Here is a 142,665-nt window from a genome sequence, read left to right on the forward strand (position 1 = left end):
AATTTGTAAGACATTTTTCTTAGTATTAATAATATGTTTTGACTAAAAATTCTATTATCTTGTTTTAGAATTAATTTAGTTAATGATGAATGTATTTGAAATTGTATTATTTCTGACTATATTAGAATCACATGAAAATGATTTGTTTAGTATTAGAAAATACTTAGGTTTATGGTGAATGAATGTCTTAATTCTTATTTGTTTCTAATTCCTAATTAGAAACAGGAATTGTACTTCATTATTTTCTGTTTATTATCTATTGCTTTTGGTTTGATATCAGAACTAAACTTTGGAGATGCTGAGTGCAGAAGAACAAGTTGGGTTTTTGGAGAACTTTACATTGAATTAAAAATAAAGTATTAAAGGTTTGTTCCGGGCAGAGCAGAAGAGAAACCAGAATTTCACAGCTACCTGTGAGGTTCCTGCATCTGTTTCTCTTTGCCCAGATGGCTGTAGAGCCACGGGAGGCCGGATAGTGTTAAGAAAATAAATTTAAAATAAGTTAGTTTTAGAATTTATCATGACTTGATTGAAATACCATAATTATAGTTTTAAAATTTATAACATATTCTGACCTATTGATATATTTTACTGTAGTTAAAGCAGATGGTTTGTCAAGATCTTCTGATCTGCTCTTTGTCTGTTGGGAAACAGTCAGTAGGAAGTTCTAGCTTTTCACACTGATCTGTGAAAAGCCATAAACCACCATGAATTCAGAGAGTCTGCTTCTACCTTATTTAACAAAAGGTGTTTGATCTTGCGACCAAACTGCGGGACTTTTTCTAAAATTTAACAGGGCCAGAGATGTCTTCCAATTGGTCAAGTAGAGATACGCCTTATTTGAATACATTAAAGAGGTAAACACACCTACAGGTATAAAAGTTTGTGCACAAGGGAAACAATTCAGAAAAAAGCTGATTTATTTTACTTCTGCACCAGCTCTTTCTCCAAGGACGTCCTTGATATTTCTTTGTCTTCTTGTCTCAGGTAACAATGTTTGTATCTGTCTTTCTTTAGTTTCCTGTACTATCTTATATTTTCTTCTGATTGGATTAAATCCTGTAATTCTGTGACGTCAACACGCATTGTTGTGTTTTTGTCCCCGCACGTGGCCACGCGAGAAAACCCGGGATCAAAAGGAAGTATCAGAGCCAGAGTTTTGCTAAATTTACCAGTGAACCACAGGAGCTTTTATCACCTTTATGCTGGGGATGTTACATGACATCCATAGAGCTTAAGCAGACGGCATGAAGGGTGGCTTCACTGCGGTGTGCTGTCACTTTAAATAACTCAAACAATGTGCAACTAATGGTGATGATGTATATCTTATGAAGATATGGGTTGAAGGAATGGGTGTTAGTTTAGCTAGGTGTATAGGTAGCAGTGCACCATGTCATGATGATGACATTATTTGCTTTGAGATAAATCAGACACAAATGTTTTCTGACGTAACAGTTGCACTGCATTGCAGCGTTTTTGTGCCTAGAAAGTTTTATGATGTTGCTGACAGAAAGTCAATTTGAGCTGGTTGAATTTAATTAATGTGCTTTAGAATAATCTGAAAATCCAAAACTTCTAATATGTTTTGATAATGATCAGGAGGTTTTTTTTTCCTGATCATTAGTTGAGAAAATAATTTTAATATTGAGAAAATAATTGCTTCGTTTCAAGCTTTTTCCATTTGGCCAGAGTATCTGTTGTTTTCCACAAATGATCTTGTCTGACACTTTATTTCTATTTGCGTCCAGTCGGACAACCGCGCCACGCAGGGATTTGTCTTGTAGAAGTATTTTACTTTGCCTAAAAATGTCATGTTCTCAGTCAGTGAAAGCTATGAGGAAAAAAACCTGTTGTTACTTTTAGGGTACAGCTAGAGCTAATAAAAATAACTTCATGTCCCTAAATCCTCTTAAGCAGTCAAACTGAATAAAGTTGGAGACGAATGGAGTCTGAAATAAATTTGAAAGGGCAGCGGGTGAATTTAATTCAACACGGCAAGGCAAATTTGTCAACTGCTGTGTCAGAAATCCTAATTCTGATTCCTAAAACAGCATTAACTCAAGGCAGGAAGAGTCACTGCAAGCATATATATTGCAATGAAAAGGTTGAAAGAACTCGTAACACTGGTTCTCAATCCGAGTTTTACTCGAGTTGGTCGAGGCAGCTTACGCAGCTATTGTTCTTAAAACTAATGTGAGACAAACAAAGCTCCTGACATAAATAGTTTTCTAATAAGATATAAAAGCATCCAACCAAAATTTGACCACAAGCCAAACAAACAAACCTCTTCTGAATCTCTCTAGGGGTCAGCACCGGTCTGCTTTAACGACGTCACTGACGTCTCCAGCCATGTCATTTGAGTGAAAGACAAGAATCTTTTAGGATATGATAATACTTAACACGAATTCTCACGCCGCGCCTTTCACTTCCACTTTAAACATCATTCAAGACGTCGAGCCGGCACTTTTGTCTGGGACACCAGAACACAAAAATGGAGCTTTGAGATGGGCCCGTAAGTGGAAGCCAAAGAGAAAGAATAATAGACTTCTTACACAGTCACCTAATGGCTGAATTTCATTTTAAAGAAAACTTTTCAGTCTTCATCTATATATTTTTTTTACCTACTTACTGTGTTGCCTACTTATGAGCTGTGCTTTTCCTGTTTATTTCTCAACTTTCAACTGAGGACCAAAAAAAAATCTGTTATTTGACAGATGACATTAGGAAAGTAAGCTAACGGGACCTGAAATGTTATGTGATGAATTAAAAAAAATCAACTTAGATCTAACTAGTTAGGTTGCTGTTATTATAAATATTATAGTTGGATTCAGTTGCAGGTCTCACAGTGGATGACAATGCACTGTTAGCGAAATGCTAGCACACTAACGGGCAGCTTGGCCGGTGACAGAATAAACATACAGCCAACTATTAGTAGTAGGAGTGCATCATTAATAGTTGCCATTAGTTATTTACCCATCTCTTCACTCCTTTCTCATCATGTTTCAATACCAGAAGGAATTCAGAACTCTAAAATTGTCATGATGTGTGAGTTTGTGGATACGAAAAGTTTTGATGAAAAAAGATGATAAAAAAAATAAACTTAGAAAGAATCCACAGGGAACCAGAGCCAAACAAAAACAGGATTCCAGCACTGGTTAGCAATTCACACCAACAAACGTGGAAAATCCAGGACGTCGTGGGGTGTAACAGGAGGAGGCAGCAACAGAAGTGTTTAAATACTGGGAGAGTGAATGTGGAGCAATGGACCTTACCACAGGGGCCGCGTTTCATTGGCTAATGCCCATTTTACGTCACAGCACAGCTACTACGTGCTTGACCGTCTCACAAACGGAAGCTACTGTAGTAAATACATGCTAATGTACATTGTGGACTAGCAGACCGGCATAAAGGTTTGTGTCAGAACTCGAAAAAGAATGGTTCTCCACCATCAGTGGGGTATCTGTACAGGCGATGTCAGGTATCCTGATCGTGTTTGTGGAACTAAAATTCACAGATTTCCAAAATCTGAAACGGAAAGCCTTGCTTGGTCTTGCTTGTGCATGACCGCATTTGCAGCTCAACCGTAGTAGGATCACTAAGAACAAAGGAGTGTCTGCTGGTGTAAGTATTATTGCTTTGCTTTCTTTGTGTTTAGTGAATGAAAAAAAGAAAGTCAAAAATAGACACATCCATTATGAAAACCGTTTAGCTAAGTACAGCATAATGGCAGTACCAATACAACTTCTCCACCTTGAAGCCTGTCAGTTAGTCTTACATTAGCTGAACAGATCAATATGCAATGTGTACCGTATCTGACATACATTAAAGATTTTATTTTACCTGAAAAGGCTTTTTACTAAACTGTAATCGTGTTAGCCACGCTAGCACCGAGTACCGTGTATAAGTCCTAGGCACATTCGAACCCTCTAAACCAGGGGTGTCAAACTCCAGTCCTCAAGGGCCGCTGTCCTGCAGTTTTTATATGTGCCACAGGTACAAAACACTGGAATGAAATGGCTTAATTACCTCCTTCTTGTGTAGATTCGTTTTCCAGAGCCTTGCTAATGACCTAATTATTCTATTCAGGTGTGGTGCAGCAGAGGCAGATCTAAAAGTTGCAGGGCAGCAGCCCTCCAGGACTGGAGTTTGACACCTGTGCTCTAAACCATGAATACCCGACTTGCCCAGCCTTGCAAGAACAATAGGCGTCAGTTGTCCACAGCTATATTTATGCTGAGGGTGTGAGAATCTGCTGTTTTCCTCATCGACTGGTAGCATTTAGCTGTGACGCGCACAATGTTGGAGGCATCGCGTGGCTAAAACACCTTGATGTCGTCCAAAAAAGATGACATGAACTTGTTGGTTCCCTTGTCCATTGTCATGGCTGATATTTTGTGAAAATCCGGCAGAAATGCTAAACTAATCGACTCAGAAATACTCTGCAGAGAGTCAGTCGAAATGAAAAATGCCATGTTTACACATAGAAGCTAAGCACCGCGAGGCTTTGCTTGTGAGACATGTAGTCACGTGGGACTTTTGAGGGGCGTTTCTGGGCGGAGCTTGGTAAGGTCCATGGACCTGGACTGATTGGCTAACTGATTGTAGATGTGATGGGAGAGAGAGAGAGGCACAGGGGACGAGGGAGAGTACAAAAGGGAACTTGGAAATAAATCCAACACTAAAGAATAACTCGACCTAAAGAAACATAATTAAACTAGAGTAACAAAAAACCAAGATACAAGAAATAAACTAGAGTCACCGAGAAGGACTGAACTAAAGTAAAACAAAAATAAGACTGAAGAATCATAAATAAACCTCAAAATGACCCGGGATCCTAACTAACAAAAATGCTCCACTACTTTGTTTCAATGTCCTCTCATTAGTTTCTGTTTTTTAACAAAGCCAACTGGAAATTTAAAAAGTACCAGAGTGATCTGCATACACCATGGTCGTTGATTAAATCTAAAACTCAGAAGAAACAACACTTTGCTTTACTTCTTGGGGCAAATGTATGTGAAATTGAATTGAAACTGAACATTGTGAAGGTGAATCTAAGTTGTTCTGCAGGGTTTTTTGCTGGGAAGGAAGGTTTGCATGTGAGCCTTTTCTTTGCAAAACATCCTCTTTAGCGATTTCCACGGAAAGTGCTCCTCACAAAAGTCACACGTCTAATTCAAAGCTAAAAGTTGGAATTACCTGCAGCGGAAGGTGTCGTTAGATCAGCACTTTTGCAAATTTGGCAGCACTGAGAAGTCTCCGCGCCAATATGTGCAGTTTTTCATCATTAAGCCTCTGCACCTCACACTCACATACACGTGCACGCACACACTCGCGCGCATATTTGCAATTCACATTAAGCCTCTGCAGCCATTTCTCTCAGTGAGAAATCATTGTTGGGCTTATTTTCTGGAGAATGTTGCTGTTGGATAATGACCCCTCACTGTCCCTGACCCTCAGTGAGAAAACAGAGTGCTTCCAGCCTGACTGACGGACGGATAGACGGGCAGACCGCACAGCGGGATTATTTTATGGTGGATGTAATTTGGTGATTTTAATTCCACTGAACGTGGTGTGGCTCACAGCTACATTTCTCCATGTCAATGAGAATTAAACTTACATGAGCTGAAAGTAACTTTAATGTTCAGCTGCAATGCCCTCAGCTCCACATGGTTCCATTTTATGCGCATATTAACTCTCCTCTGCCAGGCTCCTACGGCAGGCCAGCCATTACGCTGTTTACTACGAGAGGGCCAAAGATGTTTTGCAAAACATTTTTTTCCCCGATTCCTAGGAAGATTCCATGTCAAATTCTTTTACTGGACAAGGCCAACAAAGAAAGAAAGAAAAAAAAAGATTTATTAAAAATATGATAAATCAAACTACAGTTCAACAAACACAACTTGCAAGTTTTCCAGAAATTGAAACAACAGAAACAAATGTATGCACACACGAAAAAATTAATTATAAATTGAACAGAATCTGTGTTAATATAATCTTTTTTTTTTTAATTCCTCACCATGCGCAGATCAGGAATTTATCTTTTAGAAATTATCTAAAAAGATGGAGGCAATGTGGATAATTGCACAGTAAAAGACAACATCTGCCCAGTATTGGGGTTTTCACCACTATTTTTATATTGTTATCATGGGATGGTTTAAAAATTTAGGCTGGTTTAAAATCCACCAAATCCGAACCTCCAACAACTGAAGACCGGATTAACGTAGTGAAAGAGACAGAATATGTCTACCCTGTTATGTCTGATATTTTTGTAAACCTTGCTGTCATCCGGATTGATGTTTTGATTTGATATGTGATGTCAATGATTGGATGGTATCCAGTACTGATGGGTAGATGAGGCGTCATGTAGCATTTCGACCCATAGCAAAACTGCATTGATACTGTTTTTATACTGTCACTGAATACTGACACCTGCTGGACATTAAAAATCCCTGCAGACAACGTAGTTGACAGACTTAATTTGATAAAGTCTATGCAATTTTTATGCAAATACAAAGATTTAAGTCTTTGTGTTTTATTGTACATTATATTATGTCATATCGTCAGTTAAATTGAAAATATATTTGATATTCTTAGATACAGTCAATAAATAATGTGAACATGTTTTATTTGATTTGATTTATTTAAATAAGACAGTTCTGTCAAACATATGCGACTGTGTAGCAGTAATGTTATTACGTCAAGTGAAAACCTATTCCGGTAGGAAATCATATGAGCACCGGCAGCTTTTATTTTGAAAAGACGACAGATCCATTGAAAAAAACAGCGGGCAACTTCCTGTTTCAAAATGATTATTTTTATTCAAATTTAATGTGTTGAACATGAAAATGTGAATTATTATCTTTACTTTCAAACACATTGAGTTCGTGGATTATTTTTTTGAGTGTCAGTTCGGGGTTTAAAAGGAGAAATTAACGGATCATACCATTATAAGGTTTTTCCCTCGCTCTCCATCGCGCTCTTTCTATTCGGATTCTGTGGGAAAAGGTCTAAAGTTTGTTTTCTGTATTCAATAAGTGTATTTTAAGTATAATAAGTAATTGTTTATTTACTGCTCTTGTAAAATAATGTGCTTTGGAGCACTTAAACTTTGTTAAACAGTGATAGAACTGTGTTAGCAGATATTTAGCTGCTCTTATGCTACATAAGAGCAGCTAATGATCTTGTGCTTAGCTGCATTAACAAAAATGCTCTTTCATTTTTGTTAATGAAAATGCTACATCCATGTGCTGAAAATAGCAGTGTTCATGGTTAAAAAAGGCTCTGTGGAACACTTTGATGAGAAAAAGCCTGTTGAATCAACACCTTATGCTCTTTCTGTTTCCCCCCAATTGGAACAATCACCTGATGGATGTTTTCCTATTATTTTTAAGCCACTATTTAAGCTAGTATGCCCAATCCTCAACCTTTTAATCCGTATTTCCTCTCTCCTATTCATTATACTAATATTGTTTCTTATGATTACCTCCTTCTGTATTTGATGTAAATGCCTTCCTCTTTCTTCTAAATTCAATCTCGCCTGCCATATATTATTTATTTTATCTTTAATAATTACTTTTATTTCTGCCTTACTTAATGGGACATCATATTCAATTTCTCTTGCCTTAACTGCTTCTTTGGCCAACTTATCGACTTTTTCATTACCTACAATTCCTTTATGTGCTGGAACCCATGTGAATTGAATACTTAGATTTTGTTGCTTTATACTATATACCAAATAACAAGCTTCATCTAAAAGATCTTGACGGCTTTCAGATTTTCCACTGAAAATACTAGTTATGCAAGACATTGAATCTGAACAGATAACTACCTTTCTGGGTTTTACCTCCACCACCCATTGCAACGCCAAAATAATTGCCAACATTTCTGCTGAAAAAAATTGATAAATTGTCTGTTGTTCTTTTTATAACAACTTTTTGTTTAGGAATATATAATGTTACTCCTGTTTTACCATTTTCCTCTTTAGATGCATCTGTATATATTTGTGTCTTACTTTCATACATTATTTCTAAATACTGCTGAATAATTTGATACAAACCAAAACATGGCTGTTCTAATTTTTTGGTTTCTAAATTTACTATTGGCATTTCAAATATCCATGGAGCAATTTTATATTTACTTACAATTTTTTCGACGTTATATTATTTATCCACAAAGGATTTGCATAAATATTTCCATCCCATCCAAAACTCCTTATACACCCGGGGGGCTTTCAGAGAACGGCAGGGGGCGCTGGCCTTTTGTAAATTAGTATTTACAATTAGGGGATGGTGCCATTCCTTTGGGGTAGCGTTTGCTCAAAGGTAAACTTTACACCTTAAATGCACATTACCAGTTTAAACTTTGATCTACTTGCTAAATCCTGAGGTGTGTAACATTAAAACATAAATGGTTGCAACTGTATCGATGGTAGCCATTTGTCAGGACATTGTGTTTTTGGGTTTGTTTTTCCATCTTATTTTTGCATTATGTTTTAGTTTAGCCCTTCATGGTCGTATTAGTTGTGTTGTTTTGATGCAATTTGTTTTGGCTAGATTGGTCTCATCTTTGCTTTTTTCAAAAATATTTCCAGCTATGTTTGTTTCTTAGTTATTTCATCATGCTAGTTTCAATTATTCCTAGAAGTCTGAGATAATATATAGCTTTCTTGATTGATTTTAGCTAAGTTAGAATAGAATAGTCAATAATGGTCAAATAAATGCCTTAACCAGAGGAAGATGGTCCTCAAGGGATTGAAGATGTTCTACCCTTTTGCATTGTAATTTCTTATAAATTAGCTGCTTGTCTGACGTTTGTCGTGTTGCACGTCTGAGCCTTTATAAAACTTTGATAATTAGCTGTAACAGCTGAAATACCTCTTGTTTTAAAACGATAAGCAGTGACATAAAAGTAGGACTTTTGACAACCTAAATGCAACAATCATGTCAACAAAAAAAAAAAAAACAGGCTGCTGGAGAGAAAAGACTTTGACTACTTGTTAAATCTTTTGTAAGCTCTTCAGACTTAATCAGCAGATTAAAACAAAGCCAGGTAGGATTTGCAGACAGCTGCTTAATGGCTTGCCTTTTTACGGTCAGAGGAATTGCTTTGACCCTCCTGGGGTTCCTGGCTTTTTGCAGAGAGGGGGGGGGGGAAGAAGGAGGCAGAACGGAGTGAGTGTCAGAAACAAAACAGCAAGGTTTGCGGTATCGATCCATGTTAGAATGACCTGAAGACAGGTCGCCTGGGAAACGCTTTCATCTCGCTCTCTGTCTCCTGTATCGCTGCATCCGGATCCAGTTCTTCTGTTTGCTCTGCCGATCTTCAGAGCTGATCAGATAAAACCCAAAGGTGCTTCCAAATTTAAAAATACTGAAACCATGAAAAGTAGTTGTTTGTGATATATATAAAAAATGTATCCTTCTATAATTGGAGGTTTAGCTTTCTAGTAATTTGGTGGTATTCTTTGTTCATGTGGGCTATTCTTCTGTTAGCAAAAGGAGGTTTTCTCTCTCTGTTCTTTGATTAATTAGTCTCCCTCCTTCAGTTTCCTCTCCTTGTACTTTCCCACAGCTGTTCAGCATCCCACTGATGAAACTCACCTGGTTCCCATGTCAATGATCATCTTTTGTATTTAATCTCCTTGGTTTCTTCTGTTTGGTGCTTGATTATCATTTGATGTTCGGGTCCCTTTGTAAGTAAGTTTCTTGTTTCTTTTTATTTTTCATTAAAAGCCTTCCAATTAACATCCTGCTCTCAAATTTCTGTTGCACTTTGGTCCTTCTCCAACCACTTAACCATGCGTTAGAATGGCCCTGTCAAAGTTCAGGCCTGAATCTAATTGGGAAGACATAAACATTGATGCACGCAGTAATTCTCTGTCCATTTTGACTGAGATTGAGATATTTTGCAAAGAAGGAGGCAAAAAAATAATAATAAAAAAGTTCTATTTCATAAAAGGAGTATCTCCAGATTCAACCAAAAGATGGTTCTACAAAAATATTGATTCTGATGGGCTCAAAACAAATGCAGATCCTATTTTAGACATTTTGCTTTCATGTAAAATAAATAAATATATTGTTTTCCACTTCACAATTATAAGCTTCCTTCTGTTGGTTTATCACATAAAATCCCAATGAGCATACTTTAGCTAGACACCGTGTGAACCAAAGCGGTGCAGCCAACAGGATGACATGACATTTTTTCTAAATAACACATAAGAGAACAAACTTTACAAATAACTAATATGAGAACAACAGATTAAATATATAACTAACTCTTCCCCCCCACTGCATATAATATCTCCACATTCTTCCACTGGCCTCTGCATGTACTTCTAATCTTTTAACTCTCTAAACTAGGCCAGCATTTTCGTCTGCAGCTGTTTCATCTTCTGCAGTGTAGGCTAAAATCAAGGCTGCGCGTTTACTGTTTTTATGTGCAGCATTACGAGTCCGCCTCCTCCTCCTCCTCCTCAGGTCACTCCCTCTGCTTCAGGTTAAACAAAGTTTTTAAAACAACTTTTTCTATATGGCGGCGGCGCGATGTGCGTCGTTCTCGCCAAGTGCTGTTTTGTATTCATGGTTTTCTAATGCGCTTTTGTTTATTCCCTCTACGGATCTAGAGGTGGATAAAGCTGAAGTTGACTGCGACATCGACTGTCTCACCCACACGGGAGGAAACAATCCTCCGAAATCACCGTTCAGACAAATTCTGTTCGGCTCCTAACTCCCCGCTTGCAGAGAGACGGAGGTCTGACAGCGGGTGTGATTGTTGTCTAATCTCTAAAGCCACATTGAGAAGACGGATGGCTGAAGTTTTTTTTTTCTTTTGTTGTTTTCAGTCCCTCTTCCTACATTTTCATCCAATTGTTTGTCTATCTTGATCCTTCTCAGTCAAGCTGTAACTGCATGAATGCTGAGTCGACACGTCCCTTGAATGTTGCATTAAAGCTGCACTATGTTGCTTTTTTTCATCAATATCTTTTTCACAAATTTGTTCAAATTGAAACGGTACATTGATAATATGAGAAAAAAATTGAGCTCCTCTGCCTCCTTTATGTAGTCCTAATGTCATCTGTAGAGATGTGCCGTTCTTCGTCAGAAACAACCAATCAAAGCCAGGAGGAGGGTCTTAGCACTGTCAATCAAGTCTGTGTACACATTGCTTATTGTTTTTCGCAGTCTCATAGTATATTATAACGACACAGATGAGGTTTTAGGAAATATATAAAAGACATACGTTTTGTTTGTTTTTTTAATAAAAGTTATGTCTGAAGTACGATGGTCAAAATTACTTGTTTTCAGTTCCAGCCTCCCCATCACAGACAGCAGTACCCAAATTTATTGGCAAGAAGAAGAAAATGCAAGCTCTTCCATCATGAGGTGAGGATCATTATGAGAAACCTGAGAGATCAGCCCGCCTTTACAAAGGAGGGCCATGTTGGGACGGCAGATCCCCTGTGGTAACACAGCAAGTTATAAAGCTGTTGCTGAAAAAGGCGCGTTGCTCATCTTAAAGTGGTTAGGGATCATTGAAATGTTTCTGAGGAGGTCTAAGAGAAAGTGATGTGTTCACCCATCCATCCATCCATCCATCCATTTTCTGCCGCTTATCCGGGGTCGGGTCGCGGGGGCAGCAGCTTCAGAAGGGAGGCCCAGACTTCCCTCTCCCCAGCCACTTCTTCCAGCTCCTCCGGGGGAACCTCATGTAATATGTTCACATGAGGCCAAAATCAAACACTTTCACATCAACTCCATGTCCTGTTTGGAAGAAAAACAATGATGGAAAGAACACCGTTTCTACTGTACCGCAAAATGCAGCTCATCCTGACTGATGTAATTCCAATAAATATTTTTCCTTTGATAATTGAGAAGTGTATTGTTATTGAAATGCCTTATTTTCATAATCAAGTGTAAAAACGTAGATCATTTGCTTTACATAACTAGCCTTTTGAGAAATCCCCGTTTCAATTCCTTTAAGCAACAGAGGTCTTTGTTGAGTTAATGCGAATTTAAACCTGAATTTGTGTGAATAATTTAGGCTGAAACACGCTAAAAACGACAAACTAAACCGACTAACAAATTAAAGTCAGTCAGTTTTAGGCAGACCAAATCCATCCACACATCATGTCTAATATCTAGTTTATTCGTGTTTCTCTGTCTTTGCATACAAAAAAAAAAAACAAGCGTGGATTTATTCAAGTGTGAAACAATCATTTTTAGATAATCCTGTATGCAAATTAAAAGTGTCAACACAGTGAGCAGCACTTCCAGCTGCTAATATCCTCACTGGTGCTGGAATCGGCTCCAACACCACTGTGATTGGAGGGGGGAGGGGAGGGGGGGGGCAAACAAAAAACCTCTTCACTCCAATCTCTGCAAAGCCAAGAAAAGTGAGTCATTCTTTTACATAAAGCCCTGGATGACTCTGTCATCATGGGGCAATTATTTTAGAGAAAAGTTCCAGCGAGTCCCTAATTCTTTCAGCAGCAGCTTCAGCCTCCCGCTGTCACACAGCTGGCGGACTGTCCGTGCTTCAGAGGCTCTTTGATTGCAGATCTAAACGGGAGATGGAAATAGGCATGAGATTTTGTTGAAATTATCCCTAATAAGGTCAAACTGAGACACAGCACTCACCAGTAACTCCGCTGCATGGCAATCATTTCCAGAGGTAAGACGTGTCGACTGGTGGTCTGCTGTGGGCCCTCAGAGACAGACTTGTCTGAATATGAACACAGCTTGAGCTCCCACTGGCATGAGTGAGCGATCAGCAGAATTGGCGCTCGCTGTTTCCCCATTGTTAGATACACGGGTGTCATTATATTCGCTGACTTATTCAGCTGTAGGAGAAAAGGAATGATTTGATACAATAATTATTTATGTCTGAAATATGTTGGCCCCAAGCCCACCAATCAAGCCTCGCTGGCTGCCGGCAATCAACTTGTCTTTGAGTTCAGACTGCTTTTATGTTACAAATGGTAAAACTTTGTTCACCTCGAAATTTTGGTGTGAATGGTAATTTGGTACAGTATTTGTGACACTTGAAGTTTTTCACATTTGTCACGTTATATTCCCAAATCTCCATGGTGACGGACAACCACACAATTATAACTGTGTGAGGAAAAATAAGACGTGATTGACCCGGGAAAATCTAATAAAATTCAAACCAATTTTGCTGTGGTTGTGCTCTAAAGGGGCAGTATTTTATAAGACTGACTTTTAGGAGCTTTATGTCATGTAATGCTGCGATTCCCTCATTAAAAGCATACCTGGAGTGTTGCCTAGATGCTTTCGTGCATGTTTGAGAAATCTTTTAATCTCTCGTGGCAACCGTCCAGCTGAGCAAAACGCCTGGGTGAACCTAGCTCCGCCTTCAAAGACGAAGCTCCTCCTGAGAGCTGCAGCTTCCAAACTTACAAGCTCCCGTCTCGCAGAGCACTTCTCCCACACAACTCCCCCACTCAGCTCCTTCAGACTAGCCAGCTGCAACTAGCAAACTCCTGGTGGAACTGCATACCAGCTGAGCTCAGTGGTGACAGTGTTTTTAGAGTCATATCCGGTAATATTTTTCCAAATCTAACATCTGATCTGACCAGATGACCTTTCGTGTGTGTGTTGCTTCTTATAGTTTTATTGTAACCACCTGAGCTATGGGTTGCTGCAGCTCTCCCAGAGTTCCCACGGGCTTCCCCTGAGCAATCTCTTTTCGTTTTCCAATTTTGGCTTGAACAGTTGTCCTTCAACGTTTCAAATATAGGATATTGTTCATAACCTCCTTCCCCTCCCCTTCCTCACTGAGTTCCTTGGTCTTCGTCACACCGTTGTGTTCACTGATTTAGTCAATCAAACTCCGAGGTCTTGACAGAAAAATTATAATCACGCGGAGATTAAATTACACTGTTTAGATTTTGTTCACTGCCTGTGTGACTTCAGAAGGCAAATTATTTGCAGTGGATTTCTGCATCTTGGAGAAAAAAGGCAGAAATAAAAGGAAAACTATAATTTTCATTCTACTTTCTGATTATGAACCCCTTTTAATGTTCTATGAAACGTGGTTGTGATAGAAAAAAATAAATAGAAGGTTACAATTACTTGCATGTCGTTCAAATATGAAGTCATTTCCCTGGAGACATCATCGCTTTTTCTCTCTTAGAGATGAGAAAACCTTAAACTTTTCCATTATTTTTAACTATAAACTTCTGCCCTCAGCTAATTTAAACATTTAAATCCAGACTTACTGTTTTTAACAGCACTGGAATATATCCCACCTGTCAGAATATGTAAATTCTTCACTTCCTTCTCTTGAAATATATGTATATGTTTTTTACTCTTGCAGATGTTGCCGCATCTCCGGTTCTTTTTATTCTGTTTCCAGAAATGTATTAGCCCACCTCCACTAGTCAGCGCTCCCTGTCATCTGTTTCTCCTTTTTCTGTTTTGTGAGCTGTTTTTTCTTTGTTATGCCTCACCTCTTTGGTTTCTAATTGCCTTGTCGTCTCTCTTCTCAGTGTGATAATCGCGGTGAACAAGTAAGAAAGAAGGCAAGGCGTTGTAGATTGATTTATTCAGCCAATCAACAGACCCCAGGAAAACTCTTGACAGTTGTTTTCCCTCTTTCTCTGTCTGATTATTTCCCCCTACCAGAGCCCAGAGCTGCTCAGGAAACCACAATCATATTCATGGTTTCTAGGAGCCACTTTCCTCGATGATGGTGTTTACTGGGTGTACAAACATAGCCAAAGGGCAGCAGAGACAACTCATTAATAGCAACTACTGGGAGCAATGATGGCTGAAAGAAGCGGCTAAGTCTTAAGCAATAGAAATGATGAATGTTGTTTTGTTGCAAGGAGTGGCATTCCTGCTGCGAGAAACGGGGAGATCTGTTGTCATCTGACATAGGAATGAGAAAGAGAAATTTAGGGTGAAAAGAAATGGGTGACAGTTAACAAATTATGATTTATCTTTCTTTACAAAGCTTGTGTTATTTGGTCCCAGAAAGCTTAACCATGTACACTAGTCTAGAACAAAGCAGTGCTGCAGTGGTTCAATCTGTGAAAAACAAACTAAAAAAAGGCCTGAACAAAATCTTTTATTATGGATTATTTTATGGTTTTATATCAAATAATTTTAACATTTTTTCACAGCAAGAAGTTCTGGTGTAAAATATCAACGCTATTGTTACCGTGACAATCAGAAGTTTACATATATCTGTTGATGTGCTTCTGGCAGCTTTCTGACTGGATGTTTGACTCCTCTTCTTATCGAGAGTCGAGTTGGTTAATTTCCTGCACATGATGCAGCTTTAAAACGCAGTCTACACTGTTTGAATAGGGTCGATGTTGGTGCCATTCCAGAAGTTTATGTTACTCTGCCCTATATATTCAAAAACTTGTTTTGATGCATGTTTGGGATGGTTATTTTGGTGATCACCCAGTGTTTCAACCATCTAGCCGTAGATTTGAGGTGGAGTTGAAGAATCTGGAGGTATTTCTCCTTCTCTATTATTCAACCACTTTTTGCAATTCACCAGTATCACTGGCAGTAAGTGATGCTACCACTCCAGCGCTTGTTGGACAGAGTTTTCTTAACTTTTACTCCTCCAGACATACTTCTTGTCACAGCTCAATCTTTGTTTTATTTGGCTATAAAACTTTTCTGCAGAGAACAGTTTTTTTCTATTTCAGCAGCTGCAGTCAGTGTTGACACATTTTGATTGTGGAGCAAGCAGCCCTTTATTCCTAGACACCCTCTCAGAAGAAAGAAGTTTTGTGATCGAGTTAGTGGATTTTCAGGCTTTTATAGCAAAAATAAAACCAACCCAACTGAAACTTTATGGGTTATGTTTTAAGGGTCCTTGCGGGGAAACCAACAAACGTAAATTAGATGTTACCCGTAAGAAGAGTGGTCATTTATCCTAAAATGCCTTGTTTATGGCAAGAAAAAGCATTCATTGCTTTCCTAATTATAATTCACTAAATGACATTTGTTGGAATATTATGGTAAATGCCTGTAGTCTGTAATTTTGCAACTGTGCCAAGAGGAGAAAATCTGTGCAAACCTATAACTTGTGCAGACAGTTTTCATTTTTACATTTCATGTCATCAGTCTGTAGTGTTGTCACTCTATCTGGAATATGTATAATTAAATACAAAATTAGGATAAATATCAATAATGAGTGTATTTAAACTTTTTTGTGAAAATAGTGCATGATTGGTGTGAAACAAAACATTTTCTGTATTCTGTTTTGATGGTTTTGTTTTCGACAATTGACTGAAATACAGTTTTGGTTTGTCATTTTTTTTCCATCATGTCATAATTCAGTATTCAGCTTTAGCCTATTACTTTTTTAGTAAATTATAAGTTTGTTTATTATTATTTATTTATTTTTGTTTGTTTGTTTCCTGTGTTTGATGTTGACAATTTACCAAAATAAAGCGAGTTGATTGATTATGTCCAGTTGTATGGCCGGTGTTCTGACTAACGGGTAGCACAGAAAAACAGAACACCTGTTGCAGTATGTGACATAGCATCGATGTGCGCATGCGCATTACCATAAGGTAGAACGGATTTACGGGTAGCACAGATGAACAAAACACCTGTTGAAATTATGACTGAAAAATATGTACAAAGTTACAGGGCTTTAAATCTGACTAATATATTAGACTAATACATTTTATTAACTTCTTAATAACAGTTAATAGTAGCACTACTAATGATTTTAAAAAAAGTATTACTTTGATGTTTTTATTTCTTCCTTCTATTTTTTAACGGGCAACAGTACAGTCGCCTTGTTGACTTCCGAAGGACCCATTATTTCCCCAACATGGCGGCGTCCATATGGGTGTGCAGTGCCCTCCGCATCACACTCGGAGGTTAATTATGTGTCTATTTTATCTTCTATAACTTTGATATCTTGTTATCTCAGTCTGTCGTTATGTGCTAGCTGATGTCAGAGTGGTGTGTTTGTGTTATTCTTGTCTGTTGCCTGTGCTAACGCTAAAAAAAGCCTTTCCCTGCAGATAACTAGCCACAGTCGGAACGCAGCCTGCTCTTATAGCAGCAGTACTGGCATTTTGTCTACAGTGGTTGTTATTGACAACGTGTTTATGTTTTAAGAGTTATAGGTCAGTGCTGCTAGTTGTTTAACTTGCTTAATCTTACAGCAATCTCGGCAACGCAAACGTGATTTAACACGGGATTTTTCTTCGGTTTGCACTTTAAAATGCTAGATGCTAAAAAAAACAACTCCGCAGCAAGACAGTCGAAATAAATCGTTAAGTCACTTCCATTTATTATAGGACAAAAGGATGCCTATCTCCACGTTGGCGATAAGCAACAAGCATCATGCATATTTGGCCCAACAACTGTTCGTGCCACGTTTAGCAGTATCAGCTATCTTTATTAATTTGTGGTAACTGATTATTTTTCGGACGGGCTGCTGTGAATCTTTGTTCTGCTGCATATCAACACTGTGCTTGAGCTTGAGGTCATGATTCGATGTTCAGTTTTTCCCCTTCAGATTTCATGGATCCATCAATAATCCAAATACTCTAGTCTCTGAAGCGTCAAAATAGCTTCAGACCATCACACTACCCTCATGTTTTAATTACTTCTTAGTGTTCTTTTCTCTATAAATCGGAAGTCACCAAGATGAATTTTTGATGAATGTGAGATGGATCTTTGAGGTCTTTCGATCAGCAGTTGTTCTGGCCTTGAAATTCTTGTAATGTCATAGAAATTTTAGCCCAGTCTCTTTCTTGTGTTTGAATCATCAACTTTGACCTTAACATGCGAGTGAAAATCTTCTGTGACTTCCTGGATGAATTGTCAGTGAGCTCTTGGACTTATAATGAGAAAACTAAGCTTTTCTGACAATAAAACAAAAGTTAGAGGAAGTTCTGGAATTCCCAAGAGGTCAATTAACATCTAACATTGGGCTAAGTCGCTAGCTTTTTTCCTTAATTGCACACTTGGGCAACAAGGTTATTGCCTTTTTTTTACATATCAAACTATGATTGCAACGACTTTCATACAGAATCCCAACATTTAAAGTTGGGTTTGTACACTTAGAAGATCTACTGTATGGCTTACCTCAGTGAAAAAGACATTTTGCAGCCTGTATACACGTTTCCTATCTTCTTCCTGTCTGCCAGGAGCAGCATCACTCCGTACCGCGGTGGGAGCTGTTCAGATCTCTCACTTTGCCTGTCGAACCTCAGCAGGCTCACTGCAGAGACGCCCAGAGTTTCTGTTGAACCCATCAGCAGCCTGCCAGCAGAGCAGACATGGCAGTTTCTTCAACAAGTGTGAGTTAAGGACATTTTTTCATTATAACTCATTACAACCTTAAAAACTTAAACCCTTGGTGTGATTAAAAAATGGAGAAAAAGAGTAAGTCTAGTTGAAATAATACTTCTACCCTGCTTCTGTTGTTTTCATCTACACATATATTTATATAAAAAAAATGTAGTTGGATCCTCCAAAAAACAAAACGATAAAACACACCAATAAACAAAAGCAAAAGGCAAATTAAAAAAGTACTTAATATTCATTACAAAATGTGTCCATGTCCACACTCAACCATAAAAAAATCAAACAATAAAGCGGAAGAAAAATATTACAAGAGAGTATTTTGATATTCAGATTTTTATTATGGAATGCAAAATGGAGATTTTATTTATATTTCTTTAAACAATTTGTTGAACATGACCAAGCAATACTTGAACATAATGAACACAATGTTCAATGTAAGTCATTGAAAATGCATCCAAAGGGTCACATTACTGATGCTTAATATACAGGAACTAAACGGAGAAAAGGAATGTTTAGATTAAAAACCAAAAAGCACAATCAAGCATAAATCAGAGACACAAACAATATACATAAAGCAAATAAAAAAACATTTATTAACAACAAAATGTTACATCAAAATGAGAATATAACCGACCGCCTAAGAACTACAAAACTTTAACCAAGAAGAAATAGTTTTAAAACTGAAATTCAGTTTATAAAACCAAAATAATTTGAAAGCTAATATTTTCCTCAATCATTTTTTTCAATTTTGTTTTGTCGTTATGTTGCGATTCAGAACAACTGCACTGTCAAAGTATTACTTACATTTAGGGCCCCAGAGAGACGTGTTGTTATTCTCAAAGCTATAAGACCATGCAAGTCTTGATGAAAAAGACTCCTTACTTTTTATGGAGCAACTACTGCAGCAGTAGTTCGTAGTGTAATAATCCTAAACCCTCTGGTCCATCTGCAGCAGGTGAAGCGTAAAGAAACGGTTGCTTGTTTGATCTTCATGTCAGAACGATGAAGGCGGCCATGAACTCTCTCTGCCTCTCATCCTGACTGCCTTCGTGGCGGCTCCTCATTTTTCAGTCTTACTCATGTCCAGGTTGAGAAACGTTAAATGCCTTCTGACTGTCAGCATGTCTCACTCACAGTTTGCGTTCTGATCACCAGCCAACACAAACAGCAACAAGCTGTCACTTTACATCGACTCGGCCTCTGGTCAGAAAACACGTTCATTCTCACGAGTAAAGTGGTTCTGCTGCTTTTTCTCGTCCAGATTTTTCACAGAAGAACCAGATAGGTCTTCTTGATTCTTATTCCGAGCAAGGTTATGGATATACTTTAATATCCACTTGAAAAAGAAAGTGAATCTTTATGTTTGCTATATTAAGCAAATATTACCTTCAGTCTTGTGATCGAAATGAGTTTCTGTAATTTTTATTATAGAACTATCAAATATTTTACCCAATATTTAAACCACTTTTTTATTCTGTGAAATTACTTTGCATCATATAGACCCTAATCATTTTCATATTGTATAAATACATGAAAAAAGTGTGTGTGTGTGTGTGTGTGTGTGTGCGTGTGCGCATGTGTGTGTGTGTGTGTATATATATATATATATATATATATATATATATATATACTTCAAAAATCTTCCCACATTTTAAATGGTAAAATTCTTTTCAATTACATTTGACCTTTAGACCAATCTCCTTGTGTGGTCAGTCTGATTTAGCTTTTCAGATAATTTATTCATAGTCATTTTTGCTCTTGTTTTAACATTCTGTAATTGTTCTAATCATGAGGTAAATATGTACAAGAAGACAAGATAAGAACCTAAAAAAAAAAACTTTAATTATGATTGGTGTGTGTGTGTGTGTGTTGGCAGTGACGGCTGAGGAACTGTGGAAGGGTGTGTTGGCCGAAACCGGAGCCGGAGGCAGAAAGGGCCGAGGAAAGCGAACCAAACGCAAAATGAAGAAAGACCTCAATCGAGGGCAGGTGATCGGAGAAGGTGAAACAGCATCTGTTTGTGTTTGGAAAATGACTCTTGAAGTGTGTGTGTGTGTATCTCCTGGTTCCTTCAGATATAAACACGAGGCTGGCTACATGATTCTCCCTTTTCAAGCAGGCTGTAATTTATCCTCCTTAACTTGAGAGAGATGCTTCTAATAATTTGGCACTTATGCCTCTAACTAATGCTAACAGACAGCTGATGGACTCTAGAATATTCATAAGCCAGTCTGAATGAATGAATTGCAGCTCTTTGCTGATAGGAAAAATGACTTTTTGTTCGCTGTGCCCTCTTTTTAGGATTTGTAGTCATTTTTCCTCACTTTTCTTTCACTCTCTCTCTCAGTCTTTCCTCTCGTTTTGACCTCATTTTAGCTAAATATCATGTGTTCATTAGCCTAATTCTCTGTCTACTGCAAAAAAATAAAAAATACAGCAGCTAAATCTTTAAAATGCATCATTACCTCCCAACGTGTTTGACGTTTTGCTGTTTATTGAACAGATGTCCTTGTTCTCATCTGTCTTTAGGTCGAGGTGGTTTTTTGTGGCCCGGTCTGAATTCTCCCGTATTTAAAGACGGCGCCGTGCAGAGCTTCAGCCGAAGAAGCGACGCTGAGCAACAGGAAGTTCAAGCTGAACTAAGTAAAAACACACATTGACACAGATTACATTGTTTTTATCTGCTTCTGCAGATAAAAATCATAGCTACTCTGTTTCCAACCAGAGGTGGAGAGGTGGATAAACATTGTACCCCCATAAGAGTAGCAATACTTCAGCATAGTTTTACTCGCGTAAGAGTAATAAGTAGACGTCCAAGAAATGACTCAAGTAAGAGTTTAAAAGTATTTGGTAAAAAAAAAAAAAAAAAAGCTGTATCTGATCAAAACATTAATTTTTTAATATTTAGAAATTACATAATCGGACGGACCAAAAAGTATTTTATGTTGTAAAATGCATTTTTGTATTTTACAGCCTAAATGAAAATAATTCATATAAATAATATGATTACAAAATAACAAAATAAGGTATTTTACATGGTTTTAGTGTAATACTTATGAAACTGTAATAAAACCTGCAGGTGTGTGCGTATGTGTGGGGATTTGTTTTTGGCTAAAACATGTTTGTTCTTCATTCAGTGAAGTAACTCCAGAAATTAAAAGTAGTAATACTTCATAATAAAATGACTCAAGTATAAAAGTACAGAATAGTAAAAAATACTCCTAAAAGTAATTCTCTCCCCCACCCCAAAAAGTTACTCAAATAGATGTAACTAAGTAGAAGTAACTAGTTACTACACAACGCTGTTCCCAACACAAACCTGTGTTAAATTGTTACCATCATTTAAGGCAGTGGAAATTTTCTTTTTATGAAACATGAGGAGAAAAACAGCAGGGAGGGAGAGGGAGAAATGAAGTCTTCAATTTGAGAAATTGAAGCACCGCTGGTGTGAGAAGTTTCCAATTTGTTTCCACTGTGATCTCATTAGTTAGCAGTAATCACTCGCCTAATTTGACAGTGACTGAAAGCACCTTTGACGTGTCTCGCGTCGAGCCGCTCGAAGTGAGACGTTCGTCTGCCTTGTCTCCCGGCAGTTCGGCAGAGGGACGAGTGGGAGAAGAGGAGGAGGATGAAGGTGAAGAGAGAGAGAGGCTGGACCGGAAGCTCCTTGGGAGGCATCAGCCTGGGGCAGCCTGACCCCGGGCCCTATGGAGGTAACCTGTCCGCTTTAGGGCCGCAACTGACGATTAATCGATTAATCGGATGAAGAAATTGACACATTGTGATGATTTTTAATTTCTTTTAATTTTTTAAAAAAGATGAACATTTTAATGCTAAAATGCTAAAATGTTATAGCATAGTATTCCTTTAGTTTTCTTGATAATTTGTAGCACAAAAAATAAATACTGCTAACATCAATTCTGCTCGACTTAACGACAATACAGTGTAGGGCTGATCAGTTGACTATTTTTTGGATTAAGTGATTAATAATTGGAAAGCAAAAGGTACGTAATAGAATTTTTTATTTAATTTTATTTTTTTACAAAAATGTAACCCTTTGAAGTACTGAGGAGTTCTGGGTGGAGCATAATTACAGACACAGAAGGGTTTTATTAACCTGAAATACAAAATGGAATTTTTTTTCAAAATAATTTCTGGCTTATTTACTCATCTAAGTATGTTGGTCTTTTTCAGTTGGCCTGTTTTTGAATCTGTATGCTCCACAATTAAGCGATTGCTAAATTAATTGACGATTATTTCAATAATCAATTCATAATGATCAATCCGATTCAGTCCTACTCTGCTATTGCTTTTATTTCCAACCACAAACAACCTGGAGATGAATACAGATTTCCACTTTGAGTACCTTGCAGAATTCTTCACACGCATTAAACTTTTACATGTTGTGTTACAACCACAAACATTGTATTTCATCAGGATACTTTTTTAATCATATTTTGTAGAAATTAGAACTAGTGTGTTATGCAATTCTTTAGCACAACTACATCATCAAGTCTTGGTACTTTTGCAAAGATGGCGTAACCTCTGCAAAACGACATGCGCTAGGCGACCTGCACTAAAACCCCAAGCACAGACACTCCAGTCTAAAAGCGACATCTAAGCGCGGCCTGAGTGCAGACTGGATAATCATCAGTGAGTCCGCATCATGACACAAACAAGGCTCAGAGGCACAGCTCACTCTCGGACAGACGCGCCGAGTGGCAATGGAGGACGTGGAAATAACGGCAGCGGTGGGACGAGAGGGAGACGGATGAGGAGTAATAAGGGGCTGTGCAGCTGTGTGTGGGAGAGGAAGAGTGACAGGTCAGTATGGGAGCCCATTATCAGTGATGAAGATGAGGCTTCGACTCAAGTGTCAAGTGGGACGATTTCCTAATTTAGAAAGACGTTTCTGTCCTTCCGTGTTGATTCAGATGGGTTTTCACCTCCCTTTTCACTTTCCCTCTGGTTTCACGCTTTGCACTTATATCACACCCCGAGGTTTTCTGTAATTTCTGTTCTTTGCTTGTTCTTTTCAGTCTTCATCTCTTGTTTTTTTTTTTGTTTTTTCAATCCATTAAGCCTCCCTAATTCACACATTTTCAATCTTTCTTTGTTCTCCTTCAGGACTGACTTTCTTGTTGCGTTCTTTTGAACCTTCAAGTTTTTTTGACTTTGTTAAAAGCCAATTAGACTACGTTGGCGTTTGGTTTGCATTGAGCGCTGTAAAATATTAAAGCGATTGTTAGTGTTTTTCCCATTTCAAACTATTACTATATTAATTGTAAAGGTTCTTCCAGGGACAATAAGGAGCTGTTGTAGTTTATTAGTGTAATTATTGTAGATTTCCTTTAAAACCTTTGAATGTATGCAGTGAGCCGGTCAGGGTGGAGTGTTACAGAGAACATTTCTCATTTCCATGCTGTCAGCCTGACCTCATAGCTGAAGGTTTAAATTGAAAACTATTAATTCTGTTTTTTCTGCGTCAAACTAAAGAAAATTCACTCTTGACTCAGTGGCTGTATTGGGGTTTGGTCATGAACGGACACAGATATAAAGTTGTGTGTCACCAGGATACAAATATAGTAAGAAATTTGAAATGAAAGAACTAGTTGATGTTAAGTGAAAGTGGTCAAAGAACAGAAACTTGAGGAACGCCTCAGCTGATTTTTGTTTACCCAGATTTATAATCGCCAAACGATTCAAAGTCGAGCCAAATAAGACAAACCAGACAATGCTGCCGGTTTTACAAAGCCCAACAGTCGGCATGTCATGATGAACTAAGTTACATACAGGTGAGCTTTTTATGCAACCGAATGGTTGAACTGGATTTTATTTAGGGATGTTGGAGTAAAATGTCTTTCACATTTTTATTGTAAGAAACTTGTCACACTCGTATGTTTACCTTATGTTTGTCTATAACACAAAATCACCTCAAAATACACTGAAATTTGTGGTTGTAACTGATATAAAATCTCATCGGGTTTGAATAAATTTGCAAGGCACTGTATCCACATTTGTTATTCTCCCCAACACACAAACAATGGATGCAGGATGCATTTACAGCTCGTCTGCCTGTGATCAGGTCGGCTTTTATAAAGACGGTGGGACATTCCCCCCAGATGACAGATGTGTGCTGATATTGTTTGTTTTCTCTTTTTTTTTTTTTTTTTTTTTTTTACTCCTCCGTGGCTTTTTGTTTTTAATTCCGCCTTTGTTTGTTGTTAATTGGTTAGAAGTGAGCAGATTGCCGTGGGGAAACGAACATCCTTCAGAGGTCACTGAAAATGAGAAGTGCAAACTTATTACTCTGCTGCAAAGACTTCTGGGCATTTGTCCTGCTAGCAGGAGGCCCGTCTAATCTGTTAATCATGTTGGGATGTGTGTTTGAGTTTCAAATCGTTCTCTTTTGTTTTCTCCTGTGTCTTGGCAGAAACCTATGAAGGCTTTGATTCTCGAGTCATTGAGGTGAGTCTTTTTTCTTTCTTTTTTTTTTTAACTGAACAGATTACAAATGTACACAAGCTTGTTTTAGGGCTGATTGTTTTACAAAAGTTGTCATTATTATTTTCATACATTTTATAATCGGGACCATTGCAAATTATGTACTGGGTTTGGAATCACCTTGTTCTAACCACACTTTAAAGAACAAAGTAAAATCATACTTGCAAAGCGTAAATGTGGCAAAAAAAATATTAATAATAATAAATTTCTTTTTTATTAAAGCAAAAATGGACATATCAAAATATATGCTATTGGTTGATGCACTGATTGAATAAATTGATGGCAGGTCCTAGTTTTGACGATTTCAGCGATTAGGAAAAAAACATGATCTGCTGATCACTAAACGGAGCCGATCAGGGGAAACTTCTAACATACATTTATTTGAACATTTCAATAAATTGATTTTGTTTTGAAATTGAAGCACAAATGTGACACTAAGCTTAAACATACCCCAGACAAATTAGTCAAATGGAAAATATCACTACAATTTGAGGCATGTATATTTGCTGAAGTGAATTTCTTTCACTTGTTCCTGATTGGTTGATTTTGAAACAAACTTTAATGGACCTAAAATGAATCAATAGCAATAGCATTTGGTTACGGTTATTTTGTACATATTATCCAAGACATGGGTTATTAATTTCTCTTTAATTGTCATTTTGAGATTATGATACAAAAAAAAAAGTTTTATGTCAAAAAAGTCAGCAGCACATCTTTTTTTTTCTCTACTGTGGTCTGGAGCACTTGTTGTTTTTTCTCATTTACATTTTTATTGCTTAAAGTCTTACGTTTTATGCAGTGAAAATCATAAGGAAAATATCAGCTGTATGAACAGAGCTAGACGAACTTTTTGTGAGTCTTAGTTAAAAAAAGTAAAAAAAATATCTAAAGAGAACCGTGACGGATTCTGATCTTTCCGGTTCTGTTCAGGGTCACTGAGCAAAGGAAGCAGAAAGTCTGAAAGCGCTGAGTGTGTACTGTCTGACGTTTTTCCCCTCGAACAAAGACGGTCAATACTTTCACCCGAAATTATCAGAGCAAAAGTAAAAGTTTTTGTTGAATAAGAAAAGAGAAGGCGTCGGTTTGGGAAACTTCTCTGAGTTTCTGTGGTGAATCTTTAATATTTCACCTTCGCTGCACGAGTTGGCAGACAGCATATGTTTTTTTAATTTTTTCTTCTTCTTCATCATCTTCTTTACGCAGACACATGGACATGATGCCATTTTGGAGTTCTACTAATGTATTCCTAAAATCACCAAAATATTAACATTAAGAAAGTCTTAATGTTAATATTTATACAAAACTCTTCTTTGCTTTACCCTTTGTACCTTAGCAGGTACAATATTAAAGAGGTAAAAATAATAAGCTAAATAAAACGTGCACAAGGTTAATTGTTGGTACAAACGCAAAGTTTTATAGTACTGCTATAAAACTGCTGCTCCACACACCTTTACACTGGTCTTCTCATTTTGATAGCATGACGAGATACGGGACAGTGTGACCGCATCTATTTAAAGTGAGTGAACAGTGCTGAGGACCAATTACATGTAACTGACTGAGCAGTGGGTTTTGAGATGGGCGTTAGCCCTGGGCAGCGTTGGGACGGGGCGGCATGCATGCCAAGAGAAGAAAGAGACTTTTTAACTGCTCTGTTCAACATTAAATACACTTTGTTTTCCGTTTCTTACCTGAGCTGTCAATAACAAATGGCCTATGCTAATTGTGCTAACTCAGTTAGCACAGGAAAAAACCCCACCTCCAGTCAGTGGGATCTCAACTTGTCAGAATAGCCGTTTTCCTCATCAGTACAACTGTTTTCAAAAATAATTTCATCTTTACAACATTCCCACAGAAAATGTATATTTACATTTTAATAAATTCAAAGAACATTTTTATTTTGAAGCTTCCTGCCTCATGGAAGACGATTTTGTCCAGAATGCATCTGACCACCTACTTAATCCACCTGTCACTTTAAATTGAGAAGTTTAGTCCTTAACTAAATATATTTTGTTGTATTTTTGTATGTTTTAAAACTAAGCCGAAGAAAATATTCTAACATACAACCCTAATAAAATGTAGCAAGGAAACTTCAAGCTTCGGCCTATGGCTGAATGACTCCACTCAGCAGTTGTTAAATTGAAAGACCAAAGACAAAGTGGCTGTGTGCGTGCGTGCGTGTGTGCATGCATGCGTGCGCGTGTGTGTGTGTGTGTGTGCGTCTGTGTGTGTGTTGGATGACATATGGATACGGTACTCTCTGCGGACAGTTCATTTAGATTCTCTGTTCGTCATGCAGAATCTCCCCTTAATTCAATTAGCACTAATGGGCCCTGGTGAGCTGGTGGGATCTCTGCCACAGGGTCACATATACACACACACACACACACACCAAACACCCAACTATGCCTCTGTGGCCCTTCTTCACACACAATATCCTTCTGTAGGAAATAAGCTGTGCATTATTCATGGTTACTGCACAGCTGGATGTCATTTCTAAGTATTTCATGTAGATTTCTCTGGTGCTCACTTCTTCTTCATGATAACCATTTCTAATCACCTTTTACGCATGTTTTTTTTTTTTGTCTACTCCATAAATGGACATTAATTTGTGTGGGTGTGTTTCGCATTGATAGTCTTCCCCAGCTCTCCTGCGCGCATTAATAAGAGCAGTGTCACAGACATTAGACTTCCCCTTGGAAGCCGACAGACACTTTTATGGTGCCATCGCCTTCTATAAATACACCCTTCATGGGGATGAGTGTGTGTCTGTGTGTGGCACTATAAATTCAGGCCTAATGAAATGGAAGAGGCTTACTGGAAAAAAAGAAAAAAAAAGAAAGGGCTTGTCTCCCAAGGACGATGAGGCTGCATTAGTGAGCAGATCCAGCGGGAGAAGAGGAAGCGGGGAGGGAGACGGATGAAAAAGCGAGAGGCGGAGCAAAGCCTGTGAATCTGAGTTTGGGAAAACAAGGGGACATAAACCACAAAACTCAAAACTTTTGGGTTTTGACTGCAATTGGAAAGTTGGAGAAATATATTTTTTGCAGTAGCTGTTGATGCTTACTGGCTCAGGACAACGCAAGTGGCGCTCTTCTTTTAAGCTCTTTTCGTGCAATATTAGAAATTCACCAAAATATGCAAACTATTCCATTTATTTTTATATAAAAAACTTAAACATTTAATTGCCTACAATAACACAGCATTCCTTTAAAAAGCCTTTGTGCTGCTCAGGACGAGCCCAGCAAATAATATGGACAAATAGCAGGGAGGAGGAGACTAGAGGGTTGTCCCGTCAGACTGTCAGTTCCCAAAACCACCAAGAAAGAAAAAAAATAAACACCATACACACAGCAATAGCTTGCTGGGCTCTAATGGATCCCATCTCTTAAGACTGTGGGAGGGTTAATGCACAAAATATGTAGAAAATGTATATTTTTTCCACAGTTTTGGCTTAATTACCGCTCTGAGGGTGTTGTTCTTTCAGCAGTTGACCTTTTTTTGGGTCTGTGCACGCCAGTTAACAATTAACCAATTACTAAATTAGTTAATGATTGTTCCAATAATTGATTCAGCACAATTAATCCAATTAATCATTTCAGCCATAATAGCAGACTGGCTCTTTCATGCCTTCACTGCGCTTTACTCACACTAATACATCAGCAGCAGTGATCGTACCACCTACGTCTCTGATGGCTCCATGACCCTGGCTTGGGATTACTCTGTTGGATCGCTTTAGGAAGCAGCTGCACGCTGTAGTCTACTTCTGCACGACTTCATCTGGCTGTCGGCTGCCTGGGACAGTGTAGCTGAATGGGATTCTTTAGCACGATGATCTCTGTGGATTTCTAGGCAGGTGAAAAAAACCAAGACATTACTGAGTCTCAAAGACTCAACTCGTTTTTCTTCTTTTTTTAATGAGTTGTTTATCGACAGTTCTCCAGCTTTTCCCTCTTTATCATTAAACTCCATGCATTAAAATTTGTGGGATTTTCTATGAAAGCCTATTGCTTGAAAAACCCAAAGTTGATGATATCCGTCCAGCATGGCAGTTTCAGGAAAGATGCTAGAGTATGGCACTGTGTTCTTGTTCTTTTTTCTGTTTGACAAGTCTGGACTGGTTGTCTCCATTGCCTGGTGAGAGCTTGTTGCTCAAAGCTAGAGCAGGGAGAGGAGCGCAACAGAAATGGCAACCAACTATCTACTGCCTGCACATGGTGAGTGTGATGAGGCGCAGTTGGCTGTTCGTTTTTCAAACTATTGATGCCCAAAACTGATTGGTGTTTCCTGCAGGCCTCAGTCCTGGTTTTCCTGCTTCCGTTCTCCAGGATACTCCTTGTCAGTGACTTGTCAGTTATTTTTGTCGCATTTCAAGCACACTAAGATATTTGCCTTGGAAACTAGACCAAAAATACATGGGGAGATTTTGTGCTTTTGCAGTGTAATGTTTAAACTTAAGCATTGTAAAACTGTCTTGCTAATGTTTTAAACTACTACACATCTTGACTTTTTATTGTATAATTATTAATCCTGTAAAGTCCCAAGTTCCTCCCACTTTAAGGTACATTATCTTTTAATGATAAGTTTAAATATTTTATGACTGCCAGCGAGTTTAGGTAAAGCCAAATGTTCCCTACCTGGATGGGGAAATGCTATAAAACGTCGTCAAGCAAAAACTCATTTAAAGCCCAGCGATGTCACAGAGTGGCGTAGCATTTAGTTAAAAATAATACATCACAAACATCAGGCTCTAAGAAAAGAGAAAGCATGTCTGGCACTCTCACAAAGTAGTTTGTTGAAAATGAAAAGAAGGGATGACAGAGTTAAAGTGAAACGAGATGAAAGTGATGTTCATGGCCTCCCTCCAGGTTCAGCAGCCTCTTGGACTGGATTCAGTGATTTCATTAACGGAGATGGAGCCTTGTCAGTGATAGAACAAGTTTTTTTTAGTTTGTCTTTTTTTTTTCCTCACTGAAGAACCTTGAAAGTTTGGTTGCAAACAAACAGCTGGCAGAAAAAGAGAAATTTTATGTGCGCTTTTAGACGGGATGGGCTGCTTCTAATCTTGTGGTAAATTTAGATTACAGCTGCCAAGCACATTAAATTTGATCAGAAAAACTATAAAATCACAGGGCAAGTAATAGTAGGTAAAGTAGAACACACACACACACAGCAGTTTTGTATTTACATACAAGATTAGTTGATGTTGAGAAAAATGCCTGCATGTATTACACACGCTGTTTGCGTTTGTATTATCCTCTGTGTTTTATAGTTTTTGTTTTACCATTTAAGAGAGCGTTTTAGATATCCAGATATTAAAGGAGACATTTTATGTAAATTTACATGTTTTTTTCTCTACCACTTCTAGAAAGTGCTTATAAAATCCATCAATTTTTCCGGCAATAAGTAAATTATTTTTTTTTCATTTTTTGATGTCTGAAAATTGAGCCGTTTCAAAAACCTCCATTTAAGTCTCTTAAATCAAAGAAATAACTTTACTCGAGGTGCATTTAGGACACGACCAAGCGTGAACTTTTGCCACAATTAACTACGACAAACCCCTTCACTGTTCGCAGAGCTGGGGGGACGTGAAAGCCCGAGTTTCCGAGATAATGCATGCTAACGCAGCGGTGATGTTATTGTGATTGTCAGTTTCTTTGTGCTTTCTCGTCACCCTGAGGTCACATGTGCTGAGATGATCTCCCCCTTGCCCTGCAACTTATCGACAAATACAGACAGACAAGGGAGATGCAAAGCACCAGATTGAGAAAATAACCGATTAGGCAGCAGCGAGAGCAAGATAGAAACATCCTCCCACCGGCGTTCTGTCGCTCATCCGCCTTAGAAAGAAAAAAAAAAATCTCTAGCCCATCTGCTGTGCTGCTAACGCGCCACCAAAACCCATGCATCCTCACCTAAAATGGCAACTGCAGCCAGGAGCTCCTCATCGTCTTCACAGGCGTCAGCTCTGGTAGCCACAGGCAACACTGAAACGTGGGAATTAATAACTTGATGGAATGTGGTTTGCGAGATGCGTCTGAAACGCCATCTGTGCGGAAACCTCGCCGTTTCTTTATCCTTGACCTCAAACGCAAACTTGGCTATGAAACGAAATGAGAGGTGGCAAATGCCCACAACATCCTGCATCTAAAAATGCTCGTAGATTCCTGCGAAAACATCAACGACAAGCGTGTATTTAGAGATGGAAAACCAAGAAATGGTGTAGATTTTTATTCTTAACCACGGAAGCTGAAGCATCCAGGACCTCCTCGGTGTGTACGTGTGTGTTTGTGCGTCCTGCAGGATTGTTGAAGTGTTTTGGCGTTCGCCGCTACCCTGACCCCAATCCTTCGTCTGTGGGCCCCATGGTTAAATTATAAACCCTTCACTGAAATGTGCTTGTTGCATAAGTTGTGAAGCTGAAGGCGAAGCTAAACTTTGGAGCTCCATCAGAGGAGATGCAACACTTTCCTGTCACTTGTTCCCTCCGTTTGGCACGCAGGCGCTGGAGCAGGCCAGGATTTGTAGCCGAGTTGAGCCAGCTCAAAGTAAGAGCCGATCTATGGAAAAAAAAACGTAAGGCGGTAAATACAGATGTACACAAGATTTTCAATTTATAGTCTTACCATTATCAGACCATTGATTGACTATATTTACAGGTAACTTTTGTCTGCAGTCAGATATTACAGCAGCTTTTTTGTCCTTTAAATGTCACTCCTTTTCCATGGATGTAATTGGTTGAATTTAGCTTGTAACCGTTAGCTTCTTCAGATGCAAGTCACATTATTTTAGTAATCAATTTTTAATTTTATCATTTTAGTTTACTTTTGTACAATACTAGAAATACATTAAAATATATATATTTTTAAAAACATTTCATTGCCTTAAATGCAATAGCAGCATTCCTTCAATTTACGCTTAACATCTGCAGCTAAAGAATAGAAGTGGAAAGCTCATCCAGTTTTGCTTCACTTAGTATAATTATAGAGTATGGCTAATCTGGTGATTATTTTTGGATTAACTAATTGTGAAGCAAATTGACTACTGGTTTGTTTTTTGGTGGGTTCACCTAAAACTGCCACTTTCTAGGGAGAACATGAGATTTTTCTTTATCTGAAATGAAAAATGTTTATATTTTTTGTACATTTGTGGCTTAATTTCTGCTCTGAATGTGTTGTTCTTTCAGCAAATAGCCTCTTTTTTAAAATCTGTATATTCCAGTTTGTTACTAAATTAGTTGACGATTATCTCCATAGTCGATTTATCATGATCTAACCAATTAAGCGTGTCAGCAATCTGTTCCCCTCCTCGCCTGTGGTGGCGCTGCATTGAGAACCGCTGAAGGAAACGATACAAAAACCTCTAACGACATGAGTGCAATTTTCTCCTTTGCAATATGTAAATAAAAATGGAGTGGCGTCAGGTTTGAGTGGCTGTAGGATTTCTCTTTTGATGTCAGCAAGAGACCAGGAGCCATTTCTCCAGCTAGCGCTGGATTTGCGTACTTATTTAGGTTGCATTTACCCAGAATACCCAGCGCTATACTCCGCTTCCTGCTTTTGGAACGGTCTCTGGTCCACTTGGTATTCACATATGCATTGGAACCGCATCGGAATTCACTTCAACCGAACCGAGACCTAGCATTGTAGGTGGACCAGAGTTGTAGGTGGACCTAAACGGACCAGACTTTCTAGACGAACAAACCAGAGTTGGGTTAAAGCGGGCTAAATGGAGCTGGTGTGAATGCGCCGTTGCATTCAAGCTGACTGAGAACCATGAATAATGCCTTAGGTGAAAGGGTGTCAACTGCGTAATAATCCCATGAATTAATAAGTCCATTACAACATCTTTAAATGTATACTCTAACCAGAGCTCCAATTTTCCTAATGAACTCGGTTTAATGTGCTGATTTTATGTATCACTGTGGACACTGAGCAGCTCGGCTGCTCAAACTATAACCCAGCATCCCGTCTCACTCTGTGTTTCTGCGCAGGTGTGCGTGTGTGTGTGTGTGTGTTAGTCGTGTACTTTATGCTGTTTTCCTGGGAGTCAGCAGTTTGCCTGTGTGTCATCAGGACGCCGCACAAACTCATGATCTCACAACTCACGCTCTCTTTTTTTTTTCTTTTTTTTGTTTTTACCCCATGGTGTTTGCTGTAACACACGTCCGCATGTTCAGCTGCACAGAAACGCTTCTTCACAATACTTTTCACCATAACCATGTTGTTTTTCTTAGTTTTTATGCATCTTCTGTGTTTTGTCACATTGTGGCTCTCTTCTTCTACACCTAATTTGTCAGATTAAGTCAAACCAAATTTCCACCCTCATCTTTAGAGATATTTTTTTCTCTTCCCTTCTGTGTTGTTTTCCTCATTTTATGTTTTATCTCTCAATTCTCTTACCTTTCTCATAATCTTGTTTTTTTTTTTATTTTTATTCTGTTTGTCCTCCAACTCTCCTCTGCACAGCTTCTTGAGCTTCTGTTCTTTTTCTTAAACTTTCATTTGTCTTTCTGGCATGTGACTGCTGCCCCCTACAGTTTCAACTGAACACTGCAGGGACATAATCAACAAGCAGTACCATCAGCCCATTTTTAACCACATTTATGAAAGATGGAGAAACTTCAGAAATACATGCTTTTGTCGGCTGATGATTGTTAAAGTTAAGTTTTGGACCTCATTGACTAAAACAAAGAAGTAGGATGCAGTGGATTTATTTAAATAATGTTGCATTTAAATTTTGAAAACTAATGGATTTGGAATTCATACGCACCTTTTTCTGTATGTCTTGGATCAGTTTGTAAGGTCTATTTTGACTGGAAAAATTCAGCACTTCATGAAATATCAGTGCAAATGTCATAATTCTGCAGAGTGCTTCTGTGCCTCCACGTCTGATTTCTCTTTCTTCCTTTCTTTCTTTCTTTCCCTTTTTTATATATACAGTCTTTACGTGTTACCAGGTCACATTGTGGGTTTGCTGTTCTTGGATTTTAGGTGAAGAGCGTGTTCAACATGACAGCCAAGGAGGGCAGGAAGAGATCCATCAGCTGTTTGGTTGCTGTAGGAAATGGCAACGGAGTGGCAGGTTTGATCCCTTTTTTAAAAATAAAATAAATTAAAACTAAAACAAGTCGGGCAGTTTGACTCTGAATGTTGTTTAGGAGTCGACAGAATTTTTAAAGCAGACGCATCAGAGCAGATTCCTTGTAAATCCTGACTTATTCTTTTTTTTCTCACTTATTTTTCCTTTTAATGTTGGAGAAAAAAGTCCTTTAGGGGAGAGAGGAAAGCCGATTTGTAACCTGTTTCTCCTTTCTGTGTCATTAGGCTTCGCTCTGGGTAAAGCAGCAGACAGAATTGCAGCTCTGAGGAAGGTAAGAACTCAAAGCACGTCAGATTTACGGTCGACTTGCTCATTTTTCCTTTTTGGCTTGAATTAAGTATTTAAATAATATCGTTATGAAACAAAACATGAACCACGTTACCTGGTGTTTATTCGAATCTTTATTTGGATAATGACCAGGTCGTCAGGTATTTAAAATGTGCATCTTAATTTTTGTCTACCTGTTTTGCCCTACATCTGTGATTTGCAGGCCAAGAACCGAGCCAAACGCCATTTGTACCACATTGAGCGATACAACAACCACACCAGTAAGTTCCTCATCTCAGTAGAGCTGACCAGTGAGTACTGGTTCATGTCCAGTTTACTGCCTGCTTTGTGTTCCAGTTGTTTCCAAGTAACATAATAAAGAACAGATCTGACTGCTCACTTATTCAAGTACCCTTTCAAAGGGTTGTTATGAAAAAAATGCTTTTCTAATTTATTGAGTGTGTGTGTGACCATGATTTAGGTCTGTAGAGCGGCAGAGTGCAGGCTAGCTACCGCTTCAGATAGTCTGGTTAATTGACTAGCTAAAAATCGGCATAAAAAAAAAAACAATTAAAAATATTACCGTATTTTCCGCACTATAAGGCGCACCTAAAAATCTTCAATTTCCTCAAAAGCCGACAGTGCGCCTTATAATCCGTTGCGCCTTATATATGGACCAATATTGAGCCACAACAGGTCTAGCAGCTAGGTAAGCAGCTGCCGACTTTATTTTCCCCCGTAGAAGAAGAAGCGCGAGGTGCATGCTGGGATAGTTGTCAGAACGCTGGTTTGTTAATAAAGTTTGATAATACATTTAAAGGCGGAGGGGCAGAGGGGCGGGGGAAGAGAGACAGAGACTGCGGCGGCAGCGTGTCGGTTGGTCTGTGTTACCCAGAAACCAGTTGGGCACAATATCACAACACCGTGAGTGAAACCATGACTGGGGCAGACTACTATATAAAGTACTCGGAGACCATTTCTTTACAAATGTGGATGTGTAATAATAGAGTATTATTACACATCGGCAACCCAAACTGCAGCGTCTATTCTATGTGCCTTATATATGAAAAAAGTTTTAAAATAGGCCATTCAATGAAGGTGCGCCTTATAATCCGGTGCGCCTTATAGTGTGGAAAATACAGTATATATAACATTATGATAAGTTTAAAAATCTAAATTATTTTTAGGAGCAGTCTGAATTTTACATTTCAAGTAAATACAGGAACATTTCTTAACTTTTCCAAACTTAATTTCCATGTTTTTCAATGGTAACGTGTTTCTTATCGTCATTTTAGAAGCAGGAATTTAACGTGTTTACATTTTTCATGCAATTATTCAACGTTTTGCTTGTTCACCTAAAAAAGTCCCAAGCTGGAACCTTTATATTTTGTTTCTAGTACGCCCATAAATCTGACGCACAAGCGACAACATCCACAAACAACAGCAATGGATGGCAAAGCCGCTTCTCTTGCCACTTAGCCACAAAACTGTTTTTTTTTTTTTTTAAATGTTGCTTATTTTGTCGACATATAGTTTTCCATAAAAAAGCGATTGAGTAATTAAAAACCCTGCAATTAACTTTGTTAAAAAATTTTAACTGAGTCTCTCCACTAATTTACCAGGTTAGTTTGAATACGGTCATGGATACTTTGAGGAGACTAAACAGTCTATACATCTTACCTCTTCTCCTTCCACTGCCCAGGTTTCCTTCCTGTTCCCTCTTTGCTCATAATCTCTTCGACTTCGCTTTCTCCTCTCTCCTCTCTGCTGCCCCCTTGAATCATCTACTCATAGTCTCACAAGAGACATAATCTGAAAAATGGCTCTTTTTTTAAGGCAATGAACGAGAATCAGAACGCATTACTTGAACTTTCTTATGGGAAAGCTCCAGTTGGCTTCTTTCGCCGCTGCTGGAGAGCAGCGTCAGAAAGATTAATGCGAGTGAGTCATCAGCCTCCGCCGCGCCCACCAGAGGAGAAAGTTAGCTTCCTAATTTGGCCCCAAATCAGGCAGGGTGTGTGCGTGTGTGTGTGTGTGTGCGTGCGTGCGTGCGTGTGTGTGTGTGTGTGTGTGTGTTTGTGTGTGTGGATCTGTACCCTGCTTGACTTCAGAAACAGTGGTATATTTAATTTTCTCAGGTTCAGCTCTCTCTGTGCTGCCATCTGCAACCTGTCTGTGTGATTGCTTTCTTTTTCCCTCTTTGTCTCAATGTCACCACCTCAGATTACTTGAATTTCTTCTTCTGCAGCTCTGCGACTGAGGTTTCTCTCTGTGGAAGCAATTTGACCCAACGAATGTTTTTTGTTAAGGAATACAACTGCAGCAAGAGCCGGTCTGCTGAAATATTGCTTTAAATATAAAAATACCAGTTGTTTAAAATATTTTTGTCACGTTGAAAATGGCGGCCTTTCATTCGTTCTTTCAGGTTTTTATGGATTAGACACACAGAAGTGCAAAATTGGGAAGTTGATGGGAAATGACACAAAGTTCTAAGTTTTTCTTTTTTCATCTTTTTTCGCAAACCAGCTCAAGTTTAGTCAGACTGGATAGAGGCCAGATGTGAACCTCACGGATTCTCAGTTGGATTTTGCTCTGGACTTTGACTAGGCCATTCTGAAACATGAAAATGCTTTGATCTAAATCGTTCCATTGTAGCTCTGCTTGCATGTTTATGTTGCTGTCCCTTTTAATAGGATTAATAACATTGACCCCATTACTTCTGACCAGCTGGAGCGCAGCATGATGCTGCCACTTCTTTACAGCTGCACCTCTGACCTGCCTGGTGTGATTCTTTAACAAAGACTCTCAATAACTTTGGTGACAGATTCTACAGCAGTAAATAAGGTTTAAATATACAGTCATATTCAATAAGTTAGAACATTGTTGAAATGCTTATTCATATTACCAACTCAGTTCAATAAGTGAAACAAATTAAATATATTAAATACACACACTGATGTTTTCAATTTTCTGTTATTTATGAGGATTTTTTTGCTGGCAGTCAATAAAAACGAGTCGTTTCAGATTAGAATGATTAGCGTATTATTTATCATTAGGGTTAATATTAGTTTTACGACGTGTTTTCAATCTGACGCAGACCCTAATTGTAGCACATAATCAAAATTATTAAATGAATTAAATGCCAATTTAATGAATTAAAGTTTTTAGCATTTTTTTTTCAGCTTTTCTGTGTTTCAGAATGACACTAAAAGTGCATTTTTCATCTTTTTTTCATGATATTAAGTTATATTTTTCAAATTTTCCACAAAATTCTCATACAATAGAAGAAAATGTTCTCTTTAAGCAAAATACATGTTCTGTACTTGAAAGCCTAAACATATTTCTTTCTGTAATGATGGCCCTTTAAAATTACAACAAATTTCCTCTACAAGATGTTTATATAAAGTTATAAGTTGTCAAAGATTATGCAACACTGGTGTCTAAATGACTTTTATATGGCTAGACTGAAGGCAAAAATGGCCCTTTGAATCTCAAAGTGCTTTGGATTTGTCGTCGGTTTCGTTTTTTTTGGGGTAAAAGTTCCTCCAAAACCAGAATTTTCTGTTCTTTGAATCATTGCTTTCTGTATAAAGTTATGAGTGTTTATAAGTAGCAGCAGCGTCGAATATATCAACCCCGCTCACTTTTGGTCTTTGCTTGAAGAAATCCACCGGATTTACTGATATCTTCTATCCGTTGGGTCTTCCAGCGTCTGAAAGATAAATTAGTTATTTTCTCTGGGGAAAAATGAATAAATAAAAATCTGTTTTGATTTTCTCACTTTGTCAGATGAGGCCGGACCCCCTGCAGCTACAGCAAATGCTCGTTTCCCTGCGGTGAATGAGTCACCCAAGTGAATGAGAAGTTTATATTAAGATAAATCAACTTTTCGATTCTTCACTTACCTTGACTTGTCAAATGAGCACTAAAAAAAAAAAAAAATCTTTAGAACTTTCATTTACTCGTATTTCCTTCTCTGTCTTCGTCCATGCCCGTCTGCACTGCAGCAGCAGCCGCGATTAATATCGAATTCTTTGTCAGCAAGCGCAGGATTTTCTCCTGAAGCAATGCGTCTGGCAGCACACAGCTCCTCCTGTGGGGAAGAAGAAGTGAGTGAATAAGTAATGGGCTGCAGCTGCTGCAGTGAGCAGGAGGGATATCTGGTGGGCATGTAGAGAACTACAACGTCCAAAGGGTTGGGAGGCGGATAAAAACCGCAAAGCAAAGCTCAAGTGCCTACAAAACACGTGGAGCTCGTTAAGATTTCCTGGATTTGTTTATCACTTATTGGTTTGGCTGTTTTGCTTCCATCTGTCTCTGCTCTGCCGTGCGTCTGATGCAGCTGTTGTTTTTTTTTCTTCCGCCGACAGTTTATCACGACATGGACTCCAGGTTCAAGAGGACGACTCTACGCATGAAGAAGCAAAGCGAGGGTTGGTCGACGTCCGTTTTGCCAGAGCTAATTCGCGCCAGATGTTCCGCTCTGAACGTTTCCATTTAATCATTACATATTCTGCTGCGACTGCAGCTGGAGTTTAATTGTGTGTGTGTGTGTGTCCAGGTTACGGTCTGCGCTGCCACAGGGCCGTCATCACGCTGTGCAAGCTGATCGGCATCAAGGACATGTACTGTAAAGTTGAAGGCTCGGTCAATCTCCTCAGCATCACTCGGGCGCTCTTCACTGGGTTGGTCAAGCAGGTGAGATCATGTTGGGACGTCGGTAAGAAATGGAAAAATTCTCCAAAAATAAAGTCATTAGATTTCTGGTTTTAGGTTTTTTTGTTTGTTTTTATCCTTTACTAGGGAACAGTTGAACGTGCCGGTGACTGGTGTTGGTAATTCCAGTCCATTTTGAAAATCCTAATTTAGAATTGTCCATATTTGTTTAGGCCAGTTGAATCGGCCAATGAGAACAGACTCAGGCAGAGTTTCATTGAAGTACAAAACTGTACTGAGTCGGTTTTTAATGCGTAATTGATTTAAGTATTGATTGGATCCCACATAAAAACCTGCATATAGCTAAAAAGTATTTTGCTGATTTTAAAACTATTTGATAATTTTGTACTGATGCACATTTAACCCTTTATACGAGGTAACAATCAATCAGTCAATGAGAATTTAATGTTAAAATACGGAAAGCAGTTTTTCAGAAGTTGGGACTCACATGAAAAGGTAATTCTGTCAGGAAAAAGCAGGAGCTTTCTTATTTTTACTGAGTTTGAATATTAATTTTACAAATATTTAATCCTTTTTTCCCCCTCTAATAATCCTTAACAAATACAATGGCTTTAGTTTGTTTGATCTTCCACAGCACGTGTTAATTTTATCAGCTGTCCTCCTCTTCAAAAAGAGATTACCCAAAGGTCCATATTTGGTCCTCTTTTATTTTCATTGTGCTTGCTTCCTCTGGGATCCATTTTTCCGGAAATATAACGTACCGTTTCTACGCAGATGACACTCAGGTTTACCTTCCATTAAAATCCAGTGGATCCCCGTCTGTGGATAGGTTGCTGAAATGCTTGAAGGTCGTGAGAGCAGGAATGGACCGGAACCTTCTTAGGGGTGACTTTTTACAATGATTTTAAATTTAGTGAGATCAGTGCAGTCGTCCAGTCTAGCTTTTATCACCTGAGGCATATAGGTAAAGTCAAAAGACCATGTTCCTTGTAGATGAGGGTTAATCATGAGTTCAGAATTCAGCTAACAGGAAGAACGTGACATGAACTCATCACGCCGAGTTTGTATTTCATTCAGCGGCTGACTGTTTCTTTCAGAATGACTAAATTTAGTTTTTAAATGTTTAAATATTCCAGCGCCTCTTTTTCAACCACATATTCCGATTAGATCTCTGAAGATATAAAGATCAAAAGCCTTTAGTTGTTTCCATGTTTCTAGTCCATTGTCTGCTAAGTCTGCCGGATCTCTAAATGATTTTAAGTATCTTAAAAATTCTCACGTCTTAATTGCCGATTTAATCGATTTCATAAGCTGATTAATCTCACACAGACATAAAGATAAATTACTCCAGCTATGTTGCAGGAAATTGGTGGTTTCCTTCTTTGTCAGAGAAGATTTATCTGACCGTTCTCATCGTCTCAGACCATCACAACTCCTGTGCTTTTATTAATAACTCTAGAGATAAAGCCCCTCTAATCTCCTCGTCATTATTACATTGCTAAATCTCTTTCACTGCTTCGACCACCCTTCAGGAAACTCATCAGAAGCTGGCCAACAAGAAGCAGCTCCACGTCGTGGAGTTCCAGGCCCAGCGGGGCCCGCTGCCAATGGTGGTGGCCAGCCCGAAAGACGGAGCGCGTCTCCAGCCGGAGTCCGTGGACGAGGTCCCCGACACCAAACTGCACTGGGACGACGTCCGAGACGCGCAGGGAACCAAACGCTCCATGTGGGTGGGGCTGAAGCGCACCGTGTGGTAGAGGAGACCACAGGTGCACCTGTGGATGGTGGTTTATTAAAGCTCTCTGAACGGAGGAATGGCAGGAAACCGAAAGGACTTGTTGGAGCCTTTTCTTACAGAAACATTAAAAAGCTCCATTAATCTGAATTTATCGGGGATTCTCTTATTTAAATGTCAAATGTAATAAACTTCCGAAAGTTTGTTTGGCAGCAAAACTCCATCATTCTAGAACAGTCAATGAAAATGTCATCGTCCATGTTTGTGATGTTACATAATAGAGTGACGGTAAAATAAAGTTTCTGTTCCGAGTCTCTCATCAGATTTTTTTTTTTTTTTTTTACTTTAAATAATAATAAATAAATAAAAAACTACAGCAGGAAGGAAGTCATACTTGATGAGAAAATTCTCTGGGTGAGGTTCCATCTGACACAATCTGCACTGCTCCACTGCGCACTGACTTAGAAATGCAGTGACCTGACAGACGGCACCACAGGAGCCCACTCATCATTCTTCCACATGTCGCAGCGTCTACATATGTTGAAGAGTAATGAGCTGCTGCTGAATCTTCAAAATGTAAAAACCTCCAATATAGGTTCAGATTCTGTTTTTTTTTTTTTGCATTAGAAAAAGCAGAAGCTCAAAGAGACAGAAATGAACTAGGAATCAAAGAGTTTCGTCTCATTTTACTGAAATGACGCATTTAAATTAATTTTACACTCGCAAGCCATCCATCCATTTTCTTCCGCTTATCCGGGGTCGGGTCGCGGGGGCAGCAGCTTCAGAAGGGAGGCCCAGACTTCCTTCTCCCCAGCCACTTCTTCCAGCTCCTCCGGGGAATTCCAAGGCGTTCCCAGGCCAGCCGAGGGACATAGTCCCTCCAGCGTGTCCTGGGTCTTCCCCGAGGCCTCCTCCCGGTGGGACGTGCCCGGAACACCTCACCAGGGAGGTGTCCAGGAGGCATCCTTACCAGATGCCCGAGCCACCTCAACTGGCTCCTCTCGACGTGGAGGAGCAGCGGCTCTACTCTGAGTCCCTCCCGGATGACCGAGCTTCTCACCCTATCTCTAAGGGAGAGCCCAGCCACCCTGCGGAGGAAACCCATTTCGGCCGCTTGTACCCGTGATCTCGTTCTTTCGGTCATGACCCAAAGCTCATGACCATAGATGAGGGTGGGAACGTAGATTGACCGGTAAATCGAGAGCTTCGCTTTTTGGCTCAGCTCTCTCTTCACCACGACGGACCGGTACAGCGCCCGCTTCACAGTAGACGCTGCCCCAATCCGCCTGTCGATCTCCCGCTCCGTTCTTCCCTCATTCGTGAACAAGATCCCCAAATACTTAAACTCCTCCACTTGAGGCAGGACGACCCCCCTGACCCGGAGAAGGCACTCTACCTTTTTCCGGCTCAAGACCATGGCCTCGGATTTGGAGGCACTGAGCCTCATTCCGGACGCTTCACACTCGGCCGCAAACCGCTCCAGTGAGAGCTGCAGATCACGATCTGATGAAGCCAACAGGACCACATCATCCGCAAAAAGCAGAGATGCGATCCTAAGGCCACCAAAACGGATCCCCTCAACACCTCGGCTGCGCCTAGAAATTCTGTCCATAAAAGTAATGAACAAAATCGGTGACAAAGGGCAGCCTTGGCGGAGTCCAACTCTCACCGGAAACGAGCCCGACTTACTGCCGGCAATGCGGACCAGACTCTGACACCGGTCATAAAGGGACCTGACAGCCTGTATCAAAGGGCCCGGTACCCCATACTCCCGGAGTACCCCCCACAGGGCCCCCCGAGGGACACGGTCGAACGCCTTCTCCAAGTCCACAAAACACATGTAGACTGGTTGGGCTCGCAAGCCTCTTTATTAATCACACCTTATACCTGGTTGGACCCCTGTAGGCTGTGTGTGCAAGAAAAAAAAGTTTTAAAGCAGAGAAGCTTATGATCAGAAAGCAATATTAATATATTTTAAACTAATGAATTAGTTATGAGCTAAACCTCACTTCACCCTGCAGCTTACAGCTTCATGTCTGACACAGAGTGTTTTGTCTATGTCGTAAGCTTTCTGTAGATGTATTTTTTTTGTACATTTCATACCAAGAAACACCGTTAGCGCATGTATTGTTATTGCTCAAGACTACAGTCTGTTCCCTGATATTAGATCGGACGTTTATTCTTACCATCTCTACATAATAATATAGACCCGGAATTAAACAAATGCTCCAGGTGAGGCTTGAACTCACAACCTCGGCATTGCTCAAAGTGTACTGTCTTATAAGTACCGCGCGCTAACCGATTGCGCCACTGGAGCTCATGGTGCTTTGCAAGATACTGAAGAAAAATCTTCTATTCAAGCCCATTTCGTTATTTATTTATTTATTGGTACTATAGTTCAAGTATGGTGAGATTTTTGGGGCTACCAAGCTGAGCGCGCAGTCACGCCATAACCAAGCGAGGTTTTGAAAAAACCAAATTTATTTAAAGTACTCAGGAAAAAGACAGCGATGAACTGATAGCTGTAGTTGCTCCAAGGAGGCGCTAGGAGGTGCTATAACTCCCCATGGATCAGACGTAGCACCCGAGAGAAATATTTAATAATTTATTTGTTTAAATATTTAATAAAATCTGACTGGTTATATTACGAATATTATAATATATTATAAATTAACAATAAGACTCATTACCTCAGAAAAGGCAATGAGTCTTTGACCTCATTTCACATCCTGTAAACAAACAGGTGGGTGGTGGAGCTGAACTGCATATATGGTGATTATATGGGCAGAAAGAATTTTTTATTTTTTTTTTGCAAACAGTATCCAACGTGTCTAAGGCTGAAGAAGGGAGTTTCAGAAAAAGTTTCCAAAAGGCATATTTTGAATATGTTTCTTGACAGCGAGGAGAGCTCCTTTGTTAGCAAGATGCTATAAAGCAAAGAAGGGCATGGATGTAGCATTAGCATCACTCCTCCTTACAAAGACCCATTTCTACACTTGTATGAGTTGTTATCTGTGTTGTTGACATTTCCAGTTAGTCAGTGTTGAGTTGTGAAGACATTTTCTGTTGTGGGGAAAAAAACTACCTGAGGAACAGCATCAGGAACAGTTGAACCACCAACCTTTCATAAAAATCAAAACAAGCTTTTTAAATCTAAATGTACCACAGTTGTGAACAATGTAATGGAATGAACTGGATTGATCTGACTTAAATTTGGACCAATTTAGGTTATTTCTGTCTAAATTGCCCTTGTGTGTGAGTGTGTGTGTGCATGGTTGGTTGTCCCTTTAAATGTTTCATGTGTGTTGCTCTAAACATGTATGAAACTTTAATATTTTTGCTTCTTTGCGGGTAAAAAAAAATCTTACTGAAAGAAAAACATAGATGGCATAACTTAGAAGCAAATGAAAAACAGACACTTTTGATGCGTTTCACTTCAGTTCTCTATAATTACAATAAACTTCAGTCATCAAATCCTTGAAATGTACCCCATGAGGTATCCCGCATACAATCTCCAGACAATCAGATTCAGTATCTCCCATTTTCACAAATTGTTTTCTGCTCTTTAGCTCCTCATTCAGTTCAAAACTACTCCTTGAATTCCATAATGTTCTAATTTTTTAATTAGGATATCATGATTTATTGTGTCAAACGGTTTCTTTAGATCTATGAAAACCCCTACCACTATTTTCGTACCATCTGTTGCATTGGTAATTTCTTTTATGAAGTCATTTACAGCTTGTGATGTTAACCGATTCGCTCTGAATCCATACTGATCACTGCTAAGTAGTGTATGTTTGTCTGTGAATTGTTCCAGTCTCTTCTTTAAAAGTTTTTCTAGAATTTTAGAGAACTGAGGGAGAAGCGAGACAGGCCTATAATTAGTGAAAAAGTGATTATTACCAGTTTTATAGATTGGTATAATCTTTGCTGTTTTCATTTTGTTGGGAAATTGTCCCGTTTGAAATGAGAAATTACAAATGTAAGTTAATGGTTTAGCAATACCCTCAATTACCAATTTAATTCTTTTCATGTCTCGATCATCAGTGGATGCTTTGCCTTTACATTTATTCACAATATCAAATCTTTCTCTTGTATTGTGGTTAAGATACATTGAACTTGCATTATTCTCAGTATAATTTAGATGAGTTGCTGTTTTTATCGCAGGTATCTTTTCTTCTAAGTGAGGTCCTACATTCACAAAATAACAATTTAATTATTTACGACACTCTTCATATTGGTAATATTCTGGTCATTATCTAAAAAATACGGTAATACTTTATTTTAAGGGGTGTGCATAAGACTGACATGACACTGTCATAAACATCACATAATATCTGTCATGAACATAAAGAAGTCTTTATGAATGTTTAGGACAGTTATCATGAAGTGTCATTCGGTAAATAATGACACATTTATTGCAAAGTTGCTCTAAAAGTTGCATTAAAAGTCAATTAAAAATGCCAACTTTGCATGAATACTGTGGACTATTGTTACTGCTAGAAGTTTTCCTGATAACACTATTTAAATTGTTCCATGTCGCCTCAGTATTATTTTTATTACTATCCAATAATTTATAGTAATATTCCCTTTTACATGCCTTTATAATATTAGTCAACTTATTTAGATATTTTTTATATTTGTTTTCTGATTCAGAAGTACTATGTTTTATAAATCCCCTAAAAAGTTTGTTTTTCTTTTTAACATGCATTTTGTATTCTGTTTATAATCCACTGCTCATTTTATTTTCTTTTTTTTTGCCTACTTTTCATCTTATTTTCCTTAACTGGGCAGTTTTTGTCATATAGTTATTTAAATATTCTGAAAAATTCTTCATATGCTGAATTCACATCATTTATTCTATAAATTAATCTCAATCAATCAATCAATCAATCAATCAATCAATCAATCAATCAATCAATCAATCAATCAATCAATCAATCAATCAATCAATCAATCAATCAATCAATCAATACTTTATTTAGGTAAATTGCCCACATTAAACACATGACACAAACAAGACAACAATAAACAAACCCATAATTTACCAAAAAAGGAATAGGCTGAAGCCAAGCTAAACTTGCCTGCCCTATTTTATACAACAACCTACCAAGATATCTTCACAATGCTATACTTTATAGCGTAAGATGTTATCATTTTACATTTTAGAGCTCTTTTGACGCTCACCAAGAAAGGACTTGACTTAAAATCATCATTCAATTCATTCCACAGTTTCACACCAAGAACTGAAACACATCTTGATTTTACCTGGCTCTTCTCTTTTGCACATTGAAATATAAACAAACCTCGCAAATTATATTTATTCTCTCTTAACTTAAATAATTTCTGAATACCAGAAGGAAAACTTTTGGTCAATGCTTTATACATTATTTCCAGTATTTTTATATAAACAATATCTTTAAATTTTAATATATTACTTTGAAAGAAGAGTTTATCGGTTGGTTCACGGTATCACACCTTATTAATAAGCCTTATAGTTTTTTTTGCAACTTAGCTATTACATCAATGTTTGTTTTACTTGAATTTCCCCAGATTTCTGAGCAATAAGACAAATAAGGCATAACCAAAGAGGAATATATAATATGCAGGCCTTTAACATTTACTAAATCTTTTATTTTAAACAGTATTCCAATAGTTTTTGCAGCTTTAACTCTAATGTATTCTATGTGAGGCATCCAACTAAGTTTGTCATCTATAATAATTCCTAAAAATTAAACTCTATCAATTTCAACTCCATTTATGCATAACTTTACATTATTATGGATCCGATTACCAGAGAATACCATGAACTTAGTTTTCCCTTCATTTAAGGACAACTTATTATAATCAAACCATGTTTTCAACTCAGTTAACTATTTTTCTACTGTTTTTATTATTTCAGCCATATTTTTTCCCAAAATAAAGAAATTTGTATCATCAGCACAGCAAACATTATAAACTTCAAAATATTGGATACTGCAAAAATATAATTTAAGTAAAGTCTAAATAATTTAGGTCCGGGGACGGTGCCTTGAGGACGACCACATTTAACTATTTCGGTCTGTGACTTTGTGTTGTTAATTTGTACATATTGTAATCTATTATTCAAATAACTCTTTAACCACTGATATGCACTGATATTAAACTTTCCCTTTAGTAACATAAAGTTACCTAATTTTTAAAGTGCAATCAGTAATACTTTTATAACAAATTTATATCAGTAATGATTTACTGGTTAATGTCAAGTTGTCATAACAAAGTCATTTTGAATAATGTCAACTTTGTATTAAAAGGGTCATAATTTACCAAATGACGCTTTATGACAATAGTCATAAATATTCATGAAGGCTTATTCATGCTCCTGACAGGTGTTATGTCATGTTTATGACAGTGTCATGTCAGTCTTATTCACCCCCTTCAAATAAAATGTTACCCCATCAAGTTATCAACTGAAAATGTCATGTTAGCAATAATCGTACATCTTAATCCAGACCTAACAAACAGTGCAACACCACCTCCCCTTTTGTTTTACCTATTTTGACTAAACATTTGATATCCATCTAAACCATCCAGCAGATCATTTTCCTCAGTGATCCAGGTTGCTACCACACTAAATTTCTCATCAAATTTTAGAAGGTAGCTTTTTATCTGAGAAAAACTGCTGTGCGTTCTCCTACTATTAAAGTGAATTAATGAAAAGCCCTCTGACCCCACATTAATGCTGTCTTCAGAATAATATTCACAATGCTGTTTGGTATTATAACTAAAATTGATCTCTGGGCCTATACCAGTTTCAGTATCATAGAATTTATGATCTGTAAGATCAAAACACTTAAATTGCATTCTTTGACTCATGACTAAATTATATATTCTTCATTTCCATCAGTATGTTCAAAACTACAAAAAAAAAAAAACATTATCTTGCTCAGGAGAACCATTCATTTTTACCAGTGTCTTACAATTCCTTGTCCATGTGGCCTGTATTTTTTTCTCCTTCTTCAATCTCCACTCATATGTCGTCAAATCGGCATTTTTTAGTGCCTTCAACGACTCTTCTGACTGAACCCGTCTGTATTGTGATCTGATGTTTCAATCAGTTTTTTAATTTTTTTTTGTAGTTACAGTCATAGACTGTGAACACTGGTAAATGATTAGTTATGTCATTTATTAATATTCCACTAGTTTAGCTATTTTCAACTAGTTTAGCGATGTAATGCGACCATTACATCGCCATCTTGTGCCGCAGGAATTTGACCTCAGTCGGCCTGGGTCTGTCTCCTCTGGGATTCCCAGTGCGTTGAGCTCTCTCCATCTCGATCTCATGTCATAGGTTTAACTTTTCAGACAGAAACCCTGATTGTTTAGGGAATTGCTGCAGGAGCAGTGATGTCACAGGGACAAAGACCATGACATCACTCATGACATAGTGATGCCATAATCAATTACTTTGGACTCAAGATATTGATGTCAAATCAGAGTTCCAAAGAGCAGCAAAGAAAGCACTGGTGGAAAAAAATATTCCTGTAAAACGATTGCCATCCAAAAAAAATAAGACAATGATACGGACAAAAAAACATTTGTTGACCAAAAAGAAACTTATGGAAAGTCAGGGTGAAAGAGCCAGAGACAGAACAACGCTGTCCACACCGAAAGAGGAAAACTCCAGAGGAAGTTCTCCGTCCAGAGAGAAAGCTCTACAAAATGAAATAAATGTACGAAAAAAAGTGGAGATCGCATACCACCTGCAGAAGAAGGAAATGAAACTGCTAGAGGTAAAATATTTTAAACTTTCTAACAAATGTAAAGGGATTTCAACCAAACTTCAGGAAAGTGAAGGTAGAGTTCAGGATCTAGAAGGTCAGGTAAAAAACCTGGAACGAACTGTTGCAGAGAAGACAAATGCTCTGATGTTACAAACTGCAAAGAGAAGAGATTTGTCTGAAAAGTTGACAGCAATGAAGATCTTCAAGGATAGAGCACTAAATGCAGAAAAACAAGTCTCAGAGCTCACAGAGGACAATAAGAAATTGGAAGCACAACTAGACATGTCTCAGCAGAAAACAGTTACACTTAGAAATGAATCAGAGGCCTATAAAGTCGACCTTAAAAAGCAGACAGATCTCTTGAGAACTAGAGAGAACACGATTAGTAATCTTAAGATCGGATTGGTTGCAAAACAAAAGCAAATCGACGGTCTGAAAGACGAAATTAAGAGACAACGTAGAGTTGCGGAAGTGACAGAACTGGAGGTAAACAGAAATCGCCAGAATGAAGAAGTGACAATAAAAAGGATCAAATACAAAGATGAGGAAAATTTGAGCCTGCGAAAGGAAGTCACGGCACTACACAAGGATGTGAGTGATTTTGAGAGGAAGTTGTCAAAGCAAGATTTGCAATATCAAATCCTCCAGGAGAAATATGAACATGTTAATTCAGACCAAAAACTCCTGCAGACACAGAATCAAACGCTGGAAGAAACTACAGTGATACTTGAGAAAGAGGTTGTCACAACACAGACATTCCTGCAAAAGTTCCAGCAAGAGAATAAGTTTCTTACGATTCAAGTGGAGCATCTCAAGGCAAAGCTGGCTGACGAGATGCGTAGCAGCAAGGAAAGTAAGATCAAATTTGAAAAAGACCTCAGGCAGAAACATGAAGAATATACCAAACTAGAGATGCAGACAGAAGAAACTCTGTCAAAATCCAGAAGAGCCTCAGAAGCAATTTACTGTCATGACAGAAAAATTGGAATACAGGCCGATTTAATTCGCGAACAGGAACGTAAGATTATGGATCTATCTAAGGAAGTTCTGAGACTTCATGAGAATGAGCAGAAATTTAAAATGGTTAAAGAAACATATTCTAAGGTGGAAAGGTTATGGATGGATGAAGAGAAAGGAGATATTATATTTCTCCCAGATGATGACACGAAAAATGAGAAACTCAAAATGTATCGCTTCGAGAACCACAAATTGTCCACAAAACTGAAAGAGAAAGAAGAAGAAATTAAGGATCTCAAGCTTGAGGAGGAGAAGCTGCAGGAAGTGCTGAAACATCTCAAGTGTAAGTTAGACCTACTGCCGCAAGATGCATTGGATAGAGTGCAGGAAAGTCAGAGCAAATTTAAAGCTCTCAAGAAACAGATACAAGCTCAACAGACAGAGATCAGTGTATATGTAACGAAAATAAAAACGCAAGAAAGCAACATCACAGAGTTGAAAAATAAACTTTCAAATATCTCATTTTCAATGAAAGATAAACTTCTGCCAGTTCAGTCAAGAAATATCAAACTTAAATCTGAGGACACAGACCCAAAGCCGATGAAGAAACACCAAAACATTGTTTATCTTCCGCCTCTTCAAGTAATTTCATGTGGAAAGGCAAAATAAAATGATCTCCACAGAAGTTTTATAAGGATTTTAAGGCAACAAATGTGCATGGATTTTGACTTTTCAAGAGGGGTGATTGACCCTCAGTATTTGTGGGTGTCTCCTGCAGAACATGTGGGGACAAATTGGGTCTTGTGGGTGGATTTTGGCCTTACAGATCCTGAACGGGAAGCAGTCATTCTAACAGCTTTTTTCAAAAAAAACTTACTGAATGTCTCACAAAGATAGAATTCTTTTTCCACCTTAGTGACTCACAAGAGAGTTGGCAGAGATGATTAATTACTATAGCAACAGAACACAGAGAAAGGCAGAGTTGCTGGTGTGGACTACAAAGACACCATCTCTGTAGTTCTAACTATGATGGAACACTTAAGCTGTGTCCGAATTCAGGGTCCGCATCTTTTGGAGGACCCGGTCTCTGTAAACCAGATCCTTCGAAGGCCGTGAGTAAACAAAGACCAGACGAGAAAAGCTGTGAATTCAGACAGGTCTAGCCTCCACCCACTGTCCCCGCCCCCACCTTGGCGTAACCTATGTTGTCTTGCAACCTTTACAGCGTGAAGCAGAGTGTCAAAAATGAAGTTTACAAGGATTTTAAGGCAACCCTGAGTGGTCAACACTCTGTGATTGGGGAGGGTCCTGCAGGACATGTAGGGTCAAATTGAGCCCTACACCTCTCCCTACCCTGATAGGACGGATTTTTGACATGGGGACCATTGTATTAATTTTTCAAAAGGTGTGGGCTGCACAGTGGCACAATTGGTAGCACTGTTGCCTTGCAGCAGGAAGGTCCTGGGTTTCATTTCCGACTCAGGGTCTCTCTGCATGGAATTTGCTTGTTCTCCCTGTGCATGCGTGGGTTCTCTCCGGGTACTCCGGCTTCCTCCCACAGTCCAAAAACATGACTGTCAGGTTAACTGGTTTCTCTAAATTCTCCCTAGGTGTGAGTGTGTGTGTGCATGGTTGTTTGTCCCAGACTGGCGACCTGTCCAGGGTGTACCCCGCCTCTCGCCCAAAACGTTAGCTGGAGATAGGTGGAGTTGATAGCAACCCTACCGACCCCACTGGGGGTCAAGGGTGTACAGAAAATGGATGAATGGGTGGATTTTGGTCAGGGGGAGCATTTTGTTGACTTTTCTGGGGAAAAGAAGGACGCATTTGAAGGCCACTTTTGAAGGAGTCTTTAAATTTGGACAGGCCTGTCGCTATGCTATTACGTAATTGGCCTATAAATCCGTCCTTCGAAGGATGCAGCCCCTGAATTCAGACATAGCTTCAGTTAATACAGAGGGCTGAGCAGAATATCAGAACTACAAACATGGCGGAACACTGAGTTACTACTAAGGAGGGCTGAGCTGGCATTTAGAACTATTTGCTGTCTCAGTTATTATAACTGGTTTAACCCAACCACTGTTGCACAGTGGTGTCCGAAGTCGGTCCTGGGGGGCCGGCATCCTGCATGTTTTAGTTCTCTCCCTGGTGGTAGTAATAACCTTTTCAGCATGTCAGTGTTCTTCTTAGGCCTCTAATGAGCCATCATTGGATCCAGGTGTGCTAAACCAGGAAGAGAACTAAAACACACAGGATGCCGGCACTCCAGGACCGACTTTGGACACCACTGCTGTTGCACATGGAATTAGTGTGGGTATTTACAATGAAGCTTACTGAAATTTTCAAAATAAAAGCCTCTATATAACTCTCAGAGTAACCAATATTAGCCTTTACTATCTTTTTCTCTCAGTTCATTAACATTAGCACAAACATTAGCAGTGCACTACCCCCCACTAGTGCAATGCTAATGCTAATCAGCATTAGTCTTTTCCCTAAAAAAACATTTAGATACTTTTTCTTATTTATTAGCCATGTTTAGTACATGGAAGTCAATGTAAGACTACATGCTACTGATACCCCACATGCTACTGACAGCATTTAGCCTAACATTAGCATCTTGGCTAATTTTAGCTTATATTTAGCTTTTTACATACTGAATGGCACAAGTCCATGTTAGTCGACATGCTTGTGACTTCTCCAATGTTAAAGCTTACTTTTACATTGATGCTAATTTTTAGCATCAGAACGCTAGGTTCCAAACCCTAACCCATCCATCCATCCATCCATCCATCCATCCATCCATCCATCCATCCATCCATCCATCCATCCATCCATCCATCCATCCATTTTCTCCCACTTATCCGGGGTCAGGTCACGGGGGCAGCAGCTTCAGAAGGGAGGCCCAGACTTGCCTCTCCCCAGCCACTTCTTCCAGCTTCTCCAGCGTGTACTGCGTCTTCCCCTGGGCCTCCTCCCAGTAGGACGTGCCCGGAACACCTCACCAGGGAGGTGTCCAGGAGGGATCCTTACCAGATGCCCGAGCCACCTCAACTGACTCCTCTCGACGTGGAGGAGCAGCGGCTCTACTCTGAGTCCCTCCCGGATGACCGAGCTTCTCACCCTATCTCTAAGGAGAGCCCAGCCACCCTGCGGAGGAAACCCATTTCTGCCGCTTGTATTCGTAATCTCGTTCTTTCGGTCATGACCCAAAGCTCATGACCATAGATGAGGGTGGGAACGTAGATCGACTGGTAAATTGAGAGCTCTGCTTTTTGACTCAGCTCTCTTTTCACCACAACCAGTGGCGCAAAAAGTGGGTATGCAGGGTATGCAACGCATAGGGGCGCAGCACCAGAGGGGGCGTCAAAACCCCGTCTGGAGGGGGCGGCGCGCCGATGATGTTTTCCCGTACACTAATGCGCGCCTTACGCTCCTTCACCTCGCGCACATAACGAGGTAAATGTAGCGAGTTTTACCCTTCACGTATCGTCGCCTCGGGGGGGGGGGGGGGGGGGTGCTGAGTGAGCGTCGCTCCTTCACCCTGACGTTCCGTCCCTCGGTCGAGGGGTGCGGTTGGGGGGGCGCCGATCTATGTTTTTGCATCCACCTGAATAATGTGTAGTTGCGCCACTGACCACAACGGACCGGTACAGCGCCCGTTTCACGGCAGACGCTGCCCCAATCCGCCTGTCGATCTCCCGCTCCCTTCTTCCCTCATTCTTGAACAAGATCCCCGGATACTTAAACTCCTCCACTTGAGGCAGGACGACCCCCCTGACCCGGAGAAGGCACTCTACCTTTTTCCGGCTCAGGGTCAAGACCATGGCCTCGGATTTGGAGGCACTGAGCCTCATTCCGGACGCTTCACACTCGGCCGCAAACCGCTCCAGTGAGAGCTGCAGATCACGATCTGATGAAGCCAACAGGACCACATCATCCGCAAAAAGCAGAGGTGCGATCCTAAGGCCACCAAAACGGATTCCCTCAACACCTCGGCTGCACCTAGAAATTCTGCCCATTAAAGTAATGAACAGAATCGGTGACAAAGGGCAGCCTTGGCGGAGTCCCACTCTCACCGGAAACGAGCCCGACTTACTGTCGGCAATGCGGACCAGACTCTGACACCGGTCATAAAGGGACCTGACAGCCTGTATCAAAGGGCCCGGTACCCCATACTCCCGGAGAACCCCGTAATCCCCCCTGGGGACACGGTCGAACGCCTTCTCCAAGACCACAAAACACATGTAGACTGGTTGGGCGAACTCCCATGCACCCTCCAGGACCCTGCTGAGGGTGTAGAGCTGGTCCAGTGTTCCATGACCAGGACAAAAACCACACTGCTCTATATCCTGAATCCGAGGTTCGACTATCCGACGGGCCCTCGAAGTTGTTCTAAAAGTTGCATTAAAAGTCCATTAAAAGTGCCAACTTTGCATGATTTTGTAAATTATGATAATTTAATGCAAAGTTGGCATTTTTAATGGACTTTCAATGCAACTTTAAGAGCAACTTTGCATTAAAAGTGTCATTATTTACCGAATGACACTGTTACTGCAGCCATTAATCATAATGACTGGCAGCTCTTGGTGTAACCACGGATTTACAGCGAACACCTTATACAAGGTAAGGAGATTAACGTTCATATACTTTATAAGTAAGTATGATTAGAAAGATATCAAATATCGCATTGTGGAGATAGTATGCGTCTAACCATCAGTAACCATGGAAACAATGCTGCACCGTCATGTGGCCTAGCATGTGTTGAAAAATATGATTAGCATCTCGTCTTCTGTATGCTTTTAAGGCTGCTCCGGTTACAGGGAAATGCTTTTTATGACATAGTGACATTAATCATGTAGTGTGAATTCAGGCAAAGTCGGTCATTTGATCAACACGACAGGAGGGAGGAGGCTCGGGTCGGTTTCTAAGCTAGCTGTAAATACTGCCGTCTACAAGCCCAACCAGGTGTGCTATGTTCACAGACAAATTAGCTTGAGTCCAGCAAGTAGAAACCATGAATAAACTGACAAAAACAACGTGGAAAAACAACTTTAGCCGCTCAGTTCAATGCTCCCTATCCTCACTTCCGATGTACATCATGGCGCTTCGAATGATTGAGTGAAGTAGTTGCAAAGGGTCGATGCTAGGGTATCCCCTTTGTCATAAATGCTGTTTTAACCTAAACAATGTAATATTATCTGGAAGTAATCTGGCTAATGACTCAAGGCTCCGTGCTGACGTCAATGAGTCTGAAATGCCAATGAGTCTGAAAAATAACAATCATAAATGCATGTGTGTTGATAACTATAGGGGAAAAGAATGATCCGTCATAGCATTTTCAGTAAAATGCTTAGCTCCTCCTTAGCAAGTAAGAAAAAAAAAAAACAACTAAATTCTACAGTAGAATTATGTCATTGGAACTTACTCTGAATTCTCAAGATAGTCAACTCATGCTACTTAGTACAACTTGAACATACTAATATTTTTAACTTTTGAGATTAAGGTCCACTTGTGCACTTACAGTGTAAGCACTGATTGGTACAATTTGCAAATATCAACAAAATTTTCCTTCCATTATTAATGCCTTTTGTTTAATTACTTTCCTTTTTGTCAATATATTCAAACCCATGGGAAAACAATTAATTCTTAAACTTTGTTTGATTAAATCAATCCATGTTCCTTCAGACATATAAATAAAATGTCAGAAACATAATTGAAGCACTAAGTCTAAACCAAATTTACATTTTGGCAGCTTTTAAAAAGTAGTTAGAAATAGTCATTTAAACTTATATGTCCTGGTGTCAGACAGAAGACATAAATTATGCTTCTTTACGTGTTTGCAAAACCTAACGAGTAGCTAGCGTTTTTTTTTCCTTCATGTGTTAGTTATTGGGATTTAAACTTTTTAAAATCAAAGCAAATGCCTTTCCAGTGAGGGAACGGTGAATCTGTGCCGAAGCACAGATTCACATATGAACCTCCAAATGGTTTGTTATTAACTCATGCTTACATGAGCATATGATTATCATCCATTTGAGAACTGATCAAATGTTGCATAACTCATTTTCCAGAATTCACACAAGTTGTAAATATGTAAAGCTTACAGTTACTCTATTCTTCTTAACACTGTGACATTTTGTTGCTGAATTTATGTTTGACTTGAGCTAGTATTAATCTGCAATGCAACATGTAATTTAGGTTACAATGTCCCTGTAAAGTTTTTAAGTCTCTGACTAAGGAAAATGCTTCCTCGACATTGCTTTCAAATTCAGGCTGTAATGTCTGATCAATAACCATATCAGATATTTCTGATTTTGGTTTTAGGCTAAATAAGGCTGTTGTCATGAAGCTTTTACTTTTACCTGTCATGGGTTCATTTCCTATTAAATTGTATACAAATTTTTATGTAGAGCTTATCGGTTAAATTGGGAATAGGTATAGAATTTTGAAATTGTAGAAAAATATTGCAGTTTTGTTTCACATTCAACTCTTTTATCATGTGCTCTGTTACTATCAGTCGTCATGGCAGAGTTCATCCCATAGGTAATGGAAGCTTCAACTTAAGTTTTATTCTTTCAAACTTTAACCAAGTCTATTAATGAATTTTGTTGAAATTGTTCCTCCTTTAAAATGATCTTTTGTTTTTACTGTTCATTTATTAAAGCACTTTATAGAAAAAAATTATGATTATATTTTCATGGATGGTTCTCCCCCCTTTATTACTACATTCCTAACTTTACCCGAATTTAATAAAGTCAGAAAACAGTTGTATCAGCTGACATGAACTTTGCATGTTCTCCACTTGATTACATTAACTAGTAAAACTATAAGAACTAGTGAATTCCCCACTTTAAATGTCCTCTAGATGTTTTTTCACCCTGTAGTGAAAGCTTATACATAAGATGAATCATTCTCTTTAACCCATACATGACTTATTTAGAAATGCTTGTTGGGGGTTTCCTGTTGAATCCACCCTTAGCTTGCGTTAAAATGACATGTTAGCTCAAAACCTAACACAGCATGCCGTGTCAAACTTGTAACCAAACCCTGTTGTGTTAAATGACCCTGAGCTGCTCTGGTTGATATAATATGCAGCAGTGGGTGGAACAACAACCTGAAGGGGGTTACTTTAACCCAGACGTTTTCTCCTCGAGTTTATTTTATCACTGTTAATTCTCCTATGTTAAGACATTAGGAACTCATTTTGGAAAGCACGTTTAGCTTGTTGCGCATACTCCAACCCCAAAGACTTGGAGTTCATCACCAGATATAAATTTAAAAAAAAAATACCAATGGATTGATGGAGAAGTTAGATTTGATTGCTGTAGTCCATTGGGAATTGAGAATGGTGGAAATAATTTTAGACAAGCCATTTTTAGAAAATTATAAATAATAACTATATATTTTTTCATAATTAGATGTCATTTTGGAGCATTTTATTACCTTATGAGAGATGCTATCAAAAACAAGCTTTTTAAATCTAAATGTACCACAGTCATGAACAGTGTAATGGAATGAACTGGATTGATCTGGATTACATTTGGATCAGTTTAGGTTATTTCTGTCTAAATTGCCCTTTGTGTGTGAGTGTGCGTGTGCATGGTTGGTTGTCCTGTTAAATGTTTCATGTGTGTTGCTCTGAAACACATATGAAACATTTATATTTTTGCTTCTTTGTTGGTAAAAAAAAAAAATCTTATGAAAAAAAAAAACATAGATGACTTAACTTTGAAGCAAATGAAAAACAGACACTTGATTTGTTTCGCTTCAATTTTCTATAATTACCTTAAACTTCAGTCATCAACATCAAATCCTTGAAATGTAGAAAAACATTTCTTTTTTCCAATAATGAATGATGAAATGCACTAGTGAAATAGCTTTTTATAATTTCCATAGATCTACAATTATGGCAGTTCACCCAAACTGATTAATTGTTCTATATGCTTTTTAAAACTATATACAGTATTTGCTTGACCACATACAAAAAGACATTTTTTCTCTCCATTTCTAAACTTTATTTCTACATCTCTAAACTGTTTGGTGCCCAGTCCAGAAAGCCTCAACCCAACATAACAGAATGGAGATCAAAAGCTTATTGTGAGCCTATGAACTTTTAGGTTGCTGACAACATTGTAAATGAGAATTTATAAGGTTGGAATAAAAAGATTTGGGTTATTTGTGTTGCCTTTTCATGCACATCCTTTATGTCAAAATGTACATTTCTTTGGTGTGGCGATGACGCTCCGTACTTCTTGCATCACTTCTTTCTGGTTCTCCTCAGAAGTGTTTCCATCGGATGGCGGAGAGGATGGCATGGATGAAGTAGAGGAGTGTGGTCGCAAAGGCAAACACCTTCAAAAGCAAACACAAAACACAAAGGCTAAAGTTAGAGCCAGGAGTGGTGGAAATGCCAAATGTGGTTCTGCATAGGCTGTAAATGAGGCTGTGTTTAAAGGTCAGCATTGGGTCACAGTTTATTTAAAGGGGTTTGAATAAGTCTGACATGACGCCTGTTATGAACATGAAGGAGCTTTTATGAAGGCTTATGACTGTTGTCATTAAGGCAAATAGTGACACTTTTACTGTAAAGTTGTACTAAAACTTGCATTAAAAGTCAATTAAGAGTCAACTTTGCAATAAAAGTGTCATTATTTACTGAATGACACTTCATGACAACAGTTAAACATTCATGAAGACTTATTTATGTCAGTCGCATAAAGTGTTACCCTGTTAACTTATAAATTGAAAGATGCATTTTGTATTTTAGTTCTGTCTGACATTTCATGGTTGATAATCTGAAACATCTAGGTGTGAGGAAAAAAGAAAAAAAAAAACATGAGTAATCAGTAATGTATCAAATATTTTTTCGCAGAAAAACACATGCTGGCTGCTTCTAAAAGTGATGAAACGACGTACATTTCATGCAAAATCAAAACCCTGTTTAGTGTTCCACTGCATCAGGATGACACATGTTGTATTGAAGTTTTTCTGCTCTTACATTGACATCATTTGTTTGGTTTGTTTCTTCTTTTTACATACTACGTTAGATTAAATGACGCTATTTTGCTGTCTCTATGACATTTCAGAAGCACAACATCACTTCCATGGTGTTAGAGGCTTTTGAGATAATAATAAACTGTAAGGTGTCTCAGCGATGTGAAGCTCATATCACAGTTTTTTGTTATGCTCAAATAACTCTGTGACTGTGAATAAACTCTGTTTGCATCAGTACCAGATGAATAGGAAGACGACATTGGAGTTTTATTTGCAGAACATCTACCTGCGCCACAGATATATAACAGAGTTATTGTGGTATAAATACGTGTTCTGGATAAGAATATAATGCAATATACAGCATTTCAGTAAAATCAGGGAGATACTAAACAGTCTGAAAGTAAGAAGATGAACATCTCACCACTGCTGCAATATCAATCTGGTAGAATTGAAAACCAAATGGCAGAACTGATTTTCTCAGCAAAGTAATGTAAGCCAACTCCACTCCCGCACTGAGGTAGAAAATCACTGCCAGGCCATGGTAGACAAAGTCCTGCTCATACAAAATAAATACAGGCTAGTTAGTCTCATTTCTATAATTATGTCTCGTTTTTATTTCGTCTTCGCTTCACGTTGTGTTGTGCTCTTACAGCAGCGGCCCAGCCGGGGCTGCTCTTGTGACAGCCAGCAGCAAACATGATCATCCACAGGAAGGTCATGATGAAGCAGAAGACCGAGACGAACATCACCCACCCCAAAGGGTTCACGGGTTGGATGTGGGTCGACGCCACCAGGATCCACACCAAACCTCCAAACACCTGGACAGAAAGAGATGGGAGAAAGTTTCAACGTGGAACACTCTTTCTCGAAGTGACCCTAAATCTATCTTTGCGGTTTCAGTTTCTGGAATCGGTTCCGAAATGATAGCTTTAGGAGATTTGGGAGTGTTTTTGAAGTAGTAGAAGTAAATTTTGATCAGAAGTTTACACCCACTCATCATCAGCATGGATGCCATATTGGCTTTAGGGTATTTCCATAGTTGAAGAATTATAAATCTACCTCAATGAATTTTAACTTACTTATGACATGTATTCTCTCTTTTTTTTACAGGAAAGTTCATGCATTATTTTGATGTACTTGCTGACTACTCTTCTTGGTAGAATTGGTAGAGTTTGTTTAAATAGGTTGACTTCCATGTACAAATCTGTAAATCCTTTTTTGTAAAGTTGAGGTTAGGACCAAACCTAGAAGATTATTGTGAGCCTGCTTAATCCATTCCAAAAACAGCTTTAATGTGCGTTTGGGATTGTTGTCCTTTTTGGAACAAACACCTGTGTCAAAGTTTCATCATCCCTGATAAAAGGAAATTGGGCAGATTCTTTAGGAACAAATGAAGACTCATAAACTGGAACCTGCTAAAACACCAGTTGTCCTCGTCCACAGCAAAGAGAAATTAACATCAACATGGACTTTTAGGATGCTAATCGAGAAAACAAAATGTCCAACGTCAACTTTAACTTACTAGAAAGAAAACCATTTCTTTGTAGTAAATGTAGTATTTTTAGTTTCATAAGAACAAAGGTTTAATGTGTTGTCATGATAGCACTCTTGAGGAGACAAACCTGAGAACATTGTGGTCAAACATGGTGGCGGTACTATCATGCTAAGGGCATTTCCTAACGGTCAGGTACTGATGCATTGAACACAATTGGTGGAATAATAAAGATGGAGAACTGCCTCCAAATTCCCTAAGATCATATTAAATAATGGTTATGGTCAATGGTTAAAACATGAACACAGATGAGGGGTTTTTCAGGATAAAAATACAAAACCAAGATCACGACTGGTTTTGGGACGGATAAACAAGGCCAACGTTAAGCTTCTAGGATGAGTTTGCAATTGGCCCAGTTGTGAATTTTTGAACTATGCTTAAAACAGTGGCGTGCGGTCAGGGGAGGCAGGTGAGGCAGAGCCTCACCTGTCATCATGGAAAAATAATATATAATAATAAAATCATTTATAAACATATTTCCACCCTGTGGTTTGTACTATAAAGTACCTATTTTTCATTTAATTTAACCAAATCAGATTTTATTTTTCTTCAAAATTGCTGGATTTTTGCATTTTCCCATTCAAATGGTTAGAAGCGAAGCCAGTGAGGCAGCAGCGAGCTGAGCCTCACCTGGGATTGCACAACCTCTCACATAAGCGAAATTTAATTAATTTAGCTGTGTTTTTATTGTCACCAGCTGTGTATATAACGTGTTTCGTGTGCTGAGGAGCGATCAGAAACGCCGGAGAACAGATTCGAGGTGAGGCAGGCAGTTCTCGTGCCTCATTGCTGGGGGCGCTCATGAACCCAGACATTGTGATTCCACAACTGCAGAGTAAGAGACAGTACCAGCGAGCTAACCATACAGTAGCTGCGCTGACACAGAGAGTGAGAAAGACGTGGTTTTGAGTTGTACTTTAACGGTTTCTCCTTTTGCTGTTAAGCACAGCACAAAATTAATAATATCTACATGTCTAAGTTTGACTGAGATAACGGAATCATTCTGCGGCACGGCTAAGCATCACGTGTTAAAGAATAGTCTTTTTGCCTTCCAGCATTGTATGCATGCGTGAAATTTCCTTATGTAAACAATAGCATGCAGCGGTCTAGATTTGTAAATCCAATTATAATTAAGTCGGTGCCTCACCAGGTATGAACCTCACCGCACGTCACTGGCTTAAAACCCGCTGAACTGAGACACACCCAGAACATTTTCAAAATCTTTGCATGACATTTTTTGCGACATGCAAAGAGATTTTCTAAGCAAATGCATGATAGTAAGTGTATATTTATGCTTGAACCTGCATGTCAATTTGATGTTGTTTTAATGAGGGTGACTCCTTCTACCAATATTAACTCACGCACTAGATTCTTGTTTTTACGTTCACTCATTCTGCTTTTTGCAATTCCACCTACGCAAAAATAATATCAAAACAAACCATTAAAAGCCCCAAATAATAGATCCATAACAGTCAATGGGAAACAGTTAAATATCGTGTGAAAAGGAGAGAAAAAATACATAAATACTGAGTGGAAATGGTGGCAACACAGTTGGCAAATAATAAATCCGCCGCCTCAGAGACAATCCCTCTCTGACTATTGACTAAGCAAACAGTGGTCTTATTGGAATGTGGGCGGTGTTTAATTTGCTAAGTCATAAATGGCATTACTTGAGTAGCTACAGACTAAACTCTGGAGTTTTCTTTGAGGCCAGTTGTTTTTAAAATAAGGGGATGTGGTTGTAAAACCTAATTCTAGTTTTTTCCAACAGTTAAATAAAAGATGTCGTCTCTAATTTAGTATACATTTATGAACCAAATGTGCTATTATGGAGAGCTAACTGTGACGTCTGTCAGGTTAAGCCGTGAAGTGAATACGGTACATTTCTATGTGTTTTTCTTTATTTACCAACATAATGGCGTGGTTAGTTGGAACAACAGCATTAATAATCCAATTTTAAGCCTAGTGAAGACACAAAAGGACTCTTTTTCTTAACATTCTCAATTTTTTATCAAACAAAAACTTCATTTTTTTCTTACAATACAAAAGGTTATCAAGGTTATTACTTTGTTGATTAACTTTGATAAATGGTTGGTGAATCTATAGGACTTTATTACCTGGCTTAACTGTATGAAACTAAAATGAAGAGTTTTTTCCCCCATTATTGCTAAACACATGCTCCAACAAATCATTTTTGTTTAAAATATACATTTTAGATGCAGCATTTCAAATTACCCTCAAAATGTATAGATGGAGCAGTCAGAGTTCAAACTACTAACCCATTTTCATGGTCAGTCAAGACAAATGTTCAGTTTAGGACCCAGGCATGGTGGTACATGCATATTTTCCTTCCTGTGTGTCTTCTTAACTATTACTGCAAATTTACCTTAAACCTGTTTACCACTAGTGTCTGTTGATGCATATTTAACACATACAATGACTTGCATCATAAACATTGTATCACAACACGATCGAACATTGTAAAACTATCGCAGTACGACAACAGTAATAGAAAAGGAGACAAACAATAAAGGGAATTGAAAACTCCAGAGTGAAGCAGTTGCAGCTGAGCCATCCACCACACCCTTCATGTCTGCGTGCCCATCCCATTGTATTCGCCCTTATATTTGCTCAAAAACCACTTTTAAAGCAATTTGCTATTGATTAGTCATAGGTCACTGCACTTTTTTTAATCTACTGAGACTCCGGCAGGCTCATTCGTTACGGTTTTTATAGGTTTTTGTAGTTAATCTTTAGCCTCAGTGGCTCAAACACAATTATACAGCTGTATGCCGAACTGAAATGACTAAAATGTCCAAGAAAATGAATGACTGGAGGAAAATGTTGCCCTCCCTCTTCCAGATAAGATAAGATAAGATAAGATAAGATAAGATAAGATAAGATAAGATAAGATAAGATAAGATAAGATAAGATAAGATAAGATAAGATAAGATAAGATAAGATAAAATAAGATAAGACAGAAACTCTGTGTGGCTTTAATACTCAAAAACTCAAACATTTGATCTGAACTGGATCTGATGTGTTTGGATTATAATGTAAACATAATTTGATCATAATTTAATTGAATAGGATTAAAGTTTCATGAAGTTGGCTGTTTTTGCATAAAATTGATGTTACTTTGTCACAGTGTTAAAAGGCAGAATTAAATTGTGAACTGCCTGCTCAAACACTCAAACGACTTTCTCAGAAATGATTATTTCTGCTTACAATAATTTGTTGTTCCCATACAAGTTTGACTAAACCTCCAATTTGGATACAACTTCCACGCACTAAAACTTGCAGCAGGTATTTTTCCAGGCCTTATGAGAGTGATTTATATTTTTTTACTTATTTTTTCCAGAGTCAGAGAGGTTACCACATTCTCCCTTAGATTGGTAACAGAGACACAATGTGACTGAAATATGAGAGGTGAACGTATGTATGTAGGCGCTCCTCCCACATTAGAAATGTTTCATTGTGTTCTTTTATTTCCCCCTCAAAACGTGTGAAGCTTTTAATCCAGATGATCTGGAACCTTTGCGTTTATTAACAATGGGTTTAATTCGAGTCTTTATTCGTGACAAATAAGACATATTTAACAAAATATGATGTAGTTTAGGAATTAGTTTGGAGAAAATGTGCTTTATTACATTCAAACGGTACTCTCAAGAGTTCTGTCTTATCGCTTTCTTTTGCGTAAATTAACACATTTATTGATGTAGCATCATTTAGATTAATACAAATATGTGTTAAAAAATTGTTTGTCTCTATATGTTTGCCTTTTGGACTGGACCCTAAAGCCAATGTGAACATAAAAGTAACATTTGGAATAATTTTTATTGAAATATGGGGAAGGAATTTTGAATTTCTTCTCTAATAGGGCATAAAAGAGTATCCAAAAAGGACAAAATCTTCAAAAACTGACTTAAAATAATAATAATAATAATAATGTCCCACTCACCAGTTCTGGCAGATAAAATATATCTGGGGCTGTGGTGCATATCTCCATTCCACTGGGCAGCATCCCCATGGACTGAGCTGTGGTAGCAGCCATCTCTCCCTGCTTCTTCAGTGAACGACTCTGGGCTCCTCTGAACTAACGGGGAAGCAGCAGGTGTAACCGAACCTTATACCTAAGCCAGCTTCAGCAGACAAACCCGTTCTGCTATTGTGTGTGTGTGTGGGGTGTGTGTGAGTGTGGGATCCTTTCCCACAACAGCTCATCGTTGTTGGGCAAATCCAGACACACCCTCCTCACAAGCACCCAGCCCGCTCCCTGGTTTACCGGGAGCTGGTGGTGTGTGACGGGTCTTTTGAAACATCGACAGGAGGAATGTCGTGACCCGAGGCAGCAAGGCAGAGACGCTGTGACTAACGGCGCTGTTGAGTAAAGAAACAGCTGAATGCGTCTTCGGTGGCCCTCGCTGGTCTCTCTGCGGCCCTGTGTTTGTACTGCACACACTCACTTTTCAACAAGTTTTCCTTCAGAATAAAAGGGCTTTCCGGGAGCGAGCACGTTTAATTGTCGACCTCTCGCACAAAAGGCTTTATTTGGTGATAACATGAGTCAAGGTTTATATATCAATAATAAATCACATGACTATCCCCAATGAAATGACTAAGTGGCATTGAGCACATGTACGCTCTGAAGTCTTTGTTATAACCTTGTTTGTATTTGATAAACTCAAATCAAGGTAAGGCTGGCTGACCAGGTGTGAGGGTTCTTGCATAAACCAGCCAGAGAGACGCTGAATGGAATCCAAAAATAATCTTAATTTATTACAAAAAGGTGTGCTCCAATTACAGGGGGGTCACACTCTTAAGCCTCCCTGGTAAGGTCTATTCAGGGGTCCTGGAGAGGAGGGTCCGTCGGATAGTCGAACCTCGAATTCAGGAAGAGCAGTATGGTTTTTGTCCTGGTCGTGGAACACTGGACCAGCTCTACACCCTCAGCGGGGTCCTGGAGGGTGCATGGGAGTTCGCCCAGCCAGTCTACAAGTGTTTTGTGGACTTGGAATTAAACATACAAAAACTTAAATACTAATCAATACAACACCAAATCTTTAAATTAAACAAACATTAGAGTGAAACTACCAAACAGAAGAGACATTAAAGAACTGGTCAAATAAAATTAAAGAAAACCAAATTTCCCCGTCCCCTGGCAAACAAATGGAACGACCCTCTGAGGAGGTTTGCCAGCCATATATGGATGTCAATTAGCTGGAGCTCTTCTGTGACCCTCCAGCAGCAGCTCCAAAGGAAACTGGTAACTCAAAAATAAATTAATTAATTTGTTGCTTTTAACAAAAATATAAAGAACTGACAAATAAAGTTAACTAAATGTGTGCACTTCAAATAGTCAACTAAAAAGTCAAGCTAATAAAAATAATTTTCAACAATAAAAATCTAAACTATTCACTAATTAATGTCTAAATTAATATTAAGGATGAACAAAACAAACAGTTACCCTTCAGGTCTGTGTGACAGTAGGGTCAGCTGTCACACCAGGGTAGGAAAATGTTTCAGAATTTTATATCATTTCAGAGAAAATCTGCTTTGTCACTCTGATACAGTAAGATTTTTTAAAGCTAATGGGGTATATGCCAAGAACTAACGTTTTAGCACTTCCGCATTTTTTTGCCACATAGAACGTTTCTGGTGCACAGGCAAAAAAACTGTGCACCGGTTTAACAGTGGATCCTCAGTAGCGGCAGGACTACTAATGATGCTTATATAATTATTCAGACGTCCTGAAACGCTCCAGCAACAACAAAGGATTTAAGCTGGATGTGTCAAAACTTCACAATAACTTGGAAGGTAAGTTAATAAATCGTTTGCATTCACCATAATGCCTCATATGTCTGACGTAGCTAACAGGGGACAAGCTTACAAAGGTGCTATGTAAACGTTAAGTGTTTTGATTATCTGTGCAGTGTGCAATCTACATATAGATATATAACATATAGATCTGTCTATATTGTGTCCAAGCTATCAGTCGAAGCTGAAGTTAGCTTCAGAATGTAGCATCTAATTTGGAAAATAACTAAAGGGCGATTACATTTCATTTTTCACTATCTTGAACTTTTTTAATGTGTTGTACTTTAAAAACAACACCTAGACATTTGAAACCTAACTAGATTATTCTGTGCTAACAGCAGAATAAATAAAACATTTGTGAAACCTTCTAATTGATTTGTGAAATTTGTAAAATGTCAATAATGGATTCCAGAACGCATTAGATCTGAATTATTAATTTGGCATTATTTGTTATTTTAACTTTGCGTTTTCTTTTTTTTTATCTTTATCATAGTTGGAGTTGGACAGTTCTGTTTGATGGCTTCCTGGAGGGAGAGATTGGCTGAGCTAATGTTGCCAACAACTTTTCTCCTGCTATTAACTTTTCTGCTTTTCTTTATATAGAAAGTATTTCGATCAGTTGCTCTGTTTCCATTTTGCTCTATTTATTTATTTTTTTACCTTAATGCTTACCTGGTCAGGTGAGGTGGAAATGTACATCCTCTTGATTACTGACAAATGTCAGAACCACATTGACTGAGCTGGTTACGTCAGATCAATCTGAATCTTTATTTCTCATTAAAACGACTTCTTGTAATTTTAAGACATTGTTATAAAATTGCATCTTTATTCTGCTGTAACGATGACTCATTTTTGCAATTAAAATGTCTTGTATCCTGACCGTAATGCTCCCTTATACAACTCACAGAACAGATGATTGAATTAAAGGTATTTTTGAAAGTATATTCTGTGATTTTATTATAGAAATTGAGGATGGGAGGAATCGATTAAAATCAAATCTGGTATGAAAAAAAAATCTTGTAAGTAATATCATCCAACCTTATTCAGTATATTGGATAATATGGCTAACTACATATTACTTAATATTCACATTTCTTTGCTGGTATAACCTAAAAGTGTTGCATTTTAACATCTCACTTGAATTCCTGATCTACATGCAAATACTTGATAAACGTAAACACAGAGAAATGGGGAAAACAAGGTTTGTGAAATGTAGATTCAATTTTATTGTAGGTACAAACAGGATAGCAAAATGAACACTGACTATATAATATACTTCCTAGCAGCTAAGCAGACATCAGACTCGTTTTGCCTTTACTGGTGATGAAAACTCGTCACTGGAGGAGAGGAAGACCGGCTCAGCCCCGTCCAGAATGACTGCACTGTTAGGGTAGCCAACAAAGTCTGCAGGTAGATTTTTGCATATCTGGTGCTCTGGTTTCAAGATCATAGTTTAACCAAGTACTGTAAATAAAAAGTTAGTCCACGTTGTGATGATCCGGCAGACCGTGGACTGATGGACGCTGTCAGCTGGTCCAGGTGCTTGGATCCAATGGAAAGGTAATCGGCACAACGATCATGGTTCAGAAACACATCACGAGGTGTTATGATGCAAACCTGAAAAATTAAAAACAAACAAAAAACTAATAAGTGTCCATATTTAGCTGCACAACGTAATCAAAACTAATAATAAATCCTCAGCTCTTTTTGAGAGTTTTGCTTGAAAATAATTTGACAATATCTCAGGAAAGAAACTGCAAAAAATGTTTCGGAGGTGTAACAACACTGAAGTTACTGAGTAAAGAGTGAACTGAAGTATTTACTACTTAGAAAATGCATGTTAAAATCTGAATACTCTTTTGAAAGTGTGCAGCTGAAATTAATTTAAACTACTAGCAGGCAAAGCACAGGGTCCGCCTAATATTTGTACCAACAGTAAGAACAAAAAATTATGCATATAAGAGGCATTAGTTTATAAAAGTCGAGGCAAACCTAAATTTACCATTTTAAAAACAAAAAGCAGCGGCAGGATGTAACTTCATAACCTCATTTTCTAAGCAGAATCTCAGAGGGAAAAAAAATAGAAATTACGTTGAATAACGCAAGAACAGATTATAGCAGCCAACTGGAAAAATTCACTGTAACGTGGATTATAATTATGAAACAGCAAAGGTAGATGTCATATTTTTGGGATTCGGGAAATACGTGATTTGTACCATTTGTTCTGTGGGTTTTTTATGTGGATCGGTGCCACTTAAATGGCTGTGAAGCGAAGGTTTTGGACCTTAATCTGACTGACTACCTGTGTGGTTTGGATCGGGCTGAAGCGTTGCTGCTCTCGGCTGTTTTTAAATTACCTGCTCGGTATCGCTCCAACTGCATGTTAAATGTATTTTATATAATTGTCATACAAACAAAAACTAAGGAGTTGCCTAAAAATAATTTCATACTCCGTATAACACAAACGCAAACATCAACACACGTATTGACTTACCTTGTGCCGAATCGTGCCTCTGTTCTCAGCCTGTTCCCGTAGCAGTGGATTTCCTCCGGTATTATTTTCCTCCAACAAATTATTCCAGTGAACGAAGCGCGTACAGCTCCCTTTTAACCTCCGTCTTCCCATTTCTGACGCTGGATCTTCAATATCCTCAAGCTTTGAATTAACAGGCAGCTACAAACCGGGTGTTAGCTGTAGTGGCTAAGTTTTGGCTGCAGTCCGCTGTCGCCTTGATATCAACAGGAAAATGAAAAAAAAACAAAAAAAACTAAGCCCTGGATGGTACCGGCTAATTACTGGACCACACCAAAAAAACTCGATTGTTGTACCAGTAGCTCACAGATCTTGCAGCTTTGGCCAAGAACAATAGGAGCAAGCAGGACCCGGAACCAATCTATGTGGCATAAATTCAAACGGAAATACGTCACCACCTCTCCTGGCATACGTATACCCCATTCTTGGCTGGTTAGTTTCAGAACCTCTAAGCTATCGTTAGCCGTTTAGCTAACGTTGCAGCTGTCTGTTGTAGCAAATGGAACGTCTATAAAATCATCTTTTCAGCAGTTCAAAGTCAGGTGTGTGTTTTATGTAAAATACTAATTAAAAAAACATTTGTCAGGTACTGGGTTTTTTTTAAATCGTTTTGTGGGTTTTGCTCTTTGTGTTTCTTTGATTAGATCAGCCTTGCTTCTGTTTCACTGTAGTTCAGTTATTCTTAGTGATTCTAGTTTTATTGTGTCCAGTTATTCTTTCTTACTCTTAGATTTATTTTCCTAGTCCCCCTGTTGTGTACACTTGCGTGCTTTCTCTCTCTCTCTCTCTCTCTCTCTCTCTCTCTCTCTCTCTCTCTCTCTCTCTCTCTCTCAGCCAATCAGCTCAGGTCCTTTGTTCTAGCATTCTCTCTCCCAGCATTTATACACCTCTTCAACTCTTTTTTTTTTCTTGCTGGTTCCTCCCATTAAATCCTTTGGGTCCACCATCAGTACATGACAAGATTTTATTAGTATACAAAAATTTATTTCAAATTATTTGAAATACATTTATGGGACTGTTTTCTATTTTATAGCTGTGTGGTGCGGTTTAAATTGTATTTCACTGAACCATACATCGTATTATGTTCTAAACAACTAGATCAGCATGAGAACTAGTTCTCTATCATCTCACAGACAAAACTATCTTTTAGGATCATTAAGAACATGTCCATCAAAATCTAGAATTATTCAATAAAGATCATGGTGCATGTAATACTAATTATCAGTTTATCAAATGATATGTACTTCAGTTATTTGTTAATAAAAGTCTTATTAGACATTATGGTGACATTGCAGTTATTTTGTGAATCTTGATTTATTTTAACTAAAATAAAACATTTATGGTTTTTAACATTTGTAGTTTTTTTCTTGCATTTTAATAAAAAAAATGGACAAATCATGAAAAATAAACAACTAAATGACTTGGTAAATAAAACTTTAAGTAAACAAAAAGTAAAAATAATGAAGTAAGAGTAAATAAATTAAAGACAGTGAGTGTTGAACTGCTGCTTTCTTTTAGTAAAACGACACAAGGTCCAGGTTCAGATATTTTTCGACATCCATATTTTGAAATAGAAGTCAAAATTCTGATTTAATGAATTCATTTCAATGTCCATCTTTTTTTAAATTTCATTTAGTGAACAAACCAAGACATATTCTAATTTCCAATCTATTTATTTTGTGACAAAGATTTCCCACAGGTGAAATCATTTATTTACAATCTCGAAATCTCAACATTTATTCCACAGCACAGAGCATAAAAACGGGAAACAACACAGATTGTTCTTTAAGAATAGAATTTAAAAAAAGTTAATCAAAAACTAATCTCTTCATATTTTTGGTTTTATTTTTATTTAATCGTTTTACATTTAAAATGTAAAGAAAACAGATAAAAAAAGCAAACACAGTCGACTTGACCATGACGGATGAGAAATCGGTCATGAAATGTGTCAGACTTTGAACTTTGGGTGTTTTTTTTTCTTAAAAAACAGAAGTTTTGACCACTACAAATTGACTCTAATTTATTTTGACATTATCATTACTATTGTTACCATTATTATTATTATTATTATTATTATTAGTAGTAGTAGTAGTAGTAGTAAGTTTTTAGAATTTTACTTGATTTTCATGTGGTTCTGTTACCCCTGTGTCATTGATTTAGTGTGTTACCTGTCTAGTTATTAATATAATAAAGGAAATACCTGAAAAGTAACTTTCGTGCATTCATATGGAAAAAAAAAAAAGCAACGTTTAAACATCTGGAGTGAATTATAAAATTGTACCTGGGTTTGTGTTAAAGGTTTCTGCTGGTTGAGTGGACTCTAAAGCAGCTGCTTTGTGAAGGTCAAATGACCACCATGAAATGTCAGATGAAATGAAAACATTGAAAATCTTTCTTTCCTATTTGTTAAACAACTCAAACTGTCTGAATGAATGTATTTTTCTAAAAGAAGGACATTTTTTAAGCGCTTCTATCAGCAGTATCACTCAGACCTAATAGTTGCTTATCATGTCAAAACAGCGACTTATACTGTGCATAATGGGTTTCATCACTTTAGTTCTTTTTCGCCATTTGTTCTAACGAAACAGGAAACACAAAAATGCGTCACATATGTCATTATTATTCTGCGTCTGTCCTTGTGTTTGACGTCTGGAGGGGTTCAGGTTGTGCTTCAGGCTCTCTTCCATCGGATGGCAGAGAAAATGGCATGGAGGAAGTAGAGGAGAGTAGCCACATGGGACATCACCTAAAAATGATCCAAACAGAAGCGTTAAAGTGCCTGGATGCCAAACGGAAGCAGAGAGACGTACATCAGCGGTAGCTTTATTTACGAAACAAAAGTCCAAATTCAAAATGTAAAAATAACTCAAAGGATTTTAGATTTTGGACTGAAATTTGCAATCCTGTAATTCTGATTTGGAGAATAAACTCTGCTAAACTCTTCTTTTTGTACTTCAGAGTTTTAGAGCCACACTAAAAAAAATTATAAATAAATAAAAATAGTGAAAAATTAGGTGTGTTTTGCGTACCACTGCAGAAATGTCAAGTCGGTAGGTTTTCAGTAGGGTTATGTCAACTAATGAAGCAGTCTTATACACAATGGTGATGTAGGCTAACACCACCGACGCACTGAGGTAGAAAACCGCTGCCACAAAATGAAAACCAGCATCCTGCAAGACAAGAGAAGGAAGGCTGTCAACACCGAATGACTGTCAGGAAATGTGTAGTTTTCTATTTATGTGTGTCTAACCAGGCCGGGCCAAAAGCTGCTCTGATTGCCTCCACATGCAAAGATGAGAAGCCACAGAGTCGTCCCGACGAAGCAGAAGATGGACACGAACATGACCCAGCCCAGAGGATTGTCTGGGACGACTCGGGTCGAGGCCACCAGGATCCACACCAAACCCCCAATGACCTGCAAGGAGAGAGGAGGACAAGTTTAAAAGTCCAAATCTGATTTCTACTTAACATCCTCAAAAAAAAAAAAAATTCACTCAACAACATAATTAATTGATTAAATAGTTAGGGACATTTGTAAATCACTTTTTATTTTTTTATTTGCATTCGCAAGAAGCTTCTGCTGCCAACCATTTGTCTGTGACCCTTACAGACCGTTATTTTCTCTCATTTCTGAGAGTAAAATGCTGTAAATTATCTGATTTGTTTAGATGAGTTAAATCAGCTTCATAAGCTAAAACTGCATGGTGGCACAGTTAAATTTACCATTGGATCTAGCTCAGAGTTCACATCTTACTTAAAATATATTTCTTGAAGCCTTAGTATAGATATTTAAACTGATGTACATGATAAAGACAGGGGAAAAACCCTGTAATTTTATATTACATTGATTTTTGAGGCTCATTTTTAGTCCCTATCCATCCATTCATTTTCTTACACCCTTGTCCCTGAGTGGGGTCAGGAGGGTTGCTGGTGCCTATCTCCAGCTAACGTTCCGGGCGAGAGGCAGGGTCACCCTGGACAGGTTGCCAGTCTGTCGCAGGGCAACACAGAGACACACAGGACACACAACCACGCACACACACACACACTCATACCTACGGACAATTTGGAGAGGCCAATTAAACCTGACAGTCATGTTTTTGGACTGTGGGAGGAAACCGGAGTACCTGGAGAAAACCCACGCATGCACAGGGAGAACATGCAAACTCCATGCAGAAAGACCGGGGCCGGGAATCGAACCCAGAACCTTCTTGCTGCAAGGCAACAGCTCTACCAACTGCGCCACTGTGCAGCCTTTTAGTCCCTAACTGAATCAATTTTTTTTTAAAAAGTGGCTAAATCTTAAAATCTCACAAAATGCATTTGGACTTTTTTTTATCAACATATTTCCTAGATATTCATGACTGAAAGGCAATATTCTGGGTTATGAAAAACACAAACCAGCTTTTATATTCTCAGCCTTGTCACTGTTCTGTACATTGTCTCAGTTTTTCCTCTCCTCCTTTGACAAACATTGGGCTTAAAATAACCTTCACACAGAAACACAAGGCTGAGGCAAATGTACGTCCATCAGAGCTTTTCCTATCCTTCTGTAAACACTTAGTTTTCTCTCTCTCTCTGCATTATCAAAAAGTATTTTTTTTATAAAGCTTAGCATATTAAGTATAGATATTAAGAGATATTAAAAACCACTCTGTGTCTCTTGGAAGGGGATTAGTGACTCTTGTGTTTAAAATCTTCCACAGCATGTTTCAGTGTGGATGGAGTGTAAATAATATTGTTGAGTAGTGAAACTGTATGTGAGCCTCTGTGGAACTGATTTGGTTTTATGTATGAATATTGATAATGCTATTTCCTTCCGTCAGAGCCATAGCTGAGTTAGACAGATTAAAGGGATGACATCGTTCTAAGGCACATGTGTCAAACTCAAGGCCTGGGGGCCAAAATCTGGCCCGCTGCAGCTTTTTATGTGGCCCTCTGGACTCAAAATTACACAGATTAGTCCTTCCAGTTCGTCACAAATCCGCAAAATTCACACAAAATCAACAGATCCCCAAATTATTTCTGATTTTACTGCAAATCATTCTCAAAATTGGTCAGAAACATTGGGTTTAAGTGACTGCTGCCTCAGCCTTTCTTGGTGTCAAATTACAGTCTGTTATTGATTTTAAAAAAGTCACACTCAACATCTTACATTAGCATAAATGTTGTAAAAAAAAAACAAAAAACTAATATTTCTAAATTGTCAGCACAAAATCTGTGATTGTGATAGCAAAGTACCACAAGATCAATTCTGGATGGACTGATCAGAGTAAAAAGGTGTTTATTAATATTTCACTTTAAGAAACACTTACTGAGTGCTGAATCAAACAGCGGTTTATTGATATTTTAATAGTTTAATGGGTTTTATTAATAGATTCTGGCACAACCTGCCCTTTAAGAACATTCAGATTTTTCCATTTGGCCCAAAATGAAAATTAGTTTGATGCCCCAGTCAGGAGAAGGTTGCCAGTAAAAAAAAAAAAATCTGTTGAGATATGAGAAGCACATAAAGACAAATAAAGCTGGCTACGAGAGAGTAAACATGGAAAAACTGGACATTTCTATAAAAGTTGACAAAAAGAAAAGATATAAAGTTGAATCTTCCATGGAATAAATCAGCAGCATAGAATAAGTCTCCAGCAGCCACCTGTGTTCTCCAGTACACAAGAAACTCAACATCTCCATATGAGTGGGATAAAAAGTGGGAATTTCAAGACATAATTCCCCTTTTTGTCCCCAAAGAAAACAACCCTTACCTGGTTAAAATCTCCCAAACCTTTTGGAATAAATATTTTACAGTCTGGTAAAACCTAGCTTCAATTTTTGGGCCATAAGTCCAAATGGAATTATTGGCACTAAATCAAGACAACATCACTACAAAGTGTAACTTTTCTTCTTGTTTAGTTGGATAAAGTTAAGAGACGTCCTCACAATCGCAAAGATGTGAGGAATATTTGCAAGGTAGCATGGACAAATGATAATAATTCATAAAAACCAGTCAGTTAACAGGGATGTGTCGACTTGTGAGAGCCAGTATCTCAGAACACTGAATTTAAAGAAATGTCCAACAGGAAACAACGTTTCTCCATCCATCCTCCGTCCTTGTCGTAATTAAGAAACTCCACTATAATGAAAAAGCCACACATTGTTTACTTCAAAGCCCCTCTTGAAACTCAATAAAACCGCTGCGCAAATAATGTTGTTCCAGAAGCTGGAGAAGCTATTCACACGTTTCTTTCAAACCAAGCAGCCAACCTGCAGTTTGCCCGACAGGAATGCGCCGTTCCCTAAATCAAACAATCAATCTGTAAACATTTCTCAAGCATCGTACGTTCTTTCAATTCCATGAAAGCAGATTTTCCTCTTTGAAGTTACCTTTCCCTGTTGGGTGGTAGATACGTCTCAATGTCTTTGTGTGAGTGACAAAAGGTATTTCTGCTATGAAGCGCTGTAAACGACACAGTTTGACTCTTAACACAGTGGCGGGTGATTTTGACCCGAGGACAACAGGAGGGTTAACACCAATTTATTCAAAGAACATGAACATGGAGAAGCTCATATTTGCAGAAACTTTAAATTTTTTGCTAATGATATGTTTAATAGCGACAGACAGATATTAAAAAAACAACAACTAATTTTTAAAAAATATCTGACACCAAGAAAAGGAAAACAGTCTTTTAAACAATTCAGTACAGAAATGAGAGACAGAACAAATTTGTTCTGGACAAACACGACAGCCGTCCCACATAGAGGCATCGGCACAAAACTTTTATTGTTTCTTCTCTCTGTCGGCTGTATCCATTGCCAAAAGGAACGTTTGCACAGCTTGGTAAATTTCTGAGGAAAATAAAAACCTATCCTTCTGACAATCCTTGAAATGTTTACAGTTTGATTCCACTGAAACCAAGAAGGACGTCATACTTCACTGATCGGTCCTATCATGATGTGGAGGGTTTTGTTTTTCTAATAATACCATCAGGTTTCTGGATTGCAGCTTCTTTTTGGAAGAAGTGTCTGATATGGGGAAACAATCTTGCGTAAATCTGTTTATATTTCCAAACGACTGACTGAAAAGGTTTCCACTTCATCTGTGTAAAGAGGCTAACCCTGTTTGAACCGCTGTAGAGTAAACCGTGCCTCTTAACGTTTCTTAAAAAGTGAGACGACCAGCCCAGTGAATCACTCCACAGATGTTTCAGTCAGAAATGTATTTTGTCTCAAAATACTTCACCTAAAGCCTTACCATCAGGGGAACTGTTTAACTTTGTTATATCCGTCTTTTTCCTCAGACTGACTCATCAGAGAAAACCTGGTGACTAAATTGATTAGCTGTCTGGGTTGTGAAAAGTTGGCAGAAATTCCTTGAGGGAAATCGAACGTCCTTCTCCTCAGACTCTCCATGGTGACTTTCTTGTTTGAAACTTTGTGTTTAATTATTTTGTGCACATCTTTTGTTAAAATACACCTCTCTATGACCTCATCTTTTCTGGAAAAAAAAGGTATAAAAAGCAACATTGTTTTTGCATCTTCTTGCTAAATTACCTTCAGGTATCATCCAGATCTGAACAGTACATTTTGCTTCCTGATATGAAATAAAAATGCAACAGTATTTGCAAACCAAGTGTGAAAAAGACAATTTTCTCTTTGACTGTTGACAAATGACAACAGTTCGCCTGGCAGTTCTCCCAGTTAAAGGGAAGTTTTCCTTCCCACTGTCGCCACAAGTATGAAGGACTGCATCAAAACTAACAAACAGATGCAAACAACTGTCCACTGATCCCATATGATCACTCAGGAGGAAGCAGGTGATGTCAAATTCATTGTGAATCATACAAACAGAACGAATCAAATGAACTCAGTGAACAGACAACAGAATTTGCTCCAGTAGGTCTTTGGAGAACAACAAGTCTTTTCACTTTGCCATTAATAATGCCATTTTAATTGTTTTTCCCCCATAGCACTGCAGAGTATTGTTTGGTTCCTTCATGTTGCTTTTTTAAGCTGTAAATGATAATAAAAATAACATGGCGCCACAAATTTTATGTCCGGTGAAATATTTTTGGGTTTGAATTGTATTTTTGTGTCTCGTTTGTTTTAAATTACAAATGAAAAAAATGGGGGGAAAAATGAAGAACCCACTTCACTGAAAACCATTGAAAACCTCCTAGTTATTCCACCAAGTACTGATTTCTGAACTCTTTCTGAGTTAAAACATTAGTATTGTTGTTTCTAAATGAACACGAACTTGTTTCCTTTTGCATTATTTGAGGTTGGGGAGCGTTGCATCCTTTTCCTTATTTTGACCATTCCTCATAATCTGCAAATAAATACCACATCTTTGTTTGGAGGCATGTTGTCAGTAGTTCATAGAACAGAAGAACAATGTCCATTTTACTCAAACATATACCTACGAAGAGTAAAATCAGAGAAACTAACAATGTTAAGTGTTCTCTTATTTTTTTCCAGAGCTGTATGCATATATATGCGCATATGTAGAATGTTGCCTGGTGATATATCTATCAAAAATTGTTATCATAAAATGTGAAAATGTTTAAACAAAGACATTTTTGTACAAATAGAACTGCATTGATCAAAACAAACTGACTTTGACACCACCGTGCTTTAATAAACTTTATTTATTAATGACCACTTCAGCTCTCTGTTTTAGGGCAAAGGGGCTCGGTTCCCCTCGATCCGCCCGGCCCACTTTAAAAGTCTCACTGTTTAAATAAACAGCATCAGTACATTTCCATTGCTGAGCAGCAGATCATGTAAACGGTCGGGCCACAAAATAAACCAAGTGACCCGATGACTGGTTTAGATTTACACCTTGCTCTGCAACTATATCTGCATAGCGCGGGTGTTTTTCCACCTGTGTCGCAAAGATTTAATCTTCCACGTTTCCTTGTGCAACACAAAAAAACAGGGAAAGAGAGAGAGAGAGAAAGAGAGAGAAGTCAAGAATCCAGGTGTCATCCACACCTCCAGTAAGAGAAACAGAAAAGCTGCAGCAGTCAATGAAGAATTTGACTTTGCAATCCTCATAAAAAGTGATAAAAACATTACAAACCTGTTTTGCTATTATTTTATTTAACATTTACATACAGTTTAACATATTAGTGTTATAAAAACTTTATCCAAATTTCTTACGACCTGCTGCTCTTCTATCTTTTGCTCTTTTTGTTATTTGCAAACCTGAAGTCTTGTCCATTGAATATCGAAGCTAAAAGTCGCTTAAAATAGCAAATATACATATTACCGTTTAATTCATTTCAGCATCACCACTCACAACGACCTCAAGTTTAAACATCAAAGTCAAATCTGCAAGGATATACCTTTAAGGCAGTTAGTGCAGAACCCGAGTTTGACTTTCTTATAATTTGCACAGGCGTACAAAGAACATGGCCGCCTCCTTCATGCTTTGATCTACATGTTAATGTTTAGCTGTGAAAAATAATAACAGTTGCTGTTTTTTTTTTTTTTTCTGTTGCCAAGGTTGTCAGAAACAATAGGTCATTCAGGCCAAGCTGCTAGCATAAACTCAGACTGCAGCCATGTTGTCCAAGTAACATATGCTACCACTTACCAACAATTATTAATAAAAAAAACAACTCTAGTTTAAGTTGATTTGAGATTCTTATTTAGTTTTGGGTTTAGCTTAACAAAAGAAAGTTCTCATTTTTTCACAACTGGACGCAGATGTTAAAGAACCAGCCCAACATCACATTAATTGCTGTCTAAATGGAGACATGATTCTGTTGAGAAAAGCTTACGGGAAAAAAAAAAAAAACAGGTTCAAAGTGATTCTGAGTGAATCAGTACTAATAAAAGATAATGTCCTCGCAGGTAAAGAAGGAGTGGTCTGAGTCAGGAGTGTTAAACGCCAAACGCAACATGATAAAGATAAAAACCCGACTCTGTTAAGAATCAGCCGCTGACCCAAAAAGACACTTACCCACTCAGGGATGAAGAAGAGGTCAGGAACGCTGATGAAGATTCTGGCACCGGTGGGCAGAACATCACCAGAGGTGGTGGAAGCCATAGTCCAAATTTGAACACGTGTGTGTGAGTGCGTGCGGGCGTGTGTGTGTCTGGGGTTTTCCTCCAGAATGTGATGCACAAACTGTTAGTTTTCTGCTCTTTAAAGGGCGTTTTTCTCTCCTGCCCTGTCTTCCTGCTGCACCTCCCTCCGCTTCTCCTCCCCTTCACCTATGCATCCATTCCCCAACGACCTGTTTGACAGGTGCTTTTTTGGCTTTGTTTGTGCAGCATTAGGACACTCTCAGAGTGCACTGTGTGTGTGTGTGTGTGTGTGGGAGGGGGGGGCAGGGGGGAGGCGCGTGTGTGTGTGTAAGTGCTTCGGTGTGGAGTCTTTATGTGTTGCCCTCATCTTTCTTCCAGTGCCTGTTGACATGCCGCTATAAATGGCAACGACCACTTTTACATGAACACAAAAATAGAGGAGAGTAGAGCAAGTGATGCCGTTTTCATTCATTAGTTTGGATACTTGGAATTAGTGATATGGCAAAAAAAAAAAAAAGAGAGAACTTTTCCTTACATTACTTCTATTTAAGAGTGTCATTTCCCCGTCACCAATTTGTTTCTTCTGGTTTCATTTTATGCCAGACATTTTGGCAGGTGTGTTCCATTTAAAACACAAATTTGTGCTCAAGTTTTAACGTGCAGGATGTTACTTTAACATGTGCTCATCCTGTTGTTTTAATCTGAATGTTGTCCGTCTTCTGAAGTGCACCAGTCCCTCCTGCAGCGTGAAACATGATGCCTCCACTCAGGGGCGCGGTAAAGAGGTGAAAAGTGATGACAATTCTAGGGGCCCTGACCAGCAGGGAGCCCTCCACAATTTAATTATTTGTGTTTTGTTCATAGAAATAAAATTTAAAAAATCGGGATCCTGTCAAATACAAAATTAATCATGTTGTATTTTCAAAGATTGTTTTTAGCTGTAAAAATTTAATGTTACCCCTCCAACACCAAAAAACACACATTCGTTTTTGCCCTGAACCCCCCCTGGATCTGCATGAAATGGTTCGTTCCTGCTTGGAGCGCTTGACTGTGACGCTGTTCAGCTGCAGTCAGTAGAAGCTGCAGCTGAATACAGCTGCCATGAAATGACTGTGCCAGTTACTATGCTGCTAAGAAAAGTTTGAAAATCGGGTTTTCAACAAAAACAAAAAAAATAGAGCGAGGGAGAGAGAGAAAAAGGCAAGAGTGTTAATTTATAACCCAGTTTTTCTCCATGAGAGGTGAGTAGACTGAGATTATCAACCATTTAGCATAGTTAGCTACAGATACTGTTTGCCTCCATTTCACTAGCAATTAATGAATTAAGGAAAACAAATTACCAACATATTCATATATTTAACTTGTTCCCTGTGCCTTTTACCACTTAATAGATGAGTGAGTGAGCAGAAGCTCTAACCCACGTCCCTCCTGACCCATCCTCTCCTGAGTTAAACTAAAGCTGGAGTATGTAACTTTTATATAAATATTTTTTTCACATATTTTTTAAAACTGTCGTTATGTTGTGACAATATGAGAGGTAATCTGTGAAAAATCTATTTTCTCTGTTTTCCCCCAGTGCTATCTAGAAACAACCAGTCAGTGGCAGGACTGTTTTACTGCTGTCAATCACAACCTCATGTGGTGCTGCTCATCCTTCCTCCCCCTTGATTTGTGCCGTGCTGCAGCTAGCTTAGCACAGAGCTAACCCTGGGCTTGGCACGTTTGCAAACTTCCCCCTTTATCAGTGCATATTATGCAAAAAATTTTATTTTTGCATAATATGCAAAAGTTATTTGGAATTTTTGCATACGCCAATAAGCAAAAATTCTGATGTGCAAGATTCAATAAAACATTTTCACTACAGTGCCAAACTGTTCTTTTCTACCAGCTAACAAGCTGATGTTCAAGAGTTTGACTTAAAATAAGTTTAGATCTCATGAGAGGATACAGTACTCTCTTTGTTCTTGTTGTCAACCAATGTTTTGTGTTGTTTAAACCCACAAACTGTCCATCATGTTCCTCTTAACCTGTTAAGCCCGAGGACCCAACGGTGGGTCCAGCTGTCATGTGACCTCGACTCGCTCTGTAAACAAAGACTCCACGTGCCTTTTAAAAAAAAATTTTTTTTATTATCCGCTAAAAGAAGCTTTAATCTTTCAAAAACTATTCCGCATAAAGGTTTTGCCCAAAATGTTAAGATTTTAGAGCTATTTAAAAACAGCTGATGAGATTTAAAGGTCCTCGGGCGATGACGCAACTGCCCGGAAAACCCCCGATCAGCTGATCATCACGGCCATTTTATGGCTTCACGTGAGAGCAAGTACACCTCGCTGCAGCATGCAGAAAGGGGCGGGGACGGACCACTGTCAGCCTCTTACCTTATATGGAAATGGGACCATTGCAATCCGGAAGTGAAGGGGGCGCTAGTGGCGCTATTTCCTGTACCAGCCGCCGCTAGTGGCGCTATTTCCTGTACCAGCCGCGTTAATAATAATAATAATAATAATAATAATAATAATAATAATAATAATAATAATAATAATAATAATAATAATAATAATAATAATAATATTGATAATAATAATAATAATAATAATAATAATAATAATAATAATAATAATAGAAATAAAAATGTAACGTGGTATGTCCCTTTAAAAAAATAATTAAAACTATTGTTTTTTTAATGTTAAAATCACATTAGTAATAAACAACTTAAAACAAGCAACAATAATGAATTATTATGTATATGTATTTATCTATTGTCACCCAATCTAGCTGAAACAAAAGGCTTAAAAAATATTTAGGAACACATTTATCCATCCATTAATTATCATACACGCACGCATGACCCTGGGCAGATCACCAGTCCATCCTAGATTAAGAAAACAGATACCAAATACTTCAAGAACGCTGTAGTTCAATTAATAGATTGTGATGTAGTGAAACGTACTCTTATAATAAATAAATTTAAATCTAAAATATAACTAGTGCCAAAAACTATTATGCTTGGTTGCAGGTGAGCTCAACTATTGTCATTGTTTACCATAAAGTCTCATTGGAAACCTTTCCTGTAAGGACTCCAGCTTAACCAGTAATCTGATAAAAGACACTGGACTGGTGTCCCACTATTCAATTTAGAAATTCTATATCAACTCTACCAGTTGTATTTGATTCACAAACTGCGCTCAAATATTCAATTGTTGCAAAACCCAGAGAGACTTTTGTAAAACTTTAAATGTAGCTTCAAACTGGAAACACTCAGAGAAAGTAGGTTTTAGAAAGTTTATTTGACAAGAGAATGATCCACTGTGGATTAATCATTGTTTCTGTATGAAAAGCTTCTTTGAAGTCACCAGATAAATAAATCAGGCTTATGTGTACATTCTAACGCTCTTCAATTCAGCCAATCAGCTCATCATGCGCCTCCGTCTCAGCCTATCGGCGCCGGTCTCATCTTCTTGAATTACCCTTCATAAAGTCCGGCTTGATGTGAACAACTGCTCCTCACCCGAGTTTCCATCACCTCCACCCGGTCTCCACCGTCGCTCAGCATACCTTTAATCTTTGTATTATGGTATGTTTCTAACTGAACATGTTTCTGTATTTGGTTGCTTTATTTAAATAAAAACTGTTGATTCTGATTGCTAAAACATAAACGACTGAGGTTTGCAAAGACAATTTTTATTTCTTCCAGTCATTGTTAAAGTATATGAAACGTTACACATGAAATACTGAAAGGTATTATCTTTGCTTGTATTTCAAAATTTTAAAACAAGGTTATCCAATTGTTAAACAATGCTGTTACAATATATTTACAACTACTTTATTGGTTCTACTTTCTCTTTAATATATTAGAGCCACAATGTTACTTTTCCTGGAAACAGTTCTACCAAAAAACTAAATAATATAAATCAACTGAACTACAATAAAAGGAACACTAAAAAATTTACATAATGTTTAAAGAACACATTGTGAAAAACTAAAGGATGACAGAACAAATCCAAATGTCAGCAGAACAGATTTACAAAGATGTCACCAAAAAAGAACAATGTGTGACAACTGAAATGTGTGAAAGACTGTGGAAAACAACTATTATTCTCCTTGCATTCAGTACTGACATCCAGGGCAGTGTCCAGGTCTGCCATCACAGTAGTAACGAGGGTAATCTCCTCGTCTTCCATTTCCAGTGAAGCCCACACAGTCTTTATATTGCCGGTTACAGGAAGAACACGTAACAACTGCAAAAGGAAAAACATGACTGTCAGGTTAATTGGTCTCTCTAAATTGTCCCTAGGTGTGAGTGTGTGTGTGCATGGTTATTTGTCCTGTGTGTCTCTGTGTTGCCCTGCAACAGACTGGCGACCTGTCCAGGGTGACCCCTGACCCCGCCTCTCGCCCGGAACGCCAGCTGGATATTGACACCAGCAACTCCCGACCCCACTACACAAGGGTGTAAGAAAATGGATGGATATATACATACACGAACTATTTTGTCATATGTTATACTCTTATTTGAGTAGATTTTGTTGATATGCAACCTAATGCGAGTTACTTCACAGAATGAAGAGCATATTTTAACCCATAAAAAACACGACACACAGGTTTCTTCTAACCTTTATTTGTTAACTTATATTAATATTTTTAATTTCCATTTTTAAAATAACTATCAGTGCACATACCTTCATTTTAATTCATGTCTGCAGAAATAAATGGGTAATATTACACTGCACATTATGATCAGTAAAACCGTACTTAATAGTAGATATATCACCTAATACTGTTACTCTTACTAGTGTTTTTTGCAGTTATTTACTACTATAAATATATGAAGTAGAGGGAACTACACCCACCTATGATGGCAGCTTTTAGTTTATAAAAAGTGTTAGACTTTCCAGAAATGTTGGCGTGCAAAAACATATTTCAAAAAGGATTAACCTTTTTCTAGTCTTTTTTATGAAAAAAAAAAAACCAACTACAAAACTGTTAAGAAGGTAAATAAATAAATGATAGTGTAAGTGTAGCTTTACATACCGTTATGTTGAACCGTAGCAGTTCTTGTTATGTGAACGACTCATCGGCTTTGTATGAGCAAAGAGGACAGAAATATCCGTCATTCGTGCAATACGGAATAATCTTCTCTCCGTTACGAATGTTACAAATAGAAACGTGGATCTGTTAAATAAAATAAAAAAACAAAGTTTGAGCACAAAATACACTTATCAATTATACATTTTATTTACTTTTCTATTTTTATCTAATGGTGCCCTGCAGGGAAATAATTAGCTATGCTACATGCTAAATTTAACCTTACCTTCTATGAATTACGCATTTCAATAGTCTACAGCTGTTTATTATATGCTCAACGTCATCTAGAAAAGCGTATTGATTTACTATGTGATAAAAATTTTAAAGAAGGTAAAAATACCTTTTGCTGACTTTGCGCCTTTTCCATTTTGGATCGTGTGCCGAACACATGAACCCTCTCAAACTTCTTTCAATCGGCATCTCAAACCCGCTTCTTTAAGGTATTTATACTGGAAATTAATAAAATAGCGCCCCCTTCACTTCCGGAGTGCAATGGTCCCATTTCCATATAAGGTATGAGGCTGACAGTGGTCCGTCCCCGCCCCTTTCTGCATGCTGCAGCGAGGACCTTCTCCGTGAGAGTGGAAAGACTCTCAGAGTATGGCACAAGATGTCGGCTACGCAAAATCATGAGGTATTTTCCGGAACCCGATCTAAATCTATGCGTAATTTATGCGTTCTCGGCGCGTTCTCGGTGCGCTCTCCGTGGCTCTCCGTGCATAAGCACGTGTGGTACACGGGAGTCTGAGCACGTGGAGTTATCTCGGTTCCGTGAGTTCAGTTTTGATTTATTTATGATAAATCGATCATAGCAGCAGAAACTGGACGATTTAGAGGCTTTTGAAGGCTTTTGAACAACAACGGTTTTTCGATTTGCTACGAGTGGAGCTAAATCTTCTGATAGCTGGTGGGATTCGGACGAGGAGGAAGAGGAAGAACCGGACACAGCAGACAGACTTGATCTCGGTGATGTGTAAGTTTTCCGCCGCAATTTCACACAAAATATTTGACGTTTTGGTTCTATTTATTTATTTATTTCAGTGATTATATGCTTGTAATAACGGCAGGAAGTAAAACCATGTGGTTATTTGTTTATTTATGTTTTACTAAAATATGTTTTATTTTACTAGTAAGGATTTCATGTTTACTTTGGTTCATTACTTTGTAATAAACCTCTAATTCTTCAAATACTTTATTTTTATTTATAGTCGAGTGGAAGCCGAACCATCAAGCTCGGGTGACGCTGAACCTCCCCCCACCTCCCCCACCTCTCATGATTCTTCACCTTCTTTGAGGTAAGATGTCCATTTTTTTGGTGGTGATGGTGGTGGTGGATTTTCAAAATTGTTTATTTGCTCTTTTAAATTATTCAAAAAGTATTTTTGACTGTTTTATCTTGTTTCAATAAAAGTTTTCTATTTGGAGTCAAAGAAAGAGCTTTCAGGTCATCATTATTATACATATTACACTGTGCACAATGGTACATTTTGCATATAAATGGGGTAAATGTCATGACCAATGGTTATATTATATGTAGAAAGTGTCATTAGGTGGTAATAAGCTATTTAATTTTAACAAACCCCCAGTATTGATGTAAAAAACACATTTGGCACAGTTTGGTGACATTTTGGATAAATGTGCCAAAATGGCCTCTCCGCCTAAGAAATTTCTCACTAATACCATTCTAAAATAAATATGATTCATCTGATTGAGTCCAAATTTGGTATACTTTTACACAACATTTAGATTTAAAAGTCTGTACTACTTTTTTGTGTTACAAATACTATTTTGGTAGTGTTTTCAATGTTTATTTCAAAGAAAATTTTGGCGAGGTTAAAAAAAAAGCAAAATATTTTGTATTTTGTCCCTAATATTTCAGGCAGGGTCAAAGCTACAATGGTGCTGACACCAGAAAACCATTCTATGACATCTTACCTTTACAGAGGTACCAAAAGTTTCTTATTAAATCTAATAGCTGTGAGGCTATAAGTGATTTACTTTTGTGTGTTTTTGTCAGGCGGAAATTTATTTATACCCCCTTAGGGGGTAAGAGGTTAAATCATCACACAGGATATTGGAAAAACTCTGGAGAAATACTTGCATCGCAATTCTCTAATCTTAAATGATTCTGAGTCGGGAGAAAATCAAAATTCTGCCTAAAAACGGCATAATCTGGACGTGTGACATTATAGGATAGATGTAGATCGCTTTTTCTGTATTTCGTCTATAAATCTTTGGCATCCTGGGTTTCTGTGCAGTATGAGATGCATAGAAAGCAGAAATGCTAATTCCTAGTTAGCTGAAGCCAAATATTTTAATCAGCCATTGAAACGCAGTAATTCAACAACATTGTATCGGTAACAAAGCTGTGACTCTCTTGTTAATTAACATAGAAATCCAACAAAGTATCAAGTTACTTTAAATACTGAGCAAACGTCTCTGAATACTTTCTATCGTAAAGTTTGAGTCTCAATATTTTCTCTTCTGTTTTGTATGAAAACTGACAGCAGACGTGTTGCGAGACAAGAAAGCGACTGCCACTCAAATTTTTCCCCTTTCATCATTTCATATTCATATTTTCTCAAAGCCAGGGAGCTCCCGAACATAAGACAAAGTTGTGTTTGAGTTCCTACACATCATATTCACCAATAAAACCACAACTTCCAAATGATCTGCACTGAACAGGGAGACCAGATTCAGTCAGTTTGAAACGGACCAGGTTTATTTCCAATATGTCACCCTGAAATCACTCTGAAGGTAGAATATAACTACTAATTATAAAAGCCACATTAGGTCTGCGTGCTCAGTTTCGGAAGTGCAAAGCTTTGAGTGGATGCACCCAATCCCAGCCACTCCCTACTCGTGATAAACACAGTAAGAAATAAAATCCCTTCCATTTCTATGGTATGTCGATTCTAAAAACACTGATTCATCAATGATTCAACCAATGAACCAATGAAACTAAATCACTTGTGGGTTTGGCACAGTCAATGATTCAACCAATGAACCAATGAAACTAAATCACTTGTGGGTTTGGCACAGTGGCCTGTTCCAAGAAACTCTTCACATTTTTACCTAAATACTCTACTTTAACTTTGTTTTTTTCTTTTTTCCTACGTTATTTGACTGACCTTTGAACTCAATGACAGTTTGTTTGCACAGGGTCTTACTAAGTTGCACTGCAGTTAAACTTGTAATTTTATTAGCTTTGCAATGAAAAAAAAAACAGTCACTGAGAACCACAGTGAGTAACCAAGATGTGGTTGATCGGTTTGGCTTTGGTAGGATGAAGAGGGAATACAACTCTTGGGACTGCCTGGGCCTGTAACATAAAGCTTATTCTGCACACCGTGTCAGAATGTGTCAGTCCAGGCTGTCAGCATGTTCATTTATATTCAGGTGAAAATAATTATCAATCAATCAATCAAATTTTATTTGTATAGCACATTTCAGCAGCAAGGCATTTCAAGGTGCTTTAAATAATTAAAGAAAAAATAAAAACAGCATGTGACATTGAATGAACAGTAAGAAAGAGAAAGAGATTTTGAAAAAAAAAAAGATTAAGAAAGATTAAAGCATAGTTTTGTTACGGAATTTCGTCGCCGGACTCGGCCGTCCGTTTAACACGGGTATTATCCAGGCCCCGCCGCCTAACAGGACAAGGTCTCCAACCTTGCAGCACCAGGCTCCGTCCACCTGTCACGCGAATTTTTGCGCTAGGACTTTGTGTGTCCTACACGGATTTTTGTGCACTATTTTTTTTAATTACAACACCCCAGGACAGCTGAGAGTCTGCTTATTTGGACGTATGAACAGTCGATGTCAATTTTAGTGCACGAGAGAGAAATTCACATGATACAAAGAAGAAAAAAAATAGATACCATATTTGTACATTCTGTCTAAGTCTTTTATTTAGAGAAACCTGCCCTGTTCTGCGGTGCCGACACTTCCTGCTCCCACCTGTTCATCTGTTGTCCTGCTACGGTCACTCAGGTTTGTTTAGAGACCCTCCTGTGTTGCCGTACAGGTTAAGGTCAGGACAGAATTGAAATAACAGTTCCTGCTAACAACGTTCAGTCACACTGAAGCGACCACAGAAACCACCCAGTCATTAGGCAGCAACTGTAAACATACATATAAAAAAAAAGTCAGTAAATTATGGTTAATTATAACATTCTGTTTCCAAATTCAGGATGGTTTAAAAGAAGTGTTTTTGTTTCAAACGTAATTTAGAAACTATAAACTGGTTGTGCTTCAATGGAAGGATAATTCATCAGTAGCTTAGTTTTATCCTAGTGTCCATCACTGTGTTTTTTTAAAACCAAAATTTCCCGCTGTGCTCACCAGTCTGACTCTGATGTTTCCACTCAGGTTTGAGCCGATCCACTGATGACCGCGGTACAAGAACCGTGCAGCGCGCTTCTTCCAACTATGTAACCCTCCGCTGGAGAGAGGCGTTTGGGTCAAAGCAGGTAATGGGATTAATCTGCATTATGTAACACTGTCAGGTTAAAGTTGACAGCCCTAGTAAATCAATTAATACAATTCAAAAGAAGTCCATCAAAACATGAATCCATAGCGATAAATGAAGTTCTTGGCAACCTCAAAATATAAAACCCATCTCACATATTACAACAAATGACACACAATACACAATTCTAGGTTCTTCCTCCATTTGCTGGTGGTTTAAACGCTGCATACTGTTGTCGTGTGTCCTAATAAACTCAGTATGATTATATTTTTCACCATCTGTGAAAGAAATCTCCACACGGATCTCCACGCTATTCTGGATTACTGTTGATTTGGTCCACTATGTGTTTCAAATGATATGATTCAACAACCTTATGTTTGTATTTACACATTGAAACAAGCTGTGTTAAAAGACACACCTTGCATCGGCTCTTTGCATTTAGCTCTGGTTATAACCCTCCCACCCACAATCCCCCCCCACACGCCCAGCCCACACACACACTCACACACCTCCATGGGAACTTTGCCAGCTCCGGGAAAATACAATAGATTTTTGTCAGAGTCAGGTGTCGCTCAGCAGTGTAATACTCATCCACTGGGAACGACAAAGAATGCATTGTGTATCAAGGCCTCATTGAAAACGTTCCTCGTCAAAACGCCGCACATTCCATCAGTTCAAAATGAAGGAAAACATAATAACTTCAAGGTGTTTCCACTGTGACCTCTGGCATAAAGATTCGCTGATAAGAAAAGTCAAATGTTAACATGATGGTTCAAAGCCTTTGTGTTTGTACAACTTTGCTCTGGTGAATTTCTGCAAGCTCCAGGGGAACGATTCTGTAGCTAACCTTTGACCTCTGCGAAAGAAACACTATTGGCTTATCCGTATCTCAGATCAACAGTCTCGACTCCTGTTTGTGTGTTCCATCCACGTCTCATACAAATAGCATTCCTATGACGTTTGCTTGTCAAATTTAAAAGTACAATTTGAATATATTAAAAGTACTTTTCATCAATCCTTTCTGTACTAAAAATACTTTTTTTTGTTCTGATGTAATATTCTTGAATCTTGAATATTTATTTATATTAAATTTGCAGACGCCTGAAGGCGATACGTTGGTTTATTCACACTGTTCAGGATGGAGACGGGTTCTGTGTCCCGGAGTAAACCTATAAAATTGATAGCATCATGGGAAAACAACATTATGAGAAACTTTGAAGTGCATCAGTCGGCACGTTGAAGCTTGGACACAAGTGAGTGTTTCAAGTAGACACTAGTCCAGAAGGACAAAAAGTCTATTTTTGGATGTTTTCATCACAAAGTCCTCTATCCAACAGAAAGTTTGTGGGCAGAACTGAAAAGGTGTGCCAACGAGGCAACCCTACAAACCTGACTCCGTAACACCAGCTCTGTCAGGACAAACGGGTCAAAATGGCTCCTTCCATCTCTCTTAACCTGTGATTTATTCCAACAGCATACCTTAATTGAATAAATATGATTAAAAATGTATTTATTAGCTCTCCTGGTTTGGTTGAAAGTGTTCACCTCCCTGTGCCCCTGGTTTCCCCCCCACCCCCAGACATTCTGCCTCCTCCTCAATGACAATGGTTGTCCTGAGGCACAAAAGCAGAACTGGGTGAGAGCATCTCAATGTTTCCAGCTGACAATAGTAATCAGACTTCCTGTCCTCTCAAAGTACCACTCCTCTCACAATAAGTAAACATTGAATGATATGCAGAGGGATAACTTTTCAAAATTTCACCCATGTTTGTTTTCTGGTAGTCGTTTAAAAAGGTTTAGTGGGACTGATGAATTAGTCTGACCAGTGATTCCGCAGGATGTTCTGAAGAATCTTTATTTTGTCCTTTTTTAGCTCGATCCAGTCGCAAAGGAGCCAAACTATCGCCACAGCAACAACGGCGGAATGTGGAAATACAGGATGTGAAATGTGATTCACCTGCAAACACTGAAACTCATAAAGACTCTATTCTAAGTGCATCTGTACACAGAAGAACCACTCCAGGGTTTGGAGCTGGGACTCAGAGGTGTGTTCATGGACACGCGGACGTCTGAACTGCCCTTCAGATTAACTGGATCTTTCCTTTAAATTCGGTGTTAAATGTGCTCAATTTAAGATCAGAAACACGCAAATCGCTAACATAATACACAGAATCAATGGTTGTGATACTAACTTTTATTAAGCTCATTTCTTTGAGAAATGTGCTGTCAAATAAATGCAAATATTGCATCATTTTTATTTTGGTGTACTGTTTCAATAAATAACATATTACAAATGTCCGAGCGAGAATTAAACATTTATAAGACATTCAATAATCTTGACTGTATATGATTTTTATTTATTCCAACATTACCCAACATATTTTCCGCAGCATTTAAATGTCGCTTCGGATGTGTGAGCATCTGAGCTCACAGTGAACCAGCCTCCCACTGCTCCTCTGCTTTTATACCCGGCTAAAAAAAAACCCAACGCCAGCTAATTGTTAACTCTAAACACTGTTCTGCTGTCCTGTAACTCTACACTACACACACACACACACACACACACACACATGACTGATGTTGAACTAATGGGTGGAGAAGACTGGAGCTTCTCAGTGACCCGTCAGAGGACACAGCTGAAAGAGCAGCTCAGGTAAATGTTGGAGCAAAACCAACAACTGATACCAACTAATGTTTTATTATTAAAAAGTTGTTCAAAAATAAACAATAAAATATGCACTTTTTACTGTAAAGTGCTTTTATTACTTCTAGGCGACAATTACATTGTAATATGTGCAAGGGTGGATATTGGCATGAAAGCCACTAAACTGGCTGAAAAATCTTCTTTTAAGAACATCTGTTAATTTAAATTATTACCTGAGTTTGTTTAAAAAAATTGCTTATTGTGAAAATGTATAAACGTAAAAGCAAAAGCATTGAAAACATGAACTGTTTTCTGTACTTTTTTTTATAATATTGAATATTATTAGATATATCACTATTATTATCATTTTACAAAATCTAATATTGGCATATTTAAATTTTGGGGGGAACAAATTGAAGTACATTTTACAATAGCCTGGCAGTAGCACTCCTAGAAAAATTCCACAAGAGTGGCCAGACCACAGCAGTAAAAATATTAGAGGGGCATGCTAAAAAAAACCCCCCAAAAACACGACATAACTTTATTTACTTATTTATTCTGGGGGGTTAATATATGCTTCCATTGAAGAATATGACATGGACAAGACTATCTAGGAGGGCCAGCATTTTTTAAAAGGGGCCCCTTCCCTGCCTTCCCTTGGGGACACCACTGTAGCAGGGGGCGCTGAAGTTTTGGGGGTTAAAAAAAAAACTAACCTTTTCTCTATCTAATACATGTTTTGTGAACACTGTACATTATTCTTTTCCCTTGAATAAATGTTTAAACCCATATTGGGTGAGGCGTTTTTTATCTTTATTGAATTTTCTTGTATTGTAAACAATAGGTAACTATTTACAACTATGATGTCATAACCCTGCCTCCGCCCTGGTAAGATTTAAGCAGATGCTTCACAAGTTTTTTTTTTATGCATTACCTCACCGTATGGGTTGTCATGGCATTTTGGATAAACATTTTTGGAGTAAGATATTTCTAGCAATTTCCACTAGATTATAAAGAATATCTTAGGGTGGGACAACTACACAGATTGCTTTAGAACAAATGATTTTTATTTGGCCAGTGCCTAAAAAAACCCTTCAAAGTGTTCATAACCATCAGTCCCCTTGTGTTAACATGGGCAAAAGCTGGCTTCCGTCCAGAAAAGCTGCATCCCCCTAAATCCAGCCCAGCCAATCACAGGCAGTTTCAGTCCTGGAGGCGATGTAGTCACTACCGTGTCGCGGAAAGGAGATCAAAGGTCAACTCCTCGACATCGAAAGCAAGATGTGAATGAGAGGAGTCAAAAAAGATTCCCGCAGCTGCTGATTGGCCGGTGGCTTGCTGGGAGTTTTTCAGAGTCTCCAGGGTGTTGTAGACGACCCTGGCCCGCTGTTCCTCTGAGGGCGGGTCGGCCCAGCGATAGCAGGGCAGAGAGGGCGAGTGCAGCAGGAAGTACACCGACGACATGTAGACTTTACTAAACTCCTGCTTCAGGTATGACAGGTCTCTCTGCAAACAGAGAATCACACTTTGTTTTATTGCTACATTTGATTCAAAATGCAATATGGCGCAGATTAATTTTCTACATCATTCTTCTGCTTCCTCACTTAAATCTACAGCACCCCCTGCAGGCTGTTCCTGCGATTGCACACACAGAGTCCTTACATAAAAAACAAACAAACAAGATTTTATGATGCAACAACCTAACCAAACTTTTCACCCGCATCAAATATTCTGACAACATAAGTTAACAAGAATGCATGCGAACCTTCTGCGTTCTGCTCATACTGGCCTCAGCTTCCAGCCAGGCACTCTGAAAAATAAATAAATAAATACAAAAAATAATCAAACCAGTGTCATTTAAAGGAAGTGTTTATGTTTGTGCTTTGATAAAAAAAACGGAACCTAATTTGATTACAGTAAACAAGCGTAACCACAGTTCCCTCATTCCTCACCCTGAGAGCATCTAGCAGATCTGTCTGGTCCAACAGCACAGGGAAAGTTGAAAGTATTGGACTGCATATAAGATCTACGTCAGAGACAAAAAGGTAAAAGACGGTGTCGCTTTGAGCTGTGGCCAAATTGAAAGCATTCTATTTCTTTGTTTTGTGTGTGTTTGCCATGTCGGATTAAAGTTGTCGGAGTCTTGCCTGCGTTCTGCATGGTGGGTCTGTCCATGAGCAGCGTGTCGGCCAGCAGCTGGCGGTGCAGGACCAGCAGGTGGACGCAGCTCAGACAGTGCAGCAGAGTGTCTGGGAGGAGACTGAAGGGGAACATGAACGTGTCAACTCATCTACACCAGCAACTGGAAATATATCGATATAGAGAGAAGAGAACCAAACATTTGGATGTTTTGTTGATGAAATGAAATGCGACACATTCCACACTGTGTTCACAATTGCTAGAAAAACTGTATTGAGGATCCAACTGTGTAATTGAAAAAAGAAACTACAGCGCTCTGACATGTTAATAAAACACAAACTAAACTAAATGTTTTGCTTTCCATTAAGGCTGGACAATAAATCAATAACATTATATATTGCGACAGACACGTGATCAATATCAACAGATAATACATCTGATCTGACAGAATATTCACTGAACTCCAATACTTCTGCGTCCACTCGGCCGCTTGTGGTGTTCTGATGTCAGTTCTCAACTCTCCTCCTCTTGCACATTTGAGTTTGTCTTTGTTTTTGCTCCTCAACACCTCCATATGCACTCATTACACTCACTACAAGCATTTGCATTACGCCACTGATACTGACTTTCACACTCCGTTGTAGTTTTTAAGACGTATTCTTTGTTCCTTATTCTGCACCTTAACCACTGCATGGTCTCCAGTTTTTTACGACCTTGAGCCAGTCGTAACAATGGCCAATGTCTCAAAGGTGAGTAAAGCAAGGTTGGTGGGATCGACTGACTCGCTCACTTTTTGGTTACCTAGCAGCAGACTAACTTGTAAAAAAAACGATTTGAGCGGAAACTGTGGATAAGACAGGGAAGGTCATGCTTCTGGTTTGGCAGCACTTCAGATATTTAAAACAGAAAACTTATCAATAATTATTGATGTTGACAATTATTGATATTGGCTGATAGGAAACGCTTATACGATGTTAGGTTTTTCAACCGTATTATCCAGCTCTACTTTCTATTGACAGTGTCTATGTGTGCGGGTCTATGTGTTTTTGGTTTAACTATTAGTGTGCGCAACTAAAAACCATTACATCAGCTGGATTTTCTCTCACTGTTTAAAGAGATAGCAATGATTCCATATAAAAACTGATTCTAAGATGCTAATAAATAAATCTGAGATTTATTTTTGCTAATTCTAAATGATGGCGGTGACGGTGGTAGGGCTACTGATGGATATTTATTTTTTTACACTGCCGTTATACCTTCTCGCTAAACATTTTTATTGCCCAAAATCTGTTCCACGCATGGAAAAATACATTCCCTACAGCTTCTTTTCCTGACTAGTTGAGATTGAAAGTTTCTGCCAAGACAGAAAAAAAAAAGAGAAAAATGTTCCATAGCAAAGTGTGCCAAGCTTTTAGGAGCATTGCTTGGTAGACCTGGTGACCGTTGCCAAAAAAGCCTTAAAATAAACTGCAAGTGAAGTGTCTTGAGTCCAGTTTTGTAAATCTTATATCACAGAACATGTTTCAGGAGAAAAGTAATCTATTTTAAAGTTAGTCTGAAATAATATTAAGTGTGAAACCTTTTGGCATGTAAAATGGGTCTGCTGTCACTTTAATCGCCCACACATGTAAATCCAAGCGGAGCCAGGAATGTGTCTGACTGAAACTTGGAGTGATTTATTGATCACATAATCCTCTGCATGTGTTCAAGCTCGGCACCTGGCTCTTCTCGCTGATTTCCCCCATTTCCCCCTACCTGAGTTGCGTTCTGGTCCGACTGCTTGCCGATTTCAACTTAACAATCAGTTTGGGTTGCCGTCGGGCCTGGAGCATCTGCTGAAAAACGCCACCCGGAGCTAGGAAGTCGAGAAAAGATACAAAATAGACTCTTTATTGTTTGTTTGGACATCATCTGTTACCATTTTAAAAAGTTTGGCTTGTTTTCCTTACATCTTCTCGAAACGGGTGCTTCCAACATGACATTCTTCTCGTATGGCGTTCCGCCATTTATCAGCAGTTCATAGGTTCTATGCAGGGGATTGAACAAAATATTGAATTCAATTAAGGTTGGATTTCCTCAGTAGGAAAACATGAAAAAAAAGCTTACTTTTCCAGCTTTTAACTACTTTTACATTTAGGTACAAACAAGTTCTGTATATTTTCTTCTATTCATCGACATCTCTTCTCATTTACCTGTTTTGGAGTGGATTTCCGCTGTCATCAGTTAGTTTGAGGAAAGTCCAACCGCAGCTCAGGTCTCCTCTCTCACCTGTCGACTTTAAATCACACATCACATCTTACAGGTGACCTATTATGCTTCCTTGAACAGGCTAAAATGGGTCTATGAAATATACAAAACAGATAAAAAATGTTCATAAAGTTCTTCTTAGATAAGAATGATTTTTGGTCTCTTGTCAGAATGATCTGTTTTAGAGTCTCATGTCATTTTAAATACAAATAAGCTGCTGCTGGCCACGCCCCTAAGCTCAAACCTTACACTTATACATGAAAATGGCTCCAAACAGCTGTGTAATTATACAACCCACCAGCTTTGAAAAGCAGAACTGGAGCCTCCTGCGGAACCAACAAGAATGTAGAGGCAGTGCTTGCTGATTTGTGACGTTACATTCGGAAGGTTTTTGAAACGGCTTTTGAAACACTTTGTTTGTTTTTAGAAGCAGTACAGACAAAAACGGAAGTAAAAAAAAAAAAAAAAAAGCAAAATGTGAATTTTACATGACATAATAAAAATGTGCTGTATTGTGCTTTCACATGTCTCACGTGAACACTTACGTTTCGCAAAAAAGTGACTCCAAGTTCAAAAAGAACTCCAATGTTCGGAGACAAAGAGTTGCAGCGAAGGAAGCAGTCTCCGTCCAGGATAGTTGGCAAGATGCTGGTCATCTGACAAACGTAAAATGCAGAAATGAGTAAACATCTTTACCTCTACAGAGGTAAACATGATCTCAGTGTTCAGCGTTTATGATGTGGCAGCCTGAGTTCTCCCAAACCCTCGGAGAGAAGTTCCATGTCTTTGGGTTCTTTGAGGTGTACGACGCCCTCACCGTGTGGATGTTACTCAACACCTGGAAAATACGTCACGGACTAGTTTAAGTAAATGACATACAGAGAGGATAACTATGTCGTATGTAACAGAGAAAAGGCCTGACACCTGCGTTCCATCAAAGGCACACATACGGATGTGTCTGCTGAGGACCTGAACTCCGACCCCAGGAGTGGGAATCATCTTGCAGCTCCACAAATTAAAACAAACACAGTTCCTGACCTGGCGAGCGCGGACCTGCACAAGTTAACAAAAGTAACCCCGTTCTTGTCAGAATGGGTCATAACTGGGTAAATACTGCAAATTCCAGAAAGAAACATAGTTAAATTAGACACTATGAAGGTTGCACAGTAATAAACACATGCATGCACAGAAAAGGGCTCACCCTGCCGGTGTCTGGGTCTAAGAAGAGATCTTTAAAGGACAGCTGTGATTGGCTGAGCTCAGGTTGAATATAGTGACTTCCTCTGTATCGCTCCCCTTTAAAAAGACAAAAACCTTGACAGTTTCACCTTTTAATCAAACAATATATAAAACAAGTGGTTTCCCCACAGAGTTATATTTACTAACAATCACATATTCCCATTGATTATAATCAATGGGAATATGTGAATAATTATTCACAAACCCTCCATCTACCTATGAGTGTGTATAAAACCATGAACCACACACACAGCTGGAAAATGCAGCAAAAACTCTAAGTGGTCATTTTTTAGATTTGTTATTTTAATCAAATCTATTTGTTTTAATTGAGATTAAGTGGTCGTGCATACAGAGAGAGAGAAAAAGAGAGAGTAACACTAGATGTATAATGACCTTCTTCTGCCAGGAGTTTACTGAGAGTTGATGGCCTGAATCCTGAAGGAATGGCTCCCATTGCTGACAGCACATCTGTTGTATCAATCTGTCACAAGCACAGACAATTAATGTCGTGTAATTAACAAAAATATTTAAAGTTTTTATTTGGCGATAGCAATATTACCAATAGCATCAGAAGGTAGAGAATATATGTTTATGGCAGATACACAGGTTTACCTCCGTCAGAGCCTTTCTGACAGTTGACCAGTTAGACGCTTTGCTGTGAAAGATAAATGAACGCAAAACAAATAAACAAACAGGACAGCTAAGATTACTTTTTCTTTTTTTACATTATCTCATAATAATTTGAAAAACATCCAGAAGCAAGATAAAACACTGACAATTTAATTTGATGTCATACCTGCTGTTGCCATCGTCTGCCTCATCTTCAACTTCATCTTCCTCTTCCTCCTGTTCCGACTGCTGGATTTCATCATCTTCGTCATCGTCTTCATCCTCTTCATCTTCATCAGAATCCTCGTCTTCATCAGAATCCTCGTCATGCTCATTATTAACACCAACGCCAACCTAATAAAAATCAAAATGCAAAACAAAAGGAAAGACTTTTGCAAAAAAAAAATAAGCATAAAAAATGTACAACACCAGCAGGTTATATCTTAATTGTATTGGTAAAACTTTGAATTAAGATTTTCAGTAAAGTGCCGGTGAAATTTAAACAGCTGTGGTTTTCCAGATTTCTGCAGTTACCTTCAGATAGGTTTTAGGAACAACTCCTTTGTTCCCTTTGTTGTCCTGAGCCAGCCACCATCCATCTGCCGTCTTTTTAATTATCTTCAACACTTCTCCTTTCTGATAAGGTAAGAACATTTCAAGAAGCGAGCCTTAGCTGTAGTGATGAAATCACAGGAAAAGGCTTTCAAATACTCAACAACTTATGATCAAGAAAACATTGGGGGTGGGAGGAAGAGCCACAAAGCAGACAGAATCCGCTTATTTCTATTATGTATCATTTATCCCAGAAGCATTGCACATACATTGTGTTAAGACACCAACACTGGACATTAGATTAAAATAATCTTCCCTTTTAAAAGTATTCACATCCCTTAAACTTGTTTATACTTTGTCACTGTACAGTCAAAACCTTCAATGTATTTTATAGCAATTTTATGTAATTGATCAGCACAAATCAGATTGTAATTGTGAAGTGAATGGCTAAGGACACATGGCTCCTAAATTTGCATATCCATTTACCTCTCCTTACTCTATTATCTCTAAGTAAAATCCAGTGCTGTATAAATTCCTTCTTCAGCAGAGGTGGAGATGAAAGGGCAACACAGAAGCCTTTAGTGCCCTCTTCTGTTTTATCTTTCTACTGCATGTTGTAAGGGAATTCCTAGTTAAGGCTGGAAGAATTTGGCAATAGGATATAGAAATAATTAAACCTCACTAGCTACCAAAACTTTATGCATCATCGCCTGCACAGCTACTGACAGAAATACAGCCATTTACCCGAACAGACAGATCTCCTTCCTGCTCTGCTTTGAAATCGCTGAGGACCTTGTAGATTTGAGGGGCTGACTGAGAGGGCGGCTTTTCAGGCGTACCCTCATCCCCTTCATCTTTACCATCACTGTCTTCCTCAGAATCATCGTCGCTGTCGTCGTCACTATTGTTGTCGTCACTATTGTTGTCAGTATCTTTTGTTGAAGCATTGCTACAAGTACAAAACAAAAATGGGGGGGAAAAAAAGTCAGAATTGAGGATTATTTATGTAACGATTATCGTTACATTATTTATGTAACGATTATTTATGTAATGTAATTATTTATGTAACTATGTATTCTCACAGAGAGAATTCTGGTAAAACAAAGCATACTTTTTACAATGAAAAATGTGAATGAATAAAATTTGTAAAAAAAATTCCAACACATCATACTGTATATGTCAAACAAATCAGACAAAACATAAGAAAAATGTGTATGCAAGATGTAAGCTATGAATCTAATGTTGAGCGTTTTTATTTTGCCTATTAATACATCTTGTATTTTATTATTTACTTGAAGAATACATATTGGAGCTTACCCAGCTGGAGTGCTGGGGCCTGGTGGTGAAAGCTCCAGAGACAGGGTGACCAGACGCTCCAAGATGTTTCCCAGACGTTTCTCCTCTTCTAGTTTCCTCTGATCATAGTTTCCCACTGGAGCCAGCTCATCAGCCTGAAAAACAAAATCAACAAAGTCAAGTTAGTGACAACTTGAACAACAAAGTTAGTTTGGCAGATGCACCATAAAATTATAGAGGAATTTGCTGATAAAGTATCATAATATATAGCATTATGAAAGTCTAATTTTTTTATTTCATTAGGGCTCTAGCACATTACGTTTCTTGCAAATGTATTACTGAAACCGTGTCAAAGAGTTTTTCCAGTGGAACAATATTCATCTTTCTGAAAGATGAATATATTTAAGAAATAAGGTATATTAATATTTAAGTAGATATAATATTGGCTGTACTGGGGAGTTTCCCAAATATCATTTAATATGTCTAATAGCAGGACACATACCTTTGTCAAATTTTGTAGAGCCTTTAGAGTCTTTTCTGCAGAAACTTGCAACTCGTAGCATCTGTTCACGATATTCAGATTTAAACCAAATAAATAAATGTACTAAAAACTAAACAGAAACTAGATGAAAGGAATGAAATAACATTTAAATTTAAATGAAGATAAAAGCAAAAATATGGCTACCACCAGTCCTTTATAACTGCCCACCTATGCAGTGCCTCCTCTTTGGATCCATTTTGGCTCTTCACACTCTTTTCCAGACTGTCAAACTGTTTCACAGCAAAACAATGAAAGTCTATGCGTAGTCAAGTCTCAATTGTACAAAAAACATATGTTGCATATCTGTTTAAGTCTGCGTTAACATTGTATTTGGCTATGGCTTCAGTAATAAAAACTCTACATTTCAGTTGAGGTTCGTTATTAAAAATCATAATTCATCGTTTGAAGAGTAAACCGTAACAAAGTTAAGACGTCTTTCTCTAACAAACCTGTCTTTTGACTTCGTCCACTTCTCTTTGTGCGAGTTGCAGCGGTCCTCGCCTTTTCGGAGGCATTTAAGAGCTCTTTGGTTCACAAACACCTTTTGTTAGCCGAACGCGAAGATGCACATTAGCTACTAACTGCTATTATGCTTCCACTGGTCGCTAGGCAACTGACTTCTTCTTTGGATGTTGTTGCTTATATCTGGGATTCTTCCCTTTCTCTTTTATTCATTAGGCATTTGTCACACACACACAGTCTTTGGTTCTTAGTGCATAATTACAAAATCTATCAGACTTACCTTTTAGCTCAAAAATTATCACTGGCCGTTACCGCCATCTACTGGGCTAAACTTGTCATTGTCGTATGTATATCCACCAAAGGTGAAAACTTATATTTCACAAATTTATTTATTTTCCACTTTTTATTTGTTTTCTTATTTATTTTTTAATCCATTAATTATCTCTTTTAGTTATCTTGTTGTATTATGCCATAATGGGCACGTGCAATAAATTGTATAAGTGGTTTTAAAAGTGGTCTGTAGAGGGCGTAACTTTCTTGTTGTGAAACATGTTGCCTTCATGTACACCTTGTTTTTTTTCTTACCATCTTTAAGAAATAACTTTCCACAAAGTTTAAACAAGTCAACGACGGAACCTCAAAAATATAAAATAACTTATAATATATTTGTTAAAAGTGACAGATATTTAAACGTCCTAGATCTTCTTCAGACTCTTAAACGTCATAAATACGAGGCGTCGAGTGATTTTGAAGGCAGCAAAACGATACTTATTACGTCACGTGTGCTGGTGAAACGCTTGCCATGGCTGCTCCAGTCACTCTCATTCAAGGTGCCAGCAGAGGACTGGGGTTTGAATTCTGCAAACACATACTAAAAAACAAAAGCCTCGCTGCTGTCGTAGCGACATGCCGAAACCCGGACGGAGCGGCGGAGCTGCGAGGCCTGGCGGGACAACATCGGGGCAGACTCACGGTCCTCAAGCTGGACGTGAACCTGGAAGAAGACATCCGCGAAGCAGCAGAGCGCGTGAAGGAGAACTTCGGTCGGGTGGATCTCCTCGTGAACTCTGCGGCGATGCTTCACCCCACCGGGAAAGGAGAAACTAGTCTGAGGGATGTTTCTGCGCAGGTGCAGCGTGATTTAACAAACTTTTTTGCAAAGATTGGAATCAAAACTTTCTCTAGAAATGATGTCAAAGATATTTTAAGGGGCAACTTAACTTTAGTTTACGAGGTTCCTTTGATTCTGAACACACGGATTCATATGAACAATAACATTACCTTTTGACTGATGGGTTGTTTATTAAATTGGCTTGGTCGGACGTTGTGGTTTGGACACAACTTTAAATTAAATTAATTTGCACGTTACAGCCACAAACCTCGGAGCGTTTTATTTGAATTTTATGTTGAAGTCCATCAGAAAGAATATGAAAAATAAGCCTCCCTTGATTCAACACTATAGATCCTCCTCAGCTACAACTGTAAGTTTTTTTTTTTAAGTAGGTCTCTACCTATTTTGCACATCTAGACACAACATTTGTTCGATTATTTGCAACAGTTCAATCTTAGTCAAATTTGATAGAGGGCACGGATCAAAATAAATTTCCAAATGTTTCTTCTTCCGTAAGCGCTCAATCTTTGCATCACTACCTTTTGTCCTGTCAACAGATTCTTCTGAGCTGTGGATTTCTGCAGCTCCTCCAGAGGTACTATTTATCTCTTGACTCTTTCTGTGATCAACGCTGACCTTGCTTTGGAGTACAGTTTAACTAGACAACTACGTATTTGTGAGTAGACCTTCTGTAAGCCCCTTTCAGATCATAGTCTTACAATTAACATGCAACCTCCTATGGTGGATCACAACACGCTAATCAATCTGTATAGATCACAGGCCATGTGTTCTCAGACGACTGTGTGTGCATTGTGGACTTCTACTGCTTTTGAAGCTGTATTTTCTTTTTATCATGTCACTATCACACGTTTTTTTCAAAATCCAACGCTTTCAGATTGTAGTAGTTCCACATTTGACTACCTCCAGAAGTGGTTTTGCGGCGTAATATTGGTGGGATGACTCCTACTCCCATTTCTTGTTGGAACCTTACAGTTGATCACGGGGGTATAAAGTACATGTGTCAGTCATGGAATGAAAGTATTATCTGCATAGACTTCTATTTTTGGACTACCATCTATGAAATGTTCACGACTACTGCGGAAGAGCTGTATTCATAATGGGAAAACATTTCGCACAGAGTCTAGACAGATGAAGGTTTTTTTAATAGGTGACATCTGAAGGCAGTTGGTTGCACATAACTTTATTTAGGGGCATCAGAGTAAAGGAGGCTAAATACAATCTCTTTTTTTTTTGTCTGAAAACGATGTGTCCCAATAAACTGAGGTTGCTGGCTGTAATGTGACTAAATGAGAACAAAGTTACGTTGCAAGAATACATTTGTAAGACACTGCAATAACTGTCTGGATTTTTAAAGCATTTTTGCATTCATAAGATGCACATCACAGCTCAGTTTTTACCTTTTTTAGGGCATCATATCCACCTTGACGACCAATACAGTGGGACCCCTGGTAATGGCCAAATATTTTAGCCCTCTCCTTCTGAAGGGCGGCGGCGCCTTCGGTCGGCAGCCTCCAGAGAAAGCGAAGCAGCACAGCGGCATCATCGTCAACATCACAGCTAAAGTTGGGTCCATTGGAGACAACGGTATGTAGTGTGACGTGTGGTTCACAATGCCCTTTTTTGAGCTTCACATTACGTGTAGACTTAAGCAGAGAATAGAGCCAAGAGTAAAATCTCATGTAATGTGCTTCTTCTTCTCCCAACCTCTCTGCCACGCCCCAGGTCTTGGTGGCTGGTACAGCTACAGAATGTCTAAAGCAGCTCTCAACATGGCTACCAGGAATTTATCCATAGAACTGGGTAGTCGACCCAAGGTAAACGTTCACTTGTACTCAACTTTGTATTTTGGGGAACTACTCTTTTTATCCAGTTGAATAGGAAACACAGGTATGGTCATTATTTATTTATTTATTGTTAATTTATTAATTCATTTATAAATTAGATTTCTGTCTGAACTTCTGTCCCGATAACAATCCAAGTACAAGCGAAAATTATGGACGAAAGTATTTCTAAGCACCGCCATTTTCTTTTCTGCTGTTGCCAGGTGGTGTGTGTGTCTTTACATCCGGGAACAGTTAACACGGACCTTTCCAGGCCTTATCACCGGAATGTGCCAAACGACAAGCTGTTCAGTGCTGAACACTCTGTGAACTGTCTGATGGGCATCATTAATTCACTGAGCATCGAAAAGACCGGGAAGGCGTACAGCTGGGACGGGACCGAGCTTCCTTGGTAGAATTGACACAAGGCATACATGTGATTTCAGCCTCTTTGTGCAAACTGTCTGAGCAGGTCATGCTGCGATAAACATGAATTTTACCATTGACTCAATGAAAACAAACCGGGTGTTTTTTTTTTGTTTTTTTTTACATAATAATCAAGTCGCAGAGAAACCTTCCTCTCTACATCAACACCAAAGTGCATAAATTAGAATAAATCCTTAAAGGCATGGTGTGGCTCTTAAGATATAAGACTGTTTTAACGACATGTTCACAAATAAAGGTTGTGAAATACTTGGTGTGTATGATCTGAACTTACAGATGTGCAAGTAAACTCTTAATCACTGTCTCCATCTCTGAGTTGGATTTTGAGGTCAAGAGGGTTAAGACTCCTCTGCCTCTCCAATTTGGACGTCCGTCTTCAAGGTGTTTATCTGTATTTTTATTTTTTTTTGTAATTAAGAACTTGGCTATTTCTATCAACTTGGACCAGATTTTTCCCATTGGAAGAAAAACAAACCCAAAACATTTTTAAGTATGAGGTTGGGGTTTTCAGGGTGATGCACGGTGTTGGCTTCATTCATGTGTCCTCCTTGGCTTATTGCAAACTGTAAATCGGACTTTCAGCTCACAAAAAGGATCTTCACCAAACAGTGCAAGTCTAGCTCCTACGGGGGTAGGGTGTTCTAACTCTTTCCTCATGAAGAACACATTTATCTTCAGTTAAAAGTTATTTTTTGTTGTGTAAGTGCAATTAAATCACTTTCTTTCTCTGACCTAATTCCGTTCTATTTTCCCCACACAAGTGTTGAAAATGAAACCTGTTGTAATCTGTCTGCAAATACTGAAGATGATGAAACATATTTAGAAAAGACTTGAGCTTGCTTTATCTGTGCCCGTGATGAAATGGAGCTCGGTTTTCCAAGCGAATCAAAGCAGCTTCTCCAAACGGACAACGATCTGCTGTCTTGTTGGGCCTTGCAAACATTTTAAAACGTGCAACACAGGCTGAAAATATCTCAGAAAGAAAAGTGAGTTCAGTTTCAGGAAATATGGCAGTAATATTATTGTAGAAAGCAGTCTTAATGATTTTACTCCAAGTCAACAGAGCCTGGTTGCATATAAAGATTCTATATGTATAATTTCAAACCACTATCAAAGTGTGGTTTAATTGACGCAGTCAGGCTTGTAAACAGCCTGACTGTGTGTAACTAATCTGTAATGTGATTTGTGAATTGAGTTACTAAAATGAACATTTTCAACAAATATTTTAACTTATTGGCATGAACCTCATTGTCTGGGTAATGAATAAACTCACCTTTTAATGGTTCTATGTACATTAACATAATTCCTATGAAGTCTGGTTTGCACTTAGACGACAACATAGCACAGTGAAATTCCTGAATTCATAAGAGAGGTAGGTGGTGACCCCCAGACCCACCGTGTGTGCACTTAGGGTATGTAGTAAATTAGTTTTTACATTGTTTTCCCCGTCAATGAATAACACAAGCACTCCTTAACCAGAAGAGGGCAGCATTTGGTATAAACAGGTCTCACCTTCCATCTTTTTTTTTCTCTCTCACTTCTCTCAAGTTTGAATTGAAGAGCATACTGCTTACTTTTGATTATCTCCATATAATATTGTTACTTAATTATAATCTAATTTGGGATATCTATTTGAGAATATCACTTTAATGTGTATCAATATACTCTGTTTCTAGAGGTAAATTCTTATATGGTACATCCTCACAAAGTGGGGCATAACTGACGTGTTTGGTACATGGTTTTCAAAAACGTTTTTAAAAATAAAAATCTAACATGCTTGCATTTGTAGAAACATTTTTCTACAGTTCAATTTAAACTCCATTCAAATTAAATAAAAACTTTGGTTCTTTTACTAAACAATTAGTAAACAAAGCAACTATTATGAATAGCATCTTTATTAATTCATTGATGATTGATAAAGAAAACTGTTTAAACAATTATAGCAAAATAAAATAGCTAATTATAGATAATCATAGCTGCAGTTTTGGGGAGCACTTAGCTTTACACATCGAGACAAAATTGTTTGTACATTTTCTTTACAAGATTGGTCAGACTCAGTCAGATTAGATCAGAGGTTGCGTTAGACCTTTCTGGTGTCTGTCATTTTGACTGACAGAAAATTCTGTCATCATTTATTTTTACCAGTTAATTTTTTATAATGATGCTATTCAGTTGCATTTAATTTTCATTTGATTTAATTAATATTGAACAAGTTGAACAGATCCCATCACACATAAAACAAGTCACATCTAACTTTTTCTCCGCTGTGACTAAACCACTGACTGTGGCCCAATAACTACAAGTGAACGACTACATTTAAATTATGAACAATACTGTGGTCTGAACGCACATTCCCATGACTTCCTCATGACAAACTAGAGTACATCCATTTTCAGCCAACATGGATTTACTCCATATGCTATTCCAACACACCATAGCATCGCAGCTAATTTTAGCTTACACGATATTGTTAGATACTGAATGGAGTTAGTCCATGTTGGTCAACATGCTAGTGATACCCTACATGCCACTGACTACATTTCAGATACCCTGGGCATTAGGGTTAGGGTTAATTTGCAGCATCAGAACACATGATTTGAGTCCAACAATGTGCACACTTTTGCAGGCCTGCATTCAAATTTCTTTTCAGAAATGTTCTAGTTTGATTTTATGGCACATTTGAGTAAGCAGAGTAACTTCTTCCATTTTTAGATTTTGTGTAATATCTTCTTGCTCCATTTTGTTGCTTGATGCAAACGTGGGGGGAGTCAAGTACTAATTATGCATAGATAGAAATGGAGCAAGGCAGCGCCGTCTACGCATTTAGTTGCTGCGCTCGTTACAGTCTAATGAACTGTTGCACATGTTTTTCTTTCCTCAACAGGATAAACTTCCTACACATTTATTTAGACTATCAATAGATCAACATAAAATAGCATCCTTGCTCAGTTTTCTGTGTTCAGTATGTCCTGCAGACTGGAATATCAAGTGCCACATAAGCCAAAGTTTTGAATGGCCTTCTTAACTATGCGAGCTGCAAAAACATCCTGTCCATAGCTCTTCAAGGCGCTCTCAGCTCTCAAACACTGAGATGGTTTTAATTGAGTTTTCAGGTAAGGCATGATACTCAGGATTTAAAAAAAAAAAAATTAATTGATTGAATTAATTGTCTCCACGATGTACTCTGTGCTTAAAATTGAAAATGTCTGCATCTGCATCAAGTCTTCAAGGGTGCGAATAGTAATCCGCCAAAGTGACGCAGGGCCTTAAGATTTTATTGCCGCTTTCAAAACAATCTGGTCAAATAAGGGAATTATTCTGTTATTGCAGCGCCTGGACTGGATAAAAAGTATATGTGAACATTGACTTCACGTCTCAGAAGACAGAAGAATGTCCTAATGGACAGGTCTTACGTCTCTTGCAGTGTTTTACGTCAAGCACTGCTTTGTATTTGGCCTCACTTGTTTTGATCACTAATGCTTTCTTACACAATTTGGAAGCATTCATAGAACAGTAGTGGAGATTTAATTACACACATAGGGGTTTTCTAAGGGTCCTATTGCTGAATGTTTATGGTACTGTTTTCTGGACAATTCATTTTTGCATTTGAATTTAATTTAGGGGTAACATGTAAGGGGGCTAAAATAGATATGCTTGCCACACGTTTCAAACTTTTCTTCTATGATATTATAATATGGCATTATTTAAAACACTTGAATATATCAAGTCTTTCCTCAAGTATCAAGAGAAGAAGTGTCTTTTTCATTGATTGTCTTCCTTTTTCCAGCTGACATTGTGGTTCGACCTTTGCATATCGACTGGAGGTGCAAGTTACCTAATGTGCCCTTTGATATAGTCTCTAACAAAACCGTGTTCTCCTTCGGTAATTAACTCTCGATAGAATATGTTTATGGGGGTTTTTTTATAGGCTGCTTTTTCGGGGTTACTTTAGTTCAATTTTTGACTGCTCTTAGGTTGGCAGCGTGGAACAACACATCACGCGTGCAAAGGACTGCGGGGAATGAGGTTGACAGCGGACAGCAAGGCTCATAAATAAAGCGCCCACAGCTGTAGTCTAGTGTTTAGGCTCTGCTTTTAATCTACCGGCGAGGAACGCGATACGGACGAGCCCATTCTCGTATTCACAATCGTATATTAGTCACTAATTTTTTCACAGCAGAAAAACCGGTCGAGGGAGGTGGACGGGTGCGATACTCTGCTACGTAGCAGTCTAGCCACACATTCTTATATACGTACACAAATACACACACGGGCGACTGCCGCGCTTGCCAGGATCTCAATGAGGGGGAATGACCGAGAGTGACCTCGAAGGACACGCTATGTTTTAGCGAGTCTTTCCATTTTAAAACCCAGACGGCTTTTCAGTAAAAATGAGGGCAAACATTTTGTTTGGCGTTTTAGCGTAAGTACGGCATTCGCTGCTCGCGCGGCGGTCTCACAAGCCTGCCAGCGGGGCTAGTGTTAGCCAGCTAAGCTAAACTAGCTAAAGCCTACACCGGCTGTTTCCCGCAGATGCTAGGCTAGGCTAGCGCTGCCATGGATAAAGCGAAGTCATTGGTGGACAAGAAGGGAGCGTCGGGACCTTTTCATGTCAACAACGTACAGAGTCCAAGAGGGTTGAATGGCCTCGTCGTCGTAGCCGCTAACGGCAGCTGCTCCACCAGCAATGCATTCGGCTTAAGCACAGGACCCAGCAGCAGCACGTTTGAAATGCATCACCTGCAGCGTGGAGAGGAGAAGGACTGCAACGGGTCCCCGGCAAAGAGAAGCCGGTTGCGAAGGAGGACGGAGTCGGTGAAACGGAACAGACCTCGTAAGTTACTGTGAATGGAATATGTTACAATCAGTCATTTACTGTCATTGCTCTTAAAGATAAGTGTGCTGATTGTGTCACTACAGCTGGCTCCAGTGGTTTTGCATAATTGCGCCGTCTAGCAATCATAGCAAATCTTTGTGTGCTCCCATCACACCGTCATCGATGATGTTTTTTTTATTCTATATACTATAACAGCTATTTAATAACTGAGGAATCATGTTGATATTTCTTCGATTTGCTACTCAGTCCTACAGCCTGCCGTCGTCAGGGAGACCTCCTTTTGTATTCATCAACCCCTCAGGTTGCATTTGGAGAATTGTGATTGGTCGGTTTCAGGTGGTGAAGAAGCGCCTGATAAGTGGGCCTGGCCAATCAACGCTCGACTCTTGTCTACAAGAGGAAGGGTGAATGGATAGGAATCCACCCCTATGCTTACCAAGTGTTTCGGAAGATGTGAAGATCATCCCAGTAAAGTTCACAGGTCTAGCGCAGAATGCTGAAAGGAGTTGATTTCTTTTCTCCGTGAAGTCTTCATAAATACCTAGAACAGATAGCTGCGTTTTAATTTCTTCTTTTTGTAAGCCGCTCCTGTATACTATTCAGAAAGTCTTTTGTGTGCCTTCTTGGGCATATATTTTGCCTAACAATGAAGCTTATAACGGAGAAGAAACCTGGTAAGTGTGAGTTAGTTTCTGCTTCATTATCCTGAGAAAGCTATTAAGAACTGCTTATCAGTGAACTTAAGCTTTACCTGTTTCTTTGAGGTGTGGCATGTTTTATACCTGCAGTTAAATACTACTGTTAAATACTTTAAATATCTAAGAAATATTTCTTTGAACTGCAATTTGCTGCACGTTGCACTTCTGTGGCCAGACCCGTAGGGTTTGTTGTGGTTAAATCTGGTTATCTGGGTTCAACTTACTCTGTTTACATAATGGCAGAGATGCTCACGCTCTGCAAAGATAGAGATACTGCGGTAATACAAGTCTCTTAGTCAGCCACACCGCATTCCTTACATCTTTAAGTAATTGTGTTGGCTAGGGATGGTGATAGAAATAAAAATAGCCTTGTGGTTTTTCTTTTTTTTTTTTTTTTTTTTTGCTTTTAAAGAAATGTTTTCATTAGTAAAATATAAACAAAATTCTCAAAGCAATAAATAGAGATGTATTGTTCAGGGTTTTCCATGGTTTTATTTTTTAAAAAATGCCTTTTAAAACAAAGTGCAGGCATTACAAGGTTATCCCATGAAAGTATGTGGCAATAACCTTGATCTGATTTTTATTTATCTCAAAAGTACATTAAAACACATGCAGTTGGTTGACGCATTCACAAAACGTAGATGATGGGAATTTCTATTTTTTTTTTATCAGATATTCTCTTAATTACAAAAAACAACAAAAAACCCCAAAATGAAAACCATTGTACATTTTTATTTAAAATTATAATCATGGAAAACTGGCAGATTCTGATCGCACAATGTTCATGGTATTGTTTTCTTAATCCATTTTTGCATCTCTTATATTAAGTAAGCTCTTCTTTTGGTATCAAGGAAAATATTTACACAGGAATTTGTCATGCCGTCTGTGACTGAACTTGAACATGTGAATTATTGGTTTAAATTAATATAAAACTTAAAGTGCTGCTTTAAGAAATGTACATAAACATTAGGTTTTTTTTGTTCTTCCATTTTAAAATAAATGTCTTGTGTTTATTTTAAAACACAAGACAAGTCCAGTTGAATTCCTCATCCGCAAGTCATAACGTTTATTTTGTGATTACGCAATTACATGAGCGGCCATTGTAATGACTTGAACTCCGCTTTCCTCATACTTTTCCTTTTCATTTCTGTTATAAGCCACACCTGTGCAGTTTTGTGAGAATAACTTGCATTCTTGTAATAAGCACGTAATTGTGCTTATGGTGTTTATTCTAATTGATGGACAAAATAGAGGGAATTTGCAATGTTAGGATATGTAGACGGTAATGGATAATAGTTCCATCCTACTAATACCTGCAAAGACTTTCAGCAGGGTTATCCCTGATTACGAAATTATCATTAAGAAGTCCGGGCAGAGATTGCCTGTTTTATGGCTGACTTATCCTTGGAAAGAGTCCAGTCATCCCGATAAACCCGGATAAAATGTCTAAGCTTTTCCCCAGAAAGTGCTGACTCTGGAATGTGTTTCCCTCTGGGAATGGATTTTTCACTTTTGTTTCCTTCTTTGTGGCTTAGTTGGTTTAACATTGGGTAACTCAGTCTGACGTATCTCTTGTTTGGACCGGAAGCAAATGTTTATACTCAGGGATGTCAGATGTGAAACCTACTGGGATATTTAAGCAAGTTGACTTCAATAAAAAATTTACAACTTGATCAGAGATGTAAAATATATGAATGTAAAGTGGTATAAAGTCATTGGACACAAATGCAGCTTCTTCAATCCATGATATGTCTAGCACTTTAATGTTAAATATCAATTGTTAGTTTTGACAGTTCCACATAATGCTGGGGTATACCTTTTATAATTAAAACTCACTTCATCCTTTATACATTTAGATAGATTTTTTTTTTTTACTCCATCATAACCATCACTGATCTTAACAAGAAATGACTTTACACCATCATTGGTTTAAAAGTTTCTGAGTCCAAACTGTTTACTCTTATGAATCCAACTTTGTTCAGTGACAAACCTGGAGCTTCACATCATCCTGATCAGCCTGATAAATATAAATATATATATATATATATTTTGCTGGTATTGGGAAAACACGGAACAAGCAAAATGTGTATGAATGCACATATTTTTTGGAATTATTAAACATTGGGCAGATGACAAACGACTGATGGCAGTGGGTTTCCATGACGCCCAGGAGCAGGGTTTGTTGAAGGAGTGAACCAAAACTCACCCAAAACAAAGTAAGACTGATGAATCAGGGTTTTGGAAACATTTTTAGCTCATTATTCTGACTTTGTTAAGGATAATGTTTCAAAGTGATGGACGAAAGCAGTGGAAATAAACCGTGCTTTGCCTATCAGAGAAAAGATGGGGAGTGGCTGAACGGGCATATGTAATTGGTCGGAGTCCTGGAAAACAAAACCAGGAGGTCTGTGACACAGCTGAGCTGTTAAGTTAAAAGGCTCGTAGGTATTTAAAAGGAGGCACAATTGAAACTCCAAGAATGGGGCTGGGTTTATTCAGGATGTTGACTTTTAGTGATTAAAAAGAACATACTTGCTGTCATTATGTGTTATGGCACACCCTGCCTCTAGCTAACTTAACAACTTATGCATGTGAGTTTGTTTGATAACATACTGGTGTAAAAAGATATAGATGTTTATGGGGACAAAAAGGAACACTCCCGCCTGCTAAAGGTAGATTATAGACCTGGCTTCTCAGCAAATCTCAGGTCTGGTGTAGTTAAATAAAGAATAGGGAGATTATGGAAATTGGAATGGAGGAAAAGTGTTCGATCATTGACACACCCGAAAAACAACCCAAACTGCATTGAAACCTACATAAAACTGGTTCTTTTTAAACAAAACACATTCTCATATTCTTGGGTTATTTCAGGTTAGTTCTGATGTAACTTCAGCAGTTTAAGGTACAAAGCAGGTCCAATAAAATATGAATTATGAGTAAATTTTGTCAGATTACAACAGAAAATATCTCTAATTCTTCATCTGCTTACAAATTGTGATGTTTATTGAAAATCTACAGCTGCAGTGTAGTAGGTAATTATAGATTTAGTATAGTCATGTGTCAGTAAAAGCATGGTTTTATTTTGATTTTTAAAGGATGCAAAGTTCATTCTCCTTCAATCTGTTACCTTTTATTTCGTACAGTAGATTTTGTAATGATTTGACTGAACTGCCTCCAGAAGATGTGGATTTAAAATAATAAAAAAGACTATCTTTATACCCTTGGTTTGTTGTGAAGATAAAAATTAGTCATACTTTAGTCGTAATGGATTAAATTAACTAATTTACTCTGATTCAATGACATGTACCTACTTTTTTGAATAGCTTGTCCTTTTCTTTGAACTATGTAATTGTTTTGTATTTGTTTAAAAAAGGTGTTTAATCTCAATGTATTTTTTATTATTCAATAATAAAAAAAAAGAACTGGAAAAATTAAACAGAACATACTTGTTTCTTAAAGTTGTTTCGTAAATATTTTAAGACAACGTCTCACTTTATAAATTAATAAAGGTTTACTTATGTAGTCTTAACGGTTGTAGCTTTAAAAAAGCGGTGGTGCTGTAAGCTTTAAATGGTAGCATTGCTACAAAAATCAGAGTCACTTGGTTGTTAAAAAAAATCACACTAACAAGGCAGTAATAATGTTTGAGGATAAAACTACTTGTTAAGAATATGAAACTTTTCTTATCAGTGTGCCCATTGTATCAACACAATCTCCTGCAGCCTGGCATGTGTTCCTGTCTTATCTCAGCCTGGGGACAGAACAGGACAGGACAATTAAAGTTTAACAAACAAAAGCAACACACGTTTTGCTCTCCTGTTGGCATGCGTGCGCTTTATTCCACCATGTGGACATGCGGTGCAGAGCAGGTGTGTGTTCGGCCAGAGGCCTTTCACCTACATAGACTCGAATCACCCCCTTCTCCCTGGCCCTTCTCCTTGTCACAGTGACCTTTGGCTGCGCACACACGAGCACGGTGTGCGTTTGTGGCCATTTTGAATTGAGTTCCTGGAGAGATGGTCCACCAGGGGTGTTTCAGGTCACGTAGGAGAGGAGGAAAAATAGGTTCTGTTCAAAATGTTTAACATTTTTGGAAGGAAGTTTGTGTATTAGTTTTACTGGGTATTTGTGTGCTTTAATCAAATACTACCTGGTAGGAGACATTAAAGATTTTTCCAGTGGTTTTCTTTTAAGATTTTTCTACCAGGGTTATAATCTTTGCCACAGAGATTGTCCTTGTGTTTTTCTGCTTGTCTATGGCTGTTTCATCAATCGGGCTGTTGTCAATCTTTAACTGTTTTCATTATGTCACCACGTACTTATGTCAATGGAACGGTTGCTTACTGATTCAAAGTTTTGGGCATCATTTCAAAAGAGCAACTCTTGCATCACTATTGCCTTGAATTAACCTTTCCATCTTTTCCTAATCTCTATGCGGTATTCTCCCCTGCTGCGCAACCATACAGAACACAAGTATAAGTGAAGAATTTTAACAAAAAAAACAAAATATCTCCTATTAGTTGTCTCTTTTCTTACTGCTGTAAGAAAACATATCTAGTTTTTGAATTAGGCTTCAGGAAACCTTTTGCATAAATAAGTTTGATTCTCACTAAACTGCATACAGTAACTGCATGAAGTCATATTATAGCATGATGCTATTATGAAACTCCTGAAGAAATCTATAAAAAAAAAAGAAGAAGAAAAACAGATGAAAATATAAACATTCTGACAATGCAAATATCATTAATTGTAATTTATTGTTTTTTAAATAAATCACAATTTTTAGAAAGTTTTCACAGTGATGATAAACAATCCGATAAATGTCCATCCGTAGTTTGGGACACAATATCTTGCAGTAACCACTGATTTCTGTTTTCTGTTGAAGTCAAAATACTGAATGAAGTGCATAAATATGAAATGAATTCATCTTTGTTGCTTGCCATCTGTGATGAACCAAACCGGAATATTTATGTAACACATTTCCAAAAACCTCACCTCTGAGACCTGGTGTCAAAAAGTTCTGTGTCCGATCACTGGAGACTAGGGCTGTGTAATAATATCAATTTTGCGATATATATCGATATTTTCTTTCCTAGAAAAAAAATTGATATTCATCCGCAAGTATCGTAACATCCAACTGTCACCTTGCTCACTCACTGCTTGCTTCGCCGGGAGAGTGATTAGGTCATCAGGCTAAGAGTGATTCCTTCAGATGTTAAGTGTCAAGGTTAAAAAGGTATCAAACTATTCAGAGCAGGGTACTTGGTGCACTTTATTTACTTTACAAATCATGCAAGCTACAGTTTGTTCTGTTTCAATTAAAAGAAACATTTTCTCACCACTTCTTTGATTCATTTTGTCCAGCTGTCGACTTGTAAGTCTGTGTCCATGTCCAACCAGAGCCAGGTATTGTGTAGTTGGTGCTTTTAGTCAATTTTCAATTAAATTAATTAAATCCAACTCTATAACAGTCACAAAATGTCACCAACATCACTCTGTCCCTCTAAAATCTTTCAGAAAATCGCACAAGGGTATTGAATTGTATCGCTTGCTGAATATCGCAATATATATTGTATCGTAAGCAGAATATTGTGTATCGTATTGTGAGATTATTATATCACTACAGCCCTACTGGAGATGTGTAAAAACCCACAAAAATGTTACGGTTTCACTGATAACCGGCTCCGTGTAAACGGGACCTGTGAACTGTAACTTTTGAAAACCTCAGTTTGTCTCATTTTCAATAACCATACCATCAATAATATAGTTTTTATTTGCCTGCAAAACAGGAAGATGAAAAGAGCTTTCCAGAGTCGAATTGATAATTTGGCCTAAAATGTAGCTTGATCATATTTAGTCATTGATTTGAGGAAGTATTTCTTTTACTCCTCCACAGAGATGTTGTCATCCTCCTTGCTGTTGGTTTTGCTGAAGCAATTCAGTGTCACAATGCATTTTAAGACGTTTCCCAGGCAACCACAGGGAACCTGATGAAGCCCCAGACCAAAGGACTTCCTGCTAAAACTCAATTTAGAATCCTTTTAAAGTTATTTCACGTAGTACATCATATGTTGTTATTGATCACATTAAAATAATAATCATAGTTTCACAATTTCTTCTGTCTGTTGCAGAGACTTTCATATCAAAATGAAACCGAGAACGTTTTGAAAACAATTTTTCATGCTTTCTTTTTTGGAAATCAGAACATGCGTTTACTCTGCAAGCAAATTAAAGCAAACCAAAGTGTGGAACAAATTTTTTTTTTTTGCAGCAATCCCTGGTCTAAATTGTCCTGAAAGTGAACTTTGCCCCTGTAATCCAGACGGTCAGTCTGTTCCCTTGTTGTGAAATCATCATATCTGCTGATCATCAAGTCAGAAACTCAGCTGCACGGATTAAATCACATGCAGGCTTTAAGCACTTCACGCATGCAGCTCACTGCTAGTTTAGTAATCAGTGTTGCAAATCTGGTTTATTTTCCTTTAAAGCCAAGTTATGGATCAACTGTGCAGCAAAAGTTCAGAAACGTCGTATTTATCTTCCCAGTATGTCTCGTTTTCTCTTTTGTTTTATAATTAAATACAAGTATTCAAGATTATTTGAGATTATTTTTAGTTGTGTATTTGGTGTATAATCAATACTTCCTCCTATTTTAACTCGGAGATATTGATTATTGTCCGACTTTAAATTAAGCAGTTTGTATATTGACATAACTTAGGACCAGTAACCTCTGCTGTCGAAAGATGTTTGGTGACTTGCATCAGTTTTACCTTCACCTGCTCTAAATGCAACTCTATGTGCAACTTTACTTGTTTCGTCACTGAAGATGAATAAAACCAGACACTTTATTTCTGCTAAACATCTACACTGCTGTAAAAGAACGCTGGTAGTAAATTAATTTTATAATATTTTCAAACAAAAGTTTTCCAAGAACCCAAAAAGAACGCTTAAGAACGGTTCTTTAGTTGTTGTTGTGACAGATTTTACTGTGCAACTTTTCAGCGCGAGGAGGTTTGTTTACATGTGGAGCTCTGAGGTTTTCATTGTCCTTTCAGCTCAGTGTGTTGGCTCGCCATCATGCACAAAACAAATGGCTTCATCACATTCCTGTGTTGAATAGCGCTGCTTACCACGATATATACTTAAGTTGTAAAACGCCATCTTAAAGAGCTATGTTGTTGTTTAGAAAGCCGACTTCCGTGAAACTGTATTAGTTCTATCAAGTGTCAGGTTCTACTCTGTCCCTGCCCTTTTTCGCTTACCTGTATAGAGCACATCTGGAATAAAATGTTAATATTTTGAGGCCTAATTTATATATAAAGGGAGATCCTTTACCGTTTGACCTACAGTAACCTTCGTTGTGTCACCCTGACTGTTGTAGCACCATCATTTCCAAACTTGTGTCAACTAGAACTTTGGTATTTGTTCAGCTGCCTGAGCAAACAGAAGTGGGTCAGAGCTGGTGACTGCTAAAAATAGAGGATACACAACCAGAAACACATGGTTATTAAGAAATCTGTATTTTATGATTAGCTTTAGTACTTTGTAATTCTTTATATATATCATTTTTTATAGTTTTTTTTGTGATTATTATTTTGTATTATTTTGTGATTATTTTGTGATTTTGATGTTTAAAATACTCTGCATCCAGTGGAGATATTTCTAAAATTCTTCATGAAACAATTCCTAATATTTTTGTTAGAGATGTGCCGATCAGGTTTTTTCCTGCAGATACCGATCACCCCTGAGGGCCGATCATCTATACCGATCACATAATTATTTAGTTTTTACATTATGTGGGAAAAGGAACCATGAATTCACCTTAATTTAGACAAAAACTTGTTTTTAATAACTTTTTCCAAGAAGAAAACTAAACAAAACAGGCATTGTGCAAATTGTACTGCTATCGGTAATACTATCTTTAACAGACTGATAACATATGAAGGCTCTGAAGAGGCTAAATAATGCAAAGAGTCAAAATAAAACCTCTCAACATTGCCAAAAAATTCTAGTATAAAACTTAACATTCAAAGGCAAATACAGGATCCAGTACAATAAACAATCCAGAGTTACTGAATGAAAACTTCCTGATAGCATGGCGGCTAGCTGATTACTGCTAGTTCTGAGTGGCTGTTTCTGACTGAGCAGAGTAATTATGCAGAACAGCGAGGAGATCGATTATTTTTTTAGAGATTATCTGTCTCATGTTAGGACAGCGAAAGTTTTAATGTGTATGTAAAATGTATTTTTTAAGATAGATGCTGCAGCTTTAAACAGGTTCGGTGTGAGAGTCACTACCAGGTGGAGCAGAAGCGGCGCTCCACCTGTAGCGCGTAGCAGCGGTTCAACAGCGAGAACAGAACCAGCGTCTTACATCGCAGCTCGAAGACTTAAATAATTTTGCGGGTTATTTGTTTAGCTTTCTGACCATCATGCTAATCCGGGTGAGTGTTTGTAGCTGTGCGCTGCTTTACCTGCTATCTGAGCCTCGATGTAGCCAAACTCCGTCAAGTATGGCATTGTTTTTATGCCATATTAGATTCGTTGTGTTGATGCATTTTGACATGCTTCAATTTTCCGCCGCAACACGCAAACGTCCCCATTCACTCAGTGCGTTATAGTTCCACATCGCTTAGGATTTGTTGCTGCGCGTTTGCGCAGTGTGAAGGAAAGAGGAGACCAGCTGCACAGGCAGGCTGCGAAATGAGAAGCAGGTTATCGGTTTGTGTGATCGGCAACAAGAGACCGTGATCGGCGATCACCGATCATGCACTTTTTCACGGAAATGGGCCGATTATGATCGGTGACCGATCGATCGGCACACCTCTAATTTTTGTTCAATTGATTCCTACTTTGTTGTGCCTGAAATACAAAGAAAATCAACATTATTAAAAATTTAAAAGCATTTAAAGTAAAAGAAAACATTTCTAGTGCTGCTAAAAACATAACGTTAATGATTACCAATGTAATGAGATCATCAATAACAGAAATGTGTTATTTCCGACTTGAAGTTAAATCAAAGTACTTGCTCATATTAGTGGAGGCGTTCTTATACTTATTGCACAGATTGATATTACTGTTTGGGGAAAAAACGTAGGCTGCAGCCAGCTGACCAGCAGTGTGCAGCAGCAGGCAGGTGAAGGACTGAACTGCATTAATTTGAGCTCCATAATGACCGACCACTTTCTCAGTCTGTTTTATTGGACTGTAATTGGGGCAGCTTACTTTTATTTCAGTGATGACATGAACTCATTTATTTCTTTAGAAAAATGTTTTTTGTGTATATACGTGGTTCCAAACAGAAAAGTGACGATTAAAATGATTTTAGCTCCGTGGCGCTCTGGACTCGTCCTGCAGGATCCGATCCAATGAGACCTTTCTTTAATTGTGAGAGTCAAGCAGGTGGGTGGGGGGGGAAGCAGAGAAGTATGGAAAGATGGATGGTATGCATAAAACCGCCTGAGAGGTTGAGGGGAAGCTGAGTGGAAGAGAAAATAGAAAGGCTGAAGACTGTATGAGAGACAGTGGGGGAAGGGAGGGTTACCTGTTTCCATGGGAACATTGGCTCTCGGTGAGCTGTGGCGATGTGCTTTATTTAATTTATTTATTTATTTACCAGCCTTTCGTTCTGAAAGATTATGTCTTCTTCCAGTCAGATTCAATCTTGGACTAAACTCGCCACAAAAAAAGAAAATGGTGTTATCTCTGTTGGCGCCGTTTGTAGCGCTATCATGCAGCCGCAGTCAGAGACAGGACTGAGATGGGATTTACTCACCATCATTTTGTTTTTCTCCCGTTATGACATGAACAGTAATTATGATCAACAATTGGGCTTTTTAGAGCAGTAATCTATGATCCAAAGTAGAGATGTAAAGATCAGGATTTTTTTCTTTCTGACACCAGTTTTGACCCATTTTAGTTGCTTTTTAAGAAAAAAAGAGCCTGAAATCCCAGCACTCTCTCTCTCTCTCTCTCTCTCTCTGAGTCACAGAATATCTGTACAGTAAATGCTCCACATTTCTGTACAAATTTGAGATGACTTTAACATTGAATAGACAGTGCTCAGTTAAGTATTTAACTAAAAAACTTAACTTCAACCAGCATATTTTGAACTGCATATGATGACATGTAAATTTGCTGAAGAGACACATTACGTAAGGTCTCTATAAATTTCATATGGAAAACTTAAAGAAAAAACTCAAATTGTCGTGGCATTTTTTTCAGATTTCATTTTGTTCGGACTTATAATTTAAATTCAAATTTAAATTCCTGAGAATACGTGACCTTTTTTTTTAAATCCCAAAGCTGATTCTGCCACTTTAACTTTCAGTCATTAAATAAATACTGAGATCCATGTCTTCAACATTCTGAGAGAAATTGGTCTATGTGTGGTGAGTATTGAAAAAGAGAAGAAGTAGTCTGTTTCAAGTGTCGACTGGAGGCTATGAAATCTCACGGACAAATTTGAGATTGTCAAATGTTGTGGGAGCCGTTTGATTTTTCATGTTTTCACTGGTTTTATTCCAACCACAATAACAGAATTAATCTTTTCATGGTAACAGTCTTCACCGTCGTTCAGATCTGTAGCTTCTCATCTAAAAGTAAAGAAGCCAATCCCATGTTTTCCTCTGCAGCTTTCCCCTGGTTTGGAATGGACATCGGTGGCACCTTGGTTAAGCTGGTGTACTTTGAGCCAGTCGACATCACTGCAGAAGAAGAACAAGAAGAAGTTGAAAACCTCAAATCTATCCGCCGCTACCTCACCTCAAACGTGGCCTATGGTGCGTAAGCTTACACACAAAGTCTTGTGTAATAAATGATCACACGATACAAAAGTCAGGTCCAGGACACTGCTCAAGACCTTGTTTTACTTTCAGACAAAGAAAATGTTTTCATTTGCAAGCTAGCTCGGAATTGTTGTTTAGGAAAACATTTATCTTTTTGCCCTCAGGTAAAACAGGTGTCCGCGACGTCCACCTGGAACTGAGGAACCTGACCATGTGTGGCCGGACAGGCAACCTGCACTTTATCCGCTTCCCGACCCAGGCCATGCCCCGGTTCATCCAGATGGGACGAGACAAGAACTTCTCCAGCCTGCACACGACGCTGTGCGCCACGGGAGGCGGCGCCTACAAGTTTGAGAACGACTTCAGAACAGTGAGTCTGGCGTACAACGCTTGTAGAGCTCATTATTTGCCACCCCACTGTCGGACTTTTCGAATATGACCACGTTGACCTCAGCTACTGTTGTATATATCAAATTTACATATGTACAGTCTACTTTTGCCATCTGTCCACACAGCAGGTCATACATCAGCAAGCTCATATCGCCTTTTTCAGAAATTATGTGGATGTGATATCTGTGTTTCTCTGAACCTGAAAAACTGACCCAAAAGATATTTTAAAATTCCTCTTTTTTTTTTATTCTACAGCAAATATTTAAGTGTTTATTTTATCCTGACCTGCTAAATGTCTCTTTGGATTCTGGAAAAGTATGAAATTTGATTTAAAGGGGCAGTATCTTTTAAAATCGACTTTTTTGAGCTTTACATCATGTTATAATGTTTTTCCCTCATCAACACCTTTGATTGTTTCATTCATTTTTAAGAAATCTCTTAGTCTCCCATGGCAACCACACAGCTTTTCAAAATGTCAGTTTCCAAGTTTCCACCTCACAAAGCAACCCTTCCCCATGACTCCAGCACTCAGCTCCTTCAGACTAGCCAGCAGCGATTGGCAAACACCTGCTGAGCTCATAACACAAGCTGCTTCTCTGTGAAACGCTGGTAAAAACATTGTTAAAGGGTTAACAAGAGGAGCGATGTTGTGACGACTTTCAGAAAGAGCAAGAGCTTCTTAAAGAGACAGAGGCCCAATATCAAGGCATCAAATTACAAGGTGAAATTTCTTTTTAAGTCATATTTGATATATATAACATTTTATAACAATTTAGGGCAACATTGTTTTTTGAATGACGCTATATGCTTGGAAAACACATAATACTTCCCCTTGAAATTGAATAAAATGTGGTGAAAACAGTGATTATTCTGCACTTGCGTCCTCTTGTTTGTCTGTGCATCCATCAGACTGCAGTTTTTCTGAAATCTGTCCAGAAACCCTGCCTGTAGTGGTGTTTAACGCAGCTTGTTGCAGTCGTCCTAACCCACCTCTGTCTGTGACCCAGATGGCTGACCTGGAGCTGCTGAAGCTGGATGAGCTGGACTGCCTCATCCGTGGCCTGCTGTATATCGACCGGGTCGGTTTCAACGGACACCCGGAGTGCTACTACTTCCAGAACCCTTCGGACCCCAACAGCTGCGTGAAAAAGCCCTGCAACCTGGACAACCACTTCCCAATGCTGCTGGTCAACATCGGCTCTGGGGTCTCCATACTGGCGGTCTACTCAGAGAACAACTACAAACGGGTAACCGGGACAAGGTGAGGAGGACCTGCATCGCTTAATTTAAGCAAAAACTGAAAAAAAAAAAAAAAACTGATGTGAAAAAGTCACAGATGGCTGTAGGCTCACATCAGAGTATCAAAGTGTTTTTAAAACCTAACGTAGTCAAAGTTGTGCTGCCCTAGAGTTAATAAGAAAAACAGTGTGCAAATGTTGATTTCAAATTGAAAATGACGTTTGGGTGGTCTTGGGTCATTTTAGTAATATGAACAGACAAATAAAACAACAATTAGTGAAGAAAAGGTATTGAGAAGCAGTTTAATTAGTGACATTGAAGGCCAACAGATACTCCACAAGAGCAGAGAAATGCATCCTTCTACCAGAGGCCACAAGGACAAACTTCTCTCTGCCCAGGACATTTCGTACTTCGCATAACTTAAGTGGAAACCCCGTATAGGTCTCTCTTCCTGAAGCACTCCACCTCATATTTCTCTGACACCACACAAGAAACAAAATGGTCAAAAACAAGCTGCAAGGATTTCTGAAGCAGGGAACAGAATGTTGTTGTTTAGTTCTTGCATCGCCTGAGAGGCTTTGTTCTTGCAGAGGATGTTCAAAGGTTATCTCTCAAAGGAAATTTCCAAAAATGCCTTGCATGTTGAACCCGTTTCTCTGCTATTTTGTTCCATTTTAACTGGAACCTTTAATCAGCTCAGGTAACATATTCGCATTTAAAGTGCACAATAATCATTTATCGCTTTACCTTACATCAGGGGTCCCCAAACCTTTTCCTGTGAGGGCCACATAACTTTTCCCTTCTCTGGTGGGGGGCCGGAGTCAGTTTGTAACAGAAAAAGTGTGACGATTGTAGGAGTGCCTAAATGTAAAAATGTATTGTTTTCCAGAAAGCACAATCAAATAACCCTCTCTGGGTTCTTCACAGAAAAAATCCAGGAAAAAACACTATTTATGAAATAAATACTGTATTTTCCGGATTATAAGCCGCAACTCCAAAGTTTTTATTTATTTTATTTTTTTTTTAAACCACTAAACATACACATATAAGCCGCAGATATCTCTGCCTCTCCAGGTTTTCCACAACTATGCAGCAGCAGAGAGGGGCGGACTCCCAAAATTTGAGTAATAACAGGTCAATTGAATATCACATTTATTAGGGTTGAAAAAGAGAAAGTTGCCAAGTTTAGATTTAACTGAACTGATTACAGTAGTTTCCAAATGGTAACTGTAACAGTAAAAGTGCTGATCCTTTGTGTCCTAGCATGTGCTAAATGAAAATGGGTGCCGCCTTCTTCTTCTTCTTCTTTAGATTTCAGCAGCAGCTTGCATCCATTATTGTTGCACTACTGCCATCTAGTAGATTCTAATATCTATACATCAAATTCTCATAATGATCCCAGTATTATTTAAAAAAAAACTAAAAATCTTCTTTTTCCCCTCAATTCTATTTAACTGATCAACAACATTCTCAAATTTCAATTCCCTATTAAAACCTAATTCCGTTTTAATGGTTGCTTTCTTCTTTTATTTCCAGTTTTGACTTCCAATGATTCACTTCCTGCTAAAGAGCCCCCTGGTGGTTGAAGAAAAATCCACATATAAAAGCTTATAGTCCGGAAAATACGGTATATGAAAAAAGATCTGAATGCTCTCTGGTATTGTTCAGGGGGCCGGACCAAATGTGGAGGCGAGCCGGATCTGGCCCGCTGGCCGTAGTTTGGGGACCACTGCCTTACATGAACAGTAGAACACTGTATATTTCCAACAAATAAATGCTGTTTAAGAGTACACAAGCTCCACTTTCAATTTATAATATTGGTTTTATTATTTGGTATTATAGCAATAAAACCACTAATGAAGCTGTTTACTGCTGATTAGTTATTTGTTGCACTAAGCCAGGTGAGGTTTGGTCCTCACCTTGCAAATCTTTTCCACGCAATAAAGCAGGTGTGATTAGAACGATACTAAAAAGCTCAGTGAGACAGTGACGTAAACACAAAGGCATGTTGTTGTTATGTCAGAAATAACTTCCATGTTGATCCATCCTCCTGATTAGCTGTCACATTTTTGTTCAGCTGATAAACTAATTCAGCAAACTAACGGCAACAAATATGTGTTTGTTGATGCCGTCTGTCTATCCGGGGTTGTTACATTGACAACGGGAACATCCCAGTAATTCAGGATGTAATTAAATTCATGATGAAGATTGATTACAGATGGAGTAACGCATATTTCAGGTGTGCATTTCTGCTACAAGACCAATTACAAAAAGGCAGTTTAGTACAGAAATATGACATGGCAGCCATTTTATAGCTTACATGTGCAAAACTGACTTGGTAGTTTTCCAACAGACGGTCGTTGACACCATTTAGCAAGGACGGTCAGCCATAAAAAAGTGCATTGCTAAAGAAGCTGCGTGTCCAGAGTGCAGAGTTGAGGGAAAGGAGCATTTGTGGTGCAAGAGGGACAAACGCAACAAGGATAACGGCAGCCTGGAGGAGACTGAGAAGCAAAGGTCATTGGAAAGTTTGACAGGGTGTCCGCAAGTCTTAAATTTATCTATCTAAAATGAAGGCCTTAAAATATCTAGAATTTATTTTGAAAAAGTAAGTTGGCCTTTAATACTCAAAGGTCTTCAATTTTGCAGGTCTACTTAATGTCATCTATATATTTTATGTATTTTTTTTTCCCCACAGGATTTTTCTGTCAGGCAAAAGTTTAAGTTGCATCTTCATTGCGTTTCGTAACACATTGCTAACATAACCCCTGCTAGCTAGCTTTTTTTTGCGTCAATCATGGTTAAGTGGAAATCTTTGCCAAGTTGTTTGGACGAAGTTTGTGCATTTCTAAGGAGATATAAAGCCCATTCTTAAAGGTCTTAAATTTGAGTTGACAAAACCTGCAGAAACTCCTGGTTCGAGGGAGATTCAAAGCGTTAAAGCCGCCACACAATGGCTAATACAGGACGAATGAATTTTATGTTCCTCGTTTTAAGCTCGTCATGTTTACATTTTGTTTGGTAACTGAAGTCCCAGAGTCTGGAAGAAGAGCAGAGAAGCACAGAGTCTTGAGCAGCTCGAGGTCCTGTGGGACGGTTTCCCCAGCGCTGATTATTTGAGGAGCTGGGTCGTCTGGTGATGTTGGTCCACTGGGTTTCATCAAGTTCAAAGACGGCACAGTGGTTTACGAGGAAATTTACAGAGCAATTTGTGATTCCCTCTGCTGATATGTTTTATGGAGATGCTGATTTCATTTTTCACTGCCAAAAAGCACCAACACCTGCTGTAATGAGCATTGTCAAGAGGAATGTGAGAGGTTCCGGTACCAACAACGCAAATGACCGAAAAGTCTTTATCAAATCAACCTAATTTGTATAAATGCAGATGTATTTCTACAGATGTCTCCATGGTGACTTCCTCGTGTTTCGCACGATCAGAATGAGGACAATTTCGAGAAGGCGCCTCGTGTTGTTCTGCGTTAACCTACTTTCACTCCTTAAAATGCCTTCCTGAGGGCAGTGGCTTTCTGATGCAACGCTGCATTCTGGTCCAGGCTTTGGTTATAGTTCTGACTTAAAATCACTTCTTAAAGCTTCTTCAACTCTAGGTAGATCAGGCATTTATTTCAAAACTCACATGAATCAGTTTTTGGTTTAATTTTATTGATGCTAAAAGGCAATCAGAGACAGATCTGAGAAAATGTCGCAGAGTAGGAAATCAAAAGGAGACGTTGCTCATTTGTAACAAAGTCTTTTTCCAGTGCATTCCTTCCTTTCCATTTCTAGTGGATTAATTGCTCAATCTCATCCTCTTTCACTTTTTCAGCTGGCATCTTCTAAGTGCATAGATGTCAATCTAATTTCAAGCCACTTATGCCATCAGTCAGAGGCTTTGATTGATTGATCCTTCTTGCCTTCAGCTCTTACCTGACCCGCATTTCTTTTTTGTTGTTGTCTTCCTGGAACCCCCCTCCTCTCTCTCGCGCGCTTTCAGCCTGGGAGGTGGAACGTTCCTCGGTCTCTGCTGCCTCCTGACGGGCTGCGAGACGTTCGAGGAGGCGCTGGAGATGGCCAGCAAGGGCGACTCCACAAACGTGGACAAGCTGGTGAAAGACATCTACGGCGGGGACTACGAGCGCTTCGGCCTGCAGGGCTCGGCCGTCGCCTCCAGGTGAGCGCGCCGTCGCCGTCACAGGTGGTTTCAGATAGAGGATGCCGAGCTTATCTGGCATGAATTCACATCATTTGTGATATAATATATACGTATGTATTATGTTATAAAAACATTGGTTTGATTCACTTCTTTAAATCTTAATAAACTTCAATGAAATCGCCTATAAGCTTGATGTTTGGCTAATTAGGTCATTTGATGTGTGTCATTAACCTTCTTGTAAAGTGAATTTCACATCCCTCTGTCATAGCGCACTGACAGAGGGATGTGAAAACATTACAGTAAGACTTTTCTCAGAGCGGCACAAACGACACATAAACTTGTATATCAAATTTCTCATGAGAGCCTGGAATGTTGTGACGTGCATTACAAAACGTCTCGTTTTATTTAGTTTGACCTGCAGCTAAGAGGAGGGAAAAAAAAAAAAGATAACCGGTTGGTGCTCAGCATAGCTTGATGTTTGTCTTTCTGCTTGTTTTACAGTTTTGGTCACATGATGTGCAAAGAGAAGCGAGACAGCATCAGTAAGGAAGACCTGGCCAGAGCCACACTAATCACCATCACCAATAACATAGGATCTATAGCACGCATGTGTGCTGTCAACGAGGTATTTACATGCACACGAGCACACAGATGCTAAGTCTCATGTTAAACAAATTACAGAAGATTCTTTTGCCACATTTGACATTTAGGTGGTACCAGAACACCTGATGATTCTGTCCCGTTAAATAAACTCTCTCGGGTTCAGGGCCACGTTACCCATTTAACAAACACTCACAGACAACCTAACTTGAATCTGCCCCCACAAAAAAAAACAAAAAAAAACATCCTAATATATACAACCTGAAATTAATATATTAGTGTCTTGTCTTGCTTATTGTTGTTTTTGTTCATTCTGATGAGAAACTGTTTTTCAAGACAGACAAAACTTCTCGGACTTTGAACTCACCTCATGGCAAATAAACAGTAGTTTACATGCAGTACCTTGCGGACCACAAGGGGGCGCCTACGGACCACCAGTGGTCCTGAGACCAGAGTTTGCATGAGTTTGTTTCCAACAGACAGTCGGTGCAAACGCCTGACAAATAAATAAATAAAACAACAAAGCAGGGTGTTTTCAGGGTAATGATTTAACAAAACAAAAGCATGCAGCTTCAGCTATTTTAACAAACACGCAAAACAATATCTACTTTAATTTTAGTTTTTAAAAATTATTTAGCAAGACGATATTTAATTCCCCAGCACGTTTTAATCACAGGAAATCGCAAGCGGAGAGAATGTGATATTTTTTTACTCGTGTAGCCACAAAAATCAAACGTTAGTGCTCTTATGAACATAATACAGTCGGTGAGCCGTCCTGGATCCGTGTCTCTTGTATCTCAGGGGAAAGCTGGGAGAAAAGTGGTGCGTTAAAGAGTCTCATGTGCAGCAGGAACCAATCAGGAGTGTTTCTGCGTGCTGTGAGCTTCTTTACAGTGTTGCCTTGTGGCATGGCGATCAAGCAGCATTGTACAGGGCTATCACTGCATGCAGATCTGCAGCAAGGACAGATAAAAGCAGCCAGGGTTATTTTCTTATTATTGTTTTTACAATTGTTCCTTGGAATAGATTTAGATTTCAATAAAAGTAAACATTAACATTTGGCCCTTCATTCTCTGGACTGTATGACCCGTTAATATAGTTCATATACGAATATATGTCTTTAGAGAGGATGGTTGTTTTTTCTTTGTCAGTTTTTGTAATCTATATGAATCAATTGGACTCGTATTCCAATATTATCAGTTCATTAGCACCACCTGGTGACTGATGAGGGTTACTGCAAATGTTTCTGAACATTTGCAACAAAAAGCATTTATTTATATAATTTAATTGTAGGATTTACTTTGGCTTCTGTTCATATAAATCTTCATTTAAAATGTATCAGCATTAACTTATCCTTACTATTTCTGACACGTTTAACAAGGCAGTATTTTTTTATTTCTTTTTATTAAATTCCACATCTGTATTTGTTTCAGAAAATTGAGCGGGTTGTGTTTGTTGGGAACTTCCTTCGGATCAACACCGTGTCCACAAAGCTGCTAGCCTACGCCATGGACTTCTGGTCAAAAGGGCAGCTACGAGCCCTCTTTCTGGAGCATGAGGTGAGCAACAATAATCTGAATTTCTTTAGGAGAAAACAAAACTCAATTTGTATGTGAAAGTCTTAACTTCACTGTCATACAAACACATAAAGGATCAGCAGTGTCTTTTGTAATAAATCTGACAACACTTTAGCGGAAGCCTCTCATTCATTGAAGTCAATTAAGACGACCGAAGGCTCCCGGTTAAACCGATTTAAAGCTAAGAAGCTTGCCTTCATCCCTTCATCTGTGTTACCATGGCGGTCTCCTACTGGGATTTAACCAAACATAAGCACTAATGCCTATTACAACACATAAACAGCAACACCTAGAGAGGAGACATGGCGGTGAATGATACTTCAGTGATGCGTTGATGTCAAAAACGCAGAGCGTAAAATGTTCTGAAATTGTGCATCATCATTAATCGTGATGAATTATCAAAATAATCTTCATCTAATTGAGTAATTGATTAATCATTAACTGGTGCATACAGACTTAAATGGGGAAATAGCTGAAAGAAAACATTCATTTCAGCAAATAAACCAAAGTTTTACAAAAATGTAAACATTCCCCATTTAAAATAATTTAAAAAACCCAATAAACTTTCTATAAATATGTTCTACCAAAACATTTTCAAGTGGCGTAGTTTAGTCTCAACCAGATCAAATTCTGCAAAAAAAAAATGTTCCTTTGCATCTTTTAAAAATACACCAATATTATATAAAAAGGCATAAATGACAAATGTTCAGAAAGCTCTTTTTTTTTAATTTTTTATGATTAATCAATTTAATAGTCAGAAAAATCGATAGATTTAATTATTTGATAACTACAACAATCGTTAGTTGCAGCTCTGGTCCAGCTCGCTCTCACTCGCCGTCTTCTTCTACTTTTCCATTTGACAAATCTGCAGCTTCATGTTTGGTTGTGCTTCCGCTGCCGTTTACCCTCAGCTTGTGTGACAGGTTTCCTAAAGCGTCCCTCGTTTTGCTCCAGGGTTACTTTGGAGCGGTCGGAGCGCTGATGGAGCTGCTGAAGACGTCGGAGGACCTGTGAAGGAAGTTCGCCGGCCTCTCCCGTTGGCACCGCGACGTCCTCGACTCTAAATGCTGTGACGTCATTGTTGGCAGATGACACTACTGAGAGGTCCCAATCAGAGACCTCTAAAGGAACACTAAGAAAGACTCAAGATGCTGAGAAAAAGCCATTTTAATAATTTAACTCTTGTAAATAATGATAGCCTCTAACGATTGTTCCCAGAGCTCCTTCTATCATAGAGTTTTAATATTGTGATCTTTTAATTTATGGTTTCCTGTTGGTTCCTGCAATCAGGAACCACAGAGACAGAGTATTTTAGTAACCTGGGCTTTTACTGGGACGGGGGAGGGAGGGAGGGGGTGTTTGTGTGTCTAGCTACTGTAGCATTACATCCTGGGGGACAGAAGTACATCAGGTGACTATTTTTGCAGCTTCTGTTCAGAAGAGGATGTCTGCACACAAAAGAAGCCACTCTTCACCGAGCAACTTTTTTTTTTCCCCCTTTTTCTTTTCAACCGCATGTGGCTCAAGAAAGTAGGTTTGCTCACCTGTTTTGTTGCTCAAAGAGTCGCCCACCATGCTACTGTCTTCGAAGGAGTGCACTGAAGCCAAATCCTGTTGAGATTCGTCTGCAACCTTCTCGTCTAACGGAAAGCAGATAAGCTGCTTTTTTTTTTTTTTTTTTTTTTTTTTTTTTTTTCCCCCCCGTGTCGTTTTGTCCTGCTGCACATGGCCTTTGCTTTCTTGGTTCGTCCTTTCTCCGTCTGCCTACTTGCAAGCAAAACTGAAACTGTCGTATTGCCAAGCATGCGTTACCCAGCCTCATGAGGTCAGTCCTAGGTGACGGGACCAAAGATTTGCTTTCTTCCAGATGATTTGAACACGTTATTTTTGATTTTTCTCATTTTCCTCAACCTCTGTCTTCTCTTTCTTTCGCCTTTTTTTTTGGTTAAAGGAAATCTTCCTGCTGATTTAGAGATACTCATTAGGGATCCATCACTTGCAACAGAATGGAAACGGTAAGGATCAAGATGTTTTCTACACTTGATCTTAGGAAGCATTTTTGGTCCAGTTTCTAGTACACTGGAAATAAGTTGAAACTAACTTACGAACTTTTCAGCACAATATAGGAGCTTGTTTTAAGTCAACAATTTCTTAATGTTGATGGAAAAAGTACTAGCAACAAGTGAAACAATCTGCCAGTGGAGCAGGACATTTTAGCTTACATGTGTAAAATGTCTTGTCCCACTTATAGCTAGTACGTTTTCGTCAATATTAAATAATTATCGGCTTAAAACATCCTTTTTTTTTTTTTGCTGATAAGTTACTTTTAAGTTTTTCAAAGGTACTAACATATTTGCACTAGAAATTACATAAAAAATACTTGGTAAGATTTAGTGTAACATACATCCCACTTTCAGAGGAGAGGAAAAAATGGTGCAAGTTAATCTCATGGTTTTAATTAATTTGTTTAAATTTTATCCTTCCCCACTCAACCAGTTTCAGGTATTGAAATATAATATGAGGTATTGAACTTTAACACTTGAATATTACGGTTTTCACAACGTTACTGTAAAAAAAAGAATCCAGTTATGGTATTTTAATACAGACTAAAGCAAAAAGTTGGAATAAAACAGTTATATTTAGTGCCAGGGTTGAAGTGCTGATTGCACATATAGTCATTTTTTTAGCAAGTCAAACAAACTGATATCAGCTGGGTAGTTAAGTTGAGCCGGCCTGCAGCTGGACGCTCGTCAGACAAGCCAGTGTTTACCGCGATTAGCCTGATGACTTTAGTTTCCACACAATGACGGCTTTTACTTTTGCTATTTCTGTGTTTGTAGCCAGAGATATCATCCAAAAAAATACATAATTTTTGTTACCACGTAAAACCTTTAATGCATGTTGATACTCGTAACCGACCTTTGAAACCTTCAAACTTTCCTGTGGAATGAGGTCATGTTGTACACTGCAAAAACAAAATCCTGCCAAGTACTTTTGGTCTAGTTTCTAGTGCAAATGTACACTTGAAATAAGACAAAACTAAATTATAAGTAACTGTTCAGTAAAATGCAGGAGCTCGTTTTAAGTCAGTAATTGACCTAAAACAATTAAGTTTTAAGTCAATTAAAACTTAATTGATCTGTTATTAATCTGCCAGTGGAACTTATTTTTTTTTATTAATATTAAGGAATTATTTACTTAAATCAAGCTCCTATATTGTGCTGAGATGTTACTTGCAAGTTAGTTTTGTTTTATTGCAAATGTACAAAGATATTTGTACTAGAATCTGGACCAAAAATACTTGGTAAGATTTTTTATTTTATTTATTTCTTTTTTTTTTTTTGCAGTGCAACACTGACGTATTCCAGCAGGGTTTCAGACTGAATCAGATCCTATGTGGGCGGATCTTTTTCAATTGAATATGACTTAAAGGAAGCTGGTCTCATAGTTCATAAGTCGTCAGATTGTTTGAGAAACGCAAAGATCACAAACGTATTTTGTCCTGTAATGTCCTGGAGATGCTGCCGGCGACCTTTACGTTTTAACCTCTGACCTTTTAAAGCCTCCCGTCTCTTAAAACAGTTGCACTGTAAAAAAACAGTTTTCCTCATTTTTCTATCTACCATGACTTATCAAATTCATCGCTGCTGCCTCGTTCTGTTGATAGTCTCACCTGCTCTACATGATCCGTTAATGAACTCCTTGTTAGCCGACCAAGTACTCTGAAGGTCCTGTTGACAGAAATGACTGATTGCCGTTATCTAACACAGACTTGGACTACACTTTGCCCCCCTCCCCTCCCCTCCCATGCTACGTAACATGTTTGCTGCTATGCTGTCCTTTATTTTTCTTTTCCCATGTGCTCTGTTGCTTTCAGCTTTTTTTCATTTTTTTTTTCAACCTCAACTCAAAACGCCCACAGCGTACAATATGAAAAAGGGAAACGGGCGTCATCGACGACCCGTTGCATTCAAGACTCTAAGCGCCTTCACTTATGCAAGCGTTCACGTTGAGGCTGCTGTGAAACACTATCGGTGTTTAATTCGTACTTTAAAGAGGTGATTTTTGGAGTCACCTGACACTGAACCATCAATCCTGCTGTGATGACGCTGACGCTGCAAACTGACATTGCTGGGGGTTTTTTAGTTGCCCCTCCCCCCCTTTGTTTGCCTTGTTCCAACTTATGTTTGAATGATGATGATGACCTCAGTGCATCAGGTGCCAGTTTTCTTTATGATCAACCCAGGGGTTGGTCACCATGTACCACCCGTTTGTTTTTTTCCCTTAACTGGAAAAACCCAGAATGTGTTGCCTTTCCTAAACGTCTGCCTGGTTTCACTCTGTTCGTGCCCTTCAGCTTCTTTTCTTTTAAAGTTCAAATAAGTGTTTTTGTTTTGCCTACGTGTTTTGTTTTGTGTCGTCTTGTTTTCTTTGGGTGGGTGTTATTGATTATAGAGTGTAGTTGGTCACATTTAGAGGGACGCTAGTTATTTTCCTCCTTCGCCATTTTATACCTTTTTGTCTTTTAACTGACCGTTTTGAGAGCCTTTTTTTTTTTTTAACTGGCCATTTCACACCAACCGCGCAGTCAGTTTGTACCTTCCAACAGAATCTGTCGCGCTCGCACTTTGACGACCAATGATTGAAAGTAATTTGCATCGCTCAAGGTAACCCGACAAGATGGCAGCCTGTTTGTGCGGCTGGAATAGCAGAACCATTGTGACTTAAAAGTTTCAACGTTCACCTCAGTTTAACTGAGTTATAATCTGTCCAAATTTATTCAAGTTTTTGAAGGATAATACATGAATATTATGTGGGAAGTTGCTCAGTTAGTTTTGATATGATCGAGGCTAATAATCTTCTATATTTTAGAAAATGGCCAACTGGGGAAAATAAATGAAAAGATTCCAGAGATTTTTTTTTTTTTTTTTTTTTACTATTTGGCTGTTCATAAATAACCACAATAAAAAGTGATATGCAAAGGTTTGCTCACGTTGGCATGAAATGTTTTGCTTACGAGGTCGGGATGAAGGTACGAGGAGGGGGAGAAATGGGAAAGCGTGTGTATGAGTTGGTGAAGAGGCAAGTTGATCTCAGGTTTACGGGAAATCTGTCACTTTTACAGATTTCTCGCCTGCTGGACCTTGTGTGCAAAAACCATTACCAACCGAAGTCGTCTTGGTAGAAATTTGGTTAGGTGCAATATGCTCTAAACTTGGAAAAAAAATGGTTTGAGAAAAACTAAATCTAAAATAATTATATAATCATACATAATAGAAAGGAGAAAAATGTACTTGGGAACATTAAGGCACGAGCTTTCATTCTTCTTTTCCTTTTTTTTTGTATTTGTTGTTTGATTTTTACGATTTTCATTTTTAAAAAAAAAAATCTTACCCCTGTCTTTTTTTTTGTTTTTTCTTTTGGTTGGCATAACAGAACCAGTGTGTCTGCCGTGAAACCGTATCTGGTTAATGTACAGAGATGTTAATCAAACCTTCCCCTTTGCTGTGAGGTTTCCTGGAAAGTGTCGCATTTGAACACATCTCTCTGTTTTCCCGCAGAGCTCCTTATCCCGGATGGTTAATCACCTTTACTGCTCCTCATCTGCCTTTGCCTTGATGTCACATTACAACATGTAGTTATTTTTTTGAGAAGATATGCTCTTCTATGTGATAAAGATGCTATTTTTACTTCCAGCTTCCTGAATGATTGTACAAAAGTTTAGATTTTTATATCGGTCTAAACCAGTCCCGAGTCTGTGTAAGAGATGTTGAGAATCCCCGACGTTTTCTTTTTTTTTTTTTTTTTTTTGCTATTTGTTTTTGGATGTAAGTGTAGTGATGCATATTGAATAATGTCTGTGGTGTAATTCTAAAGGTTTCTTATTGTGGAGCATTGGGTCCATTTCCAGCCGGGACCACTTCTTGGTAAGAAAAAAATAAAATAAAATAAGGAAGCGTCAGCCTGAGCTGCAAACGATCAGCAATGGAGAAATCTAAACTAAAAAGCTATGCAGTAACTACTTCATCTGTTAAATCTCTTCTTTAGCAAACAGAGTTGTCTTGCTTGTAAATACTTCTTTTCTTTTCTTTTTTTTTTTTTTTTGGTTTGGTTTTAAATATGCAACCCGGTTAGTGTTTCCTCTCTGTGAAATCCAGCGTGAAACTCGGTGGTTTCTGTCCTGCTGATTCTGCCGCTGACTTTCGCTCATTGGTTGTTGTAGAAGCAGTGATGCGTGCAGTGAATCATCACAAAGTTCAGCGGGTTCGAGTTGCTGTTGAACTTTAAGTCACGACGGAACGACGCGGATCTTTGTGGATTAACTCGATCAAAGTGGTGAAGGGGACAGTTTTTATGTTTTTCATTTTTATTGTATTTACTCGTTTCGCCCGTCTCTCGTATTCTCCAGCGTTTTCCTGATGTGGTCAAACATCCCGTTGCTTCAGCATGTCCAGCCTTTAAACTGTCCCTTTTTGAGTGCTCAAACGGCGGGACAGATCTGATCACCTTTCTGTATCTGATTGTACAGAGATTTGTATATAATAATATAAAAAAAAAAGAAGAAGAAAAAATAATAATGATAATATGACGTATTATGACACCAGCAATCTGTCTGTTGATGACGTGGTTTTAACCGTTTCAGAGCCGCCTGGCTTTTCCAAGCGCAACTCGGCACTTTTTTGTGCTGAAATCCAGAACGCAGACGGAACATGCATCGAACGACAGCAGAACATTTCCAAGAAGCTGTGAATAAATTCAGCAGCTCAATTTTTACTCTACATGTTAGGCGATGTCGCTGTTTGGGGTATTTTCTGTGCACTTAACGGTTGTTTATATTCATGTGCAGAGGCTTTTAAACTCCACTAGGAACAGAGTGGGAGCTGTAACGTCTAATCGGCCTTTTCCTTCGAGCTGCTCCGGTGCTTTTGCTCTCGCTTCTCGCTTTCCGTCTGCTGGATTTCTTCAGTGCTAGTTGTTCGCCTCGGCCCTCCTGAGGGAAGGTTTGGGAAACCCAGTGCTGGTTGTTGGGAGTCAGTTCTGCTGCTGCTTTCACCTTTTTGTTTAAAGAATAATAATAAAAACAAAGGATTTGATTCCGGGGCGGGGGGGATAAACGACAGTTTTAAAAGAAGAGGCTCCTTGCCTTTGTGCAATGTGTATGTACTGATGTGAAGAGATTTTTTTTTTCTAACAAAGAATTAAACAAACTGGATTTGAAAAAATAAATGTGTTCTGGATGTTTGTTTTTTTATTATTAATTTAGACTTTTGCAGGAGGAAAATGAGTTGGATCGCGGTTACTTTCCATTATTATACAGATGAATTGCCGGTTTTATCGGCGTGGCCCAGTGAAACCAGTTGGGTCGCGTCGAGAGCCCAGTTGGTAGGAATTTGACCCGTGACCTTTTCCTCTGTGAAGCTGCAGAGCATAACGGTTCTGCGCAGATGATTAACTCATTTTGGACAAAATCGTTCAAAAGCACCAGAAAACCACGTCCCCAAAATTCTACATAAATGGAACATTTCTCTCATCGGCGTTCAGCCAATATGAATTTCGCATATCCTTCATAGAAGTTGCTGAAATATGCTTTCAAATATCCCATCGAAAGAAAACCTCAGGGATGATCAGAACTTGAAACGGAGCTGCTAGATTAGTTTGTACAGCCCCATCGACACAAAACTGAGGTTTTTAAAATCTGCAAGCATTGAAAACTGTGACCACGGTGGTTAAAATGCAAAATGTGCAACATTTCTAATCAAACTCTGTGGAGACCAGCGCCAGATTTGGTCCCAGAAAGAGAAACGGTGCAACATTCACAAAATAAAACGAGATTAAAAACTTGGATGGAAGATCATGTAATTCAGTGGCAATAAATCTTGAACTTTGGTGTTGGTGCTGTGGGCCCAGTTGATTATTACATATTAATTAATAGACGGTCAGAATGGGGAGGGTTGTGCAGTTTTCAGCTCTAATGGTTGATGTACTATTTTCCAAACAGGGACTATTATGTAATTTTGTAATAATTAATCTGGGTCATCAAAACAAAAACAACAAAAAAACAGAATAATGGGTTTCCTCCTCAAGGATCAATAATCGGGCCACTTTTACGTAACATCGACGTGATCCGACTAACTTTGACTGCAGGATACAGGAGCATCTCTGCAGCAGAGCTTGTTGGTTTTTACGTGATGGAGCAGCTTGTTCCCTGCAGCTCTTCCCTTCTCTCTCTCTGTCCTCCTTCATGTGCTACTGATGAATAAATACTGCAAGTGCCAAAAATCTCTCTTGTTATTGCTCTGTAAAGCTGTTCTGAGTTGCCCGTTTAGTGTAAACCACGTAGACCCCCCCCTCACGTAGATTCCCCCCCCCCCCCCTCCCCTAAAGTAGATCCCCCCAGGTAAAATAAACAAGCTGAGGCAGCCTTTCGTTTTCTCCACAGAAATCAAAATCTGGAATGAAAACGTTTTTTTTACTGCAGCTCCCGATCAAAGAGTTCACCGAACTCTTCACCCGATCACTCGAAAGCGATGGACGCTGGAAGTTCGAAATTGTATTTGGATAAAAATTTTCACCTGCGTTTTAACATTTGATTCTTTTTTTTTATGTCATATTTTCAAGTCAAAGATCTTAAGTTGTCCTTTTATGCAGAGCTTAAAAGATTTTTGCTGTTTCCTTTTAGTCTTTCCTTTCAGACTTTATCATCTCTAGAGCCGTGCGACTCAAATGGTGAACATATATTTAGTAATCTATTACTGGACGATATGTGTGTGCTTATCGCTAAGACCACCGCTGCTCATTGTTAAGTATTATTATTATTGTATGTTTATTCCTATTACTTTATTCATTCATAGCTTTTATTGTGTGCTATCACAGCCTTAGGGGATGAAGAAAGTCTCATCTTCTCATCTTCTTTTCAAATATCCACTGTGATGAAACTGTTGAACGCCTGGAGTTTGAGCCGAGTCTCTTTCTCGTTTCTGATGAGGCGTTGTTGCATGACGTCTGGGAACACCCTGTTCTGGTTTTCAGGTGTGAACAGGAACTGATGTGCCTCTAGGATCTGCCACTCAAATTGTTCAACGCGCCTCTTTCCCTTTTTCTCGTCTGTGGCGGCGAGAAACTTTCCAACTACTTTTCAAATGTAGCAAAAGGGTTCAGTTGAATGTGTAGCACTTTGCCAACTTTCATTGCTCGGCTTCATTGCAGCAGTGTTCTAAAGTGCAGAAATGAACAAAACACAAACAATAAAACAATAACAAAAAAAAGGACAAAACAAGAAAAACCAGTATGAAGAAATCCTCCTCTTGCTCCTCCTCCTCCTCCTCTGTCATCCCCTAATATCTTCAGTCTGCAGGCTTGTTTGTCTTGCTGAACACCTTCAGGGTGTTAGCAGGACACACCAGAGCAGGAACACCTTCATCTGAAGATCATGAGCTGCAGAGGATGGCTGATGTGAGTACCAGGCTCTCGCCTTCAGGTCATGTCATGTCGGTAATAGTGTGTTGTGATTCACTGGCCCTCTGCTTATTTCCATACGCTCAGTGTTTTTTGTGTACATTTATATCTAACAGTTTGCAAAAAAAAAAAAAGTTTTAGTTTTTTAAAGGATACGCTTCATTTAATACACCAGCTTTGATCAGTTCTTGCAGTAAAAAAAACACACAAAAAAACTTATAACAAAACATTTCTTTGGGGTTTTTTTTTTGTTTTGGCAGGTAAAGAATTTACCTGACAGCCCCCCTCACACAAAAAAAACAAATATGCAAATATGAGCTAATTTTAAAGGACAACATAATTCCACATTTAACTAAAATTATTTTCAGTCTTCAAAATACAACACATTTTTTTTTCTCTAGTGCCACATGCTGCTTTTCTGGCGATGGCCTGAGGTAGAGTACAGTTGAGCACGATAAAGGAATGGCTCGGTGCCAGTGTACTTTGTTGAAAGAGAAAACTCATCACGTTAATGGACACATGCAGTCAGCCCACCCAAACTGACCTCACAGCCCCGTCTCCTCACTGAGATAAGCTTTCTGGAAATAAATGACAAAGCAGAAGAAACCTTTGGACAGAAATAAACATTTCAGTACATCTGCTCAGATGTTCTCGTGTACGTTTGCTTGCTGAAATGTTAACAACGTTCTGTTCGGCCCTTGAAGTCGCAGGAAATACCTGTGTGTGCTTTGTAGTACAACGAGGTTCTGACAAGAAAGGTAATACAAAAAAACCCCAAAACTCTTCATTTAGAGATGACAAAGATATTTGTCCTTGATTTTTGATGATGAACGATCAGATTTACTGTGTCTAGTTTTCTTGAAAGTACTAAATATATTGTTCCATGTTGGACTAAGGATGCTAAAGACCTGAAATAAGTAGAATAATAATAACATTAATAATAATAATAATAATAATAATAATAATAATAATGAGAAGAAGAAGAAGAAGACTGGTGATGGAGTTATTGTAACTTACTCTCACACTGAGGAAAAGTGTCTTTAGAGAAATCTGAATTAGCAGTGAGACATTTTTTCTGTTTCTCTGGATATTTCGTTCATGGAAACTGAGTTTTGTTTTTTAGAATATTAAAATAACATGTTGTGAGAAAAAAAGTAACTTTCTACTTGTTTTTAGGGTGGTAATGAACATCCATCCATCATCTAAGTGTTGCGTGGTGTTTCGCAGAAGTATTTATGATCACCAAACTTTAAAAAACGTCACATTGTAACCAGGAGTATGGAGGAAATGTCACAGAAGGAACAAGGTCTGATTAACGAGTCGGGGAGATAAGTGTACCTTTCTACAGACGTGATCCAACTAGTTAAGGAGGTGCACATGTATGCACTGTGCTTATAGTGCAAACATAACTGGGGTAAAGAAGATTAGTAAACAGCATTATGAAGATCAAGTAACACAGGACAGTCAGAGACACACTTGGACAAGTTTAACGCAGAGCGTCATGATCTGCGGGTCTTTGTGTTTTCTATTCTGTTCGATAATATTTAGTTGTTTTGTCATTTGCAATGCTGCCATCTATGGTTCACTCTGTTTTTAAGACTTTTGGCTCTTAAAAACTTATTGGCTTAGTTTCTTATTTCAGTTTTCATCTTTATCTTTTGATTTGGTGAATATATTCCTTTGGCGTCCTCCTTGGATTGTGGAATAAAAACACGTTTGGTTTTCATGTCACTGATCACCTCCCAGCAGCCATAAGCCAGTTGGTTTCACTACCTCCTTTATGGATCCTTCTACCTGACCTGCTGCTGCTTTTGCTTTTTCACCGCGGGTTAGCCTGTCTGCTGTCCTCACAAGTGTTCTTCAGTCTCTGTTGTTTCTCTCCTGCTCCTTTTTTCGTTAAGAGGCCCGGGAAGTCGAAATGGTCAGAAGAGTTTGAAGAGAGGGAGAGAAGACATGAAGATCTTTGATCGAGCCACTTCAGTGTCAACACAACAAATCCAGCCGGTAAAAGGCGCCTCACATTCGTAGGCTGCAGAACGGCAGCCGTGAATCGTCTGGAGTGATGGCGGCCGTGAGGGAGGAGAGGCTCGGAGGAGGCAGGAGGGCCTCCAGGGTCACAAATCTGCCAGAAGGCGGCTGGGGCTGGATGGTCGTCGCTAGCTGTTTCCTCGCCACCATCTGCATTCGGGCAGTGACGAGGTAACGGAAGGAATGTCCCATCCCGTTTTCTCACCGCATACAAAACCGCTTAGCATCTTTTGACTCATTATTTTATTGCTGTAGAAAAAAATAAAATAAAAAATGAAGCCAAAAGCACGACTCCTTCAAGGTGCCTCTGCACAGCACGTCTCATAACTTGGAACGATTTTAAATGTTCTCAAACCGAGTATCAAATTTTGCTAAGCACTTGAGTAAGCATATTTGCTATTTTAAATAAATACATATATTTAAAAGGTTAGTTCTTTTTACTACTCTCAGCAACACCAAATCTGCTTTAAAATGGTTAAATTAGTCAGTTTCATCCTAGCAACTTGCTCAAAAAGAAAACAAAAATTATGTGTGTGTTTAGCCAAGTCTACGTAAAACACATGGACCTCACTCTTTAGACCTGAGTCTTTGTAACTTTGTGAAACACTGTCTGGGACTCACTCAACAAAAGCCCTCGGCAATGAGACCATTATACAACCGAGAGAAACATCAATAGAAATCAGTTCAGTGAGTGCAGAGCTTGCAGATTACAGGGTAAGAGTCAGACCAATGAACTTGTGCCGGAGAATCCGTCCATCCAAAAAAAGGGCAGGAAGCTTGGTACTCGCCGGATTACCAAACATCCGCACGGAAAACTAAAGATTGGACTGAGGGAGGAAGCCAGAGTACCCCGAGAAAATGCAAGCACGTAGCATGTAGAAAGCAAATTTGAACAGACTCTTTACCAGAAAGGGCATTGGCTCATATACTCAACAAAAGTTAGGGATATCTGACTTTTTTTTTATAGACTTTCAGAATGCATTGAACATCTTCAAATAGTCATAGATCATCACTGTAGACTTTTTCAAAACTCTCAATGGGAGAATTTTAAACTTTACATGCATTTTGACTTGACAGCTGAATGTCCCTAACCTTTTGTCCAGTCACCAGCTAATCATGTCTTCACTGTCTCTAGCATTTGTACAAATTATTTCTTAAAAAAACGTACTACATGTTCTCTGAAGCTAAACACTAGTGGAATAATATACAGGAAAGTGTTAAATGACTAAGCCAAGTCCATCACAGTTGATGGTAAAACCGACAGGACTTTCTGCTCTGGTCCGTCCATACAGATGCATTTCCATGTTCTTCGTGGAGTTCCAGATGTACTTTGAGAGAGATTACTCCACCACTGCTTGGATCCACAGTATGATTGACTGCACCACCATGCTGTGTGGTAAGACATGCATCTTTTTTTAAAAATGCCTGCATATTTGCCTCATATAGTTAATACCTCTCTAACTCTTTTTTTTCTCCATTTTGTAAATTGGTCTGTCAAATAAAATGAAAGTAGATTAAAGTAAATGCACATACAGTACATGGAAGTTCACAGTTGCAATGCAGCAAAGTCAAACAGTTATTCAAAGGTTTCCATGATCCTTTTGTAAGCCACCATGTGTGTGATAAATCAAACAAAAAACAAAAACTAATCTATGTAAAATGCAAGTAAACTGTTTTTCTCAGCTCCTCTTGGTAGTTTCCTTGGGAACCGGTTGTCCTGCAGAGTAACAGTGCTCCTTGGAGGCCTTCTGTCCTCTGCCGGCCTGGTCCTCAGCTCCTTCGCCTCCAGTCTGGAATTCCTCTATGCTTCGTTGGGAATCCTCACAGGTACCAACCAATCATTTATGACACGGAAACACCATTATAATAATAATAATTAATATCTGTCACCGCAGACTAAATTAGGCAATCATTTTGGGTAAATTATTACCTGATATGTCTTAAAACAAGCATTTAACACTGTTAGAGGAAAAATAACAATCTGATTTAATTTAACCTACAGCTGCACCAATCAGAATTTTATGGCCAGTTTTCAATCCCTAGCTTTCGTAAAGCTGCCATTTTATTCTAATTTCTCTTTATGCAGCAAAATACGAGCAGCATTAAAAGTATTTTTTCTAACCTTACTGCTGTGAGTGGTCATCTATTATGCAAGAAACTGCTGTGAGAATTGTTGATGCAGAAAAGAACAAAAGTTCAACTTTTTGACCTGTCTGGACTCTTTTATTACCAGTTACAGTGATTAGCATGTGCAGCGTTATTAAGTGTAGCTGTGTTTGTGCAAATTCCTTTGTAAATGTAGACCCTAACCTTAACTCTGAGTTTTCCAAAAGACTACCAGCATTTCTAAATTGTGCGTGTTTCATAACAGTGAGAGGCTGAAAGCTCAAATGGGGAGAGCAGAGAAACTTCCTGCACTCCATTCATCATTCAAGTGAAAATCTTGCTCTCTCGCTCTCTTTCAGCTTTTTTATTTGCTGAGATCTATCTGTGAACAAACTTACCTCAAACACAAAGAAAAGATTAAACTTATAGCATCTGATAGTAACTATGTTAGAGCAATCATGATGGCATCTTATATTAGCTATTAGCGTGATTAGCGTTGTTAGCGTTACTCCCTGTAAACCACATGTGTCAAACTCAAGGCCCGCGGGCCACCATGTCATTTTATGTGGCCCCCCAGCGTTTTATAGGATCATGATTGACTTAAAATAGGTTTTCAGCACGAATTGACTACAAACTACATCTCCCATAATGCATTCCGATTGTTACCAGCCAACATTACGGCTTCTCGCCACTAGAGAGCAGCAGAGTCACCTCAAGCTGCTTATTGATTTTCCCAGCGAATAAAACTGAGACGTCGAAAAACATCAAAATGTCCAAGAAAAGAAACATCGATTTACAAGACTGTAAATGAAGATGTGTGTGAGTTGGTGTCAGGGCGGCAGCTAGAACTTTTTTTTGTTATCCGTTATCTTGACCGACAACATAAAAAAAATCGTTCATGTACTATTTTTATCCGTGAAATTACAACCATATTAACATCGGCTATTAAGTCGCATTTTATGCGGTTTAGTTGATATTCACCGTGAATCCAGATCCCACATTTCTCTCCGTAGTGACAAAAACTTCTGACTGAGGCCTCAGTAACTTTTAATAAAATAAATTAAGCGACTTCACTTAGCATCACTTCACCCGCGGGGGTCTGAACGCATTTCCTCCTCTGCAGAAAAATCTGCGCTAATTCATCAGTCAGTTGGATCTGTCTGATCCAAACAGATCAACTGAACTCTGAGTGTTTTGCCCTGTGCGCGGTCCGGTTTGCGCTTCTACCAGGATTTTTTGTTGTTGTTTTGCGTGTTTTCGCTTCTCCGAAACAGACAGATGTTACGTCTGCAGCTCCTCCAGAACGCCGCTCTCCTGGGTAATGTGCACCGAGAAGGCTCCATTTGTTAAATCTTCTGGATGAGTTACTTCCAGTGGTTTTTAATTCTTCGCAGCTGCGTCCGCAGTGGTTGAGCCAGCGGACTGCGCATGTTACGTCTAACTAACTTCTGCGTCGTCATTTATTTCCTCAAGATAAATTACCGGCTCCTCAAATGGATTAACACAACGTTGCATTCTCTTTAGTTTTATCTAGTCTGTAATGGAGACTTGAATTTAACGCGCCATTTCAACCAAAGGTTTTGAATGCGCTTCCTAACCAGACGCTCCAAAGCGTTATTTAACAATATAAGGTGTTTAATCTATTTTTAACATTGTATTTTCATACATTTATGCTAGGGCTGCCCAAGTCTAGTTTTCCAGAGCTACCATCTGCAACTTTATATGCGTTATTTCTCCATCACACCTGGATCATTGACTCATTATAAGCCTCTACAGAACTGAGTTGCTGCTGATGAGGGAAGTCAACCTTTTGTCTGGGGTGTGTTTTAGCAGGGATGCATGTAAAAGTTGCAGTCTGGAGAACTGGACCTGGGCACT

At 38.5% G+C, this 142,665-nt stretch overlaps 7 protein-coding genes, 3 long non-coding RNA genes and 1 other non-coding gene across 15 annotated transcripts in view; 4 read left to right on the top strand and 7 right to left on the bottom strand.

Annotated features, from left to right (window-relative positions):
• Window positions 1–12,128: 12,128 nt before the first annotated feature.
• On the bottom strand, window positions 12,129–18,216 carry LOC103476451 (uncharacterized). The gene is made up of 3 exons (XR_535469.3): window positions 18,090–18,216; window positions 12,636–12,838; window positions 12,129–12,557 (listed from the first exon to the last, which is right to left on the bottom strand). It is a non-coding gene; the product is annotated as an uncharacterized LOC103476451 (long non-coding RNA).
• mrps5 (mitochondrial ribosomal protein S5) lies at window positions 16,721–40,912 on the top strand. Its single transcript, XM_008428815.2, has 12 exons — window positions 16,721–16,870; window positions 18,152–18,304; window positions 20,188–20,313; window positions 20,841–20,954; window positions 21,905–22,024; window positions 24,745–24,779; window positions 33,806–33,896; window positions 34,139–34,185; window positions 34,405–34,462; window positions 38,552–38,614; window positions 38,743–38,879; window positions 40,391–40,912. The coding sequence occupies exons 1-12, from the start codon at window positions 16,822–16,824 to the stop codon at window positions 40,613–40,615; spliced, it is 1,218 nt and encodes a 405-aa protein (XP_008427037.1). The 5' UTR covers window positions 16,721–16,821; the 3' UTR covers window positions 40,616–40,912.
• Window positions 28,006–38,267, bottom strand: LOC145555097 (uncharacterized). Of its 2 annotated transcripts, XR_014091179.1 has the most exons (4): window positions 38,087–38,267; window positions 37,963–38,012; window positions 37,826–37,893; window positions 28,006–31,372 (listed from the first exon to the last, which is right to left on the bottom strand). It is a non-coding gene; the product is annotated as an uncharacterized LOC145555097 (long non-coding RNA). The 2 variants fall into 2 exon arrangements; XR_014091178.1 differs by lacking the exon at window positions 28,006–31,372 and having other exon boundaries at window positions 37,284–37,893.
• A 1,905-nt stretch (window positions 40,913–42,817) lies between the features above and the next one.
• On the bottom strand, window positions 42,818–42,910 carry trnai-uau (transfer RNA isoleucine (anticodon UAU)). Its single transcript is given in 2 exon segments — window positions 42,818–42,853; window positions 42,873–42,910. It is a non-coding gene; the product is annotated as a tRNA-Ile (tRNA).
• A 14,159-nt stretch (window positions 42,911–57,069) lies between these two features.
• Window positions 57,070–64,062, bottom strand: malb (mal, T cell differentiation protein (MAL blood group) b). Its single transcript, XM_008428813.3, has 4 exons — window positions 63,821–64,062; window positions 58,958–59,125; window positions 58,729–58,860; window positions 57,070–57,665 (listed from the first exon to the last, which is right to left on the bottom strand). The coding sequence occupies exons 1-4, from the start codon at window positions 63,911–63,913 to the stop codon at window positions 57,591–57,593; spliced, it is 468 nt and encodes a 155-aa protein (XP_008427035.2). The 5' UTR covers window positions 63,914–64,062; the 3' UTR covers window positions 57,070–57,590.
• A 2,816-nt stretch (window positions 64,063–66,878) lies between these two features.
• On the bottom strand, window positions 66,879–78,443 carry LOC103476447 (myelin and lymphocyte protein-like). The gene is made up of 4 exons (XM_008428812.3): window positions 78,168–78,443; window positions 71,460–71,624; window positions 71,239–71,379; window positions 66,879–70,955 (listed from the first exon to the last, which is right to left on the bottom strand). Exons 1-4 carry the CDS (start codon window positions 78,252–78,254, stop codon window positions 70,881–70,883), a joined length of 468 nt encoding a protein of 155 aa, XP_008427034.2. The 5' UTR covers window positions 78,255–78,443; the 3' UTR covers window positions 66,879–70,880.
• A 3,452-nt stretch (window positions 78,444–81,895) lies between these two features.
• Window positions 81,896–83,892, bottom strand: LOC145555147 (uncharacterized). The gene is made up of 3 exons (XR_014091240.1): window positions 83,661–83,892; window positions 83,267–83,407; window positions 81,896–82,473 (listed from the first exon to the last, which is right to left on the bottom strand). It is a non-coding gene; the product is annotated as an uncharacterized LOC145555147 (long non-coding RNA).
• Window positions 83,893–91,480: 7,588 nt separating this feature from the next.
• On the bottom strand, window positions 91,481–99,834 carry nphp1 (nephronophthisis 1). Of its 2 annotated transcripts, XM_008428811.3 has the most exons (21): window positions 99,508–99,834; window positions 99,227–99,288; window positions 99,020–99,080; window positions 98,539–98,672; window positions 97,966–98,170; window positions 97,204–97,305; window positions 96,857–97,023; window positions 96,673–96,715; window positions 96,454–96,541; window positions 96,023–96,117; window positions 95,746–95,874; window positions 95,585–95,659; window positions 95,367–95,477; window positions 94,767–94,849; window positions 94,524–94,600; window positions 94,330–94,429; window positions 92,583–92,695; window positions 92,388–92,461; window positions 92,201–92,245; window positions 92,040–92,092; window positions 91,772–91,941 (listed from the first exon to the last, which is right to left on the bottom strand). In XM_008428811.3, exons 1-21 carry the CDS (start codon window positions 99,571–99,573, stop codon window positions 91,923–91,925), a joined length of 1,902 nt encoding a protein of 633 aa, XP_008427033.2. In that variant the 5' UTR covers window positions 99,574–99,834; the 3' UTR covers window positions 91,772–91,922. The 2 variants fall into 2 exon arrangements, with proteins under 2 accessions (XP_008427032.2, XP_008427033.2); XM_008428810.3 differs by lacking the exon at window positions 92,040–92,092 and having other exon boundaries at window positions 91,481–91,941; window positions 99,508–99,833.
• Window positions 99,835–100,282: 448 nt separating this feature from the next.
• Window positions 100,283–103,647, top strand: LOC103476445 (C-signal). Its single transcript, XM_008428809.3, has 4 exons — window positions 100,283–100,649; window positions 102,059–102,236; window positions 102,375–102,466; window positions 102,697–103,647. The coding sequence occupies exons 1-4, from the start codon at window positions 100,323–100,325 to the stop codon at window positions 102,886–102,888; spliced, it is 789 nt and encodes a 262-aa protein (XP_008427031.2). The 5' UTR covers window positions 100,283–100,322; the 3' UTR covers window positions 102,889–103,647.
• Window positions 103,648–106,807: 3,160 nt separating this feature from the next.
• Window positions 106,808–134,424, top strand: pank1a (pantothenate kinase 1a). Of its 3 annotated transcripts, XR_014091181.1 has the most exons (9): window positions 106,808–107,750; window positions 119,086–119,232; window positions 119,403–119,608; window positions 120,636–120,889; window positions 124,862–125,038; window positions 125,522–125,645; window positions 127,054–127,179; window positions 128,152–129,022; window positions 129,149–134,424. XR_014091181.1 is itself a non-coding variant. In XM_008428807.3 (8 exons), the coding sequence occupies exons 1-8, from the start codon at window positions 107,474–107,476 to the stop codon at window positions 128,209–128,211; spliced, it is 1,371 nt and encodes a 456-aa protein (XP_008427029.1). In that variant the 5' UTR covers window positions 106,808–107,473; the 3' UTR covers window positions 128,212–134,424. The 3 variants fall into 3 exon arrangements, 2 of the variants coding, with proteins under 2 accessions (XP_008427029.1, XP_008427030.1); XM_008428807.3 differs by having other exon boundaries at window positions 128,152–134,424; XM_008428808.3 differs by lacking the exon at window positions 106,808–107,750 and adding an exon at window positions 107,788–108,427 and having other exon boundaries at window positions 128,152–134,424.
• Window positions 134,425–136,077: 1,653 nt separating this feature from the next.
• LOC103476442 (monocarboxylate transporter 12-B) overlaps window positions 136,078–142,665 on the top strand; it is a 10,794-nt gene continuing 4,206 nt past the window's right edge. The window contains exons 1-4 of the mRNA XM_008428804.3: window positions 136,078–136,650; window positions 138,557–138,852; window positions 139,974–140,077; window positions 140,365–140,508. Of these exons, the coding sequence (XP_008427026.2) occupies window positions 138,716–138,852; window positions 139,974–140,077; window positions 140,365–140,508 (385 nt within the window). The 5' untranslated portion in view covers window positions 136,078–136,650; window positions 138,557–138,715. The remainder of the gene's footprint in view (window positions 136,651–138,556; window positions 138,853–139,973; window positions 140,078–140,364; window positions 140,509–142,665) is intronic.

The sequence above is a fragment of the Poecilia reticulata genome, chromosome 15 (assembly GCF_904066995.2).
Source record: "Poecilia reticulata chromosome 15, P_reticulata-male-v2, whole genome shotgun sequence".
Lineage (NCBI taxonomy): Eukaryota > Metazoa > Chordata > Actinopteri > Cyprinodontiformes > Poeciliidae > Poecilia > Poecilia reticulata.

What these genes read in the sequence shown, in the direction of transcription:
- mrps5 (XM_008428815.2), top strand. Translation starts at nt 16,822, where the DNA reads ATGGCGGCGTCCATATGGGTGTGCAGTGCCCTCCGCATCACACTCGGA. An exon ending in CCTCCGCATCACACTCGGAG is followed by an intron (nt 16,871 to 18,151) that starts GTTAATTATGTG and finishes CCTGTCTGCCAG; the next exon opens with GAGCAGCATCACTCCGTACC. An exon ending in TGGCAGTTTCTTCAACAAGT is followed by an intron (nt 18,305 to 20,187) that starts GTGAGTTAAGGA and finishes GTGTGTTGGCAG; the next exon opens with TGACGGCTGAGGAACTGTGG.
- malb (XM_008428813.3), bottom strand. Translation starts at nt 63,913, where the DNA reads ATGGCTGCTACCACAGCTCAGTCCATGGGGATGCTGCCCAGTGGAATG. An exon ending in GCCCCGGCTGGGCCGCTGCT is followed by an intron (nt 58,861 to 58,957) that starts GTAAGAGCACAA and finishes TTGTATGAGCAG; the next exon opens with GACTTTGTCTACCATGGCCT. An exon ending in AGATTGATATTGCAGCAGTG is followed by an intron (nt 57,666 to 58,728) that starts GTGAGATGTTCA and finishes TTGCTTTTGAAG; the next exon opens with GTGTTTGCCTTTGCGACCAC.
- LOC103476447 (XM_008428812.3), bottom strand. Translation starts at nt 78,254, where the DNA reads ATGGCTTCCACCACCTCTGGTGATGTTCTGCCCACCGGTGCCAGAATC. An exon ending in TCTTCTTCATCCCTGAGTGG is followed by an intron (nt 71,625 to 78,167) that starts GTAAGTGTCTTT and finishes CTCTCCTTGCAG; the next exon opens with GTCATTGGGGGTTTGGTGTG. An exon ending in GACTTGACATTTCTGCAGTG is followed by an intron (nt 70,956 to 71,238) that starts GTACGCAAAACA and finishes GATCATTTTTAG; the next exon opens with GTGATGTCCCATGTGGCTAC.
- nphp1 (XM_008428810.3), bottom strand. Translation starts at nt 99,573, where the DNA reads ATGCCTCCGAAAAGGCGAGGACCGCTGCAACTCGCACAAAGAGAAGTG. An exon ending in CTCTACAAAATTTGACAAAG is followed by an intron (nt 98,673 to 99,019) that starts GTATGTGTCCTG and finishes TTTGTTTTTCAG; the next exon opens with GCTGATGAGCTGGCTCCAGT. An exon ending in AAGGAGATCTGTCTGTTCGG is followed by an intron (nt 97,306 to 97,965) that starts GTAAATGGCTGT and finishes TTACCTTATCAG; the next exon opens with AAAGGAGAAGTGTTGAAGAT.
- LOC103476445 (XM_008428809.3), top strand. Translation starts at nt 100,323, where the DNA reads ATGGCTGCTCCAGTCACTCTCATTCAAGGTGCCAGCAGAGGACTGGGG. An exon ending in TGAGGGATGTTTCTGCGCAG is followed by an intron (nt 100,650 to 102,058) that starts GTGCAGCGTGAT and finishes TACCTTTTTTAG; the next exon opens with GGCATCATATCCACCTTGAC. An exon ending in TGGGTCCATTGGAGACAACG is followed by an intron (nt 102,237 to 102,374) that starts GTATGTAGTGTG and finishes GCCACGCCCCAG; the next exon opens with GTCTTGGTGGCTGGTACAGC.
- pank1a (XM_008428807.3), top strand. Translation starts at nt 107,474, where the DNA reads ATGGATAAAGCGAAGTCATTGGTGGACAAGAAGGGAGCGTCGGGACCT. An exon ending in GGTGAAACGGAACAGACCTC is followed by an intron (nt 107,751 to 119,085) that starts GTAAGTTACTGT and finishes TTTCCTCTGCAG; the next exon opens with CTTTCCCCTGGTTTGGAATG. An exon ending in CACCTCAAACGTGGCCTATG is followed by an intron (nt 119,233 to 119,402) that starts GTGCGTAAGCTT and finishes TTTTGCCCTCAG; the next exon opens with GTAAAACAGGTGTCCGCGAC.